Source organism: Chanodichthys erythropterus, chromosome 11 (assembly GCF_024489055.1).
Source record: "Chanodichthys erythropterus isolate Z2021 chromosome 11, ASM2448905v1, whole genome shotgun sequence".
Classification (NCBI taxonomy): Eukaryota; Metazoa; Chordata; class Actinopteri; order Cypriniformes; family Xenocyprididae; genus Chanodichthys; species Chanodichthys erythropterus.
This window is the reverse complement of record NC_090231.1, coordinates 30,373,303-30,481,655: the sequence shown is the minus strand read 5'-3', so window position 1 is coordinate 30,481,655 and position 108,353 is coordinate 30,373,303. Positions and strand designations below refer to the sequence as shown.

The following is a 108,353-nucleotide window of genomic DNA, read 5'->3' as shown; positions in this document are numbered from 1 at the left end:
AACTGATTATTCAGTTAAGGGTAATATGTAGTTTGCACCTTTAATGATTCCTACGTGCTGTTGCTAACACTGTGATTTGTGACCCAAAGTGCACACTTTACTTTATATCACTGTTTGGTTCCAAGAAGAATCCTATTGCTGCTTATAATACCTCCAGAGTCTTTGACACTCTTTGAATTGATTGTTGTAGCATTTACATAATTTGAAATGAGAAGTAAACACAAAATAAGTGAGAAAATTAGTTCTGATTATTTAAAAATTAGAAAAAGATGAGCAGGAAACAGGTCTCCAGGTCTCTTTAACATCTATTGTGAACATATGATTTTCACCATATCATGATGCATACATGTTTTCTGACATGTGTTCAATGTTTATAGTGTGTTTCTCATTAATTCATTTTAGCAGCAAGTGCTTCATGGACTTCACAGATCAAGTAGATGAATATGCTGTAAGAAAACGCTGTCCTGCAAACCTAGTCAAATGTATACTATAAGCACTAAAGTAATAACATTTAATAGTGCAAAATATTTACCTAGTATGTATTTATTCTTCATAAAGATCCAAAATTTGGTGTATTTTAGAGTTCAAATCTCCTCCCTGTCCTCTCTGCTTTGCAAAGTCCTCAATGAAAAAGAGTCCATCATCAGGCCAAGCAACCACAGGTAACCAGTAAATTTATTCTCATCACTGGCCCTCATACACACAAAGTTCAGGGAGAAAACACTTAGCACTAAGTTGCTCGAAGAATAAGAATGTCACAATAAGAATATCATTGAAGAGTATTACTTCAACCGCCTGCTCCAGCTCACTTTAGGTTCTGAAATATAATGCAAAAATACACTGATCTTGGAAGCCAGCTAGATAAATATCAACGGCATCTTGACTTCAGAGTCCAGAGATTGTAAAACAAAACAAATCACTAACTCCTCAAGAGTAACTTAATTACATTATCTGTTGGCCAAAATAATATTTTGATATTTTTGCTACATTTTCTTTGTTTCATGAATGGTTTTGTATCATAATTGTTTAAATTTGGTTGAATATGAGACAAATTAACCTAACCTGAGAAATAAACACGAGTTAAAAATGCTAATTTCACTATATCACCAATTAAATGCGTGTAAATATTAATAAACTGATGAAATCTCAATTGATTTTGAAGGAGCAGATTCGACAATCTGTTTTAAATCTACTCCCTCGTTTACGCCCTCTCCAGTGCAACCTGAAATAGTGACACACCACTGAAGTCTTGCCTTTAAAGACAGATTAGTTTATCCTGCTTATGAGTATTAAATATTTATGTCTTTAAATATAATATTTTTGACAGTGGCTTAAAGAGAGAACTTTATTTTTGTGTATTGTTGTGCATCGGTGTCGAATGGCGCTCAGTGTTGTGGATGTATTGTCCTGGCCTTGGGCTAAAGCGTACACAACATTCAGTGTATGTTTACTGACGAGATGCATCTACAACCTGTATGAAGAGGCGAAAGATCCACTCATTCAGACCGCTCTAGTGAACAAACTCTCTCAGAACTCACCCGATGGCAGGACAGGCGATGACAATGTCAACAATGAAGAATTACATTCAACTGTTTTGTGGTATCAGGCCACGGATAGCTTCTGTATATGGGTAAGTGTTCCAAGTCCTAACAAGACCAGGATTGTATATGGGTCAGTAAATTACATCATTTTTTATTCATATATTAAAACATGCAATAAAACAAACTGTCTTAAACTTCTATGACGAACGTTTTCCATTTTTGAGTTTAAAATAATTTAGATTGTATAATATATAATACCATTATATAATGTATAATTAAAAACAATATCTAGCAGTTTAAACTGGATTCGTTTGGTGTAATATTCTGTTATTTCTTTAAAAAATATATATATTCAAAAATATTGTCCCCTGAATATATTTTGAAAACGTTTTCGAATATAATGAAAGTTGTGCATTCATGTATATTCAAGATACAACTGCATTTTAGTACTTTTAAATGGTTAGACCACTTAAACACTAAAATGAAATCAGCATGGATACAAATATTGTATTTCTAAGAAATTGGCACACGACTTTTAAACTAGATTTTTCTAAATTCTTTTTTTCTTTCTTTTTGTCATTCAAAACAAATAACATGGTCATGCCCATTCTTCAGACCTTATGTTTTTATATTTTATAGACAGTATATTACGTTTTAGGATTTTGGGAATTAGTGTCATTCGAGCAAAAATGTACATTAGTGCAGCTAGTAGTAGCCTATATTACACTATTCATCTCCTCAGGTCCTTGTGAACACACTGTGCTGTTTTCTCCTGCTGATGGCAAAATGTATCCAGTTTATTGTGTTCAGTGATCTCAGAATGAATGAAAAACAGGTAATCCATGTGGCACATGTCCAGCCTGATGTAAACCAGAAATTAAACATAACAGTCAAATAATTATGTTTGTTATAGCCTTGTACTGTGTGACTAATGAACCGTTCTGTTTATTTTGTTACATTTTTGGACTTGACATTCCTGCTGCAAGAACCTCAAGGGCAAAATCCGGAACTTTCTATTCTACAAGTTCATCTTTCTCTTTGGTGTGCTGAATGTGCAGACAGAGAGGGAGCTGGCCATGTGGTGCGTTTGGTGCTCTGTACTTCTCTTTCTCCAGCTCTTGGCCCAGCTCTGCAAAGATCGTTTTGAGTATGTAAGTAAATATATTGTCAGTTGATATCCAGATAACCAATACTCAGAGAGAGAAATCCAGTGCCTGGAAACTGTGGAAAACACAGATGACCTACCATGTGACTACCCAAGTCCATATCAATTTCAGGTTGAACATTATAAATAGCATTAGAGTCCTTGAATCCTAGTGTGTTTACTAAGATAATTTTCAGTTGAGACTTAGCATTAGAGAAGATTATGCTTTTAAATCAGTATAATTCCCCATGTAAGTGCTCTCACCTGCACAGCAACAGCGAGGTTAATGAGGTCACTGTAACACAAGATTCTTTTGTGCATCCGTGTTATTTGGTCATAATCATCTCAATGCCATGTATTCAATGTAATTTGTGGGCATGACTTGCGAATGATATTGTGTGTTTTGTATTCCATAGCTCTCGTCATCCTCCACCACGACTCTGGCCAGCCATATGCGCGTGTTGTCGGTGTTGATGTGTTTGTTTGTGTCCTCTGGGGGGCTCACTGTCATATGTGGCCTGTTGGGGTTTTCCCGTGATATGCACACTCTGTCCTTTATGGCAGTTGAAGTAAGTTTGAATTTGTGTGCATGTGAACCTGTTTGTATATGTGTAACTGAGTCTGTATTTATGTGGAAGCAAGCACTGTATACATTTGTTTTTATGTGTACAGATTCTTAAAAGTCATTGTTTTTCTACAGTGCCTTATGGTAACTATATATATGAGCCATGCAATTCTACGGTAAGTATTTGTAAATGCACGTTTTTGTGATTTATAAGGAAACAAATTTGTATAACTTATATTACGACATAAACATGAAATATGAGGACATTTCATGAGTCCTCATATTTAAAATAGCTTTAAAAATATACTGAACAATGTTTTATTAAAAATGTAAAAATTCAGAATGTTTTCTGTGATGGGTTGGTTTAGGGGTAGGGGTAGTGTAGGGGGATAGAATGTACAGTTTGTACAGTATAAAAACCATAACGCCTATGGAATGTCCTCACTATGATAGCAAAACAAACCTGTTTGTGTGTGTTTGTCTGTGTAAATTGTAAATAACAATCGGAAGACTTAAAATAGCATACATAACTTGTATGGATTACCTTTGATTTATGCAATGCTTTGCAAACCTTGTGGTTTATGCAATGCTTTTTTTTGTTGTTGTTGTCATTTTTGGAACTTGAAAGCTCCTGGTCCCCATTCATTTACATGATGTTCTGAAAAAGCATGAAACCCATGAGACGTGATTGGAATTCTTTTGTTATATGCATTTATAAAATATATATCCTTTTATGTTCTTTAAACTATGTGCCTGCTAAATTATATTTTATTTTGTTTAGGTACACAATTCACCTGTATGACCTGATCTGTGAAGATTCTTGGGAAGATAAAGAAGTCTGTATTTATTACACAGACTTTGTCATGGAGATGGGTATTCTTTTCCTAGATATGATGCATCATATCCACATGCTGGTGAGACAATCCCTTTTATGTTAAAAAACAATTAATTAATTTAGCAAGCCATTTATAGAGGTTTATTTTTTATTACTATTAAATCAGAATCATTATCACTTATTTTTCTTGTCTTTTGCCTTTTTTCAGCTCTATGGGAATATTTGGTTCTCTGTGGCTGATTTGATTATATTGACACATTTACGGTTCTTGTCTCAGGAAATGCAACACAGGTTACTTCAACACAAAAATTACCTGCATATTTATGGTGTTATGGACATGAGGTAGGTGTTACAGAACTTTTAAGCCTTACCATAGTTAGGTAAATGTTTATATTGGTGAGAGGGAAACTGCAGTGTGTGTGTGTGTGTGTGTGTGTGTGTGCGCGTGTTCCCATTTGCTCCAACAACAAAATTTTAAAAAACCCTGTTAGCATTTTCACGACTTTGCAAAATACTGAATGAAAAAATTAAGGCAGTCAGAAGATAAATCTTTTTTTTTTTTTTTTTTTTTTTTATCTATTATATTACAAACTCCCACACAGCACTTTTTCTTTTTTTCTTTTTTTTTTTGTGGTTATTTAGTGCCAAGGTAAAATAACACAAAGTATAGTGTTATAAATGTACATACATTTTTTTTTTATTACAATATTAAAAACATTGCTAGATTTACAATGTTAATAATAACTGGGAATGTTGTCACAGTCTGAAAAGATTTGAATAATAGTTAATATTTTTACTTAATGCTAGTGAACATGAATTTGCTGTAAAGTCTCTCTGTATTATTATGCTGTATGATGGTTATTTTGCACATGAGTAAGGTAACAGCTGTTGTATGCACACTCTGTTTTGGTAGTGAAGTGGTTTGCAGTAATGAATGTCCCTTGGCAGGTTTTCTATGGCTACAATGGAAGAGCTGGCATCACATGATGACAGATGTGCTATTTGCTGGGAAAAAATGTACACGGCATACAAACTCCCCTGCCGGCACCTTTTCCACAAGTAAGAAAATTACCACATTTCAGATAGAAAAGGGTTTATTATTCATCCACCTTTGGTACTGTATGTGAATGTAGTCTCTCATGCAGCACTAAGTTGGATAGGTGACTATAAAATATTCAGTATTTCTTTGGATATAAATGAGACATTTGCTTGGAAACCTTTTTACATGGTCTCCAAGATACAGGTATCTGTGTGTGTTCTCAGGTCGTGCTTGCGTGCCTGGCTAGAACAGGATATGTCATGTCCCACATGTAGGATGTCTGTAAATATGAGTGGCAGTCAAACCAGAAATGAGCAGGAGGGGGCATCATTGTCAGTCAGTTTGGGCCCAGCTGCTGTGGGAAACCCAAACAGAGCTCCGATCAGTTACCAAAGTCACCTCTTCTATTTTGATGGTACAGATAATAATTGTTTTACATATTGAAAAATATCCACTTTGTTTAGTAATTGCTCGTATCTGAAGACCAAAAGTGAATCCTCCAAAGTGCTTTAAAGTCAGCTTTACACTCCTTACTGCTGACTCAACGGGTTGTTAATGTACAGTATAGGCACATTTGTTTTTTTTTAGTTTGATCATTGCTTCAAAGTGGAATCTTAGACTTCTCCTCTGCAGTCACTCTTAAATCATATTTTAGGATTGTTTTGTTTTGGGTATCTACTGAAATATCCCTTTTTCTTCTTACAGGTTCCCAAATTGCTAACTGGCTGCCTGGCCTTTCAGTTGAATTTGTGCACTCGCCTAATATGATTATTCTATTGCAGGCAGACGACTCACAGGTAAATGTGAGAATCTAAATTGTCCTTATTAAATTGTATTCTGTTTAAATAGCTGCATTTTTATCTTGTAACTATGATTCATTTACTGCTTTTCAGGTGCACCAGGAGGAATAAATGTTTCCCTAGGTATAGACCTACCTGAGTGATCATTTGTAAAGGTTTTGAAGCCAACAAATTAAGAAGAATGTGCCACTGACTGCATTTCTTGGTGCCTCTCTTGACAGATGTAAATTGCTCTCCTGAGCAGATGTAAAAAGAATGAAACATTCAGTTCAAGTTGGTGGATGACACCTATATTAGGCAAGGCAAGGGAAGTTTATTTGTATACCTGTTGCACATTTCATACACAATGGGAATTCAATGTGCATATAATATAATAAATGACAATGATTTTTAAAAAGAATCCTAAAATAATCACAACAAATGCATAAGAAACAAAACTAACAGTAAAAGCAAAGAATAAAAAATGGTGTTCTATTAGAAGGAAGACAGTGAAAGTATGGGGCCACTTTGGAAATGTGCAATAGACATTAAGTGTGTTTCTTCAACACTAATGGGCATAGTCTGTAGATATAAATAAATAAATAATACTAAAGCGCACACACTAAAATATATATATATATATAACAGCCCTTCCATGGTTTTGCGGGACTTTTTTCTGATTTTTGCAGCCTAAAATGAATGAATTTGTGGCAATATTTACAGCATTTCTTGTTTTGCAGTGAAAATATACCACAGACAACATTTTTTTAACATTATTACTTTTCTGACCTCAAGAACCATTGCAGGGCTCCAGACTAACATTTGAGGGCAGTAGCACCAGTGCCATTAAGTTCTAAGGTGGCACCAACCCCTGATTTGGCAGTGCTTTGAGGGCTGACAGAAAAGCACTGACCTTGAGTTGAGATGCAGATAATATTAACTTTTAATTTATTATTATATTTATTAAATATTAAAAATATATACTAGGGTGTGGAAATGGCTAATAAGCCAATAAGTGCTCCTCTGCAGCATCTACTACAGTGGTAATTTATTTTCTTTTTTATTTCTAAATAAGTGTTTGCTTTTCTACATCATGAAACAACTGGGGACAAAATATGAAGGATGAACAAATAATGTTTTGGACATCAATTAAAAATAACATTCAAATTGGGCAATATTTATAGCTTTGAAGTGCTGAGAAAAGTTGTGTGAAGCACTTAAAAGCACTCAAACATTAGACCATTTTCGCCAATAGTTATTTCTGTTAGTGTTACTATATTACACTTAGGGTACACTGTGTTCATGCCACAGCACTGGGAAGGAAGCGCTTGAATTAATAACATCTCTGTGAAATCTCGTGAGAAGCATTCACATTCGTCGCAGAATTCTCTCTTAAACCACAGATCAGATCAAATAGTTTCCACATCAGCAGTGGTTTATCTGATTTTTTTTTTTTTTTTTTTTTTTTTTTTTACCGTCTATGGTTTTAACATTTAAAAACGGACATGTTCTAATTCCAAATCTTGTTAGTTGCTGTTTGTAAAACTGACTTACTACAGGTGACATTTTGTCAAAACCTCGCTTCATGTACTTACAATAAACAATTATTTTCAGGAAAAAAATCACTGTAATTCACCAAAAGGTGGGGGCCCCTTAATAAATATATATATAAATTAGTATTATATTTTATGTCACACTCTTTTAAATAACTGCGCAATTATACACCGAGTACTCACTGATAGAAAAAAAGTTGTATTATATATCATGTAACACTCTTGTGTTTGAATTGTGCTATAAATAGAGCACCCAGAAATTGTATTCCAAAACATTACAATCTTTCTAAACTATTTAACATTGTAGCTACCTCTACAAGCATGATGAACACAGGATTGATATTATCCTGAGCCATATATTAGGCTACATGTCTGATATTATGCTTTCATAATATGTGTATAATTTAAGAATGGCTGCTGAATATACATGGTAGAAATAATGACACTTGTGATATTACTTTAATCTTCCATGACTTTCTGACATGGCCAATCTTTATATATTTTAAATATTTTTTGTCATTTCTGTAAAATGTTAAAAGTGTGTTGGATTTGTAAACAATATATAGCTGCCCAGATCTTATTGCCCAGATTAATTTTGTGAGTGTTTAATGTTTTTAATTGTTTTTGATTTTTTTTCATTCTTTAGTTTATTATCACACTCCACACTATACCAAGTTTGCTCATATTAATATAATGCAAGATCCACACAAACATCGTTTACATATATTGTTTTCCATATTAAGGATACAATTTATCTCTAAAGATGTGTCACACACTTTTCGTGTTACTTCGGTGTTTAGAGTTCGATAAGACCGTTTATTACCGGCTTAGAAACAAGTTGTTTCTCATTTATTATGTAGGAAAATTGTAGGACTCAAGCATCTATTTACACAACGTAAACAGCGTCGCCGTCGCCTCGCTCGAACAATATAGGTTCTCAATTGGTCTCTTTTTTGGAAAGAATTCGAATTACCGACCTCATCTGAGCTGCAGCGGTCAAACAGCGCTCATCAATACAGAGGTGCTGGTCGTGGCCACTTTTGGCCTAAGCTTGGCCACCCCGCTCTCGACTGCTGTTTCTGTCACGCTTTTAATCTAGATTATAATTGCGTTTATATAGTCGCAGAAACGTCTCTTTATGACCACAACAAGCGGGATACTTCTCAGACGCGCATTCCAACTGCGCCTCAGCGCCAGACGCAAGTCAAACGAGCAGTTGCGGCTGGTGCATTTCTAAACAAACAATTTAGAAATGCACGAATGAATAAGCCAATTGTTACATTATTATATCACTTGTTAAATAATTTATCATTACTGCTTATCTAAAACATGGGAAATTCAGTATTTAAAGGTGCCCTAGAATTAAAAATTGAATTTATCTGTTCATGGAACAGAGTTCAGTACATGGAAATGACATACAGTGAGTCTCAAACTCCATTGTTTCCTCCTTCTTATATAAATCTAATTTGTTTAAAAGACCTCTGAAGAACAGGCGAATCTCAACATAACACCAACTGTTACGTAACAGTCGGGATCATTAATATGTACGCCCCCAATATTTGCATATGCCAGCTCATGTTCAAAGCATTATACTAGGCAGTATTAACGTCTGGATCTGTGCACAGCTGAATCATCAGACTAGGTAAGCAAGCAAGGACAATAGTGAAAAATGGCAGATGGAGCAATAATAACTGACATGATCCATGATATCATGATGTTTTTAGTGATATTTGTAAATTGTCTTTCTAAATGTTTCGTTAGCATGTTGCTAATGTACTGTTAAATGTGGTTAAAGATACCATTGTTTCTTACTGTATTCACAGAGACGAGAGCCGTTGCTATTTTTATTTTTAAACTCTTGCAGTCTGTATAATTCATAAACACAACTTCATTCTTTATAAATCTCTCCAACAGTGTAGCATTAGCCACGGAACATAGCCTCGAACTCATTCAGAATCAAATAAACATCCAAATAAATGCAATACTCACATAATACGATGTATACATGCAGCATGTATGACGAGCACTTTGTAAAGATCCATTTTGAGGGTTATATTAGCTGTGTGAACTTAGTTTATGCAATGATAGAGTCGAGAGCTTGGGAGGGGGCGGAGAGTGCGAGCAATTAAAGGGGCCGCAGCCTGAATCGGCGCATTTCTAATTATGCCACAAAACAGGCAGATAAAAAAAAAATATTTAAAAAAATCTATGGGGTATTTTGAGCTGAAACTTCACAGACACATTCAGGGGACACCTTAGACTTATATTACATCTTGTAAAAAAATGTTCGATGGCACCTTTAAAGCATGCCATAGGGCTGGGATCTAAAAAAAAAAAAAAAATCTGCATTTAATTAAAAAATATTTAACATCCTGCCCAGTATTGTCCTAGAAATAATGTTAATTTTGAAGGCTATAAAAACAAACATGAATGTAACCGTGTAGTATGCTATATTATGTGCAAAAAAGGGGTCAAATCACATTAGGCCTAGGCTATACACTGAGTTTGTACTTCCGCCTACGTCAAGCGTGACCTTTTCAACTTAATTGCGTATTACGTGACGTCACGAACGCGCATCACAGAACAGAGCAAGGCGAGCATTTGTGGTTATAAAACTTGAACATTTTTTTTTTTTTTTTTTAAATGACCAATTGTTTCACTAGATAAGACCCTTATTCATCGTCTGGTATCGTTTAAAGCCCTTTGAAGCTGCACTGAAACTCTCATTTGGACCTTGAACCATTTGGTGCCCATTGAAGTCCATTATATGGAGTAAAATCCTGGAATGTTTTCATCAAAACCTTAATTTCTTTTCGACTGAAGAAAGAAAGACATGGACATCTTGAATGACATGGGCGTGAGTAAATTATCAGCAAAAGTTTATATAAAAGTGAACTAATCCTTTAATGGGAAGACTAAATAAAAAGTAAGTAAACAACTGTCACTTACATATCACCGCGGTAGCCTACATTTGTGTCCGAGTGAGTGACCGGTGTGTACAAGCTTGATGACTGCTGAAAATTAATCAACTATTAAAAAGAAAGCTGAAAATTAGTTTATAAATAATATATATTGTTTAAATTGTTACTGCCTTTAGATGGGTTTACAACAAACCCATCTTAAGTGTTTGCTGTTAAAAAAGCAAAGTTTTTTGCTTCATCTGACCATAGAACATTTGCAAAGTAACTGACACTACTGGAACTTCAAAAAGGATGGTTTCTATGGTTAGATGAAACAAAAAATTAGCTTTTTTAGCAGCAAACACTCAAGAAGCGTTTGGTGCACACAGTGGTAAAAAGTACACCATGTGTACAATGAAATATACTGCTGTATCTTTAATGTTGTGGGCTTATTTTTCTGCTGGAGGTCCTGGACATCTTGTTAAGATAAATGGCATCATGGATTCTATCAAATACCAACAGATAAAAAAATCAGACTGTCCCTGTTAGAAATCATATAATGAGCTGTGGTTGAATCTTCCATCAGGACAATGATCCAAAACAAACATCAAAACCAACACAAAACCAAGCATCTGCCCTGGCCATAACAGTCCCCTGACCTGAACCCTAAAGAAAATGAGTTGAGTGAACTGAAGAGAAGCAGCACCAACATCTGAATGATCTGGAGAGATTCTGTATGAATGAATGGTCTCTGATCTCTTGTCAGGTGTTCTGCATACTCATCAGTCATTATGTGAAGATTCAGAGCTGTTATCTTGGCTTCTGAACTGAGTGCTGATAACAACTTGGGTTGTCCTTGTCCTCTTTAGTCCGGATGACATGGCGTCCCAGTTTTCCAAAAAGAACTTCAAATTTTGATTCGTCTGACCACAGAACAGTTTTACACTTTGCCACAGTCCATTTTAAATGAGCCTTGGCCCAAGAGAAAACACCTGCGCTTCTGGATCATGTTTAGATACGGCTTCTTTTTTGATCTATAGAGTTTTAGCTGGCAGAGGCGAATGGCACGGTGGATTGTGTTCACCGACAATGTTTTCTGGAAGTATTCCTGAGCCCATGTTATGATTTCCATTACAGTTGCATTCCTGTATGTGATGCAGTGCCGTCTAAGGGCCCGAAGATCACGGGCATCCAGTATGGTTTTCCGGCCTTGACCCTTACGCACAGAGATTGTTCCAGATTCTCTGAATCTTTGGATGATATTATGCAATGTAGATTATGATAACTTCAAACTCTTTGCAATTTTTCTCTGAGAAACTCCTTTCTGATATTGCTCCACTATTTTTCGCCACAGCATTGGGGGAATTGGTGATCCTCTGCCCATCTTGACTTCTGAGAGACACTGCCACTCTGAGAGGCTCCTTTTATACCCAATCATGTTGCCAATTGACCTAATAAGTTGCAAATTGGTCCTCCAGCTGTTCCTTATATGTACATTTAACTTTTCCGGCCTCTTATTGCTACCTGTCCCAACTTTTTTGGAATGTGTAGCTCTCATGAAATCCAAAATGAGCCAATATTTGGCATGACATTTCAAAATGTTATCTATATTCTATTGTGAATAAAATATAAGTTTTTGAGATTTGTAAATTATTGCATTCCTTTTTTATTCACAATTTGTACAGTTTCCCAACTTTTTTGGAATCTGGTTTGTATATATATATATCATATATATACAAACCTGATTTTTTTATTATTTTTTTTTTTTTTATTATTATTATTGTCATCATTATCTTTATTAAGGACACAGGTGCAAACACAAGTTCCATAGATAGAAAAGAAAAAAGTTAAGAACACTGTAAACAAGTTACAATAATATTTACAGCATATTAATAAGAGAGTCTCTGTTTACAAACAGGCAGGAGCACCGGTGACTCCACAGTTTTGAGGTGAACCTCATTGAGCTTATTTCAGGGCAAACCAGAGTCTGTACAATTACATTCGGGGACTTCACAAGTCGACTCATGAATTTATAGTAACAATGGCACAAAGCAGCAGGAAATGAGCGAACTCCACACTCAACAAACATCTGACTGGCACTACTGTATCTTGCTACCTTTAGCAGCAGTCTCTTAGAGTCGTTATATGCAACAGCTAGTCTCTGCAGACTTTTTGTAACTCCGCCACAGTTGGGCCGTGTACAAAGGAGAGCAGTATGACCTGAAATAAAGCAGTTTTGACTTTTACAGAGCACATACCAAATCTCATGACCAGCATATTTGATTGTCCGTAAAATTTGCAACACTGCCTGTGCATATCTCGGTCATCAGTGAGGTCACTACAGATAAAATGCCCAAGGTATTTTACCTCATCTGTGACATTAAGCATACTGCCACAGAGAGTGAACTCAGGAAAGGCTGATTTCATATCACTTCTGGTTCTCACAATCATAACATAGCTTTTAGAGGCGAGGCGTTATACTTAATGTCATTTTGTGAGCCATACTGAGAACAGATATTGAGGAGCTGCTGAAGTCCTGCACTGTATGGGCAAAAAACAACTAAGTTATCTGCATACATGAGATGGTTAATAACAGCCTCCAACAACAAATCCAGCATTACAGTTAGTGGGCTGTACAGAGAGATCATCCATGTATATGTTGAACAGCAGGGGCGACACTATTCCTCCCTGCTGGACACCATTGCTAACCCTGAAGGAGTCAGACACTGACTCACCCCATTTCACCTGCACGCTCTGCTGTGAGTACCAAAATATGAGGATTCTAATGAGGTAACCAAGGACACCTCTGTTAGACAATTTCCTAAACAACTTCTCATGATTGATTCTATCAAATGCCTTAGATGCATCTAGGAAGGATGTGAACATTGTAGAGCCTTGACTATGATACTTGTCTAACATTTCTTTTAGTGCATATATACATGTGTCAGTACTATGTTCAAGTTTAAATCCAAACTGATTGGCAGCTGTATACGGTTCAAGTCTGTCCAGGATGACTCTTTCAAGAACCTTGGAGACAGAGCTGGCCAAGGCTATGGGACGATAATTATCCTTACTGTTTAGTTTACCAGCTTTGTTTTTAATCACTGGGACAATACAGACAGACAAGAGTGACTCAGGCAGAACACATAAATCCTGTGAAGCAAATAGCCAGAAGAGGATACAGTTTTTTGTTTGCCAGTTTCAGATGCTCTGATGTTACGTTATCAGGACCGCATGACTTGTTATTCTTCAGTTTTAAAACGGCATAATAAACCTCTTCTGGAGTTACTATCACCCCCCGTGACACAATTAAACAATTCTCAATAATAGCTCATCCAAAGTTGACAGATATTATCTGTACCAGTTAGTTACCCCATGAATGTTAGAAAGGAGAGAAGTCCTGCAATTGTTCATCATTCTAACTTTCTTCCAGAAGTCATAAAAGTTGTTATTTTTCAATTTACATGCCAGTGATTCTGCTCTCAAGCGATTCTCTTTCCTCTTTATATAGCATAATGCATATTTAAATTTAGCATTAGCATGCTTCTTTTGTTCAAATAGTGTCCCACTCCTGTGCTTCCCTTCCTCAGCCCAGGCTTTAAATGCACTCCGGGCCTCTGCATGAGCTTCTTCCACATAGATGTTCCATCCTGGTTTACCACAGTGAGCTTGTTTTTTACGTTGACACAGGGGCCTACTAGATGTTATCAACGCATCGAGAGTGTTCTTGTATAGCAAGCAAAGTTGATTACAGTGTTCTTGATTTGTACAGTTCACATCACGACATATAATGGCTTCCTTAGGTATACCAATATGACCAAGGCACGCATAGGTCCTCTGGGTATAGGCAGAAATGTCCTCGCCGGTTAGATTTATCCAGTCCACTTTATCACTACTAGCACACTTTTTAACAGGTATCACTTTTGGGATATAGTCATAGACTGTAAAAAAAAATATGGACGTAGTGTCCGTGATGTCACCCATAGAGTTCTGAACAGCAGTTTTGACCATAGACAGTAAAAGAAATGGACACAGCAACCCCATTGGAACTCAATTGAGTCAAGTGAAGCCCATTTTTAGCGATTTTTAGCACTTCCGTTTCTGACGCGCAGACTCAAACTAAGCTTGATGACGTCAGCAACCTGACAGATGTAAATCTTCTAGTAGCTGTGCGTGAAAACTGCCATCGTTAATCTTGCAGAGACGGCGAGCTTGAGCGGGAAGTTCTTTGGCGTGAGTGAGCAGGAGTAAGTATTCTGATTAATTATTTTGTATAGTATTTTAAAATGTAACGCCAGTACGCCATATTAAGTTAATGCATACTATTGCCTGCGAGCTTCTCCTGTCTGTACGGTAATTTCTCTACTGTGCGACAGAGAGTCGAGTGGTTATGACGCAATCGTTAGCCTATTTTTACAAAAACTGTTTCTACAGGGCCATAATGTAACATAGAAGGTAATGGAGCCCTTTATACATTGTTGTGTATGTTTAGAAATAAATAATGGACAAATGGAGTCTTTAAACGCCTCAGATGTAAAGTTATTCGCTGTCAAAGTGACGCCAAAATGAATGGGAGTCAATGGGATGCTAACGCAAGTGAAGTTCTTCTACAAGATGGCGGCACGCGGCCGACTTCAACTTCCGGTCGACGTCCTTGGGCACTGGTTTTGATGCCTAAATGAGGCCGCGGCCATCTTAGCTGCGCGTCACCGCACGTCACTCCCGGATAACTGAAAATGGGCAAAGAGGCGGGGAGGTGGTTTGAGCTGATGTGACTGGTTGCTGAAACAACGCCCGCCTAGCTCGACGTGACCATGTTAGCAAGCAAATGAGCTATCTTTCTAGATCTAGATACTATCTAAATTATTAATGAAGATAAGTTTTATCATCAGAAAGTTCTAAAGGTTTACTGTCAATCTACGGTGTTTCTTTAAGATATAGATGCTCCAACACCAGTAGTGTTGGGTGTGCAAATAACAACATGGAAAATCAAATGGGACTTTGTACCTTTATAATAGAGATCGTGAGATGAATCCAGTGGCACTTGGGTAAAATATAAATGTCCATTGCAAAACAAAACAAAAAAAAACATTTCACATTTCTTCTGAATGATCTGCTCTCTGTCATCGTTCTTCAAGAAAGGATGCAATCTGAGCAGCCTTTATTTTGTAAAACTGTATACGATCGTATCTAACAAACAAATGAGTCTGTGTCCAAAGTATATTTTTTTCAAAATAGTGCAGCAGTTTTAGTTATAATATCCAAGCAGTGCTGTCAGAGTTGTATATCCTCCTGGTATTGTCATTGTAGTAAATCTCGCAATCAAAACTTTCAGCCAATGCCACGATCCAACAACGTGTGTTATGTGTCTCTTCCCCATGCACGCACACAGATACACACATCAGTCTCGAATATTATGCAGCAACAAGCCATATTTTATAATTGTATAAAATAATCGAGAAAAAAAAAGCACAAAAACGGCTGAGATGCCAAATTCAGCAGCAGCTGAGGTAACATGACGGCTCACAGACAGCAGTGGCATACCTGTCACTCAAGTGACCACGCTCTTAATTATGCAGAACTTTAAGGCTTAATAGAATTTAAACGGATAAGTTATAAAAAAATTCACCCCCCTCAGAGTTGTCATGAAGGGCAAAAATAGCAGTATAGACCAAAACCACAATTTGAACCAACTTGTAAACATGTTTTTTTCTGCTATAAACTTGGCCAATTTAACATGGGACTCTATGAGATTCTGCTCTCTTTTGGAGCCTGTCCCTAGCGGCCAGTCGATGAATCGCAGTTTAAGTTACTTCCGTATTGGCTTCACGAGAGAAAGGGGGAGGTTGCCACTTGGATATAGTCCAAATTACAGTTCATAATGAATGGCATGTGATCAGATGTTGCCATGTCATATAAAATCTGCATATTAAGAATACTGGCATGTGCATCTGTAGTACATAAACAATGATCAAGCCAAGACGTTGTGTGGCAGGCATCACTGACAGCTTTCTTCAAGCAAGAAAACCTGACTAGATAGTACAAGTCCCTATTCAGCACAAAATACCTTTAAATGTTTAGCAAATACTGATTTATCATCAGTAATATCAGCATTTATATCTCCAACAATAAATATACATGCTAGTATTTAAGTGTTGCATTTCAGATAAATGCTGTTCTTTTGAACTTTCTATTCATCAATGAATCCTGAAAAAAAAGTACACAACTGTTTTCAACATTGATAATAATCATAAATGTTTCTTGAGCAGCAAATCAGCATATTCGAATGATTTCTGAAGGATCATGTGACACTGAAGGCTGGAGTAATGATGCTGAAAATTCAGCTTTGCCATCACAGGAATAAATTACTTTGTAAAATATATTCAAATAGAAAAGTTATTTTAAATTATAATAATATTTCATAATATTACTGTTTTTACTGTATTTTTAATTAAATAAATGTAGCCTTGGTGAGCAGACGAAACTTCTTTTAAAATCATTAAAAATCTTACCGATCCCAAACTTTTGAACGGTAGTGTGTGTAATATATATATATATATATATATATATATATATATATATATATATATATATAGGATTTATACATTATAAATATAAATACATTATAAATATGCTAATATATATATATATATATATATATATATATATATATATATATATATATATATATATATATATATATATATATATATATATATATGACAGTCCAATTACCATTGACTTATGACAGTGTTCATGTGCCTACTAAGAAACACGCGGAAGGGGGCGACACTTCATCGAAGGCCACAGCATCAAGCGTTTCACGAAACGCAATTTTTACCGGGGAACCCAGGAACGCGATTGGGCTAGTATTGGGCGATTTTGTAATGCAAACCTGGCAACCCTACATAGGACAACATGTGCAAGTATTTTAAGTTCCGTACAGGAAAACCGATTACACCACTCGGCATAAACAACTCAGCATAATCAAACTCAGCAAGTCCATGATTACTTTTAAGCAAGCCTCCTGACGCGGTGAGTGATAATAGTATTACTGTACTGTGTATTTTATGGATGGACATTTCAGGCGTGTTTGATACTATTTGGCATAACGGAGTAGGGGAAATCTGAGCCGTTACTAAATTTCTTTTTTTTACCGTTCATTGCCTTTTCTTCCCTGGACAGTTAAATCTACTATAAAAAACTGTTGAACATCTTCATCGTTTTATCCAGGAAAAAAAATAAACGCATGGTAACTCACAGCGAGGCGTTTTATCACAACATTAGGCTATTGGCCAGTGTTTTGAGATGTTAAGAAGAATGCAAACTAAGTATAAAATAGCCTACTATCTAGTTTTTTTAAGCTGTATGTTCCATAATTTATTTTAATGCTGGGTCATTCTACAGAAACGTCCACTTTTGGAATGGCAGGATGTCTTAAAGTGTGTTTCTTTCTCTAACATTTAAACTTAAATGTTAGACTAAATGACAGCTTAATGATTTAAAATAATAATAATAATTTTTGTGTGCATTTATTTAAAGAAATGGCCAAGTACCTTTTTTTGTCATAGATGTTACATTCTCTGGCAATTTTAAAGGTTTTTATGAAATATTTTTTCTCAATTATTTCAGCACATGCAGTCAGAATTACAGAAAAATAATGAGAATGCAAATGATAAGGAGATTATGTGTTATTTATTTTAATCAGGTTTGATAAAAGTGCGATTGAATGATGTTAGTTCATTTGCGCAACCATGTATTTGCTATAACAATAAAAAAATACTTGACAGTTATAAACAAGTAATGATGCTATCCTTGAGTCATTGAGCCAGAAATCATTGGATGTAAAATTATGATCATGTCACAAATGACATTTTATTTAATGTGACAGACAAAAAAAATAGTAACACCGGTGACACAATGAATCACCAGTGATGCATAGACCAAAGATCCTTATTCTTCAACTATAATTAAGTAGATGGGACTGAATTGTTACATTCATTATATATTTTATAATATTTATTCCACATTTATTCCAAACCTTCCATCAGATGGCCTGTTTGATCTGTCCCTTCACCATTACACTGACTCAGTTGATTAACTAAACAACGTTTGATAGCAAGAGCTTTTCTCTGCACGAGTTAATCAATAAATCTAACATATGCAACCAGTTAAAGGCACAATATGTACAGTAGGATTTTTGGATTGAAATATCCAAAAACCACTAGAACAATATTATATATTTTGTTGACTTGTGTACTTCCCTTTTCCAAATGTTTACAAGAATGTTTAAATCCAGAGAAATAAGCAATTTTAACCAGGACACAGACTGTGTCTGTGCGTCGCCTATCAGTGACATCATACCCTCAATTTCTGGTTTTATTTAGTAGAAACCATGGAAACACCAAAGACACTTTATATTCCTCATCTATGATATATGATATACATATATGTTTTATTAGACAGATGAGTAACTATTTGGATTCATTCATTGACTGAAAACTAATCATGTTATATACCTTTTTGTTTAAATTTCGTTTTCTTGATTTACAGCGAGTGCCATGTTTTACCATGACTATCAATCTAGCTTACTGCAGTGTGCAACAAGTGTCTCATAGCAGCTGCCAGGCGAACGCACAGAGTAGCATTATAACAACTTTCAACACACAAATGTATCTAATATGATAAACCGCACTGCATTACCCAACATACGCTAGAGCAAAAAAAGCAGAAGTGGCGACTGTGGCATAATAAAAGTTCTGCTGCTCTCGAGACGTGTGTCGTGCTCGTCTATTATTAGCAATCTCTCCAGTGGTCTCGTTCAGCTCCAACATCACTCGCCCTGCTCTGCTTCATATAACAGTAACTTTAAAGGGTTAGTTCACCCAAAAATGAAAATTCTGTCATTTATTATTTGTCCTCATGCTGTTCCACACCTGTAAGACCTTCATTTATCTTCGGAACACAAATTGAGATATTTTTGTTGAAATCTGATTGCTCTGTGAGGCCTCTATAGCCAGCAATGACATTTTCTCTCTCAAGATCCATAAAGGTACTAAAAACATATTTAAATCGGTTCATGTGAGTACAGTGGTTCAATATTAACATTATAAAGCGACAAGAATATTTTTGGTGTGCCCAAAAAACAAAATAACGACTTGTTTAGTGATGGCCGATTTCAAAACACTGCTTCTTGAAGCATCGGAGCGTTATGAATCAGTGTATCGAATCATGAATCGGATCGCGGGTTAAACCGCCAAACTGCTGAAATCACGTGACTTTGGCGCTCCGAACAGGTGATTTGACACACTGATTCATTATGTTCCGAAGCTTCCTGAAGCAGTGTTTTGAAATCGGCCATCACTAAATAAGTCGTTATTTTGTTTTTTTTGGCGCACCAAAAATATTCTTGTCGCTTTATAATATTAATATTGAACCACTGTACTCACATAAACTATGTGTTTTGTGTTTTGATACAAACTACAAAGCCATTTTCATCAACCCTATCAAATACAAATTACAAAATACTATTTTGTATTTGAAATACGTATTTGAAATACATGTATCATAAATACTGCCCATCCCTGGTCTGGAGGTTACGGTAGCCTATGTTTTCATTACGCATAACTCATTTTTAAAATAATGGAAATAAATAAAGTACACCTTTTGAAATCAGCACAGGCAACCAGTGCTACAGAAAACAAGCTTAAAAATTGGATATTTAAATAGAGCTGAAATATAGCACTTATGACAACCTCCCCATGTGACAACTATCCCAGGTCTCTCATTCATCTATTTCTTTCTTGCATTTTACTTTAACTACATTTTATAGTTCATAGTGGAATCTGATGCGAGTAGAAATTTATAAATACATGCTCTTTTGAACAGTTTTGTGTTACAGTGCGTGTCTGTTGCTTGCAAATTATGACTTAATTTTAATAGAGCAAATCCTTTATGACTTTTTATTATCAGCATCGAAGGATGTTCATTTATAAAGAAGCAGGCAGTGGCGCACGGCTACCATGGTTCGTATGCACCCTTCTCTCACTTCATGGAGTAATATCCGAAACCAGTAGAGCACTGGATATAATGAGAAAATATCCACTAATTGATGGGTAGGACTCCCTTATCACTTTCACTTGCTTATGTTTTTAATCTGTACTTTAAACATAACTGGTTTATGATATATAACTGAGAATACTGAATGGCAGATTACTTCATCAGGTTGTACTATAGTTATCAAACAAAAACACCACCTGCTATAAAAATGATGTAGTGATGTATTTTGATTTCATACTGCTTTTCTTTCTCTTTACTTAGACACAATGACCTTGCGCTACGTCTGAGAATGTTTTATAACAACGAATTGAGCAGGGTCAATCTGCATAGCATTTCTCATGCAGCTACAGATATCAGTCGCCTCAAAGCTGGTCATGTTGGAGGGCAGGTAATTTCTGATTTTGACTTTAATTTTTGACTTAAATATCCTGTACTTAGATCTGCTACTTACTACAATTTGTAAATTTAAAGTCACAGACCTACATTTGTGTGTACTGACTTGTTAAAGACACAGACAGATCAAGTGCTGGGCTTGATGCACAAAGTTGCTCTGCTCCAAACTTTAACAGATCTGGAACGTTTTTGCAAAGAAGAGTATAAAAATATTCCAAAGTCAAGAAAAGCCAAGCTGATAGACATCAGCTATCCTAACAGAATGATTGCTGGAATAAAATCAAAGGGTTCTTCAACTAAGTTGTTCAGATGTGCACACTTATGCAGTTAATTATTCCAAGGCCTGGTTTCATAGATAAGGCTTAGATTAAGCCAGGATTAGTTCAATTAGGACATTTAAGTAGGTTTCATAAATGTACCTTATAAAAAACATTACTGGTGTGCATCTTGAGCCCAGAAAATGGCACTGGCATATTTTAAGATATGTCAGTGCAAGTTCTCTTTCAGATATTTGCACAGTATCTCACTATGGGAAAAGGCTTGGGGTGGAAGCACCAATCATGACAGTGATGCAGGAGTTTTTGGTGTCTTCCTGTAAAGATCCTTTTGGGAAGCTATCCTCAGGAGATCCTCGCAGATAGTGGCCAGTAAACAGTTCAATTAATGAGTCTGTGTTTTTAGGTACGTCTCCGAAAGTGGCTGTTTATTCCTTATTCTTCCGAGGATATATGCACTGTCAAAGTGAATATTTTTCTTCTGCTGTCTTTTATTGTGGGAACTAGACAAGGCTGCTCAGCATACCCAGTGTACCTGGGGAAAGATAATACTCTGGGGTTGGGAAACACGCCGGCGCGTTTTACTGGATTTTTTTCACAAAGCAGCAAAATCAACTTAAAATACACCGTCATATTTTGTCTTAGAGACAGAAGTAATATATCAATTGAAACTATAGAATGTCTTCTTTTATTTGTGTACACTCAGAGTAAAAACAAAATTTTGTGCTTCTGAAGGAAGTCCATTCTGATAGTCCTCAGAAAATGAACTGTAACTCAGTGAATATAAGGGGTGACCCCGAATAGTCGACGATTCGAATCTTCGATAGGAGGAGCCTGATTTGACTACCAATCTCACAGTCGAATAGTCGCAGAGATGTTATGAGACGAGATATGGGGGCGCTCAATATCTGATTTTACATAGACATACCGGTTCTTTCCCAATAGGTCAATATACAGCCTATTATGTTAATACTGTAAATAAAAATGTGAAAAGAAAGAAGCTTTTAATAAATATTTTTAATATGCGTGAATAAATCCAACCTGTGACCGATTTAAGTTTCACTTCCATGATCCGTGACCGGCAGATGAGCATCTTTACGGCAGGGATTAAATCTTCAATAATGTCTGGGATAAAGTGTACAATTGAATGCACTTTGAAATTGTAAAAGATGATCAAAAAAACGTATGATGCAAGTTGTGCCAACAGCTCATGTCCTAGAACTCAACAGCGACAAACACTGCGGTGCGCTTCTGCCGGCCAACGAGCTGACTATAGCGCGCTATTTGAAAAGACTCAAACGGACACAGGCAGATCGCGTGAAAGACAGTCAGGTAAGGTAGCTACAAATGATTTCAAACTATTTTAGACGGATGTAATTTGATTTTTGGATTCTGTTAATGTTTAGCTAAAAAGCCTGTCACTCCAGTTTAGCATTTTTTTGTCGATCTGCAGTTAAAAAGACAAGTTGACAATTCTAGGCTATACTTTCGTTATTTTAATAATTTCTTTAATTTTAATTTATTTATTGATCACTCTGGGTTACCTAATTTAACTATTTCTGGCTTGTGTTTTGAATATGTTCCCCTGCACTTCAGGTATTTTGACTTGATCATATTTCATTTTTTAAAATAGGCTATGTTCATTTATTAAAACGGTATATTCTGTTCTAATTCAATTCTGTAAATTAATGTTTGATAAATGTTAGATTTTTTTTAAATTAAATTATTATTATTTTTTTTCGTGATTACTAATCACAAAAAAATGACACATATGTTGAAATGTTGAAATGTCAGGTTTTAAATCATGTAAGTCAAGTCTAAAACAAATATTCTATGTTTATTTAATCTGTATGAAAATAGAAGGTCAGACTTTTGCGAGTCAGCTCATTATCCACTAATGTGGCCACACCCATGGATCTATTTAACTATTTCTGGCTTGTGTTTTGAATATGTTCCCCTGCACTTCAGGTATTTTGACTTGATCATATTTCATTTTTTAAAATAGGCTATGTTCATTTATTAAAACGGTATATTCTGTTCTAATTCAATTCTGTAAATTAATGTTTGATAAATGTTAGATTTTTTTTAAATTAAATTATTATTATTTTTTTTTTTTTTTTGGTGCATCAATGTTGCACTGTAGATTAGTTAAAACTTGCTCGCACAGACAATTTAGCCGATGTAATTTGATTTGCTGACATATGGAATGTATATCTATCTGCAGTGTGGCCTTTCTGCAGTTATTAATATATATATATTTTAAAGTTTATTGATCCAAAATGTTTTTATTCATTTGCTTCTATATCCTTGACAGTGATCTGTATAGGTTACATCGTGGCTGTGAATGTTTATCCACATTGCCTTTCATTTGTTTAAAAAAGATAAAATCATTGTCAGTTTCATCTATCACTTGACAGGCAGTTTGGTCGGTTTATTAGAAAGACGTTTCTCTGTGCTGTGTGTGAAAGAGAATAAAAGTTGTCTTAAGCCGCGGGTAGATTATAGCCAGGCCTTACTTCATTGTCCAGCTCCATCTCGTGCACAGTGCAGCGCGCAAACCTTTCAAAGTCCATGCGCACTCTCTAGTGGACTGCTGTTTTTCAAGCAAACTTATGATTCGATTTAGTGATTACTAATCACAAAAAAATGACACATATGTTGAAATGTTGAAATGTCAGGTTTTAAATCATGTAAGTCAAGTCTAAAACAAATATTCTATGTTTATTTAATCTGTATGAAAATAGAAGGTCAGACTTTTGCGAGTCAGCTCATTATCCACTAATGTGGCCACACCCATGGATCGCGCGCTATTCAAATGCAAATTCTGAGGTGTTACATTCAACACAATGGACGCCCCTGTCAGCTTGGAAAAATGCATCAAGCTTGGTCAGTTTCATGTCAGCTACTTTTTATCGTTTTATCGTTTGAAGAATAATTCTAAAAGGATTTACCTCAGTGGAAGAGCTGTTTTCACATTTTAATTTCAAGGATCAACTAGATCGAGCCAGTGACTGTGAATGGTAAGTTTTTTTTTATTATTATTATTCTTTAGTTCTTTATTCTAATTGTGATATAGTGTCTGAGAATATTAAACCGCAAGAATACTGTTTAAATATGAATCCTGCAAGTTTTGTGTCTCAGTGTGAATTAATGGTGCAGATTGACTTACATTAGTAAATTGCCATTGCTATTCCCAAACTATATATGCTATATATATGCTATACTGACATGAGGGAAATCGACTGAAATACGTAATAAATACTGAAATAAAATGTGTTAGCAATTTATTAAACTGCACATTAACATTTAGGCTCTATAATATAACAAGTATTTTAAAGTAGCCTACTGTATATTAAAATAGAAAACCATTATTTTAAATTGTAATATTTAACAGTATTGCTGCTGTTTTTTCTCTGTATTTTTGATCACATAAATGCAGGCTTGATGAGCATGGGACTTCTTGTAAATAGTAATGCATCCTATGCATCTTTTGACTGGTACTGTAATTTAAAATATAGGCCTATACAAAATTTTCTTCTCATGATGTGCAATTATGTGCATGCATGAGATCACGAAAATCATGTTTTCTATTAAGAGTGGACATTATATTAACATTAATACAATAGCTGATATGATCCTGTTATCAGCATGCTCACAGGTTTTTTTCTTTTCTCTCACAGCTTTGAGAATCATAGTGACCAGATACTGGCCTGCATTGGACTGCATGCATATGATACCGAGATCACTGACTGAAAGTTTTTTTTTTTTCCCACATATATCTTTATTTCCAGGTAAAACTGTGTACTCAAAATGTTTCTTTGACTCTCATTTATATAGTTAACTATATTTTAAATAAACTTCAAACAAAAAATGATATATGTATTTTCTCATTGCATTCTTTCTTAGTTGACTCAGTCACATTCCTGACCTAATGGCTCATTATGCGGCTCATTAAGGGCAGGGTCTTGATCTCCTCAGATGTGAATCACAGCGTTATTCATAAAGATTCACCCTCTTCGCATATGGGCTCCCTAAACAAAAAGTGTCTTAGAAATTTAAAATCAGTACATTTAGTATGCATTTTGAGGCCTTATTTTAGTGACTTTTTGTTTTGTTTTTTCAAAAGCCATGATATATGTAATGATCTCAAAATGTGACTTTTATTAATTAATATGTTTATAAACAACTGAAAAAATCACAAATGTCAGGGCATGTCAAAACTATTCCAGGCCCCCAAATCAGCCTCAGACTCCAGAGGGTTAAAGGACGGAATCTCTCCCGAACCTCTCCCTCTCTTTGAATCAGACCCCTTGGTGGGGGATAAAGAGGAGGAGGAAGATGATGAGACAATTTCATCAAGAAGATTTAGAGAAATATGAAGAGGATGCAATTCTCCCTCCTAATCTCTCCTCCAGGCCTGGCAGTAAGACAAGTGAGAATCCCTTCCCTATACAGGGAGACTTGGATCATATTAAATTGTGTAGGACAGCAGCTGCTAAACTCTCTATTGACTGTTCATTGCAACAGGAAGACCAGGGCACAAAGAGATATTTATATGATAAGAAGATGCTGTCGTTGCACAGAAATGCGTCGTTTTTGGGACAAGCCTTTCTTTCATAAGAGTGCCTGTTAAAGGTTACTCTAGGCTGGATGTACGTAACATGGAGGAACTGGGGATGTCCAACTCATTTGGAGAGCTTAGGCTTCAAGATAAACAAGACAAAAAGCTGCTTGGTGCCCACATAAGAGATAATTTACCTGGGTCTCAGACTGAACTCAGACCTGTATCAAGCGTTTCTGTCGGAGGAGTGCATCAGGTCAGTTTGGGGCTGTTTATCCCTTTTTCAAAAAGGAAACCGAGTTCCATTCACAATTTGTTTACGTCTTCTGGGGCTGATGTCCTTGACAGTTTCTGTCATTCCACTGGGACTGTTGCGAATGAGGGAGTTCCAGCACTGGACAGCGGCGCAGTGCTTGTGTCCAAAACGCCACCTCAACTGCAAAATGATAGTGTTGTCACTGTGCGTGCGCACTCTCCGTCAGAGGGTCAGACAACACCATGGCGGTGGCATACATAAATTGCCATGGAGGCACATGCGCCCCTCAGCTTCACAGTCTGGCACGGAAACTGATCATGTGGGGCATGGAGCATTTTCATTTACTACGGGCAATGCATGTCCCGGGAATAATAAATGTGGGGGCGGATCTCCTGTCCAGAGGAATTCCTCTGTATGGAGAATGGACTCTCCACCCTCAGGTAGTGAGCCAGTTGTGGGAGAGGTTTGGCCGAGCTGCTGAAGATCTCTTCGCCTCGCACAAAAACACTCATTGACCTCTATTCTTCTCTCTGGCAAGAGACAGTGTAGCTATGGGTGTGGATGCTCTGGCGCATCTCTGGCCAAACACACTACTGTATGTTTCCTCCACAAAATAGCAGTTTTTAATTTATAAACTTTTTAACTAGTGCTTAGTCCATTTTATGACTGATTGTCTGTTTTATATTTAATACTGTAAAGATGCTTGCTTTAAAGCAGTCTATTATATAAAGTGCTATTTAAATAAACGTGCCTTCACTGAAGTGCTGAACTGCAGAGCTGGTGCAAACCACATCCATATCGCTATGATCAGATGCTTTCTTTCTGCTGTCATTTTTTTGTGTGTGTGTTTATTTTGTTACTGAGAGGAAACCTTGCAGTACATACTACATATTCTATCGAACGCCTCTCTCAACAGCACTGATGGCATCGGGATATTAAGTGAGCTCTCAGATTCAATGCGTTTCACGAGTTTTGGATTATAACATGGCCTGTTTTGCAAACAACTGACTCTTGTCGATCTCCTTACTGGTTTCTTTATGAGTCCACACACTTCAGCTCTGTATACCACGGGAGCAGAATAATTCTATAGTCTTGTGAGCTGGGTTTGCTAATGCTAAAGCTAATACTAGCGATGCACCTTATGCTTCTCCGGCAACGCATTAGTTTACGTTCTGAGATAACACTGCCATCTAGATTGGGTTGCTGCACTGTTCGTACCATGCACACTTCTTTATATGCCATGGCACCAGCCAATCAGAAGTATTTCCAAATCCACGCAACCATATATATTGTACCTTAGTCTGCAATCGACAAGCTCCGAGATGTGAAATCTCTGTTATCCCTCCTCCTCCCCAGCGCCACCTGTAGAGATCTGCTACGGGGTTCTACCATTCTTGCAGCAGCCTTTTCTTTGTTGTTTTATTTGCCTAAGCTGAACAAATTTGTATTTGCTCAGCAGCAGTAACAGCAGCAGTGGCGTAGCAGATCTCGTACGCCAAAATCAAGCCATGTATACTTCATACCCCATGCCAATAAATGCTGGTTGAATTTAATCCATTGCAAGAGTTGTCATGACTGAAATTCTTTTGTCTCGATTATTTTCCGTCAATTGACCAAATGCGCTTGCATAATGATCTGAAATAATTTGGATTTGTTCGGACCACTCTGTCACTGAAACTGTAGTTGTTTTTCGGTCAGTAACAACAAATACAGAACAAACAGTGCTTCATGTATTTCACTAGTTTACTTTGAACTACACAGCACAGCCCACTGGATAATGGAACGAAAGCTTAAAGCAGCCGTGTTTATTTTTAGCATTGCGACATCCAGTAAGAAACGTTTCAATTCGACACACACCACACTTCACCACACTTACAAACATTTACCATATATGAACTGTAGTAATTTACCATGGATTGTGGAAATGTGGAATATTTATATTGAATACCATGCTGTAGCCATTTATATTGCAATATATTTATTAGCTGGGAAGGGAAATATATATTTTACCTGCATTTAGGCATATTTTATAGGCCTATATAACATATCATAATATAATATTTGACAGTGCTAGTGAGTTGCCATGTTTGGTTTTACCTGTGTTTACCAAGTCTCACTGTCAGAATATTTCCATTTAAACCTATATTAATTATAGATAAAATAATTCTTTGCAGTGCACGGAGAAGAGAAGCTGAGAATGAAGTAGGGACCACCATCAGTGTTATATATTTAGAGAGGAAGGACTCCTTCACTGTTGGAACTGACAGACGTGGTGTAATTGGTGCTTCCAGGATTAGTCACTCCCAGAGGCATTTCCCATAGTAAAATACCTCACTCATGTTATCATTGTTTGAAAAACAGCAGTCCATGAGATAGTGCTCACAAACTCTTTCCAAAGGAGTATAGGCTGACAACTTTTATTTTCTTTCACACACAGCACAGAGAAACAACTTTCTCATAAAGCGACCAAACTGCCTGTCAAGTGATAGACGAAACTGACAATGATTTTTATCTTTTTTTAAACTGAAATGAAAGGCAATGTGGATAAACATTCACAGCCACGATGTACAGAACACCACACAAAGATCTAGAAGAAAATTAATAAAAACATTTTGGATCAATAAACCTTAAAAATGTATATAAATAAATGCAAATAGATATGCATTTCACATGTCGGCAAATCAAATTAAATCGGCTAAATTGCCTGTGTGAGCAAGCTTTAACTAATCTACAGCGCAACATCAATGCACCAAAAATCAATCAAAAATTTATTTTATTTTTACGAATTATCGACTATTCAGGGTCACCCCTAGTGTTTTTGTTGTTGTTGTTGTTGTTGTTGTTTTCTCTTTGGTTATCATTGGAATTCCATGAGCCAGATTTATTAACAGCTTGCGCCAGCGCAAACCCTCGTTTGGCTTTAAACTACTGTCAGGGTTTACTAAAGACACGCAGTGCAAAATTAATGCTGAAAAGGCGTGGACTGAGTGTTTTTTTGTTTTTTTTTTTGTGGCTGACCTAATTGCATATGCATTTGTAGGAGTTTCCCTTTCAGACACAAAATTTATGGGAGGAGAGTTTTTAAATGAACCGCGCAATGTAATTTACTAATGTTTGCACTAGTCAATTTACTGGTATTTAAGCCATTATTTATCGCCCAAAAAAAGCCCAATTGTTTCAGCTTGGAGGAGACACTGCAGAGAACAGAGAGCACATGGTAGAAGGGAGAAAAATATTTTCCACTCGTATTACAGTTTTTCTCAGTCGCTTTGGTACATTTCTCGAATCAAACTCACAATTTGCAAAACAGTAAGTGCATTTCTCAAAACAATTTGTACAAATAGCAAAACCCCATGGATAACCTGCAAAAGCCACTCTCTTACTCAAAATCCTTAGTTCATCTCTCAAAAGTAAATATCTGTGTCAATGAACATGTCAGTGCCATCAGAATGACAAGTCCTTGTGTCATTGTGTACGGATAAGACAGTCAAATTGTTTAGTCATGTTCTCAATATAACCGTTTACTCTGGAGGGACGTTCTGATAGAAACTATGGCTAAAGTTTTGATGACAATTATTGTCAATTATAAGTTACATCTTAGTGTATGTGTGAGTGTAAAAAATAGAATGGAAAAGATTCAAATTTACTCTCTTACTGTTTGTACTGTATTTTATTGACAGAACATGTCATTGAGTCATTGAGTCATATCGTTATTGAGTCATTTCATGTCGTCAAGATTCACCTGGGAGCAATTTACCAATTCAGGACAGATTTAGAAAAAAGTCTAATGGAAATATAGAAAGTATAGAAATATGCTTGACATATTATGATAACTTGTTCAACCATTTTGCATGTAAAGACTTATGCTATGAGCTTGTGCCTAAATGTTGTGGGGGGTGAGACTATTCAACAGAGACCCAATATAATACATTTTGATCAACATGACAGAAGCAACTGATAATGTAGGAAACAACTGAGAATTGTACATAATCATTTGCATGGATGTACCAAAGCATTTGCAACTTGTTCAAAGAAATGAGAAACTGCTTTTTTGATGTGCACAAGTGACACAATGATGTGAGAATTGAACAGGTAGTTTTGAGAATTTCAATTCTGATCTGAGAAATGTACCAAAGCGACTGAGAAAAACTGTAATTTCTTTGGAATGCCAGAGGAAGACGTTATCTATATATTACATGTAACAAGTTGCGCCTGTGTCGACCGGCACTTAATGAGCATCAGCTCTGCTTATTTACGACCCAACGCTAATTTGCACTTCTCTTGTTAGATTGCGTTGGTCATTATGTAAATGATTTGACTGTGTCTGTGTTCTTTAATTTGTACTTCAGCAGTAGATCACATGCAAAACTTGCCACTCCCATCGGCGCATTTGTGGAAATGTGCTCTCACGCTAATTTGCCCTGTTTAGTAAATCTGGCCCCATATGTTGTAATTTTTACATTAATGGTGCAAAAATTCTGATATGATTTATCATTCTTAGATTTTTTTTTTTTTACATCACAAAAACCAGCTGTTTTTAACAGGGATTTTTAGATATACTGTATAATTTCTTTAATATGTCATTGTTTTCACTGAAGCTGCCAATTGCTCAAAAAAGTGTTTTACAACCCTTCCTTAAAATAATTCATTGAACAGTTTGGACTCACAAGTGAGTGTCCAGATTACTCTTTTTTTTTTTTTTTTTTGTCAGTCAGTGCCAGACTGGAGAGAAATAAGCCCTTGATATTTGTCAGGTTTTTTCAGCATACGTGTTGTGCACGGCTCAGGACAAGGATGCTGTCAGACTGACATTGGAACAGATTGATGTAATTCGTCGTGTATGTACTGAAAACTCATACCTGGAACTGGTCACCACAGCTGAAGGTACTGTAGCCCCCCAACCTCCACCTGACTAGTAATATTCTGTTAGAAATACTCATGCTGTAATATTAATGTTTATAGATTGGAATGTCATCTAAATTAAAAAACAAACAGACCAAAAAAAAAATTTTTTTTTAGATTTTGAGGGAGATCTACAGTCTGTAGAAAACTATTTGACACTGTCTTCCCATGACTGATATTTCTTCTAGTCCAGACATGTCTTCTCTATTCATTGCATCAATAAATCAATAAAAAAAAAGTTACAGGCATCCGTGGTTCCTGCCAATTGAACACAGGCTTCACCATAACATTGTCATGTATCTTCTTGCAGTTTGTTGCTTAAAGGGATAGTTCACTCAGAAAAATGAAAATTCTGTCAATTATTCACCCTCCTATAAAAATGGTCATTTGAGAAATGTTTTTTTTTTCCCTCCCATGCAAAGGATTTCAATGGTAACCAAAACTGTAACACTTTACAATAAGGTTTCATTAGTTAACTACTTTAGCTAACATGAACTAAGAATTATCAACACTTCTACAACATTTATTAATCTTAGTGATTATTTCTCAACATTTACTAATACATTATTAAACTCAGATGTTGTATTTGTTAATAGATAATGCACTAACATGAACAATCAATGAACAACTGTTTTTTTTTATTAACTAACATTAACAAAGATTAATAAATACTGTAACAAATGTATTGCTTATTGTTAGTTCATGTTAGTTAATACACTTAACTAATGTTAACAAATGAGACCTTATTATAAAGTGTTAACACTGTCAGATTACCAGCATTCTTTAGAGAATTTCCTTTTGTGTTTCACAGAAGAAAGAATTCATACAGGTTTGGAAGACATGAGGGTGAGTAAATTATAGAATTAAAGAACATTTTTGGGTGAACTATGCCTTCTGGTTTCTTTGGTTTTCACATAAATAGTCTCTGCAGGGAAACTCTGAAAATAGAAATCATAATGACATAAAATTCCCTTCATTGTTGCAATAGACGTCGGAAGTCCAGAGAGGATGTTGTAAATTACCTCCAGCGAATTCCAATTAACAATCTTGTCCACACTTGCAGTGTACGTGAAATGAGAAGAGACTATGCAATCTCACCAGCTACTGTACCTGCCTAAGGATATCCTCACTCAACATGATTGGACCAGTGCAGGTTATATGTAATGCTGTAAAACATCCAGACTGCATTTCATACTGTTCAAAAGTTTGGGGTCAGTAAGATATTAAAATATATTTTGAAAGAAGTCTCTTATGCTCACAAAGGCTGCATTGATTTGATCAAATCCAGTAAACACAGTAATATTGTGAAATATTATTACGGTTTAAACAACTTGTCTATTTAAATAACCATGAAAATAGCCATAATTGTTGATATGGCAATAAAAATAAACAAATAATCTATTTAAATATATTTTAAAATATAATTTATTCCTTTGATGGCAAAGCTGAATTTTCAGCTGGCATTACTCTAAATCTTCACTTTTGAACAGTAGTGTTCTGTGTAGTACTCTTGAGTGACATAGTTTCAGAAAATTAATATTCTTAATGTTTAAATACAGAATGCGGTTAAATTGAGGAGTAAGAAGTAACTGACATAGTCAAAATATACAGTAACAACAATGGACTTTGAGGATCACCTTTCAAACAAGCATCAATTCAAGACATACGTTTTGTTTATTTAATTTTTTTATTAAGACTTGTTTTATCCATAGACATAATGATTTTATACTCTACATACTATACATTCTATCTCCTACCCTTACTGTCAGGTCTTTATTCTCAGTTTTCCCACCACTAGTTTGTTCCCTTTCCTTACCCTGATTTGAGTTCATTGGTCCCAGGTGTGTCTTGTTAATTTGTCTCGTTTGCCCCTTTGTTTGACTTGCATATACTCCCTGTGATCTCCCTCAGTCTCTGTCGGTTCTCGTCTGTATTTTACGTTTGTGTTGATGGTGTTTCTCTTGTTTCCTGGACTGTTAATTAAAGTCTTTCTTGCTGCATTCCTCCTCATCCTGAGTGTTTAGCCACCATGGCACCCGACACTTACAGAAAACATTTAGCTTTTTTACTTTTTCGATAATGATAACAATTTATTATGATTTATAAACTGTTTTCCTCATGGAGACCAGAATTTTGTCCGACCCATGTCAATAATTTCAGGTTTTACTATCCTTGTGGGGACATTTGTACTCCACAACGTAGGGAATACCTGGGCCAAACAAACCAAAACTAGTACTGTATTAATATAATGTAGTTAGACCTAAGACCATGACAACATGACAATGGACATACGTATTTGTTTGAAGACTGAACAGTGTCAGCTAACTTTAGCTAAATGACAAGTGCCTGGTTTAGCAAAAACTACAGCTGTATTTGTCCATGATCACAGCACATGATCTGTTCACCTCATTTTACGGAAATATAAAAGCACTTCTGTCCGTTGTGTTCAAAAAAATTATTATTGATGTGGAGAGGAGATAAAAATAAAAGGATTACATATGGTTTTTATATATTTGTGTCTTTCAATTGTCGATAAATATTTTTGTGGGTGAATGTGTGTTTAAGGAATGAGGAATAGTGCAAAAATTGCATGTCTCATCAGTGTGGAGGGAGGCCACTCCATTGACAGCAGTTTACCAACACTACGCATGTTCTACCAGCTTGGAGTAAGATCCATGGCCCTCACACACACCTGCAACACGCCATGGTAAATACTCACCATACATGTACAACACGTGCTGAAAATAATGTGTAGAGTCAATAAAACATGTTTTTTAATAGTGAATTGAGAGAGGAGCACAAATACAACACATACTGCATACTTACAGACATACTGTCCCAGAATTGTATTTATTTATTTATTTTTTTTGGTCCATTTCATATAGTTCAATTATTAAACTTTCTTCTGTTCTGTCACTTGTAGGGCTGAGAGCTCATCTAGTTTTTACTCATTTTACCAGCGGAAGAACAACAGCTTGACAGAATTTGGCAAGGTAAGGTTTTTTTGGATATTAGTCAATAAATCAATATAAAATAAAACCGATGTGGATTAAGTTAATATTAGAAGATATTTAACCTGAGATAGCTGAACCAAAGTTACAGTTGTATTTAGTGGGGAATTTGACCCTGTATTAAAGGCCTCTTTCGACTTCTATATTTGGAAATCCCTTTCTTTTGTCCTCTTTTTGAACCCAAAGACAGGCTAAAAAAATGCCTTTGATCATGGAAGAAATAGTCACGATGATGATTTTTATATCCTGTTTGTACAGTAGTTCATTGTTCTTAAGAAAATATTTTTTGTAGTTTTTTGAGCATATGTGTGCTAAAATTGCTGAATTTTTTGCTACCTACTGTATGAGATATGAAAGATGTCCATCTAAACATCATTATGCTGTTATGGACAGTTAACCTATTATGTGATATGAATCAAGTACATGAAAAAAATCTTCACACTCTTCAAAATCTGAATCTACTCAATCAAAAAAAAAGCTGTTTTCATAATTATGATGCATATACTTGTTTTTGAAGTGTAACAATTATCAGTACATATTTTGCAGTGGAATTCACTTTGGCACTGATTAAGTTTGATTTACATCATACATCATAAAAATTTGAATTAAACAGAATGGATCAGAACTAACTTCTTTGCATTAGTACTTAATGAATTTAATCATTTTCAAATGTCTATCTCCACCTGCTCACCCCAGGCAGTGGTGGAAGAGATGAACAGGTTGGGAATGCTGATTGATCTGTCTCATAGTTCCTGGGAGACAGCCAGAGCAGTGATGAAACATTCTATTGCTCCAGTTATTTTCAGCCACTCCTCAGCCTATGCTATCTGTAACAATACTCGCAATGTACCTGATGACCTGCTGCAGCTTCTGGTGAGACTGATTTTTGGTTTGCTACATTAAGCCCTATTTGGTCAGGACTAGTTTTCATTGAAGACGTTAGAGAATTTTGTGTTTCACAGGTGAACTTTGTGACTTTAATACTCTCAAACTGTGTGTGTGTGTTCAAATGTATGTGATTGCTGATATTGTAGGCTACTATCCAAGTGCTTTTCCTCATGTGTTTTTTGACCTACCTGAGAAGCTGTTTGTGCACCAATCATCCACATGCTTTCATTTTTTTTTATTTTAAATAATTTAACATTTAAATATATTCCAATGAAAAAATAAAAAATGACAAAATTAGGGCTGACCGATATATCGTATGCGATTGTCACACGCATTTCGTCAGTAAATCCGGTTCCCTGATTACGGCGAAACCGCCATCACCTGCTTTCAACTGGAGCGCCATTACATAGACAGAACCATAGATCACTGACAGCTACGCAATAGCGCATTCATATCGCAGATGAATCGCCTTCGATAATGAACGCGATATTGCGTGGCTTGTCAGTGAACTACGGTTCTATCTATTAAATGGCGCTCCATTTGAAAGCTGGTGATGGTGATTTTGCGGTAATCAGGGAACCGGCTTTACTGACGAAATGCGCGTGACAAAAGCATGCGATATATCGGTCAGCCCTAGACAAAATTAATAAATAGTCAAATTGTGGAAACTGCTACGACTTCTCATTTTAAAGGTGCCCTCGAATCAGAATTTGAATTTACCTCGGCATAGTTGAATAACAAGAGTTCAGTACATGGAAAAGACATACAGTGAGTCTCAAACTCCACTGTTTCCTCCTTCTTATGTAAATCTCATTTGTTTAAAAGACTTCCGGAAAACACTCGGATCTCAACATAACACCGACTGTTACGTAACAGTCGGGATCATTAATATGTATGACCCCAATATTTGCATAATGCCAGCCCATTCGACGCATTAGACAAGGAAAGGCAGTATTAACGGCTGGATCTGTGCACATACAAGGTAAGCAAGCAAGAACAACAGCGAAAAATGGCAGATGGAGCAATAATAACTAAAAATATCATGATATCATGGATCATGTCAGTGATATTTGTAAATTGTCTTTCTAAATGTTTCATTAGCATGTTTGTAATGTACTGTTAAATGTGGTTAAAGTTACCATCGTTTCTTACTGTATTCACAGAGACAAGAGCCGTCGCTATTTTCATTTTTAAACACTTGCAGTCTGTATAATGCATAAACACAATTTCATTCTTTATAAATCTCTCCAACAGTGTGTAATGTTAGCTTTAGCCACAGTCAGAGCATATAGTCTCAAACTCACACAGAATCAAACGTAACCATCAAAATAAATACTTTACTCACATAATTCGAAGCATGCATACAGCATGCATGACGAACATCTTGTAAAGATCCATTTGAAGGTTATATTAGCTGTGTGTACTTTGTAAATGCGCTGTACTATAGTCGACAGCTCGTGTGGCAGAGGAAGCGCATCTTTTAAAGGGGCCGTGCTGAAAAAAGGGCACCTTTAATATCAGGTGTCAGCTAAAATATTTGTCTAGATTTCTCTGATCACTTATGTGAGTTTATTACAAACTGCCACTTAACTTTATACTTTTATAAAAGTTTATTCATATAGTGTTTTTATAAAACATTATAATTATATCAATAAATAATTCATAAAATTACTTTTCAATTCATTAAAAGTTAGTAAAATATACATCATACGTGATGCACGCAAGCGCAGCAGATGACCTTCTGTAATGCTTCTGTAGTTCCGGTACATGACATCACAGACATTGGGTGATATTCTTGTAACTCAACTGTCTTTCTTTCTAGAAAGCAAATGGTGGGCTTATCATGGTGAACTTCTACAGACATTTTGTAGCATGTTCAGATACCACAAATGTGTCTATTGTGGCTGGTAAGACAGACATACATTTTTTTTGTTTGTTTTTTTTTGTTGTTGTTGTTGTTGTTTTTACATTTATTTATTTATTTGTTTAGTTAAGTTTATTATTATTTTTTTTTTTAGATCATTTTGATCATATAAAGGATCTGATTGGTGCTGAAAGCATTGGGATTGGAGCAGACTTTGATGGAGCACAAGGGCAAGTAAACATCTTATCTATATCTCACCTATATTTACGTTACAGAAGTCTCATGCATAAAATACACACTTTTTTGCGTTTATTTACCTAATGTGCCTCCATGGAATCCATGCTTTAATTTCAGCAAAAATCTTCAATGTTTTCTGTAGAATATTACAACAATACTGTTTTACACATGTGACCATTTATACAGCGGGTACGGAAAGTATTCAGACCCCTTACATTTTTCACTCTTTGTTATATTGCAGCCATTTGCTAAAATCATTTAAGTTCATTTTTTTTCCTCATTAATGTACACACAGCACCCATATTGACAGAAATACTCAGAATTGTTGACATTTTTGCAGATTTATTAAAAAATAAAAACTGAAATATCACATGGTCCTAAGTATTCAGACCCTTTGCTGTGACACTCATATATTTAACTCATGTGCTGTCCATTTCTTCTGATCATCCTTGAGATGGTTCTACACCTTCATTTGAGTCCAGCTCTGTTTGATTATACTGATTGGACTTGATTAGGAAAGCCACACACCTGTCTATATAAGACCTTACAGCTCACAGTGCATGTCAGAGCAAATGAGAATCATGAGGTCAAAGGAGCTGCCTGAAGAGCTCATAGACAGAATTGTGGCAAGGCACAGATCTGGCCAAGGTTACAAAAACAATTCTGCTGCACTTAAGGTTCCGAAGAGCACAGTGGCCTCCATAATCCTTAAATGGAAGACGTTTGGGATGACCAGAACCCTTCCTAGAGCTGGCCGTCCAGCCAAACTGAGCTATCGGGGGAGAAGAGCCTTGGGGAGAGAGGTAAAGAAGAACCCAAAGATCACTGTGGCTGAGCTCCAGAGATGCAGTCAGGAGATGGGAGAAAGTTGTAGAAAGTCAACCATCACTGCAGCCCTCCACCAGCCCTCCACCTTTATGGCAGAGTGGCCCGACGGAAGCCTCTTCTCAGTGCAAGACACACGAAAGCCTGCATGGAGTTTGCTAAAAAAACACCTGAAGGACTCCAAGATGGTGAGAAATAAGATTATCTGGTCTGATGAAACCAAGATAGAACTTTTGGCTTTAATTCTAAGCGGTATGTGTGGAGAAAACCAGGCACTGCTCATCACCTGTCCAATACAGTCCCAACAGTGAAGCATTTTGGTGGCAGCATCATGCTGTGGGGGTGTTTTTCAGCTGCAGGGACAGAACGACTGGTTGCAATTGAGGGAAAGATGAATGCGGCCAATTACAGGGATATCCTGGACGAAAACCTTCTCCAGAGTGCTCAGGACCTCAGGCTGGGCCGAAGGTTTACCTTCCAACAAGACAATGACCCTAAGCACACAGCTAAAATAATGAAGGAGTGGCTTCACAACAACTCCGTGACTGTTCTTGAATGGCCCAGCCAGAGCCCTGACTTAAACCCAATTGAGCATCTCTGGAGAGACCTAAAAATGGCTGTCCACCAACATTTACCATCCAACCTGACAGAACTGGAGAGGATTTGCAAGGAGGAATGGCAGAGGATCCCCAAATCCAGGTGTGAAAAACTTGTTGCATCTTTCCCAAAAAGACTCATGGCTGTATTAGATCAAAAGGGTGCTTCTACTAAATACTGAGCAAAGGGTCTGAATACTTAGGACCATGTGATATTTCAGTTTTTCTTTTTTTAATAAATCTGCAAAAATGTCAACAATTCTGTGTTTTTCTGTCAATATGGGGTGCTGTGTGTACATTAATGAGAAAAATCATTAGCAAATGGCTGCAATATAACAAAGAGTGAAAAATTTAAGGGGGTCTGAATACTTTCTGTACCCACTGTAGATGTTTGGCTGATTTGATAATGTTTTCAGCTACCAATAAGACTATAGTACTCTCAGCACCATTTAACACATTTTTCAATATTTAAATCGATTGGGAATAATTCCACACATATCTCTGAGAATCACAAAGAAAAGCATGCAGATTCCATGTGGCCCACATGGCTTATGCCCCTTATCTTTATGTTTGTGTGTGTTTACGTGTACCGGTGTTATAACAGATTTCCTGAAGGGCTGGAGGATGTCTCCAAATACCCAGCACTAATTGAGGAGCTGATATCAAGGAACTGGAGTGAGGAAGAGCTGGCAGGAGTGCTAAGACTGAACTTCCTTAGAGTGTTCCAAGAGGCTGAGATGGTCAGGAAATAATTTCTTGTGTTCAGTTCCCAGTTCAATTAGGTCAGGAAAAGTATCTATAATTCTTTAGGGGTAGTACAAATATAGACTGTAGCACACACATAGTAAAAATAATGGTTCCTTTGCAGTGATGCCATAGAACCATTGTTAATTCCCTAAAGAACCTTTCAGTGAACAGTTCTTAAATTAACCTTTTTTTCCTTTTAATAATCTGAAGAACCCTTTTCCACCATGAAACTTTTCTGCAATGGAAAGGTTCTATGGATGTTAAAGGTCTTTCAATAAAAGGACCTTTATTTTTAAGATTATTGTATACTTACATATATGTTCTGATATATTGCTATATTCACAGAAAACCAAAAGGAGATTCACAGGTGCTGAACTGAAAGGAAGGAGACAAAGGAAGATATTTGGAATGTCTGTAACCAAGCAAATCTTGACCCCCATTTACTACCGTAGTAGGAAAAAAAAAATACTATGGTAGTCAATGAGGGCGAGATATGCTTGGTTACAAACATTCTTCCAAATATCTTCCTTTGTCTCCTTCCTTTCAGTTCAGCACCTGTGAATCTCCTTTTGGTTTTCTGTGAATACAGCAGAACTTTTAACTCTTTGAAGGTCTTCTCTTCTTGACTGCTCTTTCTTTTGGCACTGGCAACTCCAAAAGACAGCCCTGCCAAATCACTTCCTAAGCTTTATATATATATATATATATATATACACACATTCTTAGATTATCTTATTCCTCTGTCTCTTCCTTTCTTGTACTACAATGGTGGTCTTTACAGCCAGATGGAAATTCCTCCCAGCTCCTTTTATTTATTTATTTTTTAAAAACTCCTACTGCCTCTCTGACCTGCACACAGTGATCCCCATTAATTTATCTGATCACTGTAAACTTAAAGTCCCACGTTGTGGGGAAACGCATTTTTGTGTTGTAGCACTGAGGAAATGAGCACCTATGACCCATGTCTCTGAATGACAACAATAGGCAATGAGACAGAAGCAATAGAAGTGATACTTCCTCATGCATAATGCTGCAATTATGGTCCAATGATTGGACTGAATGGGCTCTTTCTCATGAATAAATGCAGAGGAGCGCTCAGAACCGGCCTATCTGCACACTCTGAGACTTTGCTTTTCAAACCGGAAGTACGAAATTGCTCTGAAAAATGCAAGAATAACCAATTTCCACATGTTCATAAACTTTACAAGTGCTATTAGTGTTATCAGTGACATGCAACCTGTACATATCTGTTCACATCTAAAAAAAAAATGTGTTGTGGGGTTTCATGACCCTTTAAGACCTATGCTCTTTACAGCCACATACAAAATAAAAACAAACAAAAAATAAATAAACCACAAACTTTATATTTTCTCATCTTCCACCCTCAGCTGACCCCTTCAAATTACAGTTATTGCAACACCCAATAAAAAACAGCACCTAAAACATTAGGTCCCAAATCTGTCTCTTATTTTCCCCTATCCCTAGTTATCAGTGAACTGGTGCAAAACCAGAGTACCATAACAGAAAGAGACCTAGCATACACATAAGCATATCACACCTTACCATGCTCTTCTTGATAAGGTGTGATAAGGTTCCTCCAAATGTCAGTGCACTGGCTCTGCACCTTCAAGAGATTTAATCTAAATGCACTCAGTTTGGACCACAACCAACGCAAGGATTTTTGTGCACTTGTTTTCCCCCTTAGCCTCACATATCACTTCCACAAGCTATGTGACTTTAATTTGCTTTTAGTTGTAGATTGTAGATCTTTAAATATATTTGGAAATTTCAAAACACTTTTTTTTTTAAATCAACATTTTTTTTATATTAAAAAAATATTATATTATATTAAAGTATATTAAAAGTATATAATTCAGTGTGGTCACAGCACATTTGGAAATATGTTAAATATCTCTCTCTCTCTCTCTCTCTCTCTCTCTCTCACTGTCTCCATATGTTCAGGCACGTGATAAAATGCTAAATACCCCACCCAGCGAAGCTGAAATCCCATTTTTGGATGCAAACAACAGCTGTCGTGCAAAGCTTACTATTCCAGTCAAGACCGACAGTAGCTATCGAAATGGAAAAGCTCCATTGATGCCTGTAAGAGCTATTGCCTGGTTTATCGTACTTTTGATCCAGTTACTGTAATCTTAACATCAAAACAACGAATCATCCAGAGACACTCAAATCCAGAGACAATCAAATGTTTTACGGCACTGCTTTGAGATTGCCTTGCCAACGCTTGATTTAACGCTTGATGTAAATTTGCTGACTGAAACTGACACTCAGGTCTTTGACAATTTTGGAAACTTATGTTTGGTAAGAGTTTCTGAAGAAGACCATAGTTTATAATGGTTTATTAATATGCATAGCTAGTGTACAGATCACATTTCTGTAAATTAATATAAAAAAAAGAGATTTATGTTCAGCTCATGAGATTACAAAATTAAGTAAAAAACAAACAGCATTGTTGCATCTCATACTGCCATAGCATATCAGTTAAAAAGGCATCGGCTTCTTTCATTCTGTCTGGTGTTTCTTTTTTGTAGCAGTAAATATAATAAATATTTTTTAATTAAATAAGTTTTATTATTATTATAATTATTATTATCTGTTTCCAAACACATTTCTCAAACACTCCTTTTACCTCTTACCTTGGACCAATAAGTAATCCCACCTCCAACTGACACCACTGAGCAAGTTGACATGTGGAACTGCTCAAACTTGAAGATTAAACACTTGGAAACACCACAAAGCCATAATGTATACTTATACACAGTGCTGGGCACATTACTTTAAAAAAGTAATTAGTTATAGTTACTAGTTACTTCTCACTAATAGTTAGTAATGGAGTTACATCATTATAAAAGGAACTAATTACCAGGAAAGTAACTCAGTGGCTGCTTGCCTCACAGACATGAGAAATATATCTATAGAAAGCTTGAAATGTCTACTTTTAATAGAAATAATTCAAAACGAAAAGAAATAGGCTACTCTGATTATGTAATCCAAATTAAATGTACATTTTCTCTCTAGGAGAGTCCAATATGCGGAGATGATGAGAGTCAGCAATGTCAACTTCAACTTTGCATCCGACACTGATTCAGAAAACATTACTTTATTAATAAACAATTAAAATGTCTCCTTGCTGTTTTTGTCACATTCATAATCATTACTTTTGCCGGTTCTTTATGGCAAACTTTATGCGTGCTTGAGTGCTTTATAGCCTATATTAAACGCTCATTATTATGGTTTATTCTATCCAGTATTTAAGAAGTTAATTTAATATAAATGTGATTAGTCAACTAATGGCTTAAATTAACAACTATTGGTCGACTAGAAAAAACATTTTTGACATTTTCGCAGCATGTTACAATTCTGGTTTGAGCTTGCACTCCACTCGCATGCTCTGATACACACACAGAGAGAGAGCCTGCATCATACATTATTATCAGTTTAAAATTATATTTGTGTATGACTAACCTGTACTATTTCTTTACAACAAAGCGCTTTGTAGGTATATCATCTCTAGTCACACACCAATCATCATCAGTTAGCATGTGTCCCACCCCAACACACACACCAGAGATAAAACTTGGCAGGTCCTATAGCTGAGAGAGACTACTCAGATGAAAACCTCTTCAGTGCTCAATTATAGTAACGTGGCATTTTTTTTTTTTTTTTTTTGTCAGTAACAAAAAAATGGGGGGAAAAGTCATTTGTTTGATTACTCGTTACTGAAAAATTAACGTTATTTATTTATAACGCTGTTATTGCCATCACTGCTTATATATATCTGCAGATGATAAATAATGCTTTATAATATGATACGATAATATGATAATACTTTGCTCAATATAAATTATTATAGAAGGAAAAAAAGTAGTTGTCACCTTTCTGATGCAATACCACCTGTTTTTAGCTAGCTTCTTTTTGTTAATCCATGAGGTGTGCAGTTAAAGGTTGTCTTTTTTTCCAAGGCAAAAATAAGATATACAATACAAGAAGCATATTCTGCAATTCATAGTGCACTTTATTGTAACTTTCAAATTTATAGTTTTTAAAATTTATGTATCTTAATACTATATACCTCATGTTTCATTGAAGTGTTTAATCTTTCTCTTTAACATTGAAAACTATACAGATGTAACACTATACAACCAGTAACAGATCATTGCCTTTATATTCCAGATATAAATGTTGTTAGTCAAAATATTTTCTTCTATTTGTATAACAAATGTATATTGTCTGTACAGTTATCATGCGCTAAAAAAGAATAAAGACTTTGTATCAGTATCCAAAATGTCTCCTTCTCAATGTGAGTTGCATACTAAAATTCAGTACATTGAAAAAAAGAAAAAACTCTCTCTTAAAAACAAGTGATAAAAATGCAGTTATAAATTACAAAATCCACAGAGCTATTCATATCCAATATATTTATCCCATTCCAGCTCCTTTGGTTATTTTCTAAAGCTAATTCTTCCAATACAATGGGGAGTTTCTACAAATAAATAAAGGCAAAATAAAAAATGGAAGCACTCATGGAAATTTAAGTTCAGCACTTCTGAATGGCAGTCTTGAATGTACTAGGAAGTACTAGTTCTGTTACTTGGCCAGTGAAAATCTTGATAATCGACTGTACTTTATATATTGCCATCCTATACAGAAAATAAAAAGTTATGTTATATGTAATTTTATATATTAAAAGGATATGTAACATTGTTATTTTTTAAAATGAGTCACTGTTAACTGTTGTGAAATATTTTACTTGGTTCTAAGCCAAACCATGATTTTTCTCTGATTGATTGTTAGCATGTTTAAAAGTGCATGTTGCTTCATCAGAGATATGTACTGGTGGCAAAAGCTCAAATGTTTTAAGGGGATTGTCTATTTAATGTTTCACGTAAGCATCTGTTATTTTGTGCAAACATGGCCTAAATTCCAATGTGATTCCAAATGTGGTTGCACTTTATTTTACAGTATGTGCTCTTTCAATGTACTTACAGTGTACTTACCCACAAAAGTACTGAGTATTATAAGGTAACTACATGGGTTAACCTTAAGTTTAGGGGTAGATTCAGGGTTAGTATCTACTTAGTATGATTACTACATTAAGTACTTAGTATGTTCATGTGAAACAGGACTGTAAAATAAAGTGCTACCCAAAATGTTATGGCATGAAGTTGGAATGGGTTCAGTTGAAAAGGTACACATCTGAAACAGCCCAAACATGCCATTGAAATATTTAAAGTAAAATTAATAAATTGTGCTATTCAGTTTATCAGTAATTATATGTTTAGGCTGGCATAAGATGTTCAGTATGCATATTCTTTATATACCACTTTTTTGACTTTCATTAAATATAGTTTACAGTAACACACAATAACAGTGGTCTATATTAATCTTTGGCCTTTCAGGAATAGATGGTGATGACCTCTCGACCTCCACCTCTCACAAGCAACACTCTTTCTAGACCCTCAGTCAACACCTCAAGAAATTCCATATCTGAAACCGAGTTAAAGAAACAGCCTATTGATAAATTCATACAATAGATTATAGGGTGGTTTTGCCCAAATGAGGAATACTTTAATTGTCGATTTATCCATATTTTGCCAAAACAAAGCACACAAGCAATAGAAAGCTTTACCGTTTTTTTTTTTTACCAATATATCATTTTTTTTATTTATTTATTTTTTTACAAATATTTTTTACCATTTTTTTTTTCTCTATATGTAGGTCACCTTTTTCAAAACTCTTCACACAGTGAGTATGGCAACACAGTGCGGCACCTCATTCACCTTCTCAGGGAACTGAGTTACATACGTAAACTAGATGTTCTCTTTTGAATTGGAACTTATCGCTGTGTCTTTGAGTTGATGCTATGGGAACGTTAATATTAAACTGAACACACTGAACGCCATACTGATCAAATGCCTGCCCACTGTGCTGTGCATTTACCCAACGAGCTAGGCTGTAGACCAGGGGTCTCCAAATTCGGTTCTGGAGGGCCACTGTCCTACAGAGTTTAGATCCAAATGTACCCTACAGAGTTTAGATCCCAATTAAACACACCTGAACCAGCTAATCAAGGTCTAATTAGGCATACTAAAAACTTCCAGACAGGTGTATTGAGGCAAGTTGGCGCTAAACTCTGCAGGACAGTGGCCCTCCAGGACTGAGTTTGGACACCCCCTGCTGTAGACAAAAAAGTTGCCATACAGCACACCTAGTGACCAAGAGTTTCCATGCCTGGGGTACGAGTGGTCACTCTCCTCTTCTGCAACAACCCTTTTATATAATTACAGAGGGAGTACATAGGAAGGCATATGCCTCCATGCCCCCAGAACTGGAAAGGCGATAGATGAAGTAGTGGGACATGACTGCCCACCTGCTTCATCTATATAAGTCTATCAGCTACGATTACAGAAGGAGCACATCTCTACTACATCTATATTCGTCCATGTTGGAGAGGCAACAAAAGAGAGTGTGGGACACGAGTGGCGGTATTGCCTTACCTCTCTCTCTTGTAAGCCCTGTATTATCTCAGTGGGAGTACCTACCAGCGCCAGGCGAAGCGGCAACAACAGATAGAAATCCCAACAACAGATAGAAATATTCACATGCACACACAAACGGCTTCCTGAAGACAAAGAAGCTGATGACATTTTCTTTAGGTGCCCTTTTATAGCTGGTGACATCAATTGACTGCAGTAGTCAATCAAAATTGGCGTATATTCACAAGTGCTTCCGACGCTGGCTCACGCGAAGTGTTTTCCATAGTTTCAACTCAAAGACACAGCGTTGAGTTCCACTTTGAAAGGTAATTGTGTAAAGAGTTTTAAAAAAAGTGACCCAAGTATTAAGAAATGCGTCCAAGCGTATGTTTAAAAAAAAAAAAAAAAAAACTGTAGTACTGTAATTAAAGCATATCATTATCTACGAAGGATACAGTTTTCATCTCCCTCTGCGTTGCGTGGAGGTCCTGGCATGTTTAGCAGCACGAGTCTGGCATCATGAGATTTATTAACAATAACCTCATTCAGCTTCACAGCTGTGTGCATCCGACGAACATTGGATTGGTCACTGTAAAACACACACACAAAGATTTGATTTAAACTAAGGTGGATCAACATCTTTTGAAAATGTGTGTATTTAAAAAAGTAAAATGGCTTTAATTTGCATTTGGTGGGGACAAGAGACAGAGCTACATTGCATACAAGGTAAGCATGCACACATTCATAGTTTACTTATGTAAAAAAAGGTCAATACAACATGTGGAACATGTGTCAGTGATCATTTTCTCTTTATGCTAACTAATAAAAAAAACAAATAGGTCTACTGTTCAAAGATAAAAAACAAAACTTGCAAACTTTATTTCAAATACTGTGTTGATAGTGTGCAGTGGTGCATTCCAGTTCTTGTTCCTGCTTGCTCACTCACGGTTTAATGCTGATAAGTTCTCTGAAGTTTTCCGGTGCATTGCTTCGGTTTCGTCTTTCTGCTTCTATTTTTTCACTAGTCCAGGTCATCTGGTTTTTCTCTGGTAATACTTCAATGGTTTCCTCTTCTTCATCTGAATACAAACTGCCCATTCTGATCAGCGAGTGTCTATCCTTCACTAGTTGGGCCTACAGTAAAAACGTAACGAGACCACAGTTTAAAGAGTTGCTACTGTATGTATTCAACGCTATCTCACGACCAATTCGTACTTATTCTACGAGGTGGCTATTTCGTATAAATCCATACGACCTCACTCGTGCGAATTCGTACGATTTGTCTAAACCCCAGTGACGGTTAGGTTTAGGGGCGGGGTTTGGGGTAGGTCATTCGTATGAATTCATACGAATTTGTCAACTCGTAAAATACATACGATTTAGCAAAAAACGTATGAATTAGTACGAGTGAGGTCGTATGAATTCATACGATTTAGCCACCTCGTAAAATACGTACGAATTGCCGTGAGATTGGGTTGATGTATTTGGCTTTTACAGTCAACAGACATGTCACAAGACATTAAACATGTCAGTAATTGTATGGGTCACCAAATGTGACCTGCTTTAATTTTGTGACACTAAATGCTGTATTTGATGAGATTTAGTTACACTTTGATGCATTATGTTCACTCAAAAGTTGCATTTTCTACATTTTGTATACAAAATTCTAAATTACAAAATTATTTGCACTTTTAATTTTGTGGATAACAGAAAACAAAATACATCCGACATGTCACAAAATGCATTTTGTCCACAAATTATTCATTTTATAAATGTAATATGTATTCTATGTAATATGTAGTCCACAAAACAAACTGTATGTATTACAAAATAATATTTTACAATAAAATACTACACAAAAGACAATCACAGCAAACACAGATATATGCACCATCACATTATCATCCTCATATCATATCAATCCTCATTCAAAGTAAAAGAGCACAAAAGTGTGCATAAGATATCCTTCAAGAAAATATTCAGATGCCATAAAAAATTACAGAAGTGCTCAATGCAGACAAAATGTTTTTGACATCTCATCATCACCATAAGTCTCTAAGAAGAAATTAAATTAATTTAATTTTTTTTCTTTTTTTACTTTGATCTGACATAGTTCACAAAATGCATTTAAATAATATGAAAATGAATATTTAAAATGGAATTAATTTAATACATGATCTGTATTTGGTTTAGAACTTTGTACAGGAAATAATGCAAAGACTTTCATGGATAAAATGCAACTGAGTTGTCTGAATACAAAATGCATTAAAGTGTAACTTTAGCATTTTTTCATGAAATCAGACAGCTGCAGGTCGCACTTCATTTCATCAGTGCATTCAAAATATCCATCAGTGAATGTCAGACTAACTTCGGGGCTCAGAGTAACTTTTATCATTCTAAAACCACTTTTACATAAATTAACACACTTGTAAAATAAAATAAATAGCAAAGTCTACCAGTAAAGTTAAATGAGAGAGAGATGATATGCTGAATGTAAGATTTAACCAAATGTAGCAGCATATGTGCCCTAAAACAGCCTATAGTGATATACAGAAGTGTAAGTATAGGGGAAATCTGTTATCATATGCAAATACCATAGTATAGCAACATTTGTTGTAACATTTAAGTAAATACTTAAGGGTGTAATACAGCAAGGGTGTAATATTGTTAATTTCATTTTTTTTTTTTTTTTATTTATTTTTTTTTTTTTTTGACATATTTAAAAAAATATATATATAAAGACATAATATTGTTTGTCAGTTTATAATATATTTTAATGACTTCTAGATTATTCTGCTGTTGGTAAAAGACAGTGTTAGCACAGAGCAGACATAATGAATGTGACTGTACCTCTCTGTCTCTCTCTGCACTGGAGAGCCTCATTTGTTTTAGCATCTGTGACCTCTGTTCCATCATCAGTGTCCGCTCATACGTATATGCTGAGATGTCGCTGTCGTGCTGCAAGTAAGAACATTTGACAGCATGAACTTATTGCATAAATGATTTTTGTGATGGGGTGGGATGTATTAATAGTGAAGAAAAAGTGTTCTGTATACCATCTCAACCACTTCCACCTCTGCTTCTAATCTCAGCTGGTACAGGAAGGTTGCCAGGTCCTTCTTCATCTGAATACTGTTGTCGTCCATTTGAGCCACAGTGAAGATTCGCATCTTACATTTACGCCAGACCTGAAGTACAAGAAGAAAACCATATATATATATATACACACATATATATTCAAATGTGACCACATGTATGTATATCTGCATAATCGCATAGTTAAAATTATACAATTATGCACTTTCAAGAGCATGTACAACATAAAATTGATCACAGTTTGGAATGTGAAGTTCAATTACTGAACCTTTTATGTTGCATTCTAATGTTAATATTATTATTCATTTAATTAAATTGCAAATTGTTCACCTTATGTTGTTTGAGAAGGAAAGGCAGGAGCATGAGCATTCCACCATCATGGACAATCCACCAGACGTCAATATATCCATCAGTAAAGCGCTCATGATTGCTGGGATAGAATGACACATTTTTTGGGACCATCAGAGCCAGGTGGGCAGCTGTAGTACAGCGGACAGTATCTACAGGTGAGAGAATATGAAAGGGGAGTAGATTAACCTCAGCCTATTGTGTTTCAGTGCAGACAATTGCAAGTGCACATCATTCAAATAAATCTTGTTCTTACTAATAAAGGTTTTCCAAGCCCGTGGGTCTTCACTCTGTCTCCAGCCATATGGCCAACCCATAACAACTGTGTTGTGCTTCATGCCTCCCAGACCACACGACTGGATCAGATGTGCGATCCCCTCTCTCACTTTGGAGGCAACCACTACCTGACAGAAGCCCTTCACCCGCTCAATCTCCATCATGTTCTTTATTGCCTGGTGAAGGGTACAAGCACAGCACAACCATAGAAACCTCAGGTACTATAAAAACAACATCCATTGCTTCTACTTTAATATATAAATGTTTCCTCTTGTTATTTCTCATTATCTCGTTATCTCTCACACTCCAGAGAGGTTGATATGGAACTGAAAGGACACAAGACCAAATCTCTTGGCAAGTATGAATATCAAATATGGCTGCAAAGGTACATAACCACTACAGCTGATTTATCTTGATGAAGATCATTGTGCAGTAGTGGCCAAAGTAATGTCTGGAGGGCCTTTTTGTTTTTAATGGCTCTACATGTTTGATTAAACCATCAAAATATGAGGAAAATATTTTAAATATGAGGGAACACACACACACACACAAATTCCACTAAACTTGGTCAAGGTATTTATCTGACAATTATTTGGCTAACTACAGCTACAGGTTTTGTTTTACTATAGAAAAGCAAAAAGCTCATAAGAAAAAGCATTGACTACACTACAGCATAATCAATTATTAATACTCTGTTGGTGCTCTCTTGTTCTTGCATGTGTTCATAATTTATTTGTATAATAGCCTGGCCAAAAACTATGTCTTCACAATTTGGCTTGATACACTGTGTTATCACAAATAAAGCAATTGACTCCAAGCACAACTATGCAATAAGCTAACACATTTTTAATAATATTTGAATAAAGGGTAAAGATTTTCCTTGGCTGAACATCACTTTTTGCCACTACTATATTTGCATCTGTAATTTTAAAGCACGGTTACATTCAAGGTGAAGCTAAAAGTGCATCAGGAAACTTCCTCACCTGTTCTGATGCTTGTGTTTCCCCATAGCATTCCAGGAAGTTGCCCTGTATCACAGAACCTACAATGGTTAGGCCTTTTCCTGCCTTCAGCTGTGAGGCAAAGGTAAGCATTCTGGGATACTTTACATGTAGGTCCTCATCCAACTTCAGCAAAACCAGCAGCTGTGGCCTATTAACATTATTTCATTTTAATGTGATTGTAGTGTAATTACAGTATAATAAAAAAAGCATTATATTAAATAAAAGTGACTTTGATGACATTTATATTGTTACAAAAAAATTATATTTCAAATTAATGCTGTTTTTTTTTTTTTTTTTTCAGAAAGTTCTATTAATCAAAGAATGCTGAAAAAATGCATCATGGTTTCCACAAAAATATTAAGCAGCACAACTTTTTTCAACATAAATAAGAAAAAAATCAGCATATTAGACTGAAGACGAGAGTAATGGCTGCTGACAATTCAGCTTTGTGTTCACAAGAATAATTCACAGTTTTACATTTTTTGGTAATAGTCTTGGTAAGCCTAAGAAACTTCTTTCAAAAACATTAAAAAATCTGACCGCCCACAAACTGCAGTTTAATACTGTCCGTACAAACATTGTTTGAAGTATGCCTGCAGGAGTACATTATTCAAACAATATCTTCCTGCTTCTTAAACATTATTTAAATATGTTATTTGAAGGTGTTCCCAGGTAATTTCCAAATGTGATCTTTGGAAAATATCAGCTGATATTATTGTAAATTTGCTTTTGAGACAACCTCCAGTTTTTGGTGTGGGGAGGTCCAGCTTCCAGGCGAAGGAGTGAGTAACGTGCGGCACTAAGAGACAATCCACGGATCCCATCCCCCCATTCCTTCTCTGCTCTAAAAGAGAGAAGGATCAAGGATCAAAGGTTTGTTAACTAAAGATGGACAATTGGTGATTTCAGTTTAATTTCAGATGTCAGTTTTATGGATGTAATTAGGAATCGCTTACCCCTGATACTCAATGTACTTGTAGATCATACCAGCAATGCCCATTGCTACAATGGCATAGTACCAAGAGGAGATAAACATAAGGGCTAAACACATACTCATGCCCAGAAAAGACAGAGCCCTGTGAGAGAGAGAACAAAGAGCACATCATAAAAGACCTATTGGTTTACTCTACACTACAAAGGAGTGAATTGTTTTATTAAAGGTCATTTTTAAATAATTGACGGAAGTAAGTAACGGATATCAAGAGCTGAATGCCAGTGAGTTTTGTGATCACAGTTTGACCTGGATTCTAATGTTGTAACCACAAGAGATGTTCTCAGAACCTGCTCAAATATGATCATATGTATGCAAACAGAATCAAAATGTACTTACCAGTGGTAGTATCTGAATCGTGGTCTCCAGTTTGGTGTTCTTAAAAGTGTTTGTACAGCACATGCCAAGTTTACAAAAAGATAACACATCAGGAAAAACCTGTCAAGTGAACAAGCATATATTAGAATAAGTGACATGTAATACATACAATGATGACAATCCAGGGAAAAAATTCTGTCAAGAATGTAGCATATGTGCTCATGAGCCCATAAGTTGCTTTAATAGACATTTAATATTCAGTAAAATTATCAGTTTGAAAGCACTAACACTATTGGATGAGAACAAAACTTGAACTGAATTGAGCTGGATGACAACACTATTGTCTTTCATAGAACTGCTTACAGCTGAATTAAACTCATTTCATTATTGATGAACTTTACACAGCTATTGAACTAAACTAACTTGAGCTGAATAATGATGATGACACTGTTGTCTTCTAGCTGCTTTACAGCAGAATTCAATTTGTCTCATGTTTGAAGATCATTATTTTTCTGTTTACAACTGTGAAGTTGCTTTGAAACAGTCTGAATTGTATAGAGTAATATATACATAAAAATGTGACCAGATAAGAAGCAACTGTAAAGTGATATCTAGTCTTCATTTTACCAATAAGATATTTTTGCAATAAAATTCAATATACATTTTAGAATCTTTCAGAAAACAATAAATAAATAAAGTCCATTAACAATTGACATTCATTATAAAAATGACATCCTAATATGCCGTTTAAATAAATTATTTTGTGTGACTTGAATCTGTGTGTGTATATTTGCGGTGTGTCCTCACATGGAGAGAATAGGTGCGACCATATCCAATGACGCAATGAGGATGCCGAGCTCTGCTATGAGTCCCGTCAGAAGCAGAGCCCATGTGGGCTCTCCATTAGCTTTACTGTGTCCAAAGACCTGTACATGTGCAAACACATGGACACACGGGGATGAAAAGTGAGTCAGCTGTTAGCATCCCATATTTACATATTAGGAACAACATTTTACATATGACATGCAAATGCTTGCTTTTATGGTTTTTGTGGTTTGGCATTCCAGAAAAGGAAGTAAATATAAACCAGAAACTCATAATACGCACATTTACATCTCACTGAAATTCCTCTTAACTTATACTGTGTTTTAAACCTTAAAACAAGACAGATAATCTACAATATGTTATGAACCACAGATTTAAAAAAAAAAAAAAATGCTATTTTAGACTGTACTGGTTTTGTTATTGTAATGAATAACATCAACATTGTGAAAAAAGAGTGTGCTATTTAGATATTTTGTGATATATCAGATATCTCACTCTAAGGAAAGGGATAATGTTATCTTTAGCAATGGCTTGCAGGAGGCGGGGAGCTCCGGTCAGGGACTGAAGTCCTGCACCCACTGTGGAGAAGAATGAGCCAATCACAATGACCCAAGGAGAGGGCCAAGACAGGGTGCCAACCACCAAGTTTTTTCTGACGGCGTCTCCAAATCTTAAAAACATATTCAAGAACTTTAGACACAACATGCTTGTTTCTATCTAAACGTTTGTACTTGTACTGTATGCTCTAGAGATGTAACTTACTTATCTCTCAGCACCACTCCCTCAATACAGGCCCCAAACAGAACCACAGAGCTGAAATCTGTCAAATGAGTCATGGAATTCTATGTAACTTCGAATGCAAAACAAAATTGCTCACAGTTAGTGTAACAGTTTGTTTAAAAAAACCCATCCTGTTGATATGAGTAATAGTTAGATGGATTGTTCTGAGCATAATATCAGTACTAACAGCAATAAAGGATACAGACAAGAGAGGTAGTTGTAATGGCCAGAATCGTCCCTATTGGTATAGACTTCTGTGCATCTCTTAGATCTCCAGATCTGTTTGATCCTGCCATAATGCCTGTTTTAGAGACAGAGAGGGACAAAAATACTGAAATTAATATAATTTTCCATTGAAGTCATAGTACTTAGATATATAATACAGCTTATTACATGGCTACTTGCCAAATAAATAAATACGTGAGCATTAAATAATGATTGGACTTAGTTTCAGCTAAGCTCTTAAAACATTTACTTAGAAAAGCTCATTATAATAGTGGACTGATAGGTGACAGGGTTGTTGTTTATTTAGTGTCAGTGACAGAAATATTATCACACAAATAATGATAAAGCAGTAATTTGTTTTGTTCTATGGGTGTCAACCACAAGAAGACAAATATGCAATTATATTCTGGAAATAAGGCAAACCTCCGCTGCCCAAATTATATGCAAGTTCTTGAAAAAACAAGCCCAAAATTTGCTTATAATAACTGGACTTGGCAACTCTGCCTGCTTCCTACACTAATAATATTACACTGCTTAATTCCTCGATTGACCAGTCAGACTCAAGTATTCAAGGATGTAATAATAAAAAATTAAAAAATAAATAAATATATTTATTAACCAGAGGACATATTATGAGGACATTTACCTGTGGCAGAAGGAAAAAAGATTCCCACCAAGAGGGTGAAGGAAGTGGCAATGTCAGCAGACACATAGAAGCCAAAGGTCTCCATGGAGCCATGGACATCAACGGAGGACAGGCTTGCCTTTTCGAGAATCTGCCCTTTTTCCATGTAATCCCCCCACATATTTTCTGCACATACACACATAAAAATGAAAGAAAGAAATACATATATAAAGCCACATATCAAAGGGCAAGTGCCCAGCAAAGATTCTTTTTTTTTATCATGTTAAAATATATGATATATTTTTCTAATCTGTTTTTTGTTTGTTTGTTTTTTGACCTAGATGTGTTTTAGACCCATGCTGTGAACCAGACAAGTGTGTCCCTACCTTTAATTATCCCACTGGCCAGCCCTGGAATGCCCGGGATCTCTGTAACATTGTTCTGAGCGAAGTACTCGTCACAGTGAGCACTGCTGGAATTCTCAGAGCTGCAGAAGTTCTTCCAAAGCTTGCTGGGAACAGTCTCATTACCGACAACTACTTTCTTGTCACAAACATCAAACAAATCACGAACCAGCGTCCGGTTTCCTAACATGCAGATCCTACACATGGTTAAAAAAAAAACTGATATACTTATTTGTATTTAATTATATTTTCATTTAAATATTACATTTTGTGTTTTAGTTTTGTCTATCAACATATTACAGAAAGACTTACGGAAACTCAGGAGGTTGGAAGATGGATTTGACAGCTCCGGCATAGATAGAAACAATGGAGATTATGACACAGGCCAGGAACAGGGAGGCAAATTTGTTGACATACTTGACCCCCACGAAGACAACTACAGCCATAAGGCTCAAACATATTGTGCCATATACCCGCATGTTATTCAGCATTGCACCACTCCCTGCATGAATATCTGCGGGATGGAATATGGCAGCCTGGGGAATCAGGTATTTCTGTAGACAAGACATTTCAAGAGCTGGATTATTTTGGGATTTGGATCATTGTGTGTGTGTGTGTGTGTGTTGTTGTCATAATAAAAGGACACTGACCAGAAATATTTCAATTGCTCCCAGTATGTACATGGCAGCAGCGAAAGTTGTGCCTAAATAAAAACACAGACCAACTGCACCACCGAACTCAGGGCCCAGAGACCGAGATATCATGAAATAGGCTCCACCAGCTGCCAATTAAAAATAAATAGATAAATACATTTGTGTGTGTTTAGACTGTGAAACATTCGAATAGAAAGGAGTATAAACACTACAAATTACCTGGAACTACACCATTGGTGGCTATGGCACTCATCGAGATTGCTGTTAACATTGTCTGTTAAAAATAAAAAATGAATAAATAAAAATCATGCATTTAAACATTTTAACTATATTTTATGTTACATATTATCTTAAAGGGCTATCTTGTACTTTCTTATCAAACTCACTACAGTTACAGAGCTCACATTCTACTGCCTGCCTGACTAATCAATAACAGCTGCATTTGAGGGATAGGTATTTTTCTGCAGTGAAAGAAGCAACTTAATCTAATAATGTAATCCAGTTGATTCATGTAATCTCTAATTAATTTAATAAATGTTTTCCAGCCTAATACACCTACCAAGCTAACGTGAGAACGTTAGCGAAACATTCTTAGAACATAATTTTTGTTAGCCGAGTAACATCTGATATTTTCTTCCACGTGTCAAAATGTAGCATGTAAGCTTACTATTTAAGTTGAAACTTGAATGTTTTAAACTTATCAGCATGCTGTCTGAGAAAAGCACACAGATAGGACTGCACTGTTCCTGCACTCAACCTGTGATGCTGCAGAAGTTACCAAAGCATTCAGTCATGCACAACCAGACCTAAAGGGTTAGTTCACCCAAAAAAAAAGAAGTCATCAATTACTTACCCTCATGCGTTCTAAACCCTTAAGACTTTCATTTGTCTTCGAAACATTTGTGTTTCAAAGATGAACAAAAGCCTTGAGGGTAAGTAAATGATGAACAAATTTAAATTTTTAGGTGAACAAACCCCATTTTTCATTTTTGAGTGAACTAAGGGAACAGTTTTTATATGCAAAGCATCAGGAAATGGAACATTCACTAGTTTTTCTCTCATCTCAGCATTCCGCCATTTGCAGTTAAATTGTCAGTGTTGACCATTGCTCCATATTATTTGACATACTGACATACTTTTATATTATTTCATACTGTCTGTGTCTTGTTTTGCACAGTTGTCCATTGTCAAACTGCTTAAATACAATGCTAGGCTGTTTGTTTACAGGACAGATACTCAGGCAAATGTGTGGCAGACAAGCCATGATCAACACAGCCTGATAGTGTACTTATAAGGGTGTGTCTGCAAGAACTCACACATGAACAACACATGAGAACGATGAGGAAGGACTGGACGACACCTGCTGTTCCCACTATCCAGGTGAGACGCAGAAAAAGAATCACACCAAATATGTTCTGCAGACATGGCAAGTACACTCCCATCAGCGTGCCCATATTCGGTGACTATAGAGAAAAAAAAACAGTAAAGAGAAAAGTCTCTCAGAAAAATTATTTTATTTTGGTAAGAGTGATTTTTTTTCGTCACTTTTTTAATAACCTTGGGCACTTGTTTCCTGGATGCATCAGCACTTTCTGCCTCTTCATGTTCTTTGGCTCCCTGAGTAACATTTGTGTAACTGACCAGCCGGCTGAGGAGAGACGAGACTTTTGGCCGGATGTCCAGCTCTTCCTATGGAAACATACACCTCAGTACCACAAAATGTATAGTGGAATTTTACACAAATGTTTCCACTATTAATACATTAATGTTATTGTTATTTATATTAATGTTAAAATGAAGATTTTAGATTATACATTTAGTGAGAAATATTGCAAAGAGAAGGAAAGGAAAATTAAAAATGAACCTCAAACAGAGCCAGGTTTTTGTCGTAGAAGTCATTCCTCTTAGATGCTGAGTCTGAACTGCTGAGGAATGGACTGTCTTCTTTATGATTGCCATGACCTGGAGAGGGAATACAAAGTTCTGTCATGAAACTATAGATGGCGCAGGCTAATAGGTCCTTTAACTCAACCTGCTTGTAATCCATTGTTATCTATAGGGCACAGCTGATTGGTTCCTGCTGTATAGCCAATGAACCCACATGCTCAACCTTCAAAATACTTTGGTAGCATTGCCTTAGCAGTGCAGCGCAATTCAGAAAGCCTCCACCTTCCCCAGCTCCACATGGATCTTCTATGGGTAATTCATGTACGCTATTGTACAACAGAAGCATCTCATGCCCACAGCAGTGTGTCGTGTATGTATTGGCAGTAGCAAATCCCGTACTTGCTCTGCAGCAGCAACAGCAGCAATAAAAGCACTGCTAACAGTGTAGCAGATCTATTCTGCCAAGACCAAACATACAACATTGTCATACCCATTACCATGCCAAACACTCACGACAAAAATACATTTACACCTTATTTACTGGATTTAACAGGCATTTCCTTGATATGTACTTGTTATTGAGTTTTTGAAAAGAATCTTCTTTGTGTATATGGTGTCCATTAGCTTTTAGATTTCATTTTTTTCCCTCCATCCTTAAATTTCTTTAATGTTTTTAAACCTAGTATATCATCACACATATTATAATATAACTTATTTCTTGCTATAACATTTATATTGATTTTTTATTATTTTTTTTTTTAACCAGTGAGAGAGAATGAGACTAAAAGGAAGAAAGAAAAAAATATACAGCCACTTTTAGGGTGGGGGTTATTTCCTCAGAATAGCATTTTTTTCACCCACGACTATGTAATTTCCTGACTATGTCACTATTTCACAATCTTCATGCTCTTACATTGTGTCATTGTAAGACAAATTCAATGAGAAAAAGGCATTTTGAAGCATAAGGTAAAGGTACAGAGGAATACACAAAAATCATTTTACCTGTATTTTTGCACAGACTTTCTACAAAGCTTTATACATTTGATGATTTCTAACAGTGATCAAATAATTAAGCTTAGTCTTTTTTAATGATTTTGTTTATTAAGAACTTGATGATGAATCTAAATAAACAAATAATGCCATGCAGCTGCTTTTCTAAGGTTGGCATCGAGCATTAAACACATTTCTGCTTTCCTGCATCTTTCTCCCTCTCCCTCTCTTTCTGACCTTTTCTTTCGTTATTTCATTATGTTCTTTAATCAGGTCACTGAATCTGAACACTTAATCAGTTTGATTGTTTTGTCTCCTCACACTCTCTGCTCTCACAACAAATGTCAATACAAACACTGCCAAAATGAGGCACCCAAATACAGTGCCAGTCTTAATTATACTTTCTGTGATAGATAGCACTGATAAATTTGTCAAGTTCATCGCAATTAAGCAGTTTTGTCTGTATTGTCCTACTTAGAATATTTATTTATTTATTTGCACTGGACAGCAACACTGAATACATTAGCCAGTCCATCTAACTGTCCATCTAAGAGAGGGGAAAGAAGAATTTTCATATTTCAACATTTGCAATAAATTTCATAATCTCATAAGAGATGTGACCAAACATTTTCTGCTCAAAAACATATAAACACAAGATAAATAAATAATAAGAAAAGATAGTAGCATGGTCTGATGTCAAGATTGAAATCTTTTTGCCCTCTCTGTTTGTTTTCTATAGGTCTCACTCACCTGTGTTCAGGGTTAATGTGCCATTATAGGTAGAGTTTACATTAGCATTGTTGCTGATCATGTTTGTCTATGTACAGCAAGGCAGGCAGCACTCTGAGCAGTCATAGTCTATGTCCAGGTCAATGTGAACTATTAACTGTTACTGAGAGAGAGAGGGACATCAATATTCGCACACACACAAACACACACACACACACACACACACACACACACACACACACACACACACACACACACACACACACACACACACACACACACACACACACACACACACACACACACACATTTTTATGTTTTATGAGGACTTTCCATAGGCTTTCCATTCCATCATCTGATCACAAACACTGCTACCGTCTTACACACCAGATTCAATATGCGAGCCGAATCACACAATAAGTGTTTAAAGTCAAGAACACACAAGAAAATCACAATAAAGACCTTCTAATCCAGAATGATAACACATTTCAAACAGTTGTTTAATGAAAAAAATGTCTGAAGATTTAGAAAATGTTACAGCCATGCAGTTCTGCAGTGATATGTTGTTTATGATACTGGAATATGTTCTTTATTAAATGAGAATGGTCAAATGCTGCCATCTAGGGTTATACTTTGACAGTTGTTCTTTTCTTAATCTGTATTAAAGGATTAGTTCACTTTCAAATGAAAATTAGCCCAAGCTTTACTCACCCTCAAGCCATCCTAGGTGTATATGACTTTCTTCTTTCTGATGAACACAATTGGATATATTTTAATTAATATCCTGACACATCCGAGCTTTATAAAAGCAGTGAACAAGGGTCATGAGTATGAGCTGAAGAAAGTGTCTTCATCCATATCCATTCATCATAAACATATTCCACACATCTCCGGAGGGGTTAATAAAGGCCTTCTGAAGCAAAGAGATGCATTTGTATAAAAAAAAAAATAAAAAAAATCATATTTAACAAGCTATGAAGTAAAATATCAAGCTTCTGCCAGACTGCCTTCTGTATTCAAGTTATGTAGAAAGTGTAAACTGCCATCGCGTCAGTTACACTTTTAGGCGTAGGACGTAGCGTTAGCTTTTTGAACAACAAGAGTTTTACACTTTCTTCATACGTTGAGTAAGGAAGGCGGAAGCTGTGTGGCGTACACGTTTATGACAGATGGAAGCATTTTCTTCAGCTCATACTTGTGATGCTTGTTCACTGCTATTATAAAGCCTGGATGTGTCAGGATATTTATTAAAATATCTCTGATTGTGTTCATCAGAAAGAATAAAGACATATATACCTAGGATGGCATAAGGGTGAGTAAAGCTTGGGCTAATTTTCATTTGAAAGTGAACTAATCCATTAATGATAAAATGTGGATCGATTTTGAACACTACAAAGATGTTTACAAAGATGTTTACAGCATTTTACTGAATTATTTCTAAACAAAACAGAAATTACTTGACAGCCTCCGCCTCTGCCTCCACACACACACAAATAATGTCTCTTGCCATGTGTCTGCAGGAGGAGAAAGCAAAGAGCTTTATGGTGGCAGGTCTGAACACATTAACAGGACTATGCCAAAAGCTGCAGATCAAAGCCAAAGCTACTAACCTCACAAATAGTGTTTAGTGTGAGCTGAAGTCTGAGAGACTTCACATGCTTACTATAGCAACAATTATCCAATCTAGAGAACAAGAACATTTGTTCACAGTGAAGATTGTATAGTTATCATTTTTACATGATAAATAGTCAGTTATTTTCAACAGTCTTGAAACATCACACACACAAGCTGTTGTTCCACAGTAGGGCCTACGTGTGAAGATTCAGGCACATTTGGAAACCAGCTGTAGAAAAGTTCAGCTCAAACATCTGTAAATTGTTGCTCAGACAATAGCCTAAAGGTAGAACAGCTTTAGTGCAAATAGGGCAAATATACCTCCAAAGTGGAACATACTGAAGAGACAAAACCACTTTGTGTTGGAAAATACAAAAGCTGATTAACCTCAGGAAGAAATGAACTAGCTGGTAAGAAGCTTATTTAAGAAATTATCCAAACATCCCATTTATTAAACATTTAATGTTTTCATTATGACTCAAAGTCATAATGCTTAGGCCGATTTAGCCCTGGATTTATTTATTTATTTATTTATTTATATATATTTTTTTAAAGGGGAGGGGGGTCTAATTATTGTGTTATGATGGCATACTTGGTTGCTTGACGTGATTGTCATACTAATATCCGGTGTGTAAGTGTTTACTCATGTGTGTTTACTCTGTCTTAGTGTATTAGTGTTTTACATTTTGAGACCAACCATTGTGCTCGTTGTGCTCGTAAACTACATAACTGCATAACCCACTCTTTTCACCCTGCACAGACACATCACTCTCCTCATCCTTGATACAACCAGCTCCAGCTCCACATTAAATGCGAGTAACATTATTTACTGTATTTAGTGCAGTGTAGGACAATAATTGGCTTTTACACCATATGAATGCTAACCGGTTAGATATTCACATTTCATTTTAACCCTGTTAATAAATTTTTTACAGTTTACAGATGGTCATTTACGCAGACAAACTTTTACAAGAGTGTTTTAACCTTTACAAACAATAGGAATGTAATGCCTGTTTTATGTGTTTTTCCTGAGAAGAGAAGTTTGTTACGCAATAGCCCATCACTGGTAGACTGAATTAGATGAGTACAGTTGAATAAGTCTGTGGAATTGAACCATGCTGTGAGAGCAGAACGTACGAAGGCTTTGATGTGCGTTAATGAGGAAGAAGAAGCTGTGATGAAGCTTCAATAATTAAAAACATTAGCAAAAGGCAAAAAAAATATATATATACTTACTCAAAAGCACCATGAAAACAATACTGTAAAAAAAACAAGTAAATAATGCCAATAAAACCCTGCAAATGATTATTATTAAAGCTTTTATATTAAAATATACTTTAAGATAACAAAGTCAAACCAAAACAAGGCTTACACTGAAAAAACTTCAATTTATGTTTTGGTAACACTTTAGTATAGGGAACACATATAAACATAACTATGACTTTTCCCTCAATAAACTCCTAATTTACTACATATTAATAGTTAGTAATGTACTTGTTAAGTTTAGGTATTGGGTTGGATTAAGATTGTAGAATAAGTTCATGCAGAATAAGGCATTAATATGTGCTTAATAAGTACTAATAAAAAGCCAATATTCTAGTAATATGCATGCTAATAAGCAACTAACTAAAAGACCCTAAAATAAAGTGCATTGCATTGTTTTTTTTACATTTGCCAGTTTTTATTTACCTTGTGAATTTGTTGTCGTGTTTAATAACCTGTTATCTTGTGATGTCAGGATGAATTTGTTCCTCTACCTAAAATTATTAGTTAGCTGATTGTTAGTCTCGCATAGTCAGACCATCACACTGGCGTCAGAAGGTCAGGGGCCGTATTCACAAAACATTTTATCTTACCATTAAGACTTTCCCTAAATAGCAATAAAAGTTCTTAAGAGTTCTCTTAAAACCTATTCACAAAACAGGTGAGACCAACTTTTACTAAGGAATAGAGAGAAGTCTTAAGCTAAGAGAAAGGGTGGGGTTGACCTGGTTGCTATGGATGATGTCATCACGCTTACTAACTATGCACACAGTGATTGGCTGATAGGGGAGGGGTCTCTGTCAGAAATATTGTAGAACGATGTATCATGTTGCCATTTTCAAATAAAGATTTTAAAAAGTAGGCTAATTGTAACTAATTAAACAAGTATATGTTCAGCTAATTGTTAGACTCTTATCTCGAGAGACTGCAGAATTCAAGCGACAAATTATGTTTTATAAACAAAGTTCGGGAGGAGCAATATTTAATCAGCTCGAGAGGAGGCATTCAGTATACACAGCCGACTCACCTAGTTAAGTCGAAAGTTTTCTGCATCCCTCAAACACTCCAACACCTTAATCTCTGCCCAGGTGGGGATACGGGTTTTGCGCTGAATTCCGAGCTTGGAGCCCTAGATCCCCTCATACAGCATGCCAAATATGCTTATTTTACTCTTTTACTCTATCCGATCATTTGAAAGTGTCAGGGGCATATAATTTAGTAGGGATGCTAGGGATGTGTCCCTACCAATATCCAGTGTCACTGCCCCTAGTAATAATTTTGATCAAAAATTAAAATATATGTAAGCAATAAGGTACGAATACGAACGATGCGGCCATAGCTACGTTTGGTTGCGCAAAGCGGCAATTGGCTCCTCTGTCTGAATCCTAGATGCGGTAAGTGAGGGTGAAATCAACAGTTCTTTGCACAACAATACGGGGCAAATTTTGTCACATATTGACTCAGGGTCAGTTTTTTAAGAAGGCTAAATGACAATCTAGGGATAAGTGGCATGTGGCAAACCTAAACGTGTGTGTGTGTGTGAAACCCTACATAATAGGGACAAAATGTCCCCACAAAGATGGCAATATCCAAAATCATTGCTTTTAGTCATCCCAGTCTCATCAGCTGAGGCTGAAAGAGGTTTCAGTGCTCTTAAGTCACTGAAAACATGGCTCATCAATTGCTGTGTGCCATGCCCACCAGGACAAACTGGACAATATTGATGTGAAACAAATATACCAACAGTTCATTTCTGCTATGCAGATGCAGAGATGTTTGGCTTCTTCGAATAGCAAGGAACAAGACACTGACATTGACTGCAAGGAACAAAACATTGACATTGACTATTGCATTTCACTACAAACAGAATAAAGTCTATGTTAAACTGCCTCCTTGTCTTTACTAGTTACCTGTAACATTACAGAATTAATTAATTAACATATTGTTAAGGTCAGTATGGACTAAAAACCTTAATACTTTATCCTATTCATTTCCTAGGATGTCCCCACCAATTTCAAAATCAAACAAACTGCCACAGGTAATCAGACATTATTTTCTTTTCTTTTCTTTAATTATTTATTATTTTTTGCATTTTTGCATTTTATTATGATAGGACAGTGAGTAGACAAGAAGCGAAGTGGAAGAGAGAAAAGGGAGAAAGCAACAGCCATTAGGATTATTTGTGATTTGGCTTTAGTGTCGTAATAGTCATCTTGACTGCTCCTATCTTATCAAAGATTTAGGAGCTAGTTTTAGCGCTAAAAAGCTTTGTGAAATACTCTTTGAGCAAAAATTTAGGGGAAAAAATATCCTGGGGCTATATTCACAAAATATCTAAAAGTAGCTTGCCGATTTAGGAGAAACTCTTAAAAATGATTGCCGTGTCAGTCCTAAATTCAGGACTCCTATCATTTTTCTCGAAGAGCTAATTAAGCAAATTATTTTAGTTTTTAAAGTTTTAAATATGGATATTTTTCTTACACAAGCACATCACTTCGCTTCAGAAGGCCTTTCTTAACACCTCGGAGCCATGTGGTAACCTTTTATGGATGGTTGCACTTTTTTGGGCTTCAAAATCTCATCCTATATTTACTGCCATTGTAAAGCTTATTTAATATAACTCCGATTGTATTCGTCTGAAAGAATAAAGTCATATCATATCATAAATCATATGGTCATTTTCATTTTTGGGTGAAGTAACCCTTTAATATTGTTGTGGAAACCTGACAAATTTTTTTCAGGATTCTTTGATGAATAGATAGAATAGAAATCTTAAAGTTGTAAATGTCTCAATTTAATGCATTCTTGCTGAATAAAAGTATCATTTTCTTAAAAAAAAAAAAAATAAATCTTACTGACCACAAACTTGGAAGAATAGTGTAGCAATCATGGCAGATTTTGAGAGTTTGATATGCCACTATTCAGCACATGAGCTTTAGATGAACCCATGGTACGATCCAAAACGGATCAATGTCTGCTTTTATACCTTTTTTTTTTTTTTTTTAGCTCTGTTCCTGATCTTGATGAAGTCAACAAAACAATTTCATATATGAGATGAGTAAGAGATAAGTCAGTTTAAGACATTCTGTGCCTGTCTCTCAGGTACAGCTGTCTTTCAACAAGAAGTAATACACTGTTACCTTGAGGAGTCAGAGACATTCGTGGTGTTAAGGACTGCCAGGCAGGTCCTACTCGAAAATTGCAGAGTGTTGCTATTTCTGTGTCAAATAACTACTCCTTCAGGTTATAAAAAAGTTAACCACCTCCCTGGTTGACACGAGCCAGTTGAGGTATATTGGAACACCAGCTGGGTTTGTTTTGTACCAAAAATACTTTGTCAAAGATAACCAGCTGGGATAACATCTTCTCTCTTAGCTAATGCTATTGCTAATGATCTCTGAAAGCCTGTTGGGCACACAGAACAGGACTGTACATTATTTCTATCATATATTGTTTATCTGTCTTCCTCCCTCTCTTCATCTCTTTTGTAATGTGGAAGTAATGCATGACGTGGTGAATGGGTTTGAGCTCATGCTTTTCCATTACAGGCTTGTTTCAGCACAATGACCGCAGTGTGTAGTACTGCTTTAAACATTGCTGAGCTGACACACTGAAAAACAAAGTTAGCAGTGTGAACACCCTCCTTCTGCTGTGCCCTGCCTAAAGTTAAATGATCCACCAGTGTGACTGCCACATAAGACTCTTTTTCTTTAACCTACATTCTTACACATAGAAAATCATACAAACTCAACTGGTATAAAGAGATCTACCACCTCATTTATCACCAATAATTTCTGCTACCATCTTTTCTCATGTCTGTAAGGTGATCAGAAGGTGGAAGTGATGATTAATGTTAAATTGATCCCCAAAATCACAAACACCCAAACAGGCATGCATCCAGGGCCAGCATAGGATTTATTCAATACACACCTGCCCTGTCATGGACAAACACATCTTCTGATAGGAAATTTTAATCTAAGATTGGATTATTTAATTGTACTTCTGCAAGTATTATAACCTGTCATTTCCATACTTAGAGAGAAAGAGAGTGAGCGAGATATATATATAATTATTAATTATTCCTTATGGTGTGCTGTAAGGCAAGAATCTGCATATATAATTTTCTTTTTTTTTTTTTTCCCCTGCAGTGATTCATTCAATGATTCACTTTGTTCATTCATTTTAACATGTGAACATAAGTTCAGTTACAAGTTTTTTTTAAAGCCTATATGCAAATACATGACCAGCTTCAGTTATTCTCTCATCCCTTCACCTTACTAACAGTAAAATATTATTATACAGTACATTGGCTATATATTTGTATGTGTGATGGTGTACATATTCCATTTAGAAAAGCCTCACTTGACTATATAACCCAAATTTGAACAATTGTATCCTGATACACAAAAGATAAAAAGACAACAGCATTTCCACAGACATGGTGGTCTTTCAATATGTCAGTTACAGCTGCAGTAAACAGATCCTGATGTCTTTTAAGCATGCCTTAGGGCTGCACATCTTACCATTCGTTTCTCTCTTTAAAATGCGCTAGAGAAAGAAAGGGAAAATATGTAGGAAATAAATGCCAGTTAAACCCTTCAGCTGCTGTCTTGGCACATAGAGAGGGCTCCATCTTTTGTGTCCATGAATACTTGAGGCCTGTCCCATTATTGCAGACCCCCCAGTCCCGCCTCTGCTTTGGCTCTTGATTGTTTTCCTTTGTCACCACAGTGGTGTCTGGCATGTCAGCACTGTGCCAAGAGTCTTAGCTTGAGTTAGTTTTATATCCCTCCCCTTACATCAAATATACGTCATTTTATAGAGAAGCAACGTTGCCAACATGATAAAGGTCCCTCAGAACTTCCCAACAACTGGGATGTAAGTAGTGTGTCCTATGACGTTAGTGACTGAACAATTTTGTAACTAAATAGCGGATGGTTTAAGGATGTTTGTCATGAATACTAGGGTTAAATCTAACTTTTAAACTAAATAAACCTTCGATCTTTGCTTCTGATGCAGTTAACCCCAAGTTTTATGCTGAGAGGAATGTTTTTCACAAAGTGATACATGAAAAGAAAACTTACCATCTGAGCTAACTGTGTCTCCATGTCCAGGGTATCCTCCCTGTCCTGTGTCTCTGTAATCCACCCAGTTTATTCCCTCCAGGCTGTCATAGTTGGACGGTGAGTTATCCTGTACTGGTACAACAGTGAAATGGGGCATGTTTTCATCTGTTCAGTGTGAGTATCTGTCCCTCTCGTTCCCTTCTTTTGGCAGATAGCACGTTCCCGGGCCAGCTGAACTCTCCCTGAAATCTCCAACACATTCCTCTAGTCTTCCCTCACTTCCTCTCAATCCATTAGCATAGTCCCCACCTTCTTCTCCCAGTCCCTCCTCCTGTTCGGACAAATAGAGAGGCTCTGACACTTTGGCCTGTCTCACAATTTCCCCCTGCTGACACTCTCACTCATGTTTCCCGGCTTCATATGTGAATCACAGTCTTTATGAAGAAAATAACTGCTGATAAAATCCAGACCCATTACAGTCTTTGCATAAAAACAGCTTATAAGTAAAACATTATTCCATTTATATGCCAAAATCTCTGTTTTCTGTTTTACAGGGAAAACATTTCATGGATTTTGTCTGCATGTCAAAAGGAAATGGTAAATACCTTGGCATGACATGAGTGTACAAACAGCAGCCTGTTCCAACAAGTTAATAGGTAACAGCTCAATTACACATTCACAAAATCGCAGTTTTGACCTAGACAAATATATACTGGAGATGCACCAAAATGTAGAAATCCTTTTTTAGGCATCGTGAGCATATGTGCAAACAAGAGTCTTGAACTGTGTGAAGTCTTTTCTTGCGAGATTCTTGTCTTTAAGTGATAAGACATAAGGGTGTTGGTGTCTGTCAGTTTAAACATTTCCTTTCAAGGAACATGCAACAAGACCACAAAAGATGTGGAGCCTTTGGAGTAGTCTGTAATTAAGCTTTCCATTTTTTTCTATTTTGGTCAGGTCGTTTTGTAGCCCTGCCTAAAGCTACATGCTATTGGATTTTTTTGTTTTTGTTTGTTTGCTTAAAGGGTCTATAAGATGTAATTGAAAGAGTCTTTTGCTCTTACAAGGGGTGTATTGCATTATAAATGATAAACTATTGTTCAAAAAGTTATTTTGAAAGAAGTCTCTTGTGCTCATCAAGGCTGCATTTATTTGATCAAAAATACTGTAAAAGCAATATTGTGAAATATTAATATAATTTAACTGCTTTCTGTTTAATATATTTTAAAATGCATATCTATTATGGCAAAGCTGAAGTTTCATCAGCCATTACTCCAGTCTTACACATGATCCTTTAGAAATCATCCTTAATGTGCTGATTATTATAATCTTAAAACAGTGTGCTGCAGTATTTTTGTGGAAACTATGATAAATATTTAATAGAATGTTCAAATGAACAACATTTATTTGAAATAGATTTTTTTTTTTTTTTTTTTTTGTAACAATGTTAATGTCTATACAGTCACTTTTGATCTTGCTGCATAAAAGTATTAATTTCTTTTAAAAAAATGTCACTGGTCCCAAACTGGAAAACAATTACATCAAAATTATAAAATTGTAAAATATAACATTTACTACAGAATGCATTGTTTTATCAAAACTATACTCGGTAGCCAAACACTTTATTTATGTTCATTTAAAACATTACACATTAGTAGGAGTTACCACTTAAATGAATGTTGAAGATAACAGCCACACACCCCCATGTTGGGTTTCCATGTTTTATGGGGACTTTCCATAGACATAATGTTTTTTTATATTGTACAAACTGTATATTCTATCGCCTAACCCTAAACATTAACCTACCCATCACAGAAAACTTTCTTTTCAAAAAACATTATTTACTATGATTTATAAGATGTTTTCTTTATGGGGACCAAAAAATGTCCCGACAAGGATTTTGGATATTGCAATCTTTGTGGGGAAATTTTCTTCTCATAACATAAGGTACACATGAACTTCAAACATATACACACTTTTTACAAAAGGTTTTACATGGGTATTGTATATGTCTCACATAATTCTGAAAGCTGTTGACCACTTGTGTTTGCTTCCACCTGTCTCAGTCTGAAAGAGAAAACGTTCCTTCAGGGAGAATCTCTGTTGTTGTCATGATCACCATCTGTTCCTGTTACAATCCTGTCAGTCCCCGGACTACATTTCCCATCATCCCCCCTGTCAATCACATGCACTCACTCCACCAATCACCTGTTGCCACATACAGCCATGCACACTCCACACTAATCACCACACCCAGCTGATATGCATTACCTGGACTATAAAGGACTCATACACACACCACCTCACCGCGAAGTCTTGATTCCTAGTGACAATTCTGAGCGTACCTTGTATCCAGTCTGCCTGTGTTTGATCTTACCTGTTCCTGTGTATTGACCCATTGCTGCCTGTCCTGACCCTTGCCTTGTATACTGTTCTGTGAATGATATCCGCCTGTCCTCGATCTACTGCCTGTACTCTGATTACGACTCTGCCTGTTCCTTGCTGTTCCTGTTTGCCCCTGATCGACCCAGCCTGTACGACTATGCTCACATTGAATAAAAGCTTGCAAATGGATCTCCGCCTGAGTCCCGCTTCGTTACAGTTGTCACTGTTTCTCAGTGACTCAAGAAGTAAACATACGTTTTCACTAAGACAACATGACAAAAGCAGATAGAACTCATCATATTCAGTGATGCTGTCTACACTAGGTGCGACATTCCCGATAGTAAACTCATGTTCCATTCTATTTAAGACATACACTATAGTGTCAAAAGTATTGGGATACCCCTCCAAATCATTGAATTCAGGTGTTCCAATCACTTCCATGGCCACAGGTGTATAAAATCAAGCACCTAGGCATGCAAACTGCTTCTACAAACATTTGTGAAAGAATGGGTCGCTCTCAGGAGCTCAGTGAATTCAAGCGTGGTACTGTGATAGGTTGCCACCTGTGCAATAAGTCCATTCGTGAAATTTCCTCACTACTAAATATTCCACGGTCAACTGTTAGTGGTATCATAACAAAGTGGAAGCAATTGGGAACAACATCAACTCAGCCATTAAGTGGTAGGCCACGTAAAATCACAGAGCGGGGTCAGCGCATGCTGAGGCACACAGTGCGCAGAAGTCGTCAACTTTCTGCACAGTCAATAGCTACAGACCTCCAAACTTCGTGTGGCCTTCAGATTAGCTCAAGAACTTATAGAGCTTCATGGAATGGTTTCCATGGACGAGCAGCTGCATTCAAGTCTTACATCTCCAAGTGCAATGTAAAGCATCTGATGCAGAAATATAGTATATTTCAAGTGCTCCAGCTACTTCTGACATGAAGATCAAATGGTTTTGCAACAGACACTTTGTCGCATCCAGTGTCGACAGCCTCAAGCTGTTGCGGTGCGGCACAACACAATACAACAACTGTTGTGCCCAGTGTAGACATGGTCAGAACTCAGTGTTTCATTCCTTTTAGGGAGAGACAAAGATGGTGATTGACATGAACAGTGTTGGAGGTAAGGTATTACAAGTAACCCGAGATACATAGTCAGATTAGCTTTTTCAAGTAATTTTCAATTTATTGACAGACACCTCTCCTGGTACCATGTTGAGAGAAATCATGAGTGAGGTGCAGAGGCATTGTGTACACTGTGTAAACATGATAATTATTGTAGTTTTAGACTAAATGTGAGCAGGCATTTACTCAACTCACTTGCACAGAAACAGGTTCAGTATTCCTCAAAATATATAAAAACAGTGAAATGCAAACTTGCAATAATTAAATGTTAAATTACACAAATATATGCCTACTTATTTAATCTCATAAAATGTCTTTGCTGCTGACTTTTGATTATCCAGTTCAACCATACCAATAAGTAAAAGTGACTTTATGTAAACATCACATTTGTTTCTTTTTTGCTTGTTTGTTTTGTTTTTATTGTTGAAGAGTGTTGAACTTCTCCTGCATCTTCTTCTGCAATCCAGAATGACAGCAAAGTTTGTTTGACCTGCACCCTCTGCAGTACAGGCGTGTCCTTCAGCCTGAGGCTTGTTCATTTCATTTTGGTGTGAAAGGGCCTTTACATTTGACAAAAATAGAACTCTTGTTTTTTTTGAAGGTGCATTGGCCAGCCCACATGGCATAACCAGATACTTGTAGTGCCAGGCCTCCCATAATTGCTCCATAGAAGAAGAGATCTTAAGATGTCATCTTTTCTGTCAACAAATAAGAACCTAGATGTAGCAGAAGAGACGGATGGTCTTCTTCAATGTATTCTTCCATCGCCTTGGTTTCAGGAATGGACAGTGGGTAAACACGGCTCTAAGGTGGAGAAGTGTTAGGAAAAAAGTCGATGGTACAGTCCCAGGGGCCATGAAGTGGCAGCTGGTGGCCTTGTCTTTACTAAATACCTTGACTAAGTCAGTATACTCATTGGGGACTTTATTTGGCAATGAAAAGGGGTTCTTGGCTAGACAGATAGGGTAACACTTTACAATAACAGTACATTAATAACCATGAACTAATGCCTAAATTAATAGTTACTTCCACATGAACTCATGATTAGATAAGATATGAACTAATCATGAACTAATGAAAAATGATCCTTAACTACGACAGGAGTCATAAGGATTCATGCATGAAAACAGCAGCCTTAACTACGCATTAATACATGTTTGATAATTAATGCATTAATTAACATTTAGGGGTAAACTAAATAAATCAGCCTCCATAAGAGTAAACAAGAAGTACTCTGAATTCGAATTAAACGTGATTTAATACTGTCATAATTTACACTGTAATATCATAATCTGCCATCTGCAGCTTTGTGACAAATAATTGCAATGGCACATGATTATTTAGCCATTAATTACATAGATCTGTCTAATCAAATGTGGAAAATAGACTAACTACCACTAATAAATTTAATTTGATCTAAACTGTTTTCTGATTTTTACAGTTCATTTATATTTAGTCATAGATATATAGTCATAGTTTATTCCCGGAACTAAAGTATGTAGGGTTTGTTTCTGGCGGGACACTCATTAGTGGCGCACGTTAGGTGTTCTCTTGCCGCGTTTGTTGTGTTGCTGGCATTTTAAACTAATAAATGTTGACTGCTTTGGTAAGCCGAATTAATAATTAAAGACATATTTACATGTATGTTTTATTGGGATTTTCAGGAGGTTATGTGCAGTTATTAATTGTATTTGTATTTTTGTCATTTAAATGTATATGCTTTGATTAGCATTAGCTTGTGGTCGCGTGCTATTTTACATGTAAATGTGCCTTATGTGTGTCTTTACAGGTATGTTTATGGCTTGCTTTCAAGTCCATATATGTTTAATTATATAAATAAAAATAAAATACAAATACTTTTTATTTTAGTTTTTTTGTACAGAAACAGAAACTGTTTAGGATGTAAAGGAATAAGGATGGCACTCTATAGTATTTATTCATATATTAGTTAATGATGTGTGATATGTGCATCATGTCATGACTTTACTTGAGGGGGCACAATCATAATTAACTAATTAGTAACTAAGCATATACTAACATCAACTAATGGTTGGTTAATGTATACTTATGTCATGGCTTTACTTGAGGGGGCACAATCATAATTAACTCATTATTAGCTAAGCATATACTAACATCAACTAATGGTTTGTTAATGTATACTTATGTCATGACTTTACTTGAGGGGGCACAATCATAATTAATTCACTGTTAACTACTTACCAAATTCAGCTCATGATTATCATTAACTTACTATCAAACACACATGTACTAACAGTATTCAGCCCAGTTAAGTGATGATGTGTGACTTTTCAAAAAGTCAGAGAATGGAGGTACAGTATGATCACGGCCTGCGTCTGGATGGAGAGTGATCTTCTGAATCTGATACCAGCAAACGCTCCCTTACCTTAGTTCATGTTTCCTGTTTGGTTATTTTTTTGGGAACCGATTCCTCAGGAACTGATGTAAGTCACAGTAGTTTAGTTTGATAGGAAAGAATATCACAAAACAGATTAAGACCTTTTAAGATAAATAGTGTATTTAGTATTTTATATGTTTGATAAGGAGGATAAGTGAAAATAATGGCAAACTAATCCTGTGCCTTTCAGTGATGTTTATAATGAAGCTGCTGATGTCAGTAGTTTAAATTCTGAAAATAATAAATTGTTTAAATTTATTTCAAAGTCCAAATATGTATTATTCCTTCTTATAGAGACTGTTTGATTTAGTTTACCCTAAATGTTAATTAATGCATTAATTATCAAACATGTATTAACGCATAGTTAAGGCTTCTGTTTTCATGCATGAATCCCTATGACTCCTGTCGTAGTTAAGGATCACTCTTCATTAGTTCATATCTTAACTAATCATGAGTTCATGTTGAAGTAACTATTAATTCAGGTATTAGTTCATGGTTATTCATGTACTGTTATTGTAAAGTGTTACCACAGATAGTGTAGACTGTAAGTTTGGTGGACAGTTCCAGACAGTGAGTGTGACAATGAGGTGACCAACGGACCAATTCCTTTTCCCTCCATGAAAACTGTGGGTCGTGAGTAGACAACCAAGGATATCCTAGCAGTGTTAATTTTGACAGCAAAAAACTGTTTGAAAAGTTTTTTTTTTTTTTTTTTTGAAAATTTGTTAAAAACCACAGTGGAGCTATATACTATTTTTGGCAGCTGTTACAGAAACATTTTTACAAAAAAATCTTCTGATTTAACCTTGAAATTTGATGCAATAGATAGCTTAGATATTTGCACTGCTACAATAACACTATAATTCTTAATTTCTGATAGAAATGCAAAATCAATCGGTAGTTCTTCATAGAATAACGAGACAAACCTTTACATTCAATCGGGTACATCTGATATTCCCCAAACTGTTTATGTTCACCCAACTGTACTTTGCTCGCCACAGCGGACAGTTTTTGACCGTTCAAGTGCAAAAAGACATGAAAGAGCAAAATTTTTTGGGATTGACACACTTATCATTGAGGTATACTATAGTTAAAATTTTTATTAGATTTGATTTTTAGTTTTTCTGCTTTCATCATAATATTTAAAAGTTTTAGTTTCTTTTAGTTTTTGCTTTTAATAGTTTTTATTTCTGTTTGCTATTTTAATACCTCAGGTTAAGCTAAAGCTTAGAAACTAGATGAAATAAAATAAGTTTTTCAAGTAATGAAGATCTTTTATGGTTTTAGGTTTAGGTAACTATAATAACCCTTATAGCCTTCTTTTAAAATATATTGAATAATGTGTCAAATAATATTCTTAGTCTTTCCTTCCTGTGACAGACGATAGAGTAGTAATGACCAGGAAAAAAAAAAAATATATATATATATATATATATATATATATATATATATATATATATATATATATATATATATATAAACCATACGGAAATACACCGTAACTCTTATTCTGAAATGTCTGCACTGTAGCAGGCTGCTCATGAGGGTGATAAATATGCATTCTTACAACCGTCTAAAACAAACTACCATATAAACATTGTGTAAACATTGTCATAATTCATCAACATTAGCTTATAAGCAATCTCTTGGCATAAATATGCGCGAGCCTGTAGAGCGCGCAACAGCGCCGCGTTTGCCGCGGTTAGATCAGCACATTACACTTTGAATGTGCATATATTGCACACTGGATAGCAGTCCTGACTGGATATCTTCCCAAATCGTCCCTCTCTTTCATTTTCGTCTCGTTTTTATTCGTTGACGAAAATTAGAGTAGATTTTAGTCATAGTTTTAGTCATTCAAAATGCATTTTTATTTAGTCATCGTCTCGTTTTCGTCCGTGAAAAATGTCGTTAACGACGAAAATTAGATGATATGACATAGAGAATGATTTCTTCAATGTGAAGCAGGCCAACTCTGAGTTTGATGAGGACTGTCTGGACCAAGAGAGGGCAACTCTCTGAGAAAACAAAGGAAATTAACATTTGAACTCTCTCTTACAAAATTAGCATCCCCATCTGAGACGCAATCATACTGAGTCAATCACACCTCCCTATTGTCTTAATCTACATTTCCTTTCCTTCACCCCCTCTTCCCCCATCTCTTCTCTAAACACAAAAAGATGACCTGAAATTCACCCAAAAATCAATATGGTTTAATGTGAACAGTTATACAGCACTATACATGTTTGGTATCATTTAAATTTCTCAGTGTTACTGGTACAATGGTCCCATCCCAACAGAAGTAAACCAAAAGGTAATAAAGGTTTTAAGAGTTTAGAGATACTTTGCTTATTTGCTTACTTTGCTTATGTGCCCTCTCCCAGTGTCTATAATATAAATTACCTTCTGTCCATTATAAGGTGTAAACGATCCAAGTCTGGGACCTTGATTAATGCAAATTCCCATTGCTAACTCATGTTTACTTTGGAGGGTAATTCAGTCTTGGTCTGGTATTTAAGGAAATGCTGCAAAGGGCTCAAGGCGTGATTCTGTAGCCAGGTCGGCCCGTAATGCTTTGTGTCTTTCAAACACTCAGCATTATGTATCTTTCTGATGTCAGGTATTCATCTTTTACTCTTTATTTCTGAGCATTTGATGTATTGTATTTATTATCTTTGAATTGATTATGTAATTGGCATGATACATATACCTGACTAATAAATTGTTACAGCTGAATTTATTCTGATTTACTCTGAAATTATTAGATTATTAACTAGTAGATTACATTAAGTCAATAACCCCATAAATCTATGTTCAGGTTAGTAACAGACTAAAATACAGCTTAGGTGGAGCAGAGGGGCACACCAACTGATATTTTAGAGCTTTGGCTAACACATTGCCATTAGTATACTTAGACTGTGTAGGTAATAATGGGTTTTCCATTTAGAGCAACAGAGTGTTGCTATACCAATCTAAATAGGGTGGGCCTCAACCTCTGATTATTGCAGGATTATTATAACTGTACGTGGGAAACGCATGATTACCATTAGAGGAAGTTAAGTTGGTCAGCTCATTTCTATGGTCATGACCTCTGGTTAGATATAGTCTTACCTTAATTCAGTGTGTTCAGATCGTTGTGGCAAAAAATATCAACTTGACTCTACTGCATAAGAGACAGACATGTCCAATTGTCTTTAAAGGTTTTATTTCTTGCAAGAAAGGTCAGACAGGTCATACAGAAACACAAGTAGCTGCAGAGTGTAAGACCAAGAATGAAAGCTTCCCCTCACTTTTATATCTCTAACCTCCAAGGCGAAGCCTCTGTCCTTTTACCATATTTGGAACTTCTCTTAGTGGCTGTAACTTGTTTTTAACATACATCTTGCATGCCCCCATACCCTATCTTGCTCTTTCTATTTCTAACATCTATGTTAAACATTAACACTTAAGCCAACATCATACCATGTTCCATAAGCATCATATTTCACAAGAATACAGGTAAAAATCATGAAAAATTTAAATTTCCACAACAAGATCTATGGGGACTAAATAATGTATTCTAAAATGAGCAAAGTCGGTACGGCCACTAGAATATTAATCATCGCCTCTGTATAATGACCAAGACCGACGAATTTATGAGTATGAGATCGTATAGTAAGTCGGTGCGAGACTCAAAGCATAGGAATCCGGATGAACGGGTGTAATTTCAATAGAGTTAAATAGAATAATCAAATGTGTAGCTAAATAATCAATTGGCATTCTAACCTAAATTCGAGGTCATAATAAAATGAGTCAGATAATAGTTTAATTGGAATTAAATGACTTTAAACTACTGAACACGCAGAAACCTTCACCTGCTTACTGGAAACCATCGTTGGGCTGGAGTGATACAACCTTTACCGATGGGACCATCATCAATGGCAGTAACCCCGCTAGAAATTTTACATTCCCAGAACATTCTCAGAACATCCCCACTGGTGTTAAGTAACGTTCCCAGTACGTTCAGAGACGGTCACGATCTGGAGTTCTTTTAAGGTTTGGGGGACGTTATTTGGCGGACCTTCAGGGAATATTGACGTTCTCTGAACGTTTAGGGAACCATACTTTATTTGGAAATGTTCTCAGAATGTCCCTGCTGCTCTTGTCAAAAAATTGAATTGAAAATAAGAGCTAAATTGACTAACAAAAGCATCTGTTCAAACAAAAACTATTTTTTTCTTAAATGTCTTACAAAAAAAGTTCTTTATAGGTAATTCCTGGATGGACATTATGAAACCTTTTCTTTAAAATGCAAATCTCTTGCAGTAAGTCATTAGCTGACAACAGCACACGCATGAGCTGATGTAACTGCTGTATCACTGCATCAGCAACTACACAGTTACTGTCTTTAAATAAAACAACAGGCAGCATTACATCAGTGTTCCTGGATCATCGACACTGACTGAAGCACAGGCTTTACTCTCTAGCACAATGGTAACCTCACAAAACTCAGATTACTGAAACAGAACATTAAACACTAACAGATCTCTAACTTTATTTCTTTCATTCAAAACTTCTTAATGAGGTGTTGTTTTATCAAAATGTATACATGTCACCAATACGGAGGTAAGCACTTGCTTTTGTTGGGCTCCTGACCCTTGATATTTTAACTTTATTTTTTCTCCAATTGTAACTGTGTGTTTCTAAAGCATTTGTTACAAAAAAAAAATTGGGAGAAAAAAAAAATCAGATCAAATGGAGTTGGTTGCTCATTGTTGATGATTACATCATTGTATATATCATTTAGTGGTTTTATTCACTGATCTCTGAATATTGAAGATACTCTGAAATTATTCAGACAGGGTCATGTGGACTCACATAGACATCAAGATTCTGCGTATGAGCCTCAACAGAGGTGACAAAATTTTCAGATAAACAGATTAACTCTGAACATTACAAAACAAGCTACTAAAGTCACAAAAAAAAGATTTTTGTTTATTGTCACCATTGTTGAGGATCATACGCTGATTCATGATGTCTGTGTGAGTATAAAAGACACTGCTTAAAACTGTCTGCATTTTTTGCTATAACAAATGTGTCTTGAAAACACAGTTAAAGCTGCCTGAAAAAGTCTAATGTTAAAATAGCAAGAATCAAGAGCCCATCTAAAACAAAACTTTATTATTTTCTATAAAATACCCATATAGAAGGTGACGTTCTTGTGACCTTGTGCAACTTTGCCTAAAAGTTCTCTAAAAGTGACAATATTCTGAAATTTTACAGAACATTTGGGACATAAAACATCCTCTTTTGGCAGTGAAAGTGCTGCAGTTCAAGGTTCCTTATATGATTTTAGGGGGACATGCCAATTTGGTTAATTTTATGGTCACATAAGAACATTACAATGAGGATATTTGGGACATTAACTGAACGATGCCACATGGTCCTCTGTTGGTCATTACGTTCCCGATATGAGTTCTATTTTGGTTATTTTATGGTCGTGTGAGAACGTTACAAAGAGGACATTTGGGAAGATAAAAGAACATCCTATAGTAATAGTCTCCTAAACATTCCCATAACGTCCTGAATGTTCCCTGGAGGTCCACCAAATAACATTCCCCAAACCTTAAAAGAAATCCACATCGTGACCATCTCTGAAAGTTCTGGGAATGTAGGTGACAGGTTACCCTGCTAGAAATTTTACGTTCCCAGGACATTCTCAGAACGTCCACTGGTAAGGACGTTGTCTAATAATGTCTACTAATGTTCCCAGAACCAAAATAGAATGTCCCCCTAAACTCATATCGGGAACGTTATTAAATGACCAACAGAGGACCGTGTGGGAACGTTCTATTAATGTCCCAAATGTCCTCTTTGTAACATTCTTTTTTGACCATAAAATAACCAAAATGGAACGTCCCTCTAAAGTCATATAAGGAAAATTTCACTACCAAAATAGGACATTTTAGGAATGTCCCGAATGTTCTGTAAAGGTTCTGAATTTTCGTCACCTTTTGAGAACTTTTATGGAATGTTGCACAAGGTCCTGAGAACATTGCCTTCTATGTGGGAATACAAACAATAGTTTGTTGTTAATCACCAACAGCACAGCAGCCCCAGACAATCATGACACTCAAACCCAGTTTTACTCACATGAAAAGTGGGTTCAAAGCAGCCTCCGCGTCTGTTTTCAGGCCTTCCCGCTAAGCTCTCTCCAGTGCTGGAAAGCTTTTCTAATATTAAAGCAGGTCCTAAAACACTTGCCCACTCATATACCTTCATTCCAGTGATATTCTTTTGAGCTCTTTTGTATTGTGTCTCATCCTTTCTCTTTCTGCATTTTTTTTTTTCAAATCTCCCTCTTGCTCCTTCTGTCTCTACGACCGTCATACGCTTCCTAATGCTGATTGATTAGACGTTTATTGTTGGTTTTACAAGTGCACCGTATATATAATTAAGAAGTCATCTGACCAATCACCGCAGATTAACGTCACGCAAATGAGAGGTTTGGAAAAATGAATCGTTGAGTGAATCATTTTGGGAGTCATTGAGCAAATAAGGTAAAAATAAATGCATATTATAAGACAATGAAATTGTTTTTTGACCTTGCATGCTTGTAAACCTGTTTTTGGGGACTCCCAAAACAAAAATAGTAACCTTTCAAATGCCATAACAGGGGCACTTAAAAAAAAAAATTACAATTATGCTATGAAGCTACTAGTTGAAAAACAAACCCTACTTGTTTCTGTTCATATATATAAGCTGAATATTGATACTGGTTTTGTACAAAAGCTACTGTAAGAAAAACTAAAATCCTCCTGGACCAGTTTAAACAAGTTACAATATCGTATTCTCATTCTTTTGCACTAGCAGCTTTGCATGTAATTACATGAAAAGAGTCAAAAGGGTCAGGTTGACTTTCAATACAAAATACAATTACAGCCAACACCCTTTACAGTTTTTTCTATTGTCAGCCATAAGGTCCCAGTAGTAGAGGTTTCAGACATTTTTGCAGGTAATGACTTTGGTAAGTCATTTGGGTTCATCTGCATCTGTTGATTCCCCCTCCACCCTCCCCCATCTTTTTCAACAGTACTGTTAGTTGTAGCTGCTCCTCTTGTTCTAGTAGTTTTAAAGAAAGTGCTGCTGAACATGTTATGCTGCTTCAGGGCTTATAATAACTTACATTACCTGCTGAAACTTGTGCAGCTTCACTGGTGACTGTGTAGTTGCTGGTGCAGCTTCACTGCAAGGCACAACCTAACGCGGGGTAAGTTGTAACACACATGGTTTAAAAAAAGTAAAGTAATTAATTAAAATAATAGTAATAATTAATTCAGTAAAAGTTAATTTAAAAATACATTTCTTAAGTTAATTTTTCATATATATATTTTCCATGTTTATTTAAAATAAGACAAATTGGATGTTATTTTAATCTCCAATCTATTATTTAGCAGTTGTAAATAGTTCTTTAATGCTTCACTAACTAGCAGAAGACTCTAAACAGATTTAAATTCCATTTGCGCAGATAGGGTTCGTTGTAACACTGTGTTACATTTACAGCATTTGTACTGGCTCGTCTATTTATCCCCTGTTCTTTGAGTGGAGAGAGGGGAGTGTTTTGTTCATCTCTGTGTTTTTCTGAATGCTGAATATGTTTCTTCATATGTTTGCCTGTATTGTTTTGACCTAGGCTATAGCTATGTTCTGCAGAGTGTTCATTGTCAAACTACAAAATTGTTAAAATTTGAATTTCTAAAAAAAAGTTTTTATTGACAAAATATTTTAGTTTTTCATGTATATATTTTTCCCCCATTAAATCAGATAACATGTTAAGCTGTCATATGGTAATTTTACAATGTATCCCAACACATGTTACAATGTGACTCACCTATGGGGCATGTTGTCACATTCCACTTCCCTTCTTTCGGGGGAAATAAAGAAAAAAAAGTATACACTGTATTAATGAAACAAATTAAAGCCAAATATTTGTACCAGATGTGTGAAATTACTGTGGAACAAAAGAAATTCTCTGAACCCTAAGTGGATTTACACAAACTGAGAAAGTCAGAAAGTGTTTGTTTATGCCCCACTCTCCCCTAATATATGAATATAAATTCAGGGTGATTGGGACACGTTTTGCCATTGAGATGACTTGGAAAAAGTGTCCCAGTCAACCAGAATTCACCATATTGCGTAGGAAGAGACAGAAATAAATATGATAATACTTGTATATTAATAATAGTAAATCTAAATGTAATGCAGTCTTGTCAAGGGTAGATCAATATGTAATTTAAACTACTGCACCGTAGATGTCGCTAATGTTCTTCTATTAAAGTCAACACCTGAACATTGCTTAGGCTACTTCCAGCAGCCCCAAGATGGCGTTGTTTGCTCAGTGGTGTTTACTGTACCGTATTCACTTCAAAGCATTGACGCAAATTAAGTGTGTCATAACAGATACAATCATATTTTTTTTTTCAACATTTTTATTGGAACAATTAGTTAAATTCTATTTCCTACTGAACCTAATTCATTTTTCGAGGCTTGGAGGCTGATTCAAAGGAAGTACATAATGTTTCGGACTATAGTCTGGCGTTTTCAGACCTGTAGATTGTTTCCTTTGTTCCGAAACAGGGACTTAATCTGTTACAATGTTGCATTTTCTTCTCTGTTCTGTTCACTCTCGAAAGGCAACATTTCAAAAATGTGTTTATGCAAGTCACACATGTGAGTAAATCTGTCCTCTTATTGGTCAGAGTTCACCTGTTTACGTTCCTCTGCGTCATTCAAGTTGGATACAAGTTCGCTCCGCGGGCTTATTGTGGCTTTATCTGTTTTATTCTTGCAATGAACGAAGAAGAGCAATTACACAACATTTTAAGATTAAGAGGAGCCAAACAGAAAGCTAACAGAATCAGACTGTTGCTTTTTATATAACACATTTTACATTTTAAATTATGATACCGCATGGTTCGTTTGTCCGTTGGGTTGCTTTCTCACTTCAACCGAACCGCTCCAGAGTTTGTTTTCAGTCGGGCAGAAACCACCTCGTTCTGGCGATCTCGGAGCGATTGTTTTGTCTTGGATCCGAGCGCGATTGCCGTTTATATGAACTTAAGGGATAAAACGGACTGGTTCCGAAACAAAGAAGAACAGTAAAAAACGGTCTTGTTCATCAGTTACACTCTTACAAAAGTGACAAAAACATGTCTTATTAGATTCCAATCACTCTTTCATCTGATGCCCTTTTACAACCCGCCTTGTTGCACCAGCAGCTTGTCTCCTCAAGTAATTCAAAGTAAAATAAATAAATAAATCCTTTATAATGGCACCCTAATGTCCTTTAGGAATTTGCAGCACAGCCCTATGAATTGATTCCCATCTGAATGGCCAATTTCACTGACAGTGATTTTGACTCAGAGCCAAATAAAACTAAAATAAATCTGGTAGCTGAAGAGTAGGCCTACCCTTTCAAGCAGACTTACAGACAGCACTAGTAGTGAGAGCAGAGTGACTTTAATGACCTTCCAGCAGGAATAAACTTATAATGAAGGACTAAAGAGGACTAGGTTCTCTCAGATGCTGTATTAACTACATTGGATGCCCAGAATAAAGTGTGTTTACATTATAATGTTTTGGTAAATCTTAGTTTGAAATGTTTAATTTTAATGGTGCTTTTATCAAGAAATTAATAGGCCTACATAAGCTACAAACGATAAGAAATTCACAAATAATTTCAAGTTAGGCCTATTGTCCTTGTGAAACAGTCTGTGAATTTTCTCTGCGCTAAGACCTACTTTAGTGTCAAGTCAGCTGTGAGCTCTCAAGACAGAAATACTTTCAGAAAAAGAGAGAGGAGATGACTGACACAAAGGCCATGTTTACACCTGGTATTAGGATTCATCTCAGTTGATCTAATCACTAGTGGTCAGACACGTTAAATAAAGCGTGAAAAAATCTCACCGAAAGCACCGTTCCTCCCAGGCATTCTTGGTCTTTAAAGTGTTTATGATATGGATTTTTTTATGGTTTTAATATGTTCTTATAAGCTTCACTTATGATGTTAATAAATAAACAACTTATATATATTTATATTTTTATATGCACAGCATAAATGAGTACACCTCTTCTGAAACTTAACAAATTCAGCAATTATTCTTTATTTAGATCCTGTTAGGGTTCTTTAGAGATATAATGTTCCAATTTCCAAAAACGCATGTCAGAGTTATTCAGGAAAATAAGATTTTCTTAACAAAGTGATAAAATGTTGTGTTGCAAAAATGAGTACACCCTCCTGAAAGTTACTAAATAAAATAAATTTTCTGGTGTACGTTTAAGGCCATTTTTGATCAACATGTAAGTGTTGAACCAAAAACATTTAAATTTCTTGACAATTAAAAGTGTTCTATAGCCCACTGAATCATTCTCAGACTTAATGCTGACAACAATAGAACCACTTTGGAGAGAACTGTCAGGAGACTTATTTCTTAGCGCCTGTGGGGGATTCTGTCGAGACGAGTTGAACAACACTCCCCATTAAAGATCAGGGCATTTAAAAAGGTCATCATCCTGGAGTTAAACAGGACAGATGTGACAATTTGTCATGAACTTGTACACTCTGTGCCAAGAAGAGTCAGAGCAGTATACTTAATATTATGGAGGAAAAATTAAGTATTAGAATATTATACTGTACATTTGTTGAATTAAATCTAGTGTATGGAAGTTTTTCCCATACAAAATTAAAATGAAAATTCAAATGCTTAAAAAGATCAAATAATAAATCAAAGTTTCAAAATAGCTGCTCAAATGATTAATCAAATGCTCAAATGCAATTTCATTTCCTCATTCGGGGAAGCATGAACTGTATCAAAAATCAAATTAGAACTAATTTGTATTTGATTTTTAATTTTCATTATCAACCCTGTATAAACCTGTCATAATTAAATCTATAATGGTCAGTGTATCTGTTATGATATAGACACGGAGGCAGAGATAAAAGCAATCCAGGTGAGTTTATTAGAACAATATGAGAACACAGAGTGGTAATGGCTGTTATCGGGTTCTTGAGAGATGAATAGAGAGTAATACTGTCCTTGTATGGTTGTTAATCCAGGAGCTGAGGTGAGATGGAGGGAGACGTTGGAGACACTCACACACACAGAAGGGTAAGCACACGAAGGGACCAGGAGACGAAGGAGATGTAGGAGATCGCTGGAGCAGGTAAGTATGATGAAGGGGAGTCCTTAAGGTAAGCATAAACACAAGGTATAGCAAACGAGACCGGACAGTGAGTGTGTGTGAGTGTGGTGGTTTTGAAGTGCTGGTGATTGTAGAGTGAATGAGATGCAGGTGGCGGTGATTAGTATGCTGGTGATTGGGTGCGTGGGTACTGTGGTGAGGTGGAGCCTGGCGTGTCTGTGACAGTACCCCCTCCCACGGCCCGCTCCTGAGGGCCGCGGACCCCGACGTCGTGGTGGTCTTCCCCTGGGTCGTGGGGCAGGTCTGTCTGGATGGTTGGTATGGAAGTTCTGTAACAGAAGAGGATCAAGGATATCGTTCCTGGGAATCCATGAGCGTTCCTCGGGACCATAGTCCTCCCAGTCCACGAGGTATTCGAGTTTACCACCACGGCGCCGGGAATCCAGGATCTCGTGGACCACGTAGGCTGTGCCGTCTTCTAGGAGAAGTGGAAGGGGGGGCTCGGCGGCTGCCACGTCAGGCTCTGTGGAGGGAACAACAGAAGGGTGGTAAGGTTTGAGTAGGGACACGTGAAATGTAGGGTGAATTCTGCTATACTGTGCCGGGAGTTGGAGACGATAGGTGACGGGGTTGATCTGCCGAAGGATGGTGAATGGGCCAATGAAGCGGGGACTCAGCTTCTTGCAGGGCAGACGCATCCTGATGTCCCGGGTGGACAGCCAGACCTTCTGCCCCGGCTGGTAGTCAGGGGCCTCGGAGCGACGAAGGTCGGCTGCCATCTTGCGTCTGCGCAGGGCTCTCTGCAGCTGGTGGTGAGCTGAGTCCCACACCCTCTCGCTCTCCCGGAACCAGTAGTCGACTGCCGGAACGTCGGAGGGTTCCCCGTCCCAGGGGAACATCGGGGGTTGGTAGCCGAGTACGCACTGGAAGGGTGTTAGTCCAGTTGAGGCTTGGCGGAGGGAGTTCTGTGCGTACTCGGCCCAACCCAGGTACTGGTTCCAGGAGTTCTGGTGGCCGTGACAGAAGGTACGCAGGAAGCGGCCGATCTCCTGGATCTTCCGTTCCGTCTGCCCGTTCGACTGAGGATGGTATCCAGACGATAGGCTGACGGTCACACCCAGGAGGGAGAAGAAGGCTTTCCAGACATGGGAGATAAACTGGGGTCCTCTGTCGGAGACGATGTCTTCAGGTAATCCATAATAGCGAAAGACATGATTAAACATTAGTTCTGCGGTGGCCATGGCGGTAGGTAGACCCTCCAGGGGTATTAATCGGCAGGACTTTGAGAAGCGGTCTACTACCACCAGGATGCACGTGTGACCGTCAGACTCGGGGAGGTCGGTGACGAAGTCCACTCCCAGGTGGGACCAGGGTCTCTCAGGAACGGGCAGAGGAAAGAGCTTGCCGGTGGGAAGATGGCGTGGGCTCTTGGAGATGGCGCACTCCCTGCAGCCCTGCACGTACCTCCTGACGTCGTTGGCCATATTGGGCCACCAGAAGCGTTGTTTGAGCAACGAGAGGGTCTCCTTGACCCCCGGGTGACCAGTGCCAAGTGAAGAGTGAACGTTGTGCAGGAGTGGAGTGCGACGTGCCCGTGTGATGTACTGCAAGCCCGGTGGGCAACCCGGCGGAGTGCGTGTGGAGGCATTGGCGGAGGGAATGGTTTCTTCGGACCACTGTATAGGGCTCACGAAGATGGACTCCGGCAGAATAGTATCAGGTTTTTCGGGCTTTTCCTCAGGAGCATAGAGGCGAGATAAGGCATCAGCCTTCGTATTCTTAGAACCAGGACGGTAGGAGATGGAGAAGTTGAATCTAGAGAAGAACATAGCCCAGCGAGCTTGGCGAGGGTTGAGTCTCTTTGCGGCCTTCAGATATTCGAGGTTCTTGTGATCAGTGAGAACTTGAAATGGGTGAGTAGCTCCCTCCAACCAATGCCTCCACTCCTCAAGGGCAAGCTTGACGGCCAGGAGTTCGCGGTCACCGATGTCGTAGTTGACCTCCGCCGGGTTGAGCTTGCGGGAGAAGAAGGCGCATGGATGGAGTCTACTTGGTGTCCCCTGCTGCTGTGAAAGGACCGCTCCCACTCCGGTGGTAGATGCGTCCACCTCTACTATGAACGGGAGGTCCGGGTTAGGGTGGACGAGGAGGGGAGCGGTGGTGAAGGCTTTCTTCAGGGTCTCAAAGGCGTTGGTGGCTAGTGGAGACCAGGACAGAGACTTGGGCTGGTGACGGAGGAGGTTGGTGAGTGGACTGACGATTGTGCTGTAGTTTTTGATGAACCGGCGATAGAAATTGGAGAAGCCTAGGAATCTTTGGAGTTCTTTGATGGTGGTAGGAGTGGGCCAGGACTGTATAGCGGAGACCTTCCCCTCGTCCATCCGGATGCCACTGTGGTCAATCACGTACCCCAGGAACTGGACGGAGGGTTGGTGGAATGAGCATTTTTCAGCCTTGAGGAAGAGATGGAACTGCCGTAAGCGCTGGAGGACCTCCGCAACGTGGTGGCGATGTTCGGCCAAGCTCCGGGAGTAGATGAGGATGTCATCTATATAAACCAGAACGGACTTATGGAGAAACTCCCGGAGCACCTCGTGGATGAAATCCTGGAATACGGAGGGCGTTGACCAGGCCATACGGCATCACGAGGTACTCGTAGTGTCCAGTGGGCGTGACGAAGGCGGTCTTCCACTCGTCCCCCTCACGTATCCGGATGAGGTTATACGCGCTGCGGAGGTCCAACTTGGTGAACACAGTGGCACCGCGGAGATGTTCCAGGGCCGCTGGGACGAGGGGAAGTGGATAGCGGAACTTTATGGTGATCTTGTTGAGTGCACGGTAATCGATGCAAGGCCTCAAGCCTCCGTCCTTCTTTGCCACGAAGAAGAAGCTTGAAGCAGCAGGGGAAGTAGACGGGCGGATGTAACCTTGTTCGAGTGCCTCCTTGATGTATTCCTCCATGGCCTTCTCCTCCGGTATGGACAGGGGGTATATGCGTCCCCTGGGCACTGGTTCACCCGGCAGCAGATCAATGGCGCAGTCCCATGGCCGGTGTGGAGGAAGCTTGGAGGTGCGTTGCGGGCAGAAAACGTCGCTGAAGGGGGCGTAGTCAGGGGGAACATCCACGGAGCGCTTCTCAACAGGGCTCTCGATGGACGTGGCATTCACGAGAAGGGACTTGGAGAGTGGAGGTTTTGGAACAGGAAGCGCTGGGAAGCAGTCTGGGAAGCAGTGATCGCCCCACTTCAGGACTTCGCCCGTGCGCCAGGAGATGTTGGGGTTGTGTTGTTCCAGCCACGGGCGCCCTAGAACCACGTCAGCGGTGGATTCCTCCAGAACCAGCAAATGGATGTGTTCAGTGTGCAGGATACCGATGCTGAGTTGAAGTGGACCCACGCAGTGACGGATGTGTCTGCGGCTTAGGGGTTTGCCCGTGATGGAGTGGATTTGATAGCTCGGTGAAGGAGAGATCTTAAGGTTGAGTTGTCTACAGAGGGTGCCTGAGATGAAGTTTCCGGCTGACCCTGAATCAAGGAGCGCCACCACTGGAACAGAGATGTTAGCAGCAGTAAGGGTTACAGTTGTAGTGAGTGGTTTCATTTTCTGAATGGAGGGAAATATTGCACTCACCACGGGTCGAGGAGGACGGATTGGGCATGTGGAGAGATTATGCCCCATTGTTCCGCAATAGAGACAGAGATTCAGGGCCAGCCTTCTTTGTCTTTCGTTTGGGGTGAGACGAGAGTGATCAATTTGCATGGGCTCGTTGGCTGGTTCTGGGGAGCTGACGGGTTCGGACCGACGGAGGAGGTTGGTGGTGGATGACTGGCCCTGGTGTTCTTGAATGCACGACTGCATACGGGACCCCACGCGGATGGCGAGTTGGATGAAGCGTTCTAATCCCATGGAGTCCTCGTATGCAGCGAGATGCAGCCGCACGGAGGGTTCCAGCCCCTGACGGAACGTGGTGATGAGGGCTTGCTCGTTCCATCCGCTGGTGGCGGCTAGCGTTCGAAACTGCAAGGCATATTCGTTAACAGATAGGTTTCTTTGCTTTAGATTATAAAGTTTCTCACCAGTCGAGGAATCAGTCAGAGGTTTCCCGAATACTTCCCGGAAGTGGGAGACGAACGCCGAATAGGATTGGACGACTGGGCCTTTCTGGGTCCATAACGAATCTGCCCATTGCAGAGCCTTCCCTTGCAGTTGTGAAATAATGAACGCTATTTTAGCCGTGTCTGTGGTGTAGAGGTGCGGCTGCATCTCCAGGACCAGCTCACATTGGAGAAGGAATCCGCTGCATTCCTCCGCCGATCCAGAGTAGGGCGCCGGTTTGGCCATGGGACTGGCGGTGAAAGCAGGTGAAGGAGTGATGCTGGTGGGTGCGGAGACAGCCGTGTTGTGGGATGACGATGTTGAGGGCTGTGGTGTGAGTGCTCGACGCAGCACGTCCACGAGTTCCTGGAATGGATCGTTTGTACTCATGCCGTTAGTTGTTAAGGTCCGGTCTTCTGTTATGATATAGACACGGAGGCAGAGATAAAAGCAATCCAGGTGAGTTTATTAGAACAATATGAGAACACAGAGTGGTAATGGCTGTTATCGGGTTCTTGAGAGATGAATAGAGAGTAATACTGTCCTTGTATGGTTGTTAATCCAGGAGCTGAGGTGAGATGGAGGGAGACGTTGGAGACACTCACACACACAGAAGGGTAAGCACACGAAGGGACCAGGAGACGAAGGAGATGTAGGAGATCGCTGGAGCAGGTAAGTATGATGAAGGGGAGTCCTTAAGGTAAGCATAAACACAAGGTATAGCAAACGAGACCGGACAGTGAGTGTGTGTGAGTGTGGTGGTTTTGAAGTGCTGGTGATTGTAGAGTGAATGAGATGCAGGTGGCGGTGATTAGTATGCTGGTGATTGGGTGCGTGGGTACTGTGGTGAGGTGGAGCCTGGCGTGTCTGTGACAGTACCCCCTCCCACGGCCCGCTCCTGAGGGCCGCGGACCCCGACGTCGTGGTGGTCTTCCCCTGGGTCGTGGGGCAGGTCTGTCTGGATGGTTGGTATGGAAGTTCTGTAACAGAAGAGGATCAAGGATATCGTTCCTGGGAATCCATGAGCGTTCCTCGGGACCATAGTCCTCCCAGTCCACGAGGTATTCGAGTTTACCACCACGGCGCCGGGAATCCAGGATCTCGTGGACCACGTAGGCTGTGCCGTCTTCTAGGAGAAGTGGAAGGGGGGGCTCGGCGGCTGCCACGTCAGGCTCTGTGGAGGGAACAACAGAAGGGTGGTAAGGTTTGAGTAGGGACACGTGAAATGTAGGGTGAATTCTGCTATACTGTGCCGGGAGTTGGAGACGATAGGTGACGGGGTTGATCTGCCGAAGGATGGTGAATGGGCCAATGAAGCGGGGACTCAGCTTCTTGCAGGGCAGACGCATCCTGATGTCCCGGGTGGACAGCCAGACCTTCTGCCCCGGCTGGTAGTCAGGGGCCTCGGAGCGACGAAGGTCGGCTGCCATCTTGCGTCTGCGCAGGGCTCTCTGCAGCTGGTGGTGAGCTGAGTCCCACACCCTCTCGCTCTCCCGGAACCAGTAGTCGACTGCCGGAACGTCGGAGGGTTCCCCGTCCCAGGGGAACATCGGGGGTTGGTAGCCGAGTACGCACTGGAAGGGTGTTAGTCCAGTTGAGGCTTGGCGGAGGGAGTTCTGTGCGTACTCGGCCCAACCCAGGTACTGGTTCCAGGAGTTCTGGTGGCCGTGACAGAAGGTACGCAGGAAGCGGCCGATCTCCTGGATCTTCCGTTCCGTCTGCCCGTTCGACTGAGGATGGTATCCAGACGATAGGCTGACGGTCACACCCAGGAGGGAGAAGAAGGCTTTCCAGACATGGGAGATAAACTGGGGTCCTCTGTCGGAGACGATGTCTTCAGGTAATCCATAATAGCGAAAGACATGATTAAACATTAGTTCTGCGGTGGCCATGGCGGTAGGTAGACCCTCCAGGGGTATTAATCGGCAGGACTTTGAGAAGCGGTCTACTACCACCAGGATGCACGTGTGACCGTCAGACTCGGGGAGGTCGGTGACGAAGTCCACTCCCAGGTGGGACCAGGGTCTCTCAGGAACGGGCAGAGGAAAGAGCTTGCCGGTGGGAAGATGGCGTGGGCTCTTGGAGATGGCGCACTCCCTGCAGCCCTGCACGTACCTCCTGACGTCGTTGGCCATATTGGGCCACCAGAAGCGTTGTTTGAGCAACGAGAGGGTCTCCTTGACCCCCGGGTGACCAGTGCCAAGTGAAGAGTGAACGTTGTGCAGGAGTGGAGTGCGACGTGCCCGTGTGATGTACTGCAAGCCCGGTGGGCAACCCGGCGGAGTGCGTGTGGAGGCATTGGCGGAGGGAATGGTTTCTTCGGACCACTGTATAGGGCTCACGAAGATGGACTCCGGCAGAATAGTATCAGGTTTTTCGGGCTTTTCCTCAGGAGCATAGAGGCGAGATAAGGCATCAGCCTTCGTATTCTTAGAACCAGGACGGTAGGAGATGGAGAAGTTGAATCTAGAGAAGAACATAGCCCAGCGAGCTTGGCGAGGGTTGAGTCTCTTTGCGGCCTTCAGATATTCGAGGTTCTTGTGATCAGTGAGAACTTGAAATGGGTGAGTAGCTCCCTCCAACCAATGCCTCCACTCCTCAAGGGCAAGCTTGACGGCCAGGAGTTCGCGGTCACCGATGTCGTAGTTGACCTCCGCCGGGTTGAGCTTGCGGGAGAAGAAGGCGCATGGATGGAGTCTACTTGGTGTCCCCTGCTGCTGTGAAAGGACCGCTCCCACTCCGGTGGTAGATGCGTCCACCTCTACTATGAACGGGAGGTCCGGGTTAGGGTGGACGAGGAGGGGAGCGGTGGTGAAGGCTTTCTTCAGGGTCTCAAAGGCGTTGGTGGCTAGTGGAGACCAGGACAGAGACTTGGGCTGGTGACGGAGGAGGTTGGTGAGTGGACTGACGATTGTGCTGTAGTTTTTGATGAACCGGCGATAGAAATTGGAGAAGCCTAGGAATCTTTGGAGTTCTTTGATGGTGGTAGGAGTGGGCCAGGACTGTATAGCGGAGACCTTCCCCTCGTCCATCCGGATGCCACTGTGGTCAATCACGTACCCCAGGAACTGGACGGAGGGTTGGTGGAATGAGCATTTTTCAGCCTTGAGGAAGAGATGGAACTGCCGTAAGCGCTGGAGGACCTCCGCAACGTGGTGGCGATGTTCGGCCAAGCTCCGGGAGTAGATGAGGATGTCATCTATATAAACCAGAACGGACTTATGGAGAAACTCCCGGAGCACCTCGTGGATGAAATCCTGGAATACGGAGGGGGCGTTGACCAGGCCATACGGCATCACGAGGTACTCGTAGTGTCCAGTGGGCGTGACGAAGGCGGTCTTCCACTCGTCCCCCTCACGTATCCGGATGAGGTTATACGCGCTGCGGAGGTCCAACTTGGTGAACACAGTGGCACCGCGGAGATGTTCCAGGGCCGCTGGGACGAGGGGAAGTGGATAGCGGAACTTTATGGTGATCTTGTTGAGTGCACGGTAATCGATGCAAGGCCTCAAGCCTCCGTCCTTCTTTGCCACGAAGAAGAAGCTTGAAGCAGCAGGGGAAGTAGACGGGCGGATGTAACCTTGTTCGAGTGCCTCCTTGATGTATTCCTCCATGGCCTTCTCCTCCGGTATGGACAGGGGGTATATGCGTCCCCTGGGCACTGGTTCACCCGGCAGCAGATCAATGGCGCAGTCCCATGGCCGGTGTGGAGGAAGCTTGGAGGCGCGTTGCGGGCAGAAAACGTCGCTGAAGGGGGCGTAGTCAGGGGGAACATCCACGGAGCGCTTCTCAACAGGGCTCTCGATGGACGTGGCATTCACGAGAAGGGACTTGGAGAGTGGAGGTTTTGGAACAGGAAGCGCTGGGAAGCAGTCTGGGAAGCAGTGATCGCCCCACTTCAGGACTTCGCCCGTGCGCCAGGAGATGTTGGGGTTGTGTTGTTCCAGCCACGGGCGCCCTAGAACCACGTCAGCGGTGGATTCCTCCAGAACCAGCAAATGGATGTGTTCAGTGTGCAGGATACCGATGCTGAGTTGAAGTGGACCCACGCAGTGACGGATGTGTCTGCGGCTTAGGGGTTTGCCCGTGATGGAGTGGATTTGATAGCTCGGTGAAGGAGAGATCTTAAGGTTGAGTTGTCTACAGAGGGTGCCTGAGATGAAGTTTCCGGCTGACCCTGAATCAAGGAGCGCCACCACTGGAACAGAGATGTTAGCAGCAGTAAGGGTTACAGTTGTAGTGAGTGGTTTCATTTTCTGAATGGAGGGAAATATTGCACTCACCACGGGTCGAGGAGGACGGATTGGGCATGTGGAGAGATTATGCCCCATTGTTCCGCAATAGAGACAGAGATTCAGGGCCAGCCTTCTTTGTCTTTCGTTTGGGGTGAGACGAGAGTGATCAATTTGCATGGGCTCGTTGGCTGGTTCTGGGGAGCTGACGGGTTCGGACCGACGGAGGAGGTTGGTGGTGGATGACTGGCCCTGGTGTTCTTGAATGCACGACTGCATACGGGACCCCACGCGGATGGCGAGTTGGATGAAGCGTTCTAATCCCATGGAGTCCTCGTATGCAGCGAGATGCAGCCGCACGGAGGGTTCCAGCCCCTGACGGAACGTGGTGATGAGGGCTTGCTCGTTCCATCCGCTGGTGGCGGCTAGCGTTCGAAACTGCAAGGCATATTCGTTAACAGATAGGTTTCTTTGCTTTAGATTATAAAGTTTCTCACCAGTCGAGGAATCAGTCAGAGGTTTCCCGAATACTTCCCGGAAGTGGGAGACGAACGCCGAATAGGATTGGACGACTGGGCCTTTCTGGGTCCATAACGAATCTGCCCATTGCAGAGCCTTCCCTTGCAGTTGTGAAATAATGAACGCTATTTTAGCCGTGTCTGTGGTGTAGAGGTGCGGCTGCATCTCCAGGACCAGCTCACATTGGAGAAGGAATCCGCTGCATTCCTCCGCCGATCCAGAGTAGGGCGCCGGTTTGGCCATGGGACTGGCGGTGAAAGCAGGTGAAGGAGTGATGCTGGTGGGTGCGGAGACAGCCGTGTTGTGGGATGACGATGTTGAGGGCTGTGGTGTGAGTGCTCGACGCAGCACGTCCACGAGTTCCTGGAATGGATCGTTTGTACTCATGCCGTTAGTTGTTAAGGTCCGGTCTTCTGTTATGATATAGACACGGAGGCAGAGATAAAAGCAATCCAGGTGAGTTTATTAGAACAATATGAGAACACAGAGTGGTAATGGCTGTTATCGGGTTCTTGAGAGATGAATAGAGAGTAATACTGTCCTTGTATGGTTGTTAATCCAGGAGCTGAGGTGAGATGGAGGGAGACGTTGGAGACACTCACACACACAGAAGGGTAAGCACACGAAGGGACCAGGAGACGAAGGAGATGTAGGAGATCGCTGGAGCAGGTAAGTATGATGAAGGGGAGTCCTTAAGGTAAGCATAAACACAAGGTATAGCAAACGAGACCGGACAGTGAGTGTGTGTGAGTGTGGTGGTTTTGAAGTGCTGGTGATTGTAGAGTGAATGAGATGCAGGTGGCGGTGATTAGTATGCTGGTGATTGGGTGCGTGGGTACTGTGGTGAGGTGGAGCCTGGCGTGTCTGTGACAGTACCCCCCCTCCCACGGCCCGCTCCTGAGGGCCGCGGACCCCGACGTCGTGGTGGTCTTCCCCTGGGTCGTGGGGCAGGTCTGTCTGGATGGTTGGTATGGAAGTTCTGTAACAGAAGAGGATCAAGGATATCGTTCCTGGGAATCCATGAGCGTTCCTCGGGACCATAGTCCTCCCAGTCCACGAGGTATTCGAGTTTACCACCACGGCGCCGGGAATCCAGGATCTCGTGGACCACGTAGGCTGTGCCGTCTTCTAGGAGAAGTGGAAGGGGGGCTCGGCGGCTGCCACGTCAGGCTCTGTGGAGGGAACAACAGAAGGGTGGTAAGGTTTGAGTAGGGACACGTGAAATGTAGGGTGAATTCTGCTATACTGTGCCGGGAGTTGGAGACGATAGGTGACGGGGTTGATCTGCCGAAGGATGGTGAATGGGCCAATGAAGCGGGGACTCAGCTTCTTGCAGGGCAGACGCATCCTGATGTCCCGGGTGGACAGCCAGACCTTCTGCCCCGGCTGGTAGTCAGGGGCCTCGGAGCGACGAAGGTCGGCTGCCATCTTGCGTCTGCGCAGGGCTCTCTGCAGCTGGTGGTGAGCTGAGTCCCACACCCTCTCGCTCTCCCGGAACCAGTAGTCGACTGCCGGAACGTCGGAGGGTTCCCCGTCCCAGGGGAACATCGGGGGTTGGTAGCCGAGTACGCACTGGAAGGGTGTTAGTCCAGTTGAGGCTTGGCGGAGGGAGTTCTGTGCGTACTCGGCCCAACCCAGGTACTGGTTCCAGGAGTTCTGGTGGCCGTGACAGAAGGTACGCAGGAAGCGGCCGATCTCCTGGATCTTCCGTTCCGTCTGCCCGTTCGACTGAGGATGGTATCCAGACGATAGGCTGACGGTCACACCCAGGAGGGAGAAGAAGGCTTTCCAGACATGGGAGATAAACTGGGGTCCTCTGTCGGAGACGATGTCTTCAGGTAATCCATAATAGCGAAAGACATGATTAAACATTAGTTCTGCGGTGGCCATGGCGGTAGGTAGACCCTCCAGGGGTATTAATCGGCAGGACTTTGAGAAGCGGTCTACTACCACCAGGATGCACGTGTGACCGTCAGACTCGGGGAGGTCGGTGACGAAGTCCACTCCCAGGTGGGACCAGGGTCTCTCAGGAACGGGCAGAGGAAAGAGCTTGCCGGTGGGAAGATGGCGTGGGCTCTTGGAGATGGCGCACTCCCTGCAGCCCTGCACGTACCTCCTGACGTCGTTGGCCATATTGGGCCACCAGAAGCGTTGTTTGAGCAACGAGAGGGTCTCCTTGACCCCCGGGTGACCAGTGCCAAGTGAAGAGTGAACGTTGTGCAGGAGTGGAGTGCGACGTGCCCGTGTGATGTACTGCAAGCCCGGTGGGCAACCCGGCGGAGTGCGTGTGGAGGCATTGGCGGAGGGAATGGTTTCTTCGGACCACTGTATAGGGCTCACGAAGATGGACTCCGGCAGAATAGTATCAGGTTTTTCGGGCTTTTCCTCAGGAGCATAGAGGCGAGATAAGGCATCAGCCTTCGTATTCTTAGAACCAGGACGGTAGGAGATGGAGAAGTTGAATCTAGAGAAGAACATAGCCCAGCGAGCTTGGCGAGGGTTGAGTCTCTTTGCGGCCTTCAGATATTCGAGGTTCTTGTGATCAGTGAGAACTTGAAATGGGTGAGTAGCTCCCTCCAACCAATGCCTCCACTCCTCAAGGGCAAGCTTGACGGCCAGGAGTTCGCGGTCACCGATGTCGTAGTTGACCTCCGCCGGGTTGAGCTTGCGGGAGAAGAAGGCGCATGGATGGAGTCTACTTGGTGTCCCCTGCTGCTGTGAAAGGACCGCTCCCACTCCGGTGGTAGATGCGTCCACCTCTACTATGAACGGGAGGTCCGGGTTAGGGTGGACGAGGAGGGGAGCGGTGGTGAAGGCTTTCTTCAGGGTCTCAAAGGCGTTGGTGGCTAGTGGAGACCAGGACAGAGACTTGGGCTGGTGACGGAGGAGGTTGGTGAGTGGACTGACGATTGTGCTGTAGTTTTTGATGAACCGGCGATAGAAATTGGAGAAGCCTAGGAATCTTTGGAGTTCTTTGATGGTGGTAGGAGTGGGCCAGGACTGTATAGCGGAGACCTTCCCCTCGTCCATCCGGATGCCACTGTGGTCAATCACGTACCCCAGGAACTGGACGGAGGGTTGGTGGAATGAGCATTTTTCAGCCTTGAGGAAGAGATGGAACTGCCGTAAGCGCTGGAGGACCTCCGCAACGTGGTGGCGATGTTCGGCCAAGCTCCGGGAGTAGATGAGGATGTCATCTATATAAACCAGAACGGACTTATGGAGAAACTCCCGGAGCACCTCGTGGATGAAATCCTGGAATACGGAGGGGCGTTGACCAGGCCATACGGCATCACGAGGTACTCGTAGTGTCCAGTGGGCGTGACGAAGGCGGTCTTCCACTCGTCCCCCTCACGTATCCGGATGAGGTTATACGCGCTGCGGAGGTCCAACTTGGTGAACACAGTGGCACCGCGGAGATGTTCCAGGGCCGCTGGGACGAGGGGAAGTGGATAGCGGAACTTTATGGTGATCTTGTTGAGTGCACGGTAATCGATGCAAGGCCTCAAGCCTCCGTCCTTCTTTGCCACGAAGAAGAAGCTTGAAGCAGCAGGGGAAGTAGACGGGCGGATGTAACCTTGTTCGAGTGCCTCCTTGATGTATTCCTCCATGGCCTTCTCCTCCGGTATGGACAGGGGGTATATGCGTCCCCTGGGCACTGGTTCACCCGGCAGCAGATCAATGGCGCAGTCCCATGGCCGGTGTGGAGGAAGCTTGGAGGTGCGTTGCGGGCAGAAAACGTCGCTGAAGGGGGCGTAGTCAGGGGGAACATCCACGGAGCGCTTCTCAACAGGGCTCTCGATGGACGTGGCATTCACGAGAAGGGACTTGGAGAGTGGAGGTTTTGGAACAGGAAGCGCTGGGAAGCAGTCTGGGAAGCAGTGATCGCCCCACTTCAGGACTTCGCCCGTGCGCCAGGAGATGTTGGGGTTGTGTTGTTCCAGCCACGGGCGCCCTAGAACCACGTCAGCGGTGGATTCCTCCAGAACCAGCAAATGGATGTGTTCAGTGTGCAGGATACCGATGCTGAGTTGAAGTGGACCCACGCAGTGACGGATGTGTCTGCGGCTTAGGGGTTTGCCCGTGATGGAGTGGATTTGATAGCTCGGTGAAGGAGAGATCTTAAGGTTGAGTTGTCTACAGAGGGTGCCTGAGATGAAGTTTGAAGATGAAGTGATTGGGTGCGTGGGTACTGTGGTGAGGTGGAGCCTGGCGTGTCTGTGACAGTATCTTTTGGTCAGTCGTTTTTTGATTTAATATAGAAATTGGAAAATGAAAAACTGCATGGATTCTTAATGCGTTTATATCAACTACGTTTAATCTCTTTCTCATCAAACAGCCAGACAAACGAATGGCTTGACACATACCATACCGAGGCAGAGCCTAGACAAGGCTTTCTTCTATGTGTCCATAAATTTGGCAACCTACCTGACCAATCAGCGGAAAGGGGTGTGTCATTCCCTCCCACATGTAGAGATCAAATATTCAAGTTGTTTATTCATTTTCTACCCCGGAACTAAAAACAAAAAATCAAGCCGAATTCTTGTTTTTCATTTTGTTTGAAAAAGAAAAACGAAAATTTTCCGATTTCTATATTACATCAAAAAATGAATGACCAAAAGATACACAGACCTCTATAATTCAATGCTCAAATCATAAATCAAATGCTCAAATTATAAATCAAATGCTCAAACCAACATCGAAAATGACAAATCAAATGCTCAAACGGACATCGCAAATGATAAATTAAATTAACATTTCAGACGAGGCTAGGCGCATCTCAAACAAGCCTTCTTTCTCTGTTATCACGTATGTCACATGTGCATGTCCATTGGTGTGGAGCGGAGCAAGCGTTTTTAATTTATTCCAGTGAATATAATCCCCCCACCCCAATGTCACTGTCCATTGCGATGTTTCACTGTAGACATCGCCCAACCCTAGTAACCACTACCGGATATTCAATTCAGAATGTTGCAAATAAGAATGGTGCATTTTCTATGAATATTTGATTACTGTACTGTATTTGTCTATTACATTTACATTTGCCTAATAAATCATCAGCTAGTTACAGCCATGGTAGGTCTCTGACTAAATACAGATAGGCTACCTAGTGGTCAAAAGCAATAGCAAAAGTAATAGGTCAGTATTATTAAAGGGCACCTATTATGCCCCTTTTTACAAGATGTAATATTGGTCTTGGGTGTCCCCAGAATGTATTAGTGAAGTTTCAGCACAAAATACCCCACAGTTAATTTATTATAACCATTTGAAAATGTCATTTTTGGGGCCTGTTTTAAAAAGAGCTGTTTTGGTGTGTACCACTTTAAATATAAATGAGCTGCATTTCCCCGCCCTGCCTTTGGATGAGGGCGTAACTTGCATACCTATGGCAATAAACCGTCTGTAGAAGCAGAATGGCTGAGAATGAGAGACCCGCCCTGCGTTCCAATGTCCTTACTATCCATCCTAAATAGTATGAGATTAAAATAAGTGTGTCCCAAAGCATAGTATGTTGAAAAGAGTATGCCAAAAGTCCCCGGATGGTCTACTATTTCCGGTAGATTTTCGAAGTGTGGATCCGTGCACACTATAAAGGCTAATATTGCCCACAACCCATTGCGCATTGGACGAGGATTCAGTTCAGAACTACAAACACGAGTAAAAAGTGTTAAAAAACTACAAAACATGGCGGATACGCATGATCGACGCTGAGAGATTTGAGTGACTAATAATCATTTTAACCTGATAGAAAATAATTAATGTTACCCGTGTTATTTTTCATCTGCAAATACCAATGTGGACTTTTATAAAGATCCGAATGGCCATTAACTTTTAAATGCATCATTATGCATAAATATGAGGACAGTTCTCCACATGAAAGACCCGCGACTGCAGATCAACGTGCTGTATTTCTCTCCGATACGGTAGGAAATTAACTAAATGAAATGTGGAGGAAGTAAGATGACTGACAGGCCAGTTTACGGTAACAGGATGCGACAGAGAGAATTGACGCGATTGTATGACGTGTTAGTATGTCCCAAAGCTTGTCTACTCTTTAGCTGTGTCCGAAACCGCTCACTCGTTCACTCATTCACTATTCCCTATATAGTGTATGGCATTTGAGTGCACTATATCTGCATGGAGTGAACGAAATGAAGTGAGTGAATTCGGACACTGACGTATACACTGTGCGTCGGAGCTGTCGCAGAAACGGCTCGACGCAATAAAACAATTTTATCCTACATGTTACTTACATTATAAAATAATGTTAATAACAATAACAATCATAATGACTTTATTTTGTAATCATACATGCCTCCGTGCCAGCTTTGTAGTTTAATTGATTGTATAATTGGTTTGTCATGCTTAATATGGGTTCATAATCATTAAATACTATAAAATACTGTAAACAAAAAATAAACACATTAACAAGTGTACATTATTTCATGCATTTATTCTTTTTAATAAAGTTTTTTTAGTTTGTTATAAACTCTCACGCTCACAGATGAGGTGGTGTTTGAGCGCCCTCAGGCGACCGTTATGATTTGAATACGCTACTGATGATTAACGACAGTCCTCTCCGCATTGGATTTTGGGAAATAGTGCTTCAGCGAGTGTACATCGAATGTACACTCGAAATCAGAGAGAATTGTGGGTAAAAAGTAGTGAACGAATGTAGGGAATTAAGTCACTCACTTAGAATTCGGACACCACTACAAAATGGCCGACACCCGATATAGTGGACTATATAGTGGATAGGGAGCGGTTTCGGACACAGCTTTTTACTACACACTCAAAAGTAAGTACTTTTTGTTCACAGAAAGAGTACATACTTTTAGGGCGTAGTATAAGTAGGCGAATTGGAACGCAGCACCGCTGTTTTGAATGGCATTCAGCCGTACATGTTTGAACCGGAATCAGACCCAGATGATGAAGAGACTCCGGCAGAAGAAACACAATTGAGAATGGAGCAGGACGTCTCTGAATGGTTATTTGATACATTTATGTACTTATAGAGTTTTAATCGCGTCCCCTTTGCAATTATGGATGTGCAACACACACACACACACACACACACACTGTGATAACGTTCGCGCAATTTTTTGAAACTACAAACACAAATACTGTGATAACATTTGCTAAGTACGTTAGATACATACTATACAAACAAGGTTTAAATTATATACACAGACATTCTACGACGACTACGACAACTTTAGACGCATTTGTTATTGAATTGGCTGACATCGACTGAAATGACTATTTGCTCAAAAAACATTAAATACACTTACTTCTTCTGGAGGTGACGTTGGATCGCGAACAATAGGCAACGATCCACTCTTGAGGATTAACTTTGAAGCAAGACCTGCTTTGAATTGACCCTCGTTCTCAAAACAGTCAGTCAAAAGTAAGTGTCGGAAGTAAGTGAAAACTACTATGTTCATTATTACATCCCACAACAGAACACTTATGTTTCTTAGGAGACATTACCGGCTGTCGTTGAAACAATGGAGGATGGTTGACAGATCACCGACGGCGGGGTCTATGCCAAAACCAGATTGTCAATCAAACCACGTGGGTGGGGCTTAGCGCAATTCTACGTCACAGTGAGAGCAATCTTAGAACAGGGCGTTCTGAGACAGTGCTTATGAATTATTGAGATTGTAAAAAAAACACTGGGTGGATTTTTCTCATTCTAGGGTGGTTTTGCTCACACACTGCCAACACACATTTATGGTCAAACACCATGGAAAAGTGAATTTTGCATAATAGGTGCCCTTTAAATTGCAAGATTTTGGACAGCTAGTTTTGTCGTGACCACCCGCTGGAGTGCCTTTGTTAGCCACCAGAGGGCACTCCAACCCGGACTGTTGCCTCACTATATCAGACTCAATCTCCCATAATCCTTTGTCCTGGACTCATCACTGATCATTGCACACAGCTGTCTTCACTCATGTCATTAGTTTCTGCCTATTTATACCCAGTTTGTTTCTGTCAGTTTCATTGAGGCTTAGCAAATTGTTACCTGCACTTCTGAGCACTCTGTCTGGTTTTTGTTTTTGTGTTTTATGGACTGGTTACTTTTGGACTGGTGTTTTGACTCTTGCCTGGCCTTACTAGCGGTGGGAAACCGAGGCTTTCTGAGGCATTTGAGGCTTTCATCAAATTGTGCCGAAAAATGGTTCATTACTCGAAGCTTTTAACACAGTGCGCATTTGTGACATCTGGTGGTCAGACTTGTTTTCTTCACCATATCTAAATCATTGCGGAGCAGATCTACGGTTTGAAAAATCAGGTGACCAAAGCTTCAAGTGCGTGACATACGGAATCACCCTGGTCTTGAATCTGTTTTTATCTAATCTGATGTAATCTCATTTAAATTAATTTGTGAGAATTGGATCTCCACTCGTGTCATGTATAACCTGCATGGTCAACGGATTCACATATTTGATCATTAATATAAAATATACAATGATGTGATCATAACTGACATGAGTAGTTAAAAAAATATTTTAGATGAGCTGTTTAACCCCTTATGTTCTGTTCGGGTTCTCTGAGACCACAGCAATAAAACATGATTAAATGCATTTTCCTTTATGTATCAGTGAAGCGCCAATGTTTTCAAACCAGCTGTCTTGACTTTCCGATACTGCATGACGTTTGAAGCTTCAAACGTCATCAATCACGTGGTATTGTCATTTCGATACAAGCATCGGTACAGTGTGTGATACAATAGTGCTTTGAAAACTGCCTCGGAGCATCGGAGCCCCGGTATCAACCGTCCCATCACTAGGCATTGCTACGATTCTGGATATTCCAAATAAAAGCTGTACTTGAATCTAATCAAAGTCTCAGAACAATCAGTGACAAGTTTGGCTTATATGTTTGGTGCGGAATGGCTGCGGTAGGGGGCCTAACCTCATATTCTTTTTTTATAGGGCCCAAAATTGTTAGAGGCACCCCTGATGATACGCAATGGGTAGGATTAGTGGTGTGGGGTAAGGGCATATTATACGTACGGCAAAAGTGCGTATCAAATAATGCACGCCAACAAATTGCATATCATATGCATGCCAACGGTTTTTTTTTTCTGCGTATAAATAGCATGCCGAATGAGATTAGGGTCGCATTCAGTGTTAAGAGTTGGAAAGACCACCAAAACTGGCAACTCAGCATTGAGTCAGTGTCATGACATACAGTTAGAGCAGAACAAGTTTAAATATCTTTTCTAGTTTATATTTCCATCTTGTAATGCTGCTTGTTACGGGTGGCTGGTAGAGAGATGAGGCAGATACGGATTTCCACGATAATAGAGACTTTACTTCAAACAATGGCAATGAACAACAGACAGATACCTTAACAAAACAGAGAACGGACGAGGAGTGCAGGGAGTGAGTGCATTATATAGGAGTGCTAACAATAGAGTCCAGGTGCAGGTGATCTGTGATGATGAGGAGCTGACGAGGGAAGTGAGTGCAGGTGTGGAGAACAGGAGGAACATGGGAAATGGAGTCCAGGGAAACAAGGGATCTGTAACAGTACCTCCCCCTCCCGGTAGGCGCGTCCTCGCGCCGTAGATGTAACAACCGGGAGGGGGGCGGGCGCCCTGGAGACCTCAAACCGGAGCAGGGGAAGGAGTAAACTGGAGTGGAGGTCTCCAGGGCAGGTCCAAAAACCATGGCGGGTCAGGAGCCGTGGGCAGCCATGGCGGGTCAGGAGCCGTGGGCAGCCATGGGGGGTCAGGAGCCGTGGGCAGCCATGGCGGGTCAGGTGCAGCGGGCAGCCATGGCGGGTCAGGTGCAGCGGGCAGACATGCAGCGGGCATACATGGCGGGTCAGGTGCAGCGGGCAGCCATGGCGGGTCAGGTGCAGCGGGCAGCCATGGCGGGTCAGGAGCCGAAGCCTTCGAGGCGTTGAGCCCAGGCGTCGCTGAAGGACTGGCGGGTGATGGCGGAACCGAAGGCTCTGCCGACCGAAGCGCAGCCGGGGCTCCAGAAGGCCGCAGTGAAAGCAGAAGGACAGCCAACAAAACGAACACCGGGGGGAGTGAGGAGGCCAACTGAATCCGAGGGACGGAGTGACGGAGCGGAGACGGAGGAGTGAAGTCCAGAGGGGAGGGCAGGCTGATGAATGACCAAGGTGTGAGTGGAGGCAGGATGGAGACTGGTGAAGCTGGAGGACTGATGGGCAACGGTGGAGCAGAGGGAGGTTGGAGTCGGGGTGAAGGTAATCGCCCAGAGGTCCGAGGTGGAGATCTGGGCGAGGGGGCTTGAGGTGGAGGTGCAGTATAGACATGACTTGGAGGAGGCGGGAGAGGGAGGCTGGGAGGGAAAACAGTCTTTGGGCTGGAGGGTTCAAAAACACAGTTCATAGGAGCAGTAGGTTCGGCGGCGGCGGCTGGAGCGGCTGGCTCGGCGGCGGCGGCTGGAGCGGCTGGCTCGGCGGCGGCGGCTGGAGCGGCTGGCTCGGCGGCGGCGGCTGGAGCGGCTGGCTCGGCGGCGGCGGCTGGAGCGGCTGGCTCGGCGGCGGCGGCTGGAGCGGCTGGCTGGAGCGGCTGGCTCGGCGGCGGCGGCTGGAGCGGCTGGCTCGGCGGCGGCGGCTGGAGCGGCTGGCTCGGCGGCGGCTGGAGAACTTTGCTCGGCGGCGGAGACTGGAGAACTTTGCTCGGCGGCGGAGACTGGAGAACTTTGCTCGGCGGCGGAGACTGGAGAACTTTGCTCGGCGGCGGAGACTGGAGAACTTTGCTCGGCGGCGGAGACTGGAGAACTTTGCTCGGCGGCGGAGACTGGAGAACTTGGCTCGGCGGCGGAGACTGGAGAACTTTGCTCGGCGGCGGAGACTGGAGAACTTTGCTCGGCGGCGGAGACTGGAGAACTTGGCTCGGAGGCGGAGACTGGAGAACTTTGCTCGGCGGCGGAGACTGGAGAACTTTGCTCGGCGGCGGAGACTGGAGAACTTTGCTCGGCGGCGGAGACTGGAGAACTTTGCTCGGCGGCGGAGACTGGAGAACTTGGCTCGGAGGCGGAGACTGGAGAACTTGGCTCGGAGGAGACTGGAGAACTTGGCTCGGAGGAGACTGGAGAACTTGGCTCGGAGGAGACTGGAGAACTTGGCTCGGAGGAGACTGGAGAACTTGGCTCGGAGGAGACTGGAGAACTTGGCTCGGAGGAGACTGGAGAACTTGGCTCGGCGGAGACTGGGGTTGAGGGCCATTTCATCCCCTCAAATACAATTAAAATCCCCACAGGCACTGGAGCTGGCTCTGTGGGGACTGGAGCTGGCTCTGGAGATACTGGAGCTGGCTCTGGAGATACTGGAGCTGGCTCTGGAGATACTGGAGCTGGCTCTGGAGATACTGGAGCTGGCTCTGGAGATACTGGAGCTGGCTCTGGAGATACTGGAGCGGGCTCTGGAGATACTGGAGCGGGCTCTGGAGATACTGGAGCGGGCTCTGGAGATACTGGAGCGGGCTCTGGAGACACTGGAGCGGGCTCTGGAGACACTGGAGCGGGCTCTGGAGACACTGGAGCGAGCTCTGGAGATACTGGAGCGGGCTCTGGAGATACTGGAGCGGGCTCTGGAGATACTGGAGCGGGCTCTGGAGATACTGGAGCGGGCTCTGGAGATACTGGAGCGGGCTCTGGAGATACTGGAGCGGGCTCTGGAGATACTGGAGCGGGCTCTGGAGACATTGGGGCCGCTTTCTTCCTCCTCCTCCGCTTACTGGGCCCAGTAGCGGAATATGGGTCCAGCCTGGGGCAGGCAGGGAGTTCGCTGGAGCGGTGTGCGGAGGAAGCCGGAGGTTGACTAACTGGCCCGGCCAACCGTGTTTCTGGATGGACCGGACGACAACACTGATCCTGAACCTCTTCTACTAAGAAATTGGAGCCATTCAACCACAAAATTAAATTGATAGTGTCGCTTAAGGAGAAACAAAAAACAGGTTCATCAAAACGGATAGTGTCGTCATCCAATCCATCCAAAAACAGGGAGATCAACTGAGCGTCGGGCCAGTTAGACAAGTAAGCAAGCTCAACGAACTCCTCCACATACCTCTCCAGCGAACGTCCTACCTGCAGGAGCCCGATAATGCGTTCGCTGGCTGTTAGGGTGAGAGGCGATGGAGGAGCTGGATCCAGGGAGCTGGGGAAAGTCTCCATTTTTTTTTTCGTGGAAAATCCGGTCGGTTTAGGTCCGTTCTTCTGTTACGGGTGGCTGGTAGAGAGATGAGGCAGATACGGATTTCCACGATAATAGAGACTTTACTTCAAACAATGGCAATGAACAACAGACAGATACCTTAACAAAACAGAGAACGGACGAGGAGTGCAGGGAGTGAGTGCATTATATAGGAGTGCTAACAATAGAGTCCAGGTGCAGGTGATCTGTGATGATGAGGAGCTGACGAGGGAAGTGAGTGCAGGTGTGGAGAACAGGAGGAACATGGGAAATGGAGTCCAGGGAAACAAGGGATCTGTAACACTGCTGTTTTGGGTATTTTTTAAATATAAATTATATGTAATAGAGCAGACACTTTGAGTTTTTTAATGGGTTCCCTTAACGTTATTCTAATGTTTCCCTAACATTGTTATAACATTCCCCTAACGTTATTGTAATCTTCCCCTAACATTATGCTAGCATTACCCTAACGTTATTCTAACACTCAGGAACCAAATAAGAACATTTGGGGAAGGTTCTTTTTTTGCTGGGGCCCAGCTAACAATTTTTGGTTGCCAGAACATTAGTTTCTGGTTCCCAGAATGTTCTTTTTTATGGTTTGTTTTTGGTTAGCCAGGAAAGTTTTCAAAATGGAAATAGAACGTTTTTTGTTTGTAGAATGTTCTTCTAATGTTATTTTAACGTTCCTCTAATGTTATTTTAACATTCCTATAATGTAATACTGATGTTCTCCTAACATTATTATAATGTTATTCTGACATCCCCTTAACGTTATTATAATGTTATTTTAACATTCCCCTAACATTCATCTAACATTATTCTAATGTTATTTTATGGTTCCCATTATTTTAACATTCCTATAACGTTATTCTAACATTCCCCTAACATTATTTTAACATTATTCTAACATTCCTACAACGTTATTCTAATGTTATACTAACATTCCCCTAACATAACTATAATGTTCCCCTAACGTTATTCTAACTTTATTCTAACGTTATTTTAAGTTCCCTTAATGTTATTCCAACGTTTATATAACGTAATTCTAACATTCTCAACGTTTCCTTAAAGGGTTAGTTCACCCAAAAGTGAAATTTCTGTCATTAAGTATTCACCCTCATGTTGTCCCTAACCATTAAGACCACAAATTAGATAGATTATAAGATATTTTTGGTGAAATCCAAGGGTATCTGATCCACACGTAAGCAGCAATGACACTGCATCTTTTAGGTACAGAAGGGTATTAAAAGACATCGATAAAACAGTCAACATGACTAGAGTGGTTCAACCTTTATATTATAAAGCAACGAGATTACTTTTCGTGAACAAAAACAAAATAAAATAACGACTTTTCAAACAATATGTAGCGATGGGCGATTTCAAAACACTGATTCATGAAGCTTCAATGCTTCGAATCAGCAGTTCGGAACGCTGAAGTTACTTGATTTCAGTAAACAAGGTATCGTTACGTCATAAGTCTTTTGAAATTTCAGTGGTTCACGTGACGTTGACAGTTTCATACATGCTCCAAAATGCTGATTTAAAACAAAAGATTCATGAAGCATCGTGAACTAACCCTTTAACGTTATACTAACGTTCCTCTAACGTTCCCCTAACGTTATTATAACATCCCCCTAACATTATTCTAACGTTCCTTTAATGTAATTCTAGTGTTCTCCTGACTTTATTCTAACATTCCCTTTGTTATTTTAACGTTCCCTTAATATTATTATAACGTTGCCCTAACGTTATTTTAACATTCCTTTAACGTAATACTAACATTCTCCTAATGTTATTTTAACATTCCCCTAATGTTATTCTAACATTATTTTAACGTTCCCCTAATGTTATTCTAACATTATTCTAACGTTATTAACATTCCTATAACGTAATACTAACGTTCTCATAACGTTATTCTAACATTCCTCTAATGCTATTATGTTATTCTAATGTTCCCTAACGTTATTCTAACATTCCCCTAACATTATTCTAACATCTCTTTAACGTAATACTAACATTCTCTTAACGTTACTTTAACATTCCCCTAACATTATTCTAACATTATACTAACATTCCCCTAATGTTATTCTAATGTATTCTTAACGTTACTCTAACATTATTCTAGTGTTATTTTAACATTCTCCTAATGTTATTCTAACGTTCCCCTAACGTTAATCTAACATTATTCTAATGTTATTTTAACATTCCCCGTATTACGTTATAGGGATAGTATTACGTTATAGGAATAGTATTACGTTATAGGAATATTCTAACGTTCCCCTAACGTTAATCTAACATTATTCTAATGTTATTTTAACATTCCCCGTATTACGTTATAGGGATAGTATTACGTTATAGGAATAGTATTACGTTATAGGAATATTCTAACGTTCCCCTAACGTTAATCTAACATTATTCTAATGTTATTTTAACATTCCCCTAACGTTATTCTAACGTTCCCTTAACGTTAATCTAACATTATTCTAATGTTATTTTAACATTCCCCTAATATTATTCTAACATTCCCCTAACGTTAATCTAACATTATTCTAATGTTATTTTAACATTCCCCTAATATTATTCTAACATTCCCCTAACTTTAATCTAACATTATTCTAACGTTATTTTAACATTCCCCTAATGTTATTTTAACATTATTCTAATGTTATTTTAAAGGTGCAATCAAACGTTTTTTTACAAGATGTAATATTTTGGGGCATCATTAAATATGAGCCGATTTATGCTGCGCGGCCCCTTTAATTCTCGTGCTCTCTGCCCACAGAGCTCGCGCTTGCCTTATACAGTGCATAACCAAAGTTTACACAGCTAATATAACCCTCAAATGGATCTTTACAAAGTGTTCGTCATGCATGCGGCATGCATGTGGAGGATTATGTGAGTATTGTATTTATTTGGATGTTTACATTTGATTCTAAATTAATTTGAGGCTGTGATCCATGGCTAACGGCTAATGCTACACTGTTGGAGAGATTTATAAAGAATGAAGTTGTGTTTATGAATTATACAGACTGCAAGTGTTTAAAAATGAAAATAGCGACGGCTCTTGTCTCCATGAATACAGTAATAAACGATGGTAACTTTAACCACATTTAACAGGACATTAGCAACATGCTAACGAAACATTTAGAAAGACAGTTTACAAATATCACTAAAATATCATGGATCATGTTATTATTGCTCCATCTGCCATTTTTCGCTGTTGTTCTTGCTTGCTTACCTGCACAACGTCTGATGATTCAGCTGTGCTGCTCCAGACGTTACTGGCTGCCCTTGTGTAATGCCTTTCATAATGTTGGGAACATGGGCTGGCATATGCAAATATTGGGGGCGTACACCTCGACTGTTACGTAACAGTCGATGTTATGTTGAGATTTGTTTTTTTGGAGGTCTTTTAAACAAATGAGATTTATATAAGAAGGAGGAAACAATGGAGTTTGAGACTCACTGTATGTCATTTCCATGTACTGAACTCTTGTTGTTTAACTATGCCAAGATAAATTCAATTTTTAATTCTAGGGCACCTTTAACATTCCTATAACGTTATACTAACGTTTCCCTAACATTATTTTAACGTTCCCCAATATTATTCTAACATTCCTACGTTATTCTAACATTCCCCTAACGTTAAAATAAAGTT

The 108,353-nt window shown here is 39.2% G+C and overlaps 3 protein-coding genes across 6 annotated transcripts; 2 read left to right on the top strand and 1 right to left on the bottom strand.

Annotated features, from left to right (window-relative positions):
- The first annotated feature begins 1,241 nt into the window (after positions 1 to 1,241).
- Positions 1,242 to 8,023, top strand: amfrb (autocrine motility factor receptor b). 3 transcript variants are annotated; one of them, XM_067400716.1, is made up of 12 exons: positions 1,242 to 1,630; positions 2,284 to 2,376; positions 2,528 to 2,692; positions 3,102 to 3,254; positions 3,386 to 3,426; positions 4,032 to 4,164; positions 4,294 to 4,427; positions 5,034 to 5,144; positions 5,349 to 5,539; positions 5,830 to 5,927; positions 6,018 to 6,047; positions 6,146 to 8,023. In XM_067400716.1, exons 1-11 carry the CDS (start codon positions 1,379 to 1,381, stop codon positions 6,033 to 6,035), a joined length of 1,389 nt encoding a protein of 462 aa, XP_067256817.1. In that variant the 5' UTR covers positions 1,242 to 1,378; the 3' UTR covers positions 6,036 to 6,047; positions 6,146 to 8,023. The 3 variants fall into 3 exon arrangements, with proteins under 3 accessions (XP_067256817.1, XP_067256818.1, XP_067256816.1); XM_067400717.1 differs by having other exon boundaries at positions 5,830 to 5,921; positions 6,018 to 8,023; XM_067400715.1 differs by having other exon boundaries at positions 6,018 to 8,023.
- Positions 8,024 to 17,257: 9,234 nt separating this feature from the next.
- dpep2 (dipeptidase 2) lies at positions 17,258 to 42,492 on the top strand. 2 transcript variants are annotated; one of them, XM_067402311.1, is made up of 12 exons: positions 17,258 to 17,391; positions 20,329 to 20,471; positions 20,677 to 20,803; positions 30,655 to 30,784; positions 33,368 to 33,509; positions 33,726 to 33,795; positions 34,510 to 34,686; positions 36,524 to 36,608; positions 36,720 to 36,795; positions 38,828 to 38,963; positions 40,933 to 41,073; positions 42,010 to 42,492. In XM_067402311.1, the coding sequence occupies exons 2-12, from the start codon at positions 20,338 to 20,340 to the stop codon at positions 42,073 to 42,075; spliced, it is 1,284 nt and encodes a 427-aa protein (XP_067258412.1). In that variant the 5' UTR covers positions 17,258 to 17,391; positions 20,329 to 20,337; the 3' UTR covers positions 42,076 to 42,492. The 2 variants fall into 2 exon arrangements, with proteins under 2 accessions (XP_067258412.1, XP_067258413.1); XM_067402312.1 differs by having other exon boundaries at positions 17,341 to 17,391; positions 20,329 to 20,381.
- A 196-nt stretch (positions 42,493 to 42,688) lies between these two features.
- Positions 42,689 to 66,831, bottom strand: slc12a4 (solute carrier family 12 member 4). The gene is made up of 24 exons (XM_067402310.1): positions 66,580 to 66,831; positions 56,877 to 56,974; positions 56,570 to 56,701; positions 56,329 to 56,475; positions 55,232 to 55,286; positions 55,010 to 55,140; positions 54,672 to 54,913; positions 54,342 to 54,556; positions 53,977 to 54,141; positions 53,308 to 53,406; positions 53,088 to 53,145; positions 52,821 to 52,995; positions 52,308 to 52,426; positions 51,522 to 51,620; positions 51,148 to 51,267; positions 50,931 to 51,035; positions 50,171 to 50,339; positions 49,168 to 49,363; positions 48,894 to 49,063; positions 48,524 to 48,655; positions 48,318 to 48,425; positions 46,414 to 46,601; positions 45,923 to 46,056; positions 42,689 to 44,478 (listed from the first exon to the last, which is right to left on the bottom strand). The coding sequence occupies exons 1-24, from the start codon at positions 66,716 to 66,718 to the stop codon at positions 44,387 to 44,389; spliced, it is 3,288 nt and encodes a 1,095-aa protein (XP_067258411.1). The 5' UTR covers positions 66,719 to 66,831; the 3' UTR covers positions 42,689 to 44,386.
- Between the last annotated feature and the right edge of the window lie 41,522 nt (positions 66,832 to 108,353).

What these genes read in the sequence shown, in the direction of transcription:
- amfrb (XM_067400716.1), top strand. Translation starts at nt 1,379, where the DNA reads ATGGCGCTCAGTGTTGTGGATGTATTGTCCTGGCCTTGGGCTAAAGCG. An exon ending in TATGGTGTTATGGACATGAG is followed by an intron (nt 4,428 to 5,033) that starts GTAGGTGTTACA and finishes GTCCCTTGGCAG; the next exon opens with GTTTTCTATGGCTACAATGG. An exon ending in TCACCTCTTCTATTTTGATG is followed by an intron (nt 5,540 to 5,829) that starts GTACAGATAATA and finishes TTCTTCTTACAG; the next exon opens with GTTCCCAAATTGCTAACTGG.
- dpep2 (XM_067402311.1), top strand. Translation starts at nt 20,338, where the DNA reads ATGTTCATTTATAAAGAAGCAGGCAGTGGCGCACGGCTACCATGGTTC. An exon ending in AAATGTGTCTATTGTGGCTG is followed by an intron (nt 36,609 to 36,719) that starts GTAAGACAGACA and finishes TTTTTTTTTTAG; the next exon opens with ATCATTTTGATCATATAAAG. An exon ending in GAAAAGCTCCATTGATGCCT is followed by an intron (nt 41,074 to 42,009) that starts GTAAGAGCTATT and finishes TTTTCTCTCTAG; the next exon opens with GAGAGTCCAATATGCGGAGA.
- slc12a4 (XM_067402310.1), bottom strand. Translation starts at nt 66,718, where the DNA reads ATGCCCCATTTCACTGTTGTACCAGTACAGGATAACTCACCGTCCAAC. An exon ending in TACAACTACCTCTCTTGTCT is followed by an intron (nt 53,146 to 53,307) that starts GTATCCTTTATT and finishes CTCATTTGACAG; the next exon opens with ATTTCAGCTCTGTGGTTCTG. An exon ending in GTGCAGAGAGAGACAGAGAG is followed by an intron (nt 46,602 to 48,317) that starts GTACAGTCACAT and finishes TTTTTACTGTAG; the next exon opens with GCCCAACTAGTGAAGGATAG.